Genomic DNA, 144,179 nt, shown 5'->3' with positions numbered 1-144,179 from the left:
AACACTACATTAAAACAAAACCAAAGCAAAGAAACAGTTTGTCGGAATAACATGTGAACAGTTTATGCAATAATACAATAACTTTTATTGTTGTTATATAAGATTAAGTTGAAATACCACTAAATGCATGTCGGATTAATCAAGCACCTTTGTTTCAATATGAAAAAAAGTTTATCTACAGTATGTCACACAGGTCTTAGAGGAAGAGCAAATAATTAAGGAATATTAATGTGTTTTGTCCCTCTCTTATTGTTATCCCCCGCCGAAAAACGGCATGGGATATAGAAAAAATCTCCGTCCGTCTGTCTGTCTGTCTGTACCGTCCGTCCTTTCAATCGTCCTTCCGTCCGACATTTTTGTCCGGAGCATATTTCAAAAAGTATTTGAGGTATCAACTTGAAACTTCATAGGTGGATAGATCATATTGGGGAGAAGTGCAGTGCACAGAAATGATAACTCTACCCTTCAAAATTTTTGAGTTATTGCCCTTTGTTATTTTTCATACTTAATTTTTCACCTGAGTGGAGCATAACTCAAAAAGTATTTGAGATGTCAACATGAAACTTCATAGGTGGATAGACCTTATTGAGGAGGAATGCTGTGTGCAAGAATGATAAATCTACCCTTATAATTTTTGAGTTATTGCCCTTTGTTACTTTTCATACTTTTTGTCCGGATCTTAAAAAATGTTAGTGGTATCAACTTGAAACTTCATAGGTTGTTAGATCATATTGACGAAGAGTGCAGTGCACAAGAATGATAACTTTATCCTGCATAACTTTTCAGTTATTGCCATTCGTTATTTTTCAAACCTAATTTTTGTGCAGAGCATAACTCAAAAAGCGTTTGTGATATCAACATGAAACTAAATGGGTGGATAGATCTCACTCAGGAGGTGTGCAGTACACAAGAATGATAACTACCCTTCATAAATTTTGAGTTTTAGCCCTTTGTTATTGTTCATATTTATTTTTTCACCTGAGTGGAGCATTACTCAAAAGTCTTTGAGATGTCAACATGAAACTTCATAGGAGAATAGATCTTATGAAGGAGGAATGCTGTGCGCAAGAATGATAACTCTTGACTTTATAAGTTTTGAGTTATTGCCCTTTGTTATTTTTCATACTTTTTGTCCGGGGCTTATCTCAAAAAGTGTTAAAGGTATCAACTTGAAACTTCATAGGTGGATAGATCTCACTGAGGAGGAGTGCAGCACACAAGAATGCTAACCTAACCTGCATTTTTTTCAGTTATTGCCCTTTGTTATTTTCAGCCATCAGTATTTACATACGTTTCAAATCTGTAATCACTTCAGCCATGAGTTTTCATTACCAAAAGACTTCTTTAAATTGAATTATTCTGCTCTACTACATATACATTCTTGCGATGAGCAAACACATTCGACGGGGAATGGCCATGCTAACATGGCTCTTGTTAAAAATTGTAAAACGCTTGTCAAAATTATCTTTAATCAAAGGTTATTTTTAACACAAGTTTGGCTGTTTTGTTTTCTTTTCCTTGTAAGAATGGGTCATTCATATTTCCACAGAATAACTGCTCTTTTTTACCAGATCTCGCGGTAAATGCAATTAGCATTTTGAAATGGCATTATATTATAAGCTTTAAAATTCAATTCAACATGTTTTTGAAGTTCTAAATATTTATAACATCATAAAAAAGTTCTCAAAATACCGTCTGAAATGTATTCTAAAGGGATATATACTGTCTAGGCAATTTAAGTCTAGTTAATGAACGCCTTTGAAAGAGGTTATCTCATGCAAAAAACATTTAAACGGCTGTATTTCAAAGTGAATGCAGTTGACTTGGCACATATATTAAGGCTTGCACTATTTTGATTAAAATATTTCAATTATGTTATAATAGTATGTATTGGTATCTGGTTTACCTTATTATCCCCCTTGTAGCATACCAATATCATTTGATTAAGAACGGCGTTGACGTGTAAATTATTAAATAAATGTCCCAAGAGTAATAAATGTTTTATATCGGTTCTTTAACATGATTACATGTGGTTGATATTCTTTATATTCATCACAAATTAATTTGGTATAACAACAAGCAACTGTTTAATGCAGAACAAAGCAAAGGAAAACTTTAAACACTTGGGATATTTTTTCAATTTAGCGCGGTATAATGTTGGATCGTTAGCGGATAATTGTCATATGTACCATCATTATTAAAGGTTATGCATAAAATGCTTTTATGTTATGTGCTAGAGGAAATATTTTTATGAATGATAGTTTAACAGCACGAAGGCATTTCATTCATACATAATAAAGTTTTAATTCAGAATTTTGTATACGTTAATAGATTTTATATTCCCAAAAGGAAACAAACAAAAGGAAACATTTAAAAAGTATCCATTTATTATTATTATTATAGGTTTTAATTTGTATACAGTACAGTTGTTAAATAATTTTTTTTGAGAAGTTTTTGAGTCATAAGAAAGTACAAAATTACGAGAGAAGAAGAAATGTATTGCCGATTATTGACACTTACCTTTTCAACATTTTCAGTCCAAATTATAAATTATTTCAACTGTGAATCGTTAAAGAGTGTCCGTCTAAAAAGGTTAGTCCTAGTTAATCAAGGAGATACAGACGAACATACATGCTATAGCACAGTACACAGTTTTCTGTTACGTAGGTGGTTGAATTCCTGTTTTGTTGACTGGTGGCAATAAAAAGCTGTTTTATTAGTTATTTTCTATCAGTAATAAATCGGTAGCTGTTTCGACATTGTTACACATCATCATCAAATTCGATATCGTGTAAAATATACGACTAAATTGGAAAACTATTCTGTGTTGATTTGACGTAAACTCCAACGAACAAACAAAAAACCAACAACAAAAACAAACTTGAAAACATAGGAAATCAAGTTACAGAATTTTCGCGATATATAGTGCATGCAAAAATAGCAAAAATTTGATACTTGCGAAAGAGCCACCTGATATATGTTACATTTAAACATAATATATTCACTAAATAAGCATAATCAGAAAAATAGACTTCAACGTTGTAATACCTCCTACCACACAGGTCAAATAGCTTGTCATATCTTAAAAAGTGTCAATAGCGCCAAGTAAGATTATCATGACTTTTTATTTCCAGAAAACAAATGATTTTCCTTAAAAAGGGAAGTAACCTAAATTACAGGTTTGATGATATGTCCGGTTTCAAATAATATCCTGTTTTGAGTCTCTGTATAATGTCATTAAAGGCACTCCACTGATGATTTTTGACATGACAGAACTTGAAATATTTGTTCGAGATAAATGTTTTATTAAGTGAAATAAGTAACGTATGTGCAAAAGTATAGACCATTCGTTTTTTTTTCCAGAATAATAATTTCAAAGTTGAAAAATGACCAACAATTCATTCAAATCGGACCAAGATAAGCTAAAAAATACGGGTTTTGATTATTAAATTAAATTATTTGAGTACATTTCTTAAATATAAAATAAAATAATTTTTATTTATGCCTGTCAAAACGTGTACCGATAAAAGCTCACCAGTGTCACCTAAGATACAAATAATCATCACAATGTTAAAAGTTAATTCCGTTATTTACCGGGTATATTTATTTTCCAATCTGTTTACCTTGTATATTCTTACCTTAATTGTCAGCTTTGTATAAATTGCATAAACAAAAATATTATTCTAAAAATTTAATAATGAAATAAATGCTCTATCAAAATTGAATATTATTATTCTGATAATAACTGGTTTAATATCACCCTTAAAAGTTGAAATCCATGCATCAATCATAATGGTATTTGATCTTACAACAAGACATATTGATTATTATTGACATGCCCCTTGTGGCTGAGGGGATGCCTTTAATCGTTGAGGCATACACATTGAAGCAACCTTTTATCCCTGCGTCAATGGGTTCGAATAATTGGTAAGTATGCATCTATTAGCTCAAGCAAGTGAGTTGGTTTTGGTCCCTGAAGTTGCTTTGAAGTTTGTACCATCCGAGGTAAGCAAAATCATCTTTCCTGTTTCTGCGCCATACGACCTATTCTGTGTTTGTGCTCCGAAAAACTAAACAACCAAACTAATTCTAATACTATTTCATTCGAAATCGACAAGTTGTTTCAGAGATTTATTTTATTTGAGGATTGTTGTATAATGTTGGATAATTTTTTAATGGTTTATTTGTTTAGATAATAAGAAAGCTTTTAATAAGAAAGCTTTGTTTGCTTATTGAAATACATGTAATTCCAGCAAAGTAACGTTAATATAAGCCATAATGCTTGTCAGATAAAAGAAATATAGTACATATTTTGTGTTTCATCCAAGTTTTAGGTGCAATAAGTTAATTTTAATTGGTAGTTACTAAGCAAATATCAAGAGTTAGAGTAAAAGAACGTTCCTATCTTTTCTCTGATGTAAATTTTCCTATTTACATTAAAATGAATAATTAAACAACATGTTTATTGACTTTAAAATTAAACATAAATGAAAACGTAGCATTAAATCTGCAAAGTAACATTTAGATGTCACCTTTAAAATGTCAGTTGTTTAATAATTTGACATAAATATATGTCGTTCTAATTGTGTTTATTTCTTTCTTCGTTCACTTCTCAATACTTAACTTTCAAATACATATTTGAAATTTTCACAATCAGCACGAATCTTAAGTATGCACCTTTAATGATTTGCTTATTGAATATTTGATTATAATCGACGATTTAATACAAAAGTACATTTTACATTGACTAAATTGTCCCAGGAAAAGGAAGATTTTCACACAAACCTATATCGGGAAAGACAGATTAGATAATTGCTGTTTATTGTAGTATTCATGGACATGTAATCAATGCTAATCGGATGATGTTAGACATTCAATCTATTTCTCTGTTCTAATTCATTCCGACATGTTATCTGGAAAATAAATAGTTTCTAAAACAATGCATGTATACTTATAAACATACTAGTTAACTTGAACTGGAATCGAGTGCGGAAAGCGATGATAAATTAAATGTCCAGAGTTAAGATATAGATTCCTGATGAATTAAGTTACCATTCCTTTTGTGATGGAATTGGAAAAAAAATCAAAGAAAGCCAATTTATGCATTCTTATTTATGTTTTGTTAATATGTATTGTTCACATTTTGTAAATTCAATGTTTACATGTTCTATTAGAAACCAGAGTTAGCTTGTCAGTAAGTTAATTTTTGCTGAAATTAATCTATAAAAATATATTGTATTTTAAGAACACAAAAGTCAAAGGAAAATAATTTGTTAATGCACAAACGATCAAACATCTTTCATAAAAGAAAAATATATGTAACAATTATGGTGCTTTAATGTTTGACAATTTATTTCTATAAGATTTTTTTATCAGTGATGTGATTCTTTACTGAAACTACATATCGGGATAAAAATGTAAAACAAATACCTGATGTGTCTCAAAGCTTACATATTTTTACAGCTATTGTGCAATATTCTCCACGAAAGAATCGAGCTTTTATAGACTTTAAAAGAATATTATGCAATATAATGTATTTTTCAATATAAATATCAAATTATTTTAGAAATATTCTTATAAATTTATCGTCCAAATATATAAAATATTCATATTTTACTGTACAACGGATATACAAAATCAATCAAAGTCTACGTTTTAAAGCAATTGCGTGTCACATTATTTGTCGATTTTTCGAAATAAACAAAACGTGTTCACCAAATTGAATAGAGTGTTCGAAATCGAATCATAAGTACAATTTGTAAAAATGAATCGTCACTTGAAATATCGAGGGTGATCAATTGATGTGCCAAATAACATGTTTTACAGTTGAAGGTATTTGTAGGACATTATCAAAAACGATATTTTGTCACCTTAGTGCAATAACGGGTTAACTCATAATATAATGTACTTCACTAAGGTCACGATTTGTTTAAAACATTTCATAAAAGTATGCATTTACACGGCTGTTTTATTCTGTTTTAATGTGTGGACTTTCTTTAACGCAGTACCGTTCCTTTTATAAGACATCTATCCACTATAATGTATCATTGATTGTAGCTTATCACTAATTTATTTTAATGTTGAAATAGATTTCACTCAAAGTCTTGGAAAATAACCTCAAAAATAAAAATAAAAGATTTGTATAAATTCAAGCAATTTACATGAATATGTATTATGCCGAACCAATCTAATTATCGCTTCAGGTACTGCTATTAACATGTGATATATTTTTCCAGTTATTATGTCTCGTGAAATAAATGCTGCAAATGTAATGAAATAGGAAAATAGCGTGTGCAATGATCATATTTCTCATCAAATATATGTATTATTCATTATCGTGTCTAAATCGAGCACATTTCCAGTTCATTTTAATAACTGTAATTAACTATCTTATGAGGTCAAAATATTGTCCTTCGAAATTGAAAATAAAAAACAAACATGTTTTTGGCTTTTGCGGATGCTTTATTGCTTATAGTAACTCGGGATATGTTCCTAATATCCACGTCGTATGCATTTATTAAGTATAAAGGTCTAATAATTTAATATGCAAAACTAGGACATTATGTCTTAAATATAATGTTTATCTACTAATATTTATTAATCAATTTTCCTTAAATATTGATTCGGTGATAATGACAACAATTCAATCATATTGACATAATCCCTCAGACAAGATATAACGTTATGCAACATAGATAGAAAATGTTAAGATAATTTCTTATTACAGGAAGTCAATTAAATCATTCTTACGGTTATTAGCTGGTCTATACACTCTCGTGGGTGCCTTTTAACGATGAATTAGCTTGGCATAACATTTCTATAGATTTATTTCTGATAAACATTTTGTAGATGATATAGATGGTGCAAACCTACCACTTTGTTTTACAATTATATATTATTTTATGTATCAAAATATAATCGGTGTAAACCTTTTTTTTTGGTGATATATGTGTTAATCCTTTGCAGTTAGCAGATTGATAAAATAGGGAAAATAAGAATCTCTAAAGAAAGTCTAACACGGCAAAATTGAAAATGTTGCAGGCTCGGTTTGATTGAGTCTGTTCATAGACAGAACTGGAAACTGCAAGTTACTGTCCATGCCTCCTAGCACCGGCTTAAGCAGAATTCAACATTTTAATTTTTTTAATAACATCCGCAGATGTTTACATACAGCGGTTATTATGAAACCTTAAATAATAAAAAGCGTGTGCTCTAAACAAGAAAACAATGAGCGGAACTAAACAAAATGGAATTTAAAGAGCAGATCAGAGGTTATAAACTGTGCATATCATAGATAAGACTTCAAAAGACAAATTTTTAAAGCAGGCATGACCACATTTTATTTTGAAGTATATGTATATTGCTCATCATAACAGGCTGTTTAGGTGCCGCATTGCAGTTTAGGTTTAGATAATTAATTTACTTTAAAAGAAGACCTATTGAAATATAGAGCCGATATAATAATGGAATTCAGTAAAGTTTAATTGTATTTATGTAGCCTTAGATAATTAACAGTGAACTTAACCCAACAAATAGAACACTCCGTCAGTCTTTAATTAGGTACTCCATGCATTTTGTTCAAAAGGCAAAATTGAAAAGACGACTTAACAAAAGCTTTAAAGATCACGTTTATCTATCATCTTTGTCGACAAATGACATAAACGTTACGGAAAATTGTAATTGAACTAATGCGTCTTTAGGAAGGTAATGATCTTTATAAATCATATTATGTAAACAGAATAGAATTACACCATAAATAATGATTGTACTTTAAGTCAATTCTTTTCCTTAAAATAAAGAGAACGAGTCGAGTGAGACACTTGGTACAGAAACAAATGCTATTAAACCGTCTACTAATTGTCTAACTCCTTTAAAAAGTGGGACCTTTAGCCAGTTTATTGGGTAAGTTGCCAGATCATGACAAAATTAAAGTTGTAACTTTCTTCAAATTTTAAGAAATTTAGAAAGCAAATATTGTAATATATATTTACATTAACAATCATGGATTCCATACAAGTATTGTTGACCCTCATATCGTAGGAAACATTTTATTTCAATTTCAACTGATGCGATATCAATGTATGTCAAGGTTTTATTAAATTTAGTTTGATTAAGAATGCAACTCTCGGCTGCAATATGACTTTGATTATTTAAGTATTTGTTGCTTAAAATCGATAAGTTAATTATTCTAATGTAATTAAACAGTAGCTGGAAAAGATTATTTCAAAAGCACCATTGATGTGGTTATTCTTATTTTCTTAAAAATTGTCAATATATAGTACAATTGTAGACGTATATTTAAGTCGATTTATAGTCGTTTAACAGTCGGTCGACAGGTCCGCAAAATAATATATTGGTCGTCAAACAAGCCTACAGGTATTTTATCGTATGATGCTATCATTGACAGAATATGTATTAATTTTGAAAGATATTATTTACCGTTATGATTCAAAGATAATTACTCATCTATCAAAATAACACAGAATAGTAATAATATTGTTTGTTTTCCTCAGTGCAATCATTTTGAAAAGTAGATGATATTGAATGAGTGAAGATTAATACTAAATTGATTGAACGAGTTGACAAAAATATTATGCGAGTCTCTGGCTCAATGACCTCAATAATTTAGTATTGTATCAAATCAATATAATATTTTAATTTATCACATATCCAAAACAAGAATGGTTTACAGTTTAAAAAAAGTCATTTTTCATTGACGCGCCTATTGTGTAACGCTGACATTATCGCGCTTAAACATACATCAAAGTGTAATCACACTAGACAGTGTTTTACGTGATAAGAATATTATATTTGATGTAATATTGATACTGATATGACAAAACGGTGTTATATCATCATGATCTCCCGTCTCACACATGATGTCTGATACAAGGGAATTAATGTGTTCGATCCTAAACATTGAAAATGGTTATATATTGAGATACTACGAGAGAATAAAAATAAGAGAATAAAAATGATAAAATGTTGTACTTTATATAACAAAAAGTATCCGGGGAAAGTCCAACACGCGATTATTGTTTTTATTGTATTTTTCATTGAAATTTAGACTTTTATTATGGGATAATGTTTTCTCATTTATCGGATGGACTAATCCTTCAATGTTGCTAAAAATAGCGCTGCTAGAAAAGCTGATATTATATATAGGTTTAACTTACACTTACACTTACAACACTTTCGTACGAGTTCTTGCACACTCCTTTATAACCTGCAATATACTTTCATTTGGGCCAAATGTATTGCAAAGTGCGTGGTATAGTGTCCAAGGAGTCGAAATATGTTAATTATAATGTTTATGCTTTAAGCAAATCACATAGCTGACCTCGTAAAGATATATTATCGTTGATAATATTTTCTACCCTTTATTACTAAATAAAAAAAACAACAACACAAAAACACAGTGCAATTTACAAGGAAGTTTGATGACGCTTTAAAATGACATGTTATTATTTGCTCTATTAGTGAGGTCAAGGTCATCATAAAACTTCTTGTCTTTCGTTTTCAACTTGGTTGCGTAGTTAAAATGGTTATGTTGATAAAATGTCAGTGACGTACATAGATGTAGGTTTTGACAAATTTGGTTAATCGATAGTTCGTAATATCAATTCGTTGTATATATTTTAAAGAGAGTATTGACGCATAAAGGCAATTATCAAACACTTTTAAGTTTTAAATCATATAAGAAAGATACATTAATCGATGTATCGCTTCCTCAGAATAAATCAAGAAACAATACAAAAGCAATATATCGTAAATGGGTTAAACTCTAAAATAACAGTTATTTTTTACATAGTGCATCAATATTATAGAAATGTGCCTTCCTAGAAAATACGAGTTTCTGTCAAAGAATAACATGTCTCATACTTCTTTAATATATTTCACATGTTGAAGTATTGTCGATGCTAATTTAATAATGTTCTGCAAGCACTTCCAGGAGCTATCGGATGAATAATGTTATATTACAGTTTTTCAGACATTGTCTCCTTTATTTGATGGACAATGACATATAAATCTGAAAAATCTCGTCACAGGAACATTATCAAACATTCCATAATTATTATTGCTTTATCATGTTCGGATATTGAACTTTTATACGAAAAGAAAAAGATTTGTTTACATATTATCGAGTTTGATGGAGTAAGTAACATATTTTAGAACGTTTAAAATATAAAGAAAAAGATATGGTTTGCTCTGTTAGTAAAATAAACTAAAGGACATTTTTTCATATAATATAAATCTAATTTTTGTCAGGTTTGTCGAGGACAATCCTCGTCGATACAAACTGATCGGAATAAATGTTATAAAATATTAAAAATGTTCATTGATACATTAAAGAACATGCGTTGTGAATTTCACTGAGAATTTTGACCATCTTAATTTAATTAATACAAATTACAAGAAACTTTTTAAAGTGCAGCTTGCAGGACTTTAGACAATGCATTTCTGTGTCTAAACAGAAACCTTTAAGATAGCCATGCCGAAAGAGAATTTTATCCGAAAAATTAAAATCACATTTGAAAATATAAACATTTTGATAGTGTTTAGCTTTCGCGGATCAATGAAATCTAAAAAAAAAAATTACAAAAAACAAACAAAAAAAACAGAACATGTTCATTTTAAATGTATATTTCAAAGAAAGAGAAGATAAAAAGTAGCTTTATTATCCAGTAGATTAAATAACATCGCGACGAAACATGATTTATAGCATCCTACATAATGTGTTTCCTTTCAAATAATATACAATCTATGCCATGCCATCATAATTAACTACATTTTAGTCTTGGAATATGATTATTACATTTACCTTCATTTACATTATATAATAAAATTGTTTAAGAAATACTTAATTATTATTTGACGAACATGTACTTACCATTTTTTATTGTTATATGTACTTTTATAGGGCTTTTTATATTGTAACATTAAATGCGTAATACACCCTATATTGTTATAATTTAGTTTGTATAAAATTAACCTATAGATATTTATTCTGATTTCACTGACCTCTATATGACTTGTAGCATGTGGTGTTATTTTTCGTATTTACACCGTGACGACTAGATAATTGTCATTTCATTCAATTTTCCTCAAACAGTTGGACCAAAGTAAACATCTGTCTAATTAATGTAATTAACGTCAACTATTTTGCTTTTATTTCTTCAAAATTTACTACACCAGTGAGTACCAGGGTACTTTTGATTGGGTTTAATGTCCACTAATGTCAGTTTATATTTCAGTCCCCGAAACATGATATTTTATTATGCGAATACAATACGACGAACAATGAAATGCAATGCCAATTGTTCATGTCAATACTCTTTAAAACATACTGAACGTTTATTTGTGAGCATCTGTTGGCTGATAAGCAGTGAAACTGTGTTTTTGAGTAAAGCGAAAACACAACCGTTATGGTTTATGAAATGAAATAAGCCAATTTATTATGCCATGAAAAAACTGTTAGTTGGTAATAATTTTTTGTTGCCCATATCTTGACTATAAATATGATGCATTATGTTTCAAACAATTATACCAATGAGCAAATTGAAAATTAATGGATAGAAACTTTTCATCAGCTATGTATCAAAGCTCACATATTTTTTAAAGCAATGTTGCAATATACTAAACAAATGTTCTGTGACTTTTAGATGATTAACTTATAGATTATTTATAACAACTATATGACATAATATATTTGTCATTCATAAAATTCAAAATTTTTATCAATTGTTCTTTCAAAGTCATCAACCAAATATATAAAACAATGTAATATTGAATGGTACAACAGAGATATGAAACCAATTACAGCCTACAACAGAAAGCAATTGCGTGTCAAATTATTCGTCGCATTTTCTGAGTAAAAACGGTTTTCGCATCATTGATGGACTTATTAGAATTAATATAATTAATATAGAATATTTTATCAAGTAAACCATTTAAATGCTTTCATAACTTTAAAGCCCAATCTGCAGATTAAAATTAATAATCATATTTATAATTCAGATGTGTCAGGTAAGGTAGATAAAAGGGTACTTTATTTTGCAGTATACATTATTGTAATAAGAATATACAGTTTCGTAAGTGTCTGATCCAATAAAATTTATCTTTGTCTTGGAATGTTTTTCTTTAAGCATTTGTTCCTTTTCATTTATTGTTAAGTTGTTAAAATAAAAAAACACTTGTGGTACATTGACTTACTTTGGGATGAAATTAAATTCTCTCGATTGTGGAAAAGCTAAACATTTTGTCACGATTTTTCCAATTTCTAGTGATAAACGTTTTAAATGATTTCAATTAATTTTGTAGGGGAGTGATTATAAATCAATGTCATTCTCTCTTAAGTCGATGCTATCAGGAGATATGTTGAACACACACACAATTCCGTTGAACTCTCCAAGAGAGTTACCGTTGATCCATTTACAGCGTTTTTGCAATTGATGTCACTAACGTCCCGTCAATTTTTCGCTTTCATCCTCACACTTTTCTGTTTAATAATTTGTATTCGCCGTTTTCAAATTTTTTGATTGTTCCAGCTGATAACGAGTGTCCTGATGGCAGGATGATTGTCCTTTCTTAATTGTATCATTTTGTTTGTATCTGAAAGAATATTGCCAATTTATTGGCACAATTTAACGATCGCAAGAATTTCTGTTTGTTACCGAGTGCCTTATTTCTACATTTAACGCCATGACCACAGCTGTTCAAAACCAAATAATTATGACATTTCATGCCCGAATGACGTCAAATTTAGATCTAATGTCACTTAAATATAAATAAACGTGTTGGTGGAATATATTGACAAACAGAGTATAAATCATAAATTAATTAGGAGTACAACTTAGCTTCAATAACTATCTTTATGTGCTGCGCCGGGTGCGTGTTACCATGGTTATTCAATAGCACGGGAACCGCGCGTTCATCATTATAAATTAATAAACTGATGCATAAATTGTAGAAAACATTTTACGATTCCTATACATATGAAAATATTCTAAATTAGATGAAATATGAATATGTAAGACTCTCAGTCCTATTATTTTTTGAACAACCCTCGTATAAAGCAACATCTTCTGAAAAGAATACATTTACAAAAGGAAGTTATGGAACTGCCCAAAGATTCGAGCAAATAATTTAAGTAATATTTTGACGACAGAATATGTAGATCATCTCGTTAGATATGGCTAAATATGATAATAATGTTAGTGGAATCTAAGAAGCTGAAGACTTAAAATGTATATCATGAAAGCCAGGGTGGATATGAAATAAATAAAAAATCTTTAAATGTTTATAAAACTTTTCTCACTTATCATAGTTGTTGTTATTATGAGCAAAATACATTTTGGGTCAATCTAAGGGAGTTTATTGGACATGAATTACTTATTTTGATCAGTAATTCTTGGACATACCACCAACTGTTAAAATATATCACATTTATTCATTTTTTGTTTTACTAATTTTTGTATACGCTTTTCTTCCTATCCTTTAATTAACGTACGTTTCTGGAGAAGATAAAGCTATCGAATTAAATGGGATGCACTTTCTATCATGTAGCGTTAGATGAGTACATCAATTTGTACTTCAACTCGACGTCTTTGCCTCTTGTGTCGGGATTGCCTTTACGGGTTGAGTCACCAGAAATGCAGCACCGTTTAACTGCGTTATCGTAAGAGGCGACTAAATGAGTTCGAATTAAGGAAACTATGCTCCTGCTGGTGAACTGATTTGGACCCCTAGTGTTGTGTTTACTTTGTAACACCCAAGGTTAGCCAAAATGATTTTTTCTGTTTAGGCGCCATATGACCTAAACTGTGCGCTGTAAAGCAAACTATACTAACTAATATGACGCGTTTTCATGTTCAAAGCCCATAGCGTCAGTCTCTTATTACTTTTCTTCCAAAAGACAATAATAACAATTTACGAGTTGGTTTTACAAAAGCTAGACTCATCATATTTATCAATCAGCATTGAATACAAATGACTTAAAAGTTTAACGTTATAAAGAATAGTAATTGAGCTAATACGTCTTCACAAGAGTAATGATCATCATAAATCATATAAGAAACACAAATGATTAACAACGTAAATGTACTTTGTCTTGAATAATAAATTTAACTGAAGAGGCAGGAGCAGACACAATGTACAAAATTGGATACCTTTAGATTCGATTTTTTATTAAAACATTTTGCACATAAATAAATAATTTAGGTACACGTATTTCTTTAATTAATGTGTCCTTTAGCAAGCTCATTTGTTTAGATGTTAAAGGTTTGCAAAATATTGTTGCGTCATCTCATATCTATTTCTATGTTTAAGAAGAACGCAATCAATGTTATGATAGGTCACATGCGCGTGTATAGTAACAATGTATACATTAAACTGTAATATGGACCCTTCTTATCTTTAGAAACGTTTGATCTGTCGATCGGCGGTAACACAACATTACTTTCAGCTTGATTAAGCATATAGTTTTAACTTCTCTTGATGCTAATGTTTCATTGATATAATAATTGTTGTTTGAAAGGGGCATCTGTGCCGAATTGTTAAAAGTCGTTGTCGTTAAACCGCTTGTCCCCCGCTATGAATTCAAACCCAGCTAGAAACTTTCGTGTCATTTAATGTGAAGAAGTTATCCAGTCAGCTTACGAAACGTTGATGATTCACCCAGGTTGTCGTTCGTACATGAAATAATACAAGTAGGATCTTCCTCCAGTAGTCGCCATAAGACCTCTATTATGTTTGTCCGACGTAAACCCAAACCGCAAATAAATTTTATTAGTTGTTCAAGCTGGAATACACATTTGGAGTGGATATATTTTCCTAAAACTATTACAATGCATCAAAGTTATATTTGTTGGTAATAATGTCTATATTAATCATTGTGACGTTATTCTTCCATAAAATTTTATAACGTAAACATTTTAAAACTTATTAATCAATATTAAAATTTTATAACTTTGAATATATTAGAAATAGATTTTGTCATCATCTTGCAATTTATGTGCAAACTTTGTTTTTTTTTTATTGTTGTTGTTTATTCTTTTTTTCTTTATTTTGCTAAATGCAGTCATTTTAAATGAATAAAATAATAGATGCAATACATTTACTTTAAATAGAATAGCTATATTACAAAAACATTACTGTTATCTGATACATGATGTCAAAAACAGTGGCATTAATACATTAGAATCCTAAAATAGTAAATGGTTAATGTGTATCTTGATGTACAATAGAAATAACGAAAACATGTCGAGATAATGTCAGATATAATTATCATTCTTTAATGTGTGTTGTTTTCTCTCTGATATTTAAACAATGCTTTAAAAAGGTTAATGTATATACATGAATATTTTAGAAAATGTTTGGTTTGTTTGTTTGTTTAATTGGGTTTAAGGTCACACCGACACAGTATAGGTCGAGCTTTACTGGTGGATGAAGACCTCAGGTGCCCTTCCATGCATAATTTCAGACACAAACGGGCACATGAGTCGAACCACCGACGTTCCGTAAGCTAGGTGGATAGCTTCCTTACATGAAAGAATCCAAAGTCGGCCACGGACGCCCCTTAGTAATGGTATCCAAAATTATCCAAAATGAGGGAAAATGAATAATACTTTTTACTGTATTTTCCGTTGACATATAGTCGATGCTGATTTGATGATATTGTGCAAGCACTTCTATCATGTCTACGAGATATCGGATGAATAATGTTATATTGCAGTTTTCCAGAAAGTGCTTCCCATATTTGATGGAAAATGACATATAAATCTGAAGAACCTCGTCACAGGAACAGTATCATACATTCCATAATAACCATTCAATCAAGGATGGATATTAAGATATCGCTATAAAAACATTTGTATAGTGATTTGTTTTGTTATGAAGTGACATAAGTACACTTTTTGTGAGTTTACCTTCTCATAAAATGGACAAAATTTGTTTAGTATACTCCTCCTTTTAAAGAGACATTATGCTCAATTTTCTCATTGTCAAGTTGACCTGAATTGACTATATATTTCTAAAGATTGACTGTTATGACCAACAGTTGTTATTGGAAAATGTTTAGGATAAAATATGAAGTTGCCTTAAATATAAAAGGCTGCCCCACTTTTTTTATAAATTGAATATTACTGGTCCGACGAATATTTACAAGTATTTCCTCTGGTCACGTGATTCAGCGAAATTATTCACAAATTTGAAAGGAATTGTGGCGAAATGTAAACTTATTTTGACTTTCAATGTTCATTCACTATATACACTTTGACGGATATAATGTAACTTTAATATACTGATTAAAAAACTAATTATAATAATTATAATAACTCAGTCACACTGATACGAAAGGCTTTTGTGATTTGAATGATCATTATAATACGACTAATTCATTATAAAAGTGTGATTAAATCGTAATTTGGACAATACATTATTCTTTTAGATAACATTTCTTAACAAACTGATGCAAAATGTAAAAAAGCACTAATAAGGAACAACAACACATAATATTTCTTATCTTCCTAAGATTACAAATAAAATCTAATATATTAATTAATATATATTTTTATAATTTCAGTTTATTATAAAGAAGAAAAAGATTTAAACAGGTAGGAGAAGAAGAAAAATGAAGTGTTATTATGCAGTAAATCAAATAACATCGCTATGAAAGATGATTTATTACTTATTATAATAGTGCACGTGTGTTACATCACTTTTAATTTGATTACATGTAACATGACGTTTATATAAAGTATATACGCGGCTGCTGACAAAGAATGAAGTAAATCATTTTATTTTCTCTAATTAGAAGGAAATCTGCATTGTTATACAAATTCGTTATAAACATTCCTGACAGGTTATATGACCGTATATCAACGGTTGTTTTGCAATACACCATTCACCTAGCGACTTGGGTTTTATCTGCCAAACCCGCCTCCGTGGTCAAGGGGTTAGAGTCGATGACTTCTAATCCAGTTACCTTGCTGGCGACGATCCCCAGGAGATGCTTTGGTAGTTTAGCGCGGAGGAAGGTAGTCTAGTACTGGTGTAACTGGTGTACTGGTGTCTCCAGGAACGATGGTTTGGAAACTACCCGCCTATATGACTGAAATACTGTTGGGAAAGGGCATAAAAGGAAAACAAATAAACAAAAAAAAATTATCTGCTAACAACCGTTTGTATAATAAGGCCATATAACCTTCCTTTTTTTAATTATTAAAGTGAATTGGTCTGGAGGGTCTGTAATACAATGAATAAGTAAAGTGACTGATTTTAGTATTGAATATAACAACAGATCATGAATGAACTATAGATGGAAGTCGTTGGCATGTGTGACATACATGATCCGATAATTGTTACTTTTATTTATATAGCATATTTATATGGAAAAAAAATACAAAAGAAACATTTTCATCATTATTTGGAATATTTATGGACACTGTACCCACTTTATACCTACCCGCTTTTATAAAACTGTGTTTGTTTGGCAAACTATTCAACCTACAGTCATTGTTAAAGTACGCCTATCAACTCTTATTATATTAGATATTGCTAGTTTATGTATATTGATCATGATCATACATCATGCAGAATAAATCAAATACAACAACATACGTCTGTTTTTCTGACCTCTACATGAACTGCGACATGCGCATGTGGTATTTTTTTTTGCATGTCTACACTGTGATCACAAAAACAATTGTCGTTTTATTCGATGTTCGAAAAGCAACGACAAGGTGTCAAATTAATGTAATTAACTTTACGCTTATTTGCTTTTATAAGACAAATTTTCAACACTTTCAACACCAAATGCGCAGAAAAAGCGCCGTGCTTGAGACTAGGTTTATTGTTCCATGCGTCATTTTACATTTTCCTCCAAGGAACATGTAATTATGTAATACATGCGAATACTATAATCATTACCTTACAATGTACATGTTAACTAAAATTCAACATCATGAATGCAATATGTAAATGTGTATTCTAAAAATTCAAGTAATTAAAAGTATGTCTAGAAATCTTAAAAAAAACTAATTTAAAATGGGTGTATTGATGATTTAAATATGTCCAATTTATACATAAAATGGCTAGTTTAAACAATTATAGCACATAATTAGTTGTGATCTGGTGTAAATTACTGCCATTGTGGTATTATAATACAAGTAGTAAATATAAAGTGTTCATTATGAAAATCTGTATAGAAAGCTTCTTTTTGGGAGGGGATGGGGAATGACACGTACCATGTCACATTAAGTTGCATTTATACGTACTTCTCATTCATTAACAAATAGTCAGCAAAGCCCCTTTGATTTCCATTTTTATCGCGTTTTTCATGCAATGCCATTTTTTTTTGCATTTTAAATACACCTTTTAAAGAATAAAAGTATATCTAATGTTACTGGGTTTTTTTCATGAATTAAAATAGGGTAAAATTATGTGGGTTATTTTTCATAATTGTTTACGCGATGCAATTATTAGATAAAATAATTCAGAACAAAATACTTAGCTTAGCAAATAGATATCAATTTTGAGTACATTGTTGTAGAATAATTCACGGTTCAAGTTCAAATTCACAAGAATATAATCACGAAAGACGATAGGCCGGAGTGATTAATTACAAAGCATTTGAGCTATAATGCAAGAAAAAAATATTTATTTTCATTCTAACATGCTAAAAAAAAGAACTGATAAAACTAAACTATGTTAAACTACATTGAGCGTAGAAGTACTTTACGATTCATGACGTTATTTCTGAACTCAAAAGAAGCGTAAGCATTCCTTTTTTATGCTATACATGTATCGCGTTTAATGCACTTGATTACCCTATCTGTATGCTCTATCATACTAGTGTGAAGTGTGTTAATGTTTAGTAGGATTTTAACCGCTTTTTCAATGATTTCGTACCGGTAATCTAAGGATTGCTGGCAGCGTGCGTTGAAACCTCGTCAGAAGCGAACCGCAAGTTCCTTGACCAAGAAACTATGCATACATTACTAAGTACTAGTTGGTTCCGGGAACGAATTCAAGTGTGTTTTATAAGCGCATATATTTCTAAATTCTATATAAACTAAATTGCCTATCAGTTGTTCTTTCATATACATCGCATTAGAATATGCTGTTTCGAAATTATTTGATTCGGTGAAATTCTTTTTACTGGACAATGGGATCATAGTGTGTTTTTTTCCTGCAAAGCATTACCTTTTCATATTTAAACATATCAAACAATGTCAAAATGTAGGTAATAACATATATCACTTGCGATACTTTGGCTTATTTTGATATTAAAAATCATTTCTCCAAATGCAGATAACATTTGGGGAATACTCATTTTTTCTTTAACCATTGTTGTTGATAAACGAAAGGTTTTTATGAATCTCAATCTTAAATGGATATTGTAATATATTCATTCAATGCAAATGGGACATAACTGCCGTTATAATACATTTACGGATGTTTCGAAATTCCAAATTGCACTATTTTTCATGTTTAAATGAACAAGCCAGTGATAGGGGGGCGTGGTCGGAAACTTGCACTTTCCAGTACCGACCATGAACAGGCTCAATTAAACCGAGCCTGCAACATTTTCATATTTGTCGTTTTTGGCGTTCTTTAGGGATTCCGTTTTCTCTATTTTATCACTACCTCGTGCGATAAAGAATCACCTTTAATATATTTGTGAGAAAAAATAGGTAATCAAAACTGCATTTGTAATGAAAAAACAATTCTGATGGATTCTATGTTTTTCACTTAATCATGTTCTACTTAGTTAGGAAACTGTTTAAAGTTACTACTATCGACTATGCAATTTAGAAAAGTAACATTTGAAAATGGACGGAATGATTGATTGATATTATTTATTGTTGAAATAATTGTCATCATAGTTAATCGTTAAGAAAATTATTGGTACTGACAAATGTTTTATCCCCTGTTTTGACAAGAGCTGGCCTCATGATGTCAACATCACCATATACACTATAATAGATATATACAATTAGGTATAAAATTAAAAAAAAATCACACTGTTATTTAATCATAATATTTACAACATATAAATATAAAATATAATGTAATTTATTTCTTTTAATTTGGAGGCGGTTATAATCGCACAAGTTGTAATTTATTTCCTTTAATATGGAGACAATAATAGTGAGATGTTGACATGATCATTCAGACAAGATTTTACGTTATGCAACAACGATAGGAAATGATAAGACAATTTCCGTTCATATGATAACGACATCAATCACTCTAACCACAGACAGATTTAAACTAACTTGATGATTAATTCTAGAATAAATCAGCTTAAAGGCACATTATGCCTCAGAAACAAATAGATTATCATGTCTTTAAAAAGTCAAACATGAATTTGTTAATGTTAACATAATGACTTTAGAGAATATTAGTTGCTTGTTACCTGAAGAAAATATCGATAATTGTGAAATAATTTGTCATAAAAGAAGCCTCATTTTTATTATTTTATAGCATTCTATATAATGTGTTTCCTTTAAAAAATATACAATCTATGTCATCATAATTAACTACTTTTTATTATTTTATTTATCATGGTGTTATTTATCGTATTTACACCGTGACGACTAGATAATTGTCATTTCATTCAATTTTCCTTGAACAGTTGGACCAAAGTAAACATCTGTCTAATTAATGTAATTAACGTCAACTATTTTGCTTTTATTTCAATGTTTCTACAAAAGTTACTACACCAGTGTGTACCAGAGTGCTTTTGATTGGGTTTAATGTCCACTAATGTCATTTTACATTTCAGTCCCCGAAACATAATATTTAATTATGAGAATACAATAATTATTTAAAATGCGGAAATAAAAACACGTATATGGTAAACTGCAAATCATCATAATTCTGTTTTGTACAGTTATGTTGTACATGGAAACAAACGAAGGTACAACTATTTTGATATCATAATTTAATACATTGTTACAATACACTGAAAACTGTGACCTTCTCAATTTGACAAATATTTCTGCTGGATACAAGTACTTGCTATAATTAATTTCCATTTATATACTATATGTGTAGAATTCCTGTAGAGAATTTTAAATTCAACATATAGCACGCACAACGAACAATGACATGCAATGCCAATTGTGTATGTCAATACTCTTTAAAACATACTGAACATTCATTTGTGAGCATCTGTTGGCTGATAAGCAGTGAAACTGTGTTTTGGGTAAAGCGAAAACACTACCGTAATGGTTTATGAAATGAAATTTGGCAATTTATTATGCCATGAAAAAACTGGTAGTTGGTAATAATTTTTGTTGCTTATATTTTGACTAAAAATATCATACATTATGTTTCAAACAATTATACCAATAAGCAAATTGAAAATTAATGGATAGAAACTTTTCATCAGCTATGTATCAAAGCTCACATAATTTTTAAAGCAATGTTGCAATATACTAAACAAATGGTCCGTGACTTTTAGATGATTAACTTATAGATTATTTATAACTATATGACATAATATATTTGTCATTCATAAAATTCAAAATTTTTATCAATTGTTCTTTCAAAGTTATCAACCAAATATATAAAACAATATAATATTGAATGGTACAACAGAGATATGAAACCAATTACAGCCTACAACAGAAAGCAATTGCGTGTCAAATTATTCGTCGCATTTTCTGAGTAAAAACGGTTTTCGCATCATTGATGGACTTATTAGAATTAATATAATTAATATAGAATATTGCATCAAGTAAACCATTTAAATGCTTTCATAACTTTAAAGCCCAATCTGCAGACTAAAATTAACAATCATATTTATAATTCAGATGTGTCAGGTAAGGTAGATCAAAGGGTACTTTATTTTGCAGTATACATTATTGGAATAAAAGCATTGATTTAGAATATACAGTTTCGTAAGTGTCTGATCCAATAAAAGTTTATTTTTGTCTTGGAATGTGCTTCTTTAAGCATTTGTTCCTTTTCATTTATTGTCAAGTTCTTAAATGATTAACACGGGTACTACACTGGCATATTTTAGGTTGAAATTAAATTCTCTAAACATTCATTTTGAGAAGAAAAAAACACGTCGTCACGATATTTCCAATTTTTCGTGATAAACGTTTAAAATGATTTAAATTAATTTTGTAGGATTATAAATCGATGTCATTCTCCCTTAAGTCGATGCTATCAGGAAATAAGTAAGATTATCTTTCATTGAATAAAAACTCTCTGAAAGATCCGTATAAAGTTAAAAAAATGCATGAACATAGATTTAATTACAATGTACCTAATCAGAGCTACGAATCGATTTTTACCATGTCCTTGTGAAAGTGATAACGGTCAACAATATAAAAATATTTGTATTTGATTTAATAAAATAAAGAATAAGTTCCTAAAACACACTGTATACAATCATATGACATATATAAAGTATCATCTTCTGAACTATATTTACTAAAAGAACTGATGGAACCGCTGGAGACGGGGCTAAATAGGTTTGAATTACTGGAGTCTATGCAACAGGAATGAGTTGGATTTGACCCCTAAAGTTGCTTTTAATTTGTAACACCCGAAGTTAGCCGCAAGCATCTGTCCTGTTTAGGCGTCATGTGACTTTAACTGTGTTGGTGCGCCATAAAACCAACCATGCAATCAAATATAGCCCGTCGTCTTCATGTTCAAAGCCCATTGCTTCCGTCTTTTATTAGCTTTCCAAAGACAATTTACGAGTTGGTTTAACAAAAGCTAGACTGATCATATTTATCAATCATCATTGAATACAAATGACTTTAACGTTACAGAAAATTACAGAAAATAGTAATTGGGCTAATACGTCTTAACGGAGGTAATGATCATCATAAATCATATTAAATAAAGAAAATTGATTATCAACTTAAATATACTTTGTCTTTAATAATACTTTATAACATTTTCTCTAACTGAAGACTAGGAAAAAAATAGTAAAAAGATAACTTGGCACATTAAAAATAGTTTAGGCCAACGTACTCCTTAATGCGACCTTTAGCAAGTTCATTTGTTTAGATGTCAAAGCTTTGCAAAAGATTTTGACGTCATTAGATGTGATATCTATTTCTTTATTTAGGAAGAATAGGTCACAATGTAGTCATTAAATTGTAAAATTGACCTTTCTTATCTTTAGAAACATTTGATCTCCGAGATGACGATCGGCGGTGACATAACATTACAGATTGATTAATTTTATAGTGTTAACTTCTCTTGATCCTGATGTTTCATTGATATAATAATTGCTGTTTGAAAGAAGCTTTCGTGCTAGCGCTCTTGAGTTGTTCTAAAGGTCGTTGTCAACTAACTACTTGTCCCTCGTCGCTGTGATCTTAAACCCAGCTTAAGAACTTTCGAAGACGTTATCCAGTCAGCTAACGGAACGTTGATTATTTACCCAGGTTGCCGTTTGTGCATGAAATAATACAAGTAGGATCTTTCTCCACTAGTCACCATATGACCGCTATTATGTTTGTCCGACGTGGATCCTAACCGCAAATAAATTGTGTTAGTTGTTTAAGCTGGAATTCTACGGAGGCCCTAAGGAGACATTTTCGACACTTTTTTCCCGACAATTTATACGTTTTCACGAAATACTAATTCGTAATTACGAACTATTAAATCGTTTTTACGAAATGTTAATTCGTCATTACATGAAAGAATTCAAAGTCGGCCACGGACGCCCCTTAAAATGGAATCCACAATTATCAAAAACGAGGAAAAATGCATAATACCTTTTTACTGTATTTTCCGTTGACATATAGTCGATGCTAATTTGATGATGTTGTGCAAGCACTTCTATCATGTCTATGAGATATCAGATGAATAATGTTATTTTGCAGTTTTCCAGAAATTGCTTCCCATATTTGATAGAAAATGACAAATAAATCTGAAGAACCTCGTCACAGGAACAGTATCATACATTCCATAATAACTATTCAATCAAGTATGGGTATTAAGATATCACTATAAAAACATTTGTATAGTGATTTTTTATTATAAAGTGACATAAGTACAATTTTTGTGAGTGTATCTTCTCATAAAATGGACAAAATTTGTTTAGTATACGCATCCTTTTAGAGAGACATTATAATCATTTTTGCCATTGTCAAGTTGACCTGCATTGACTATTTAAGATAAGATAAGAAATTGGTTTATTATAGTCACATTGTACATATACACGTTATTTTCAACAATTTATCCATACAATTTAGAGGTATTTATTTCTAAAGATTGACTGTTATTACCAACAGTTGTTATTTGAAAATGTTTAGGATAAAATATAAAGCTGCCTAAATATAAAAGGCTGCCCCGCTCATTTTAGAAATTGAACATTTCTGGTAAATTTCGAAGATTATTTACAGAAATTTCATCGGGTCACGTAATCCAGCGAAGTTATTCAAAATATTGTAACGAATTGTGGCCAAATATAAACTCATTTTGACTTTCAATGTTCATTCACTACATACCATTGATGGGTATAATATAACTGAAACAATAATTATAATATAATAACACAGTAACACTGATACGACAGGCTTTTGTGATTTGAATGATCATTATAATACACTTATTCATAATACAAGTGTGATTAAGTCGTAAGATGGACAATGCAATACTCTTTTAGATAACATTTCTAAACAAACTGATGCAAAATGTATAAAAACACCAATAAGGAACAACATCACTTTAATATTTCTTATCTTCCTACGATTACAAATAAAATCTAATATATTAATTAATATATATTTTTTATAATTTCAGTTTATTATTAAGAAGAAAAAGATTTAAAGAGGTAGGAGAAGACAAAAACAATATTTTTTATGCAGTAAATCAAATAACATTGTTATGAAAGATGATTTATAACTTATTATAGTGCACGTGTGTTACATCGCTTTTAATTTGATTACATGTAACATGACGTTTATATAAAGTATATACGCGGCTGCTGACAAAAAATGAAGTAAATTATTTTATTTTCTCTAATTAGAAGAAATCTGCCTTGTTATATAAATTCGTTATAAACATTCCTGACAGGTTGTATGACCGTATCAACGGTTGTTTTGCAATACACCATTCGCCTAGTGACTCGGGTTTTATTTGCCAAAATAAGGCCATAAAACCTTCCAAACTTTTTTTAACTATTAAAGTGAATTGGTCTGGAGGGTCTGTAATAAATAAATAATTAAAGACGGACTTTAGTATTGAATATAACATATATTTATATAGCATATTTGTATGCGAATAAAGTGTTGTAGTAATCATTAGTTAAATGGTCATTCTTAATTACTTAATCGTAAAGAAGCATTTTATATAAAAAATCCAAATGAAACATATTCATAATTATTTGAAATATTGATCAACACTGTGTCCAGTGTATACATATCCGCTTTAGTAAAACTGTGCTTGTTTGGCAAAATATTCAATCTACAGTCATTATTAAAGTACGCCTATCAACTCTTGTTATATTAAATATGCTAGTTTATGTATCATTATGTTTAATTGATCTTGATCATACATCATGCAGAATTAATAAAATACAACAACATACGTCTGTTTTTACTGACCTCTACATGAACTATAGCATGTGGTGTCTTTTTTGCATGTCTCAACTGTGATCACAAAATCAATTGTCATTTCATTCGATGTCAAGGTGTCAAAATTAATGTAATTAACTTTACGCTTATTTGCTTTTATAAGACAAATTTTCAACATTGTCAACACCAAATGGGCAAAAAAAAGCGCCGTGCTTGAAACTAGGTTTATTGTTCCATGCGTCATTTATATTTTCCTCCTAGGAACATGTAATTATGCTATACATGCGAAAACTATTAAAATGTACAATAACATTATGAATGCAATATGTAACTGTGTCTTTTAAATGTCAAGTTATACATAAAATTGGCTAGTTTTCAAGTGACTTCATGCCCATCCAAGGGTATAAATGAGTGAAAAGGTGAATGTCAAAATAAGTTTTCATTTTGCAATAATTCGTTTTAATATAAAAAAATATAATTTCACATTAACAATAAACAACGCATGGACTCAAACAAAATTTTCGCAAATATCCACTTGAATTTACCTGTAACGTTCACTCCATAAAAAGAGTGGGGCAGTCTTTTTATATTCTAAGCAGATTTAAATTTTATCCTAAACATTTTCCAGTATGAACAGTTAGTCAATCATCGTTTTAACAGTCAATCTTTTGAAATATATAGTCAGTTCAGTTCAACTTAACAATGAAAATATGAGCATAATGTCTCTTTAATAATTATAGCACATAATTAGATGTAATATGCTGTCAATGACTGCCATTTTGGTATTATAATAGTCAATATAAAGTGTTCATTATCAAAATCTGTATAAAAAGCTGCTTTTGGGAAGGGATGGGGAGTGACACGTACCATGTCATATTTAGTTGCATTTATATTTATATCTATCTTATTCATTAACAATAAGTCAGCATAGCCCTTTTATTTGCATTTTTAACGCGTCTTTCATGCAATGCCATTTTTTCATTATAAATACACCTTTTAAAAGGATATAAAAGTACATCTAATATTGTTTTTTTATGGATTAAAAAAGGATAAAATTATGTTGGTTATTTTTCATAATCGTTTAGGCGATGAAATTATTAAATAAAATCATTCAGAACAAAATACTTAGCTTAGGAAATAGATATCAATTTTGAGTGCATTGTTGTAGTATAATTCACGGTTCAAGTTCAAATGCGCAAGAATATTTTAACGAAAGACGAAGACGATAGGTCGGAGTGATTAATTACAAAGCATTTGAGCTATCATGCAAAAAAAATATTTATTTCAATTCTAACATGCTTAAAAGAGAATTGATAAAACTAAACAATGTTGAAGTACATTGAGCGTAGAAGTACTTTTCCTGAAGTCATTCGGTTCACGACATTATTTCTGAACGATGATACGTGTAAGCTTTCCTGTTTTATGCGATGCATTTATCGTGGAATAATGCACTTGATCCCCCAATCTGTTTGATAGGAGAATTGTGTGAAGTGTGTTAGAATGATTTTAACCGTTTTTGCTTTTCAATGATTTCGTACGGGTTATCTAAGGATTGCTGGCAGCGCGTGTTGAAACCTCGTCAGAAGCAAACCGTGACCAAGAAACTTTGCATACATTACTCAGTACTGGTTGGTTACGGGAACGAATTCGAGTGCGTGTCTATAAGCGGAAAGAATTCTAAAATAAATTCTGTACAATAAAACTGTTTTGCCAGTCATTTATTTTTAATATACATCGTATTAGAATCTACAGAATTCGGTTGAATGCGAGATCACAGCCACTGTGATTCTTTTTCTGCAAAGCAGTAACTTTCCATATTGAAACATGTCAAATATTGTCAAGATAGTTATAACATATCACGTGCAATAAATTGGCTTATTTCAATATTGAAAATGATTTCTCCAAATGCAGATAAAATTGGAAAAAACCCTCTGTTTTTTCAGTTACCATTGTTGTTGATAAACGATAAGGTTTTTATGAATCTCAATCTTAAATGGAGAGTGTAATCTATTCATTCAATGCAAATGGCACATAACTGCCGTAGGAACACATATGCGGATGTTTCAAAATTCCAAATTGCACCATTTGTCATGTTCTCTTTAAGCCGAAGAGGCGTGGACGGAAACTTGCTCTTTCCAGTTTACCATGAACAGGCTCAATTAAACTAAGCCTGCAACATTTTCAATTTGTCGTTTTGGGCGTTCTTTAGGGATTTCGTTTTCTCTATTTTATCACTACCTCGCGTGATAAACAATTACCTTTATTATATTTGTAGGAAAAAATAGGACAACTGCATTTGTTATAAAAAAAATCCGCATGAAGTTTTTCGCATAATCATGTTCTACTTATTAAGGAAATTGTTTTAGGTAACTATTATCGACTATACAGTAATTGGAACAGTAATTATAGTTGAGGATGGACGGAATGATTGATTGACACAATTAGAATTATCGTTAAAATAGTTTAAATAATTGTCATCATATTTAATCGTTAAGAAAATTATTGGTTTTGACAAATGTTTTATCCCCTGTTTTGACAAGAGCTTGTCTCATGATATCCACATCATCATAGACACCATAGATATATACAATTAGGTACAAAATTTAAAAAAATAACAAAAATAAGTTGTTACCTGTTTCCTTCAATATGGAGACAATAATAGTGAGACCAATTCAATCATGTTGACATGATCTGTTGACATGATCCATCAGACAATATGTTACGTTATGCAACAACAATAGGAAATGATAAGACAATTTCCGATTATATGATAACGGCATCAATCAGTCTAATCATAGACATTTTCTTGTTGATAAATTCTAGAATAAATTACTTAAAGGCACATTACGCCTCAGAAACAAATAGATGTTTACTTCTTTAGGAAGGTCAAACATGAATTTCATAATGTTTAGATAATGGCTTTAAAGAGTGTTAGATGTCAGAAAGATTTCTGCTAGATGGGTACCACATCTGTTGACCAATGAGCAAAAGAGGCAACGGGTTATCAAAAACGCTGCTGCAAATGTTTCCAAAATATGACAAAAACAGTCTGCCAATGTCGTCATAGTTGATGAAACCTGGGTCCATTATTTTGAGCCCTTCAGAAAAGTTAGCAACAAAATCTGGGCCACTTAACACAACAAACGCCCAATAATTGCCAAACGGTCTTTGAGTGCAAAAGTTTTGTATGCAATTTTCTTCACTGGTGAAGGAGTCGCAATAAAAGTGCCGGTCAAAAAGGGCAAAAGTATCCCTGGGAAGTACTACAAAGACGTAGTACTTAAGAAACTGAAAAAAATATTATAAGAAACGACGCCCTGTCACTGGTTGTAAGCATATCTGTCTCCTACATGACAATACCCTCGGTCATACCTCCGCAATAGTTTCGGCGTTTTTGAAAAAAGAAAAAGTAACTGTTTTGCCCCACCCCCGTATTCTCAAGACCTTGCCCCATGTGATTTCTTTTTGTTTCTGAAATTGACACCTTCACATGGCAATATTTTACTTTTTAAAACCTTTTCAGAATTTTAATGAAAATTTGCATAAATCTGGAGGCGTGCTGCTTTAAGTACTTAACGAACTGATTACTGTACAACGAGTCCTATATATTTGTTTGTTTGGTTTGGTTTTTACGGCGCACCAACACAATTTAGGTTATATAGCGCCAAAATGGAAATATGATATTAGCTAATCTCGGATGTTACAAACTTGAAGCAACACAAGGAGTTAAAATCACCTCACCTGCTAGTGCTAAATGATGCATAGATTCCAGTTATTTGAACCCATTTAGCCGCCTCTAACGATCGATCTCGCACGGTAAAACGGTGGCTGCAATTCTACTGCCTCAACCAGAAAAGGCACCCCTTCAGCCAAAGGGTATAAAAACCAAATGAAAAATAAATAATGGTAAATTTGTTCAATATTCAATATTTTTTACGTTCATTGATTTGATAGCTTACCCTTGAGTAAAGATAAAAGTTTATTAATAAATGCTATCAATGATGTTATATTTTCGATCCTTGAAGATCGTTCAGCACGACATTATTGTTGTGCTTGTTGTATTTTTAGTTTCAACTTTTTGGCATTTTCTAGTTGGGTGGTTCCAATATTCCTACTTGAATAATGTTGAATCACCCTTAGGATATGTTGCCTGCTTTTTAAATTTGTCCTTTGACGTCTCATCTGTGATACGCAGGCGGCATAACCTCAGATCCCCTTTCAAAATTCCATTTTATTTAGTTCCGCCCATTGTTTTCTCGTTTAGGGCACACGCATTTTTTTACTTGGGGATCATATGCCGCTTTTCATGGAATGGCACTAACGTGTCACATTGAAGGTTCCATGATAACCGCCATATGAACACATCTGCGGATGTTTCAAAATTCTAAATTTTACCAGTTCATGTTAAATGTTGAATTCTGCTTAAGCCGGTGCTAGGGGGCGTGGACGGTAACTTGTTTGGTGCCTTCTTGGTGTCCTGCTTGGGTGTGTCCGGGGGCGGCGACCTGTGAACGTTGCCTTTGCCTTGTTGATCTTTATTCTTGTTATTTTTTGCACTTTCCAGTACCGTCCATGAACAGGCTCAATCAAACCGAGCCTGCAACATTTTCAATTTTGCCGTGTTGGGTTTTCTTTAGGGATTCTGTATTTATCTATTTTGTAAAATACATATGTATGTAGATCTTTTCTGTAACTGTAAAAGGTATATTTTAAAGAGTTAGCGAGATACTTTCCGATCGCTAACATTAATTTTGTCCTGTTTTGTTTCATTTTCGCCATACGATCCAACCTGCTAGTGTCTTATTTAATTATTGTTTGAAAATAATAATCATTTTTAACAAAGCATTTTACAGCTTATTAGCGAAGAAATTGTTATTACCTGTTTTATCATTTATTGCCCTTTTATTTACAAAAATAAAAGAAATGAAGAAATGACAAATTTGTAACATATTGTAATGCACAAAGTTAACACAAAATCTTGGATTCATTGTTATAAAATTTATGTATTTTCTTGACCATGTTGAATTCTATGTGAACTTTGTGATCTATATTTATATCAATGTTTCACTTAACATATTTAAATGACCTTTAGTCATAACATTAACTATATTAGTTCGAAAGCATAATAATTTCCCCCTAAATAATTTATCTATCTTATCTTCTATAACAGTAGATATATGTACGTAAATACGTACTATTAAGTACGATTAGTACACATTTGGAGCTCGCAGATATAAAACATGTATATTAGATACAATTTATTTATATTACTTTTGTTAGGGCTTTATGATGCAGTAAGATGTACTTCATGTGTTAATGAAGAAAGAATTGCAGCACTGGAATACAAGTTGAAACAGCAACAAGACAAAATCTCCGAACTTGAATAGAATCAGATCGGGACCGATGAAATAGTGCGAACACAAAATGAAATTATTAAACTGGTAAGTAAATCTATCTTTACTTGTTAATAAACATGCTTAAAATTTTGCCATTTTTTAAGACAATATTAAAACACGTTAACTTTGTTTTTAATCTTTATATTAAGCTTATTCCTGATGCAATTGTAATAATTCCTTTGGAATCTTTAAAAATACATATAGTTTCAAAATATGGTAAATTTGGTAAAACAGTTTTTACTTATAACTCCCATTTTACACTTTGCTTTACAAAATGTACACATTTAATGCTATACTTTTTCAGATTTCAAGAAAAATTGCTACAAGCGACAACTCAACTGTGAAGGAAGGTAAATACAGTTACAATTGTATTTTTGTATTTGTGTCCATTTTTGCATTCAGTAAGTCAGTCACCGTAATTAACAGTGTAACAATAACTTTCAAACAACTAGAAATCTAACACTGGTGAACGCCGTTTTATCCTGCCATGTCCTAATTATTGTCCACTTTTTGCCGTGACGCAATCGTCCTACAATAAAGCGTGTTAACTTGCAGGCAAAGTCTGGTGCTGACGTGTCCCTGTTTTAATTCATACGGCATCAAATTACGTACAGATACAACAGATATGGCTAGGACTGCCATGACCATTATGATTTTTTTGATTTCAGAATGTACATAAAATGCAATTCGCTAAAAGGTATACTTTTAGTCAATTCAAAATATAGAGTAAAATCTTTGTGGAAAAAGAATTATACGAATGCCTGTTGACGATGCAGATTTGGACGCTTCTAACGAGAAACAATTTTCAGTAATTACCAACGTAAATCGTAAAAATATAAACATTTATCCCAAAGAAAAAGTTTCTCCGATCTGGTTATATATTTAATCCAGACTCAAAATAAACTCCTACCAAACAATTATAATATTGTTTAATTGTCGCACGTCGTTCCCATACAATGTATGACGCTGTCGTGCGTTATCCTCAAAATAGATCGTTGACGTCGCATTAAACATGGTTATAATAACGTAGATAGGTAAAGACCCTTTAGCTTTCGAAATGTTAAGTTGCGCTGTCATTGAATTTGTTATACGTAAACACAAGACAAACAGGTATCTCATTTTCAAAATCAAAATGTTCGACCCAAAACGACCTTCTTCTCGTTGTGACTTAGCTTTTTTGTCTGGTCCCAACGGATTAGCTAATTTGTTCATTAAGCATGCATGCATGCATATGCAGCATCAATATAGTTTCAATTATACAGGGTATAGACATATAGACATGTATTGTTGGATATTTGATCCTAATGATGAATGTGAAAATTATAACAAAAGAAAGAAAGAAAGTAAAAAGTAACATTTTCCTTCAAAGTATGTCCTTAGACGAGTAGTTAAAGAAGACAACTTTACACTACTTGCCCTTAACAACGGTGCGTTTGAAATACACCAGGGATTTTGGATTCATATGCCCGTTCGTGCCTGAAATAATGCACTGAGGGGCTCCTTAGGTATTCCGCCACCAGTAAAGCTGGAAAGTCACATCTACTGTGCAGGTGCGACGTGAAACAAACACAAATACAAGTAATTTAAAACTTAAAAGAAAGACAAAGGAGAAAAGAAATCCATACACTCATTCGTGTTTATTCTCACTTTTGGCTGTAACTATGACACTTTTATGTATATGTTCTTTTGCATATATTAAGACATATTTTGAAGCATTTTTATCTCGCAGTAATTATAAATAACCAATTTTCATTTCGCTTATAGACAAAGAATTGACCAGTGTATTGTTAGGTCGGCTTGAAGAACGTAATACTAGAAATACCAAAGCAATGAATCGAGGTTTGTAAAGTTCTTGATCACGATTCTGACCAATTTTCAACTTGAAACCTGTCCATGGATAACTTTAATCTTGTCCTTGTAATAACTTGAAACTTGTTCTTGGAATAAATTGAAACACATGGAAATAAACTTATAAAAACATCAAACAGTAAAAACAATCCCAAAGAGAGGCCAAGTGTACATTTTCTTAGAATGCTACTTTGCTTTATTTTTGAACCATTTCCCTTTAATATACATAACAATGCATGTTACACTTTTGCTACTATATTACGTAAAATGGTACTTAGAAATAATGTAAGTCTGTGTTTAATTATAATCCAATTTTTCAGGTTTACAAGAAAGAACTGCATTTACCGTGTACGCTACAAAGCCGATTGAACATCTTGGAGTTGGTCAGCCAATCAAATTTGATAAAATATTGACCAATGTAGGAGATGATTATAACATACACACGGGCATATTCACCGTACCGGTAGACGGCATTTACGCATTTTCATTCTACATAGCTGAATATCAGGTCCATGAATTCTACGCCTCGTTAGTAGTAGATGGTGACAGGACAGTTCAAGGAATAGCTGATGCGTTATCAGGCGACCAAGATATTCAGGGTGGCAACTTTGCCATTTTAAGCTTACGCGCTGGACAAACTGTATCGCTCGAAAGTGACGTTAGCGACGGATACATATGGGCTGCTAAAACACAGCGGTTCGAATCATTTTCTGGATTTTTGTTGTATTAAAGAATATTGATATTAAAAGCGTTACCGAAGAGTTACAAAAACTGCTTATAATAAGGTACTGACTTAACCGTTTTACTGTTTGGTTCAATAATTACATAAACATTAAAGGTATTCAATTGGGGGAAAAAGTTTCCTTTAATATCATTTTAAGCTTATTTGTTTCGAAACAATGGTGGAGCTATAACTATCGCTGCGTTGCCGTTGTCGTCGTTTTCGTCGTCGTGCTCGTCTAGTTAACATTTTAATTCAGCCCATTTCGCATAAAAGTTTAAATGTATCAACACGAAACTTGGAGAACAAAACAATTAAAATAAGATGAACTAGTTAGATATGAGCCATAATTTTGAAAGCAATTCAAGCAAAAATGAGTTTTGTCCCTTTTTAGCTAGGATTTTTTGTCACAATTGCCTTTTATGCAGTATGAATTCAAAACTATGAATAGTAACAATATGAAATGTTAAATACCCTTTTTAAAATGATTTCTCACAAACGTGTAAGAGACATGATTATGAAAAGAATATTTTTTTTAAATGGTAACTATACTTTTAAGCAAGAAAATGTTTCAAAACAGCCTCATCGGTATGAAGAAAAATTATTTCAAAATTATCAAAGCTAATAGACGATCGTTAACATCTAATGCAGTACTTTTGTTTTGTAAATTGGAGTCTTTGAATTGTAATGTAACAATTTTTTAGCAATAGTTTGCAGCGTTATAAATGTATAAGCAAATTTCTAAACAACTGTAATATCGTTTTTTTATTAAAGACGATATTATGTTATATCGTTTTTTTATGAGTCATTTTATAAAAACGATATTACACTAGTGTAATAAGACTTTGACGTGACGCCATTTTGTGTTATATACAAACATACAACAGTACGGTAAAAGTGCGCTAATGATATTGTTACAATACAGGTGCGTCGATAACAAAAATGACTCTTTTTTAACTGTAAACATTCCTAATTCGGATATGTGATAAATATAATATTATGTTCGTATATATTCAATATTATATTTATTTAATTCGACAAATAAAACAATATTATGATCGCCAGAGGCCCGCAAAAGATGACTTTTATTCAACTTGTTCAATAAATTTAGTATTCACTCATTCATTTTACCATGCTGCATCATTTAATGAATCCAAGTACGAATATTCAGGACGACAGTAAATCAAAAATACATGTATATCTCTATAACAAGTATTTGCTTCATCGTTTACCTATTGTTTTCGAAAGAAAAATGCCACAATGCTCCGGTAACGAGGTCAATGCGATACTATATTAAGTTAAAATATCAATTTTAAAGTAACTTCAAATTTCAAATACTCTCCTATTTGAACGTTATTTTGTTTCATCTACAGATAATTATGTTTTACAGCATTTTTCGTAAATGAGCCACCTGCGTTTCATTAAAGGTACAATTGTTCCCCAGATAAGAGTAATTACATTGTACTACTTGCATCTTTAGAACGGAAAAAAACATGAGTTTTATTATGTTTAACAACTCGAAACAAAGTGATCCTTCGGAAGCATTAATCACAACAAAATTACATGAAAATTGCAGACTCGGTTTGATTGAGTCTGTACATGAGGGATAATGAATAAGTGCAACATCCTTCACGCCCCCTAGCACCTGCTTGAGCAGTACTCAATTCTGAACACTTAATTGTGCTGGTATCAATTATCCCAAAGAACGAGAAAAATATATTAACACTAAAGGCACATGTTCATGAAATGCATTTATTCTTATTTCTCAAAAAAACTTTTCATATTGTGTGTACTTAAATAGTTTCTTATATGTAACTAATTGGCCAATTACCTTGGCAATTGGTATGGAAGTCAAATACTCCTTTGTTTAAATTTACAATTCAATTCACATTTAGGTTCTTTCTTTAGACAACAAGCATCTTACGTGCCATAAAATCATCATTTAAAGATTAAATTTATGTTTGCCATTTGCCATTTCCAAAGAAGTCAAATTTAATTCGTTTCTAGGATATAATGTGCCTTTAAATGCTTGTTTAAGATTAATATGCGTAATATCGGAAAAAAGAAGTATTTAATGTAAAATAACTTTTAATAAAAGTAGCAACATATAAATCACTATGACTGTACAGATACCCAGAAAGTAACAAATGCATATAGGGTTCAGGTAATGGACAATGAGTAGCATTTTGGAAACTATAACTGGACACAAAATTAAAACATGAGAAAGGTATACACATTTCTGGGTCATTATGAACCTATAAAAGGAGTACATTGTAACAGCAAATGAAGTCAGTGGTTTTCAAATAAGTAATGGAAATAAATGAAGCAAGTTACGAAAATATTGGTTCACTTTAGATGGAAATGACACGAAGAGATGTTAATTGAATACAAATGATTTTAAGTGAACAAAGTGTACAGAAATGCCCGTAACTCATCAATATTTTAGAACCCATGATATGAAGTTATAACAATAACCACTTATGGAATATTGCTCCGTAGAAATTGAATTGTTAAGCATGATATCTGACATACACAATTTATGAATATATTGTCATTTAAAAAATAGTTTGGGATGCTAAGAGAACATTATAGTGGTGCGCAATATCGTTAAAACTGTATCTTTCAGATGCTAAAAATAAGACTATAGCCAAATGCTTATAATCTCGTTGTTATTAAGCAGGTTACATAGATCTTAGACGTACAAGGTACACCCATTGGTACACAAATCTCGGAAAAGATATTTCCAGTTCCGCCATGTCAAAAAACCCCAATTGAGACCCTTTAACCCTTATTGTAGTTTTGTTATGTGTATTTATATGCCTGCAATATCTGTTAAGACGTGAACATGCCATTTAAACTACGAATCTATAAACTGTTCATTGTTACATCACATTTATTAATCTATCGCTAACTGATGTGTTGGCGAAATCCAAATATTGTGTTCTACATAAAGTATAAATATGTCCCGTACCTTCTTTAACGCTGGCGAAGTTGAAAAGGCCGGGAGCTATGTATGTATGTAGTAAATGCTTAATGAGGGTCCATCCACAGTAACAAAATGCAGCTTTCGCTGTCGAGTACGGACCCCGGACATGTCACCAGTCATGCCCTTATAGAGTTAATTTTGAAGCACATAGTGGTGATAATTTACCCCTATGCAATTTCCACGGAGTATCAGCCAAAGATATGAATTTTGAGCCAAAAGTAGGTCACTGTACGGCGGTCAGTGAGAACCTAAATGTACAGTAACCTGTGACAATATGAAAGGGTAGCCCTTAAAAGTGCTGTTGGTGCCAGCAAAAGGCCTTCCTTACAAGCCGTTTATCTGCACTAGGGGCTCACGCACCGTAGCACACCATGCTCGTCGTCTCAGCCTACTTTGTAGGGCAATTCCCCTCGGCATTAGTCAGGACACCGGCAGCTAACATCATGCAAACTAAGTCGTGCCGCCTTAAACGTTACCCCGAGCTGTAGAGAACATGCGAACTTGTCGCCTTAAACGTAGCATTGGTCCTTCAATCATCTGCCGATGCCCTGTGCCTTCTCAGCGACATGCGCGCTCCGAGGGGAACTGAGAAGAAAGGCCGGGAGCGTGGTCTGCAGCTTCTTATATACGCGGCTAAAATATAGCTCGCAGAGGGGTTAACTAATTGATGCAGATGTAGTACTGTCGTTTTTTGGATAGAATGAATCGTTTTAACTTTTAGCGTTTAAACTGTGAAGTATATTGTGTTATTGCTTAAAATATTTTGACTTGAATTAACATAGTATTTACATTCCATCTCTATGTCATGCCACCAACACTCGGGGACAAAAATGGTACTATATGTTTCTCTTTTAATAAATTTATTTGTTATTACTGGTGTTGGACATCGTTCCGGGATAATGACTGTACTTATGTTGTGTTGAGTTTGTTTAAAGTTCTACATGTTGTAATGTTCAAATGTATGTACTTACATAAATATTATCGTAACAAAACATAAAAAATTACCAAAAATAAAATAAATTAAATACATAAAAAATGAAAAAACAACCCCCCCCCCCAAAAAAAAAAAAACAAAAACAAAAAAAAACGTTTATATTAAAATGCCCTTTATCCATGGTTATTCTTGTAAATTTTGTTATATTATACAATACGACGACTGTATGGTAAGTTTGCAAATTTACTGTTCTTGTTATTGCACTTTGTCTTACATAATAATAATAATAATAATAACAATGCAATATCTATGGTTAGCATGTAACGTATGTATAGTGAAGTCATGGTTACCCTACCCGTAGCTGCCTATTTTTGGTATAACCATTAGTAGATTTTACAAGTAAAAAAATTGCGAAATATACGTCAAACGTGTACTAGATGGTTAACTCCTCACACTCTGACTAATTGAAAATGAAATAATACATTTTTACTATAAATGACATGTGTCTAAGTGAATGCTTTCTCACCTTTTCCAATTAGATCTTTTTTTTTGTTTGTTTTGCTGATCAATTGTGTGACTGTTTCGTACAGTGTTAATCATCTGACATACAAGTTTCTATGGTAATCATCATCTATTTTATGTCATATCCGACAATTATGCAAGATTTCTGTGTAATTTCATAACATCAGGAATTATCTCAAACGAATGCTGGGTACATGTACCTGTTTTGTTTATTCCAAAATTAAAGGTACTTTCTAAGCATACATATTTATTCATTGATATTCATGTGTATGTAACTTAAAGACTCTTTATGCCTCTCAGAAGTCTATATTGCTTATAATTCTTTAGAAATGTCAAATTTGAGTTTAAAAATTTTTTATAATGGATTAAGAGCATGTTGTATGTTAATCACCTAAAGTAGCGCTGAATGTGCAATAATGTGTCGTAAAGGTAACAAAATGTAAACAAAGTAGTATTTTGACTTCCATACAAAATACTATTTCATTGTAATTTTTATCCATTGCCAATAGATCTTAAGGAGCAAAAGACAGTTCGTGTATGTAGCAAATTATTATTATTTTCGAACCTTGAAAAAATACCTCAACAACAGAGATATAAAAATGATAGAATTTCTGAGGCATAATGTGCCTTTAGAAACACGCATTCATCTTTCTGTATTATGTTGTTCACCAAATTTTTTATTTTTAACAATTTTGGCAATTTTATATAATTTTTCAAAAAAAAAATTGCTAAAATTAAATAAATCATATAATATTTTTTCTTTTCAATACTCCCTTTTATAAAATTTTTAACCCCTATAAATTATAACCAATTATAACTAATTATATTACAATCGTATTTCGTTTTGTCGAACAATAGAAACTTTTTAGTGCTATGACTAGGTATATACACACTGTAATTTCATTGAACAGTTTTTCATTTCGGTTTAAGGTCTTGTCTGCATGCACTTTATCTTTTTTCTGTTTATGTGACCATCTGCTGTTGTCTTTGCATTGATTCTTTTGTTTATGTGTTAAATTAATTTGAGACAAGAGACCGAAATATTGAGACACGTGACTCACTCGACCGTACATTGCCACCATAAGGCGATTTGTCACAGACTGACGGATCTTTCTGATAATCGTCTTAACTCTAAAGTTTGTATAATTATTAGCTTACTTTCTATGATTCTGACATTGTCAAATGAACAATCTTCAACAGCAAAGAAAATCGAGTTCCAGTGTCCATAAATAGGATTGACCGCTAGATCGGAAAAAGTATATGGATAGAGATCAAGTTGCTTTTCACATCAAGTTTATAAGAATTTGTAAAAATAACACTTTTTTGCCGATATGCTGACTTCTTCCTAAAAACTATACTATTGTAACGACCATGGCCGTTATAAGTAAAAGAATGAATACATTTATGGTGTGATATGTAAAAACAACACTACAAGTAGACAGAAATATCTTTATTCGATGTGCATTTAAAATAAATCAATGATTTATCATACTTAACGTCAGTAAGAAGATAACTTGCGCAGCTTGATGCGTTCTGAAATTAATTAAAATGCATTCTAGTCACGCCATATATTCATATATTGTTTTAGATCTTACTTTCCATTAAGTTGTACGAACAATTCGCGTTAGAAATTAATGCATTTATTTCTAATGGACAAAGGGCAGATGTGTGTTTTATAACATGTTCTTAGTGGGTTTGGTGCATTTTATATGCTTATGATGTGAAGAAGTTCGAGTTGAATGTGAAATAACTATTGTGCATTATAAATATCAGTAAGTCTCCAAAGTGGACAACTTAGGCGGTTTAGATCACACGCTTTTGTTTGCTTGTTTGATTGGGTTTCATGTCACACCGACGCAGTATAGGTCATATGGCGACGTTTCAGCTTTACTGGTGGAGGGAGACATCAGGTGCATTTCCGTGAATTATTGCAGGCACGAACGGCCACCTGAGTAAAAGAGTCACATGCTAAATAATATTGATTGATATTTGTGTTCGTATCTTTAATAAATCTTAATATTTATACATAATTCAAATGTAAAACAACGTCCTGTTGGAGGTTTGGGAACAGAGATTGAATTATGTCCATGATATTAACCTGATAGGTCGAAAGGGGATGTGGCCAATTACAAGGTAATGCATATCTTTTTTGGGTGTGTTCTAGTGGAAAGAAATTCTCAGATACACAGACAACTTGAAAAGAGCACTGCAAAGCATGTTTCTTGTCGGCAATTGATGGTCACATAATAATAGAGCATTTGAAGAGTTTTATAGCGATGTTTAAAGTTCGGCATAATGTCTGAATGTCTTAATTCCTGCATTGCCAAGACAATGAAGTCCATCAAAATGTTTAAATTCTGGACATTTTGCACACAAAAACCAGCATTATAATGATATGTATAAAGCTGTGAGGCAATTGATTTGATTACAACAATTATCCACTCACGTTTTAACCGACCTGGATACAAAATATGTGCAGATCTTGAGCGTCTATTAATCTAGAGTAGTATTAAAAGGTATAATATAATGCAGTTATAGAGGTCTATGGATCTGTCGGTTAAACGTATTACGGTTTAACTTATTTTAAGCATTTGATGTAAAACGTTCTGAAATATGTAAGTTTGTAAGAGACAACTTAAGTCTCTATTATGAGGTTGCAACTCTTTTGAAGCTTATACTGGTGCTTCCAGCAACAAATGTTAATTGCGAGCTTCATTCTGAAGTTAGATATAAAGATAAAAATTTTGCTCTTCAAGATTATTACATGGTAAACATATATTTGTAGTTAATATATTTGTTGAGATAACGAATTTATATGTTATTGTTTTATGTTAATAATACATTTTATCAATGAAAAAATAGGGTGTACATTTACGCCTAGCAAAGTTATTTTTATGTTAATCGTTTATGAAATCATAAACATGCAAATGGAATCAAATATTTTCATTCATATTCCATGAAAATGGATGATGTTTTGTCGTTGACAATAAAAATGTTTCAAAGCTGAACGAATGCAAGAATGGCTTATCAGATGAATGTTTAATATAAAATGACTCTAAACGTCAAATCACAATTTTACAATGATTTTATTATAATAAAAAACATGATTATTAATATAATAATTCAATAATATATGGAGCTACCAACCATTTCACAATTAGAAGATAAAAATAAAATGAAGATTAAGTTATTAAGTTACAAATTAGCGCTACAAATGTATTATAAACAGCATGGACACTAAACATGCCAAAACATTTTAATAATACAGTACATTTAACTCTCAGATGTACAATAAAATTATATCTGAGGTAGAAAGCAAATAAATGAATCATGAATTGATTGTGTCAAGCATTTCAATGACACATTAATTAATGAACTTATGTTTCTGATTTTCTGACTTTCTAATTAGATGCTACAGTGTATAATCCATGACATTCGATGATGGAATAAAGGAAATCAAATGAAGTTAGATTGAAAATTAATTATAATGCAATTTATATCAATATTAGCCGTGATAAGACGTGACGTTTGGACAAATTCTAAATATAGCACCGATTCAGATCGGATTATATAATAGCGTTTCGAATTTACCAAATAAGGTACATAAAGCCAAGCCCTACACAGGAAACACTAGCACCTTTTCTTTCAGTCGATGAAAAGTTTTGAACAAAATCGACCTTATTAAAATATATAAAAAATCAGGGAGACTTAACATAAAACCGTAAAAGCCAATAGAAATTAGTTACCCACCCTAGGTTTATTCATTTATTGGAAGAATATTGAGCAATATTCAAAATGTTATTGACACTATATCTACCAGAATCGGGCCTTATGTGGCCATGCACTTCGTTCAAATGTCACGTGGTTTATAATCCATTCTATAGAGATACAAGGGTAGCTTTTAAAAAAGCTAGTAGCGACTCGCTTCGTAATTTCTTTCCAGGGGCGTGTTTAAATGTAAAAATGACAGTTCTGTTAGCTGAAAAGACTTCAGCGAACATCAAAATAAAAGTGACATATAAAGTTAAGGAAGCCAGTTCTCTCAGTTTAACAAAGAGGAATATGAGTTTATATGAAGATGCATGTAAACAGATAGAATGAAGTCCCTATGTCTATGCACATTTACTATATAGCCTGTTGACCTTGACCAGAAAAAAAATAGATAAGTAGAATTCATAAAAATGTCTCTTTGTACGAAGTTAAGTTGTAATATGTTATTTAGTACTGGAATAAGTGACAGATACAAGTCCTAAAGTAAACACAAGTTGTCAATCAATTCAGCCAGAAAAGCCGGGATCCTATTTAAAAAAAAATAGGATCCCGGAAATTGACCAGTTCAAGAATATAGTTTTCAGAAAAGCCGGGATCATATTAAAAAATAAAGAGATCCCAGGAATTGGATAGTTCAAGAATATTGTTTTCAGAAAAGCTGGGATCGTATTAAAACATATAGGGATCGCGGGATTTGACCAATTCAAGAATATAGTCTTTGATTTTTCCAATTAATTAGGCATATAATTATAAGTATTGTGATTTTGTTAATAAATAGCTCTAAATATATCTATATCCTAAGTTAAATCAATTTACACATTACGTACAATAAAAAAAAACTTAACGTTTAATGGCCTTTCATTACGACAATAATCAACACAAGTATAGTTTATTAGTTCTTATACGATCCCTGATCCCGGGCGTCCCGGATCCCGGCCTGTAAATACATACACTAAATACTGGAAAGGATGAAATGACCGGAAAAAAAGGAAAAAGAAAAAAATGCACAGAACCAGATGTCGTTTATGTTAATTAACCAAACGAAAACTTACTACAGAGTAAACAGGACTGATGAAATCGCTAAATCAAAAGTCAGTGTAAATATGATTTACTGAAAAGAATCCATGAAAACAAACATTTTAATCATCATTATATCTTTGCGCTCAAAACAATACTTGCTTCTTTTTAAAAATGGCGTGAAAATTGAAGGTTTTTTGACGCTATGTAAGATCAAATTTGATTGGCTAAATAATTTTGGATCCTAGCCCTGATAGATAAATTTTGTAGAAAGCTGGAAGCTAAGCTTCGATTAAATTTTTGGATGGATTCGGAGTTTTTGGTTGTTTCTCAGTAAAATCCTAACGTAATACCGGCTCGCCGTGGCGAGCCGGCATAAGTTTATTGATAGAAATTTACATATGCAAACTTTTATATGTCATTTCAGCGATAAAAGAGTACATTATGAAACATTATCATTATATACATATGCTTTAAATTTACAAAAAAACAACAACTTTTTATGGTACTAACACGACCCGCATTTTCCCCTATTTAACAGTGTGTGTTATTATGCAATAAAATCACTTTTTGACATTCTATATTTAGATGTGTGACGTAATCACTATACACCTGACGTAACCACTAAAAATGTGACGCTCTGAAAATAAGTACGGAAACAAATCGGTGATTTAATTGCTTGATAAAATAACTGTTTGTCGTTCGGATGCGCATCAATATATCACTCGGGCTACGCCCTCGTGATATAATTCCTCGCATCCGAACTCCAAACAGTAATTCAACTGAGCGACAAAATCACTGTTTCGGATTTATTATTTCTTAACTATCATTATACGCATATGCTTTAAATGTACAAAATTATGAACAACAAACTCGGCAAGACAGGGCGGCATTTAATGAACGCATTCCCCAACACACGGTCACCAGAAAGGAGCCCAGTAGGACACCAAACAGGACAGGGCAAATCTCGGATTTAACTAAATGTCATGTGTACAGCATTTTTTATTTGTAGTTGACTTCATCACTTTCTCTGAAAATAGAAATAAAACAATAAAACATATTTAATTCTTCTACATATTGGAACCTTACTCATGGGGATTTTATCTTGTATTCTAGTATAATATTGATCTATATTTTTTAAAAAGATATTCAATTTTAACGTTGATATATCTCCAATGTCTATATCTGGAGTACTAATAGCAGATCAATTTATGAAACTATGGTAACCATTGAAATAATAAAACACAGTCGCTGATGACTAATTAAACATTTTATATTGATATATAGTGAATACATGTACCACATGCCTCCATTCTCTAATTACTAATATGAGCGAACTGACGTTTTAAAGCGGCCTTCAGCATTTTTTTCTGTTGAAACAACAATTCTGTTTGGTTTCTGACTAAGTACTTCAGCATTTTTATCTTGGAAAAAGTGCATCATATCACTGTATAAAGTTCTTGAAAACAGCGTCCTAAGAGCTATTTATATCGCGACAGTGACATTTTGTTTCTATAAATAGAAGACCGGAAAACGAACACTCCGTGACACTAATTTAAATATTTAGAACGGACCGGTGATCGAGAGATGATCTTATTGTTTGTGTATTTATCGTGGACAAATTTCATTTTCCACCTTTACTATTTTGATTTGACAATAATATGAAACGATGTACCGTAAAATAACGTATTCAACCTTTAACAAACTTAAGGCCGCTTTAATCGTATTTTTTTTCGTACATAGCTTCGTATGTAGTGCTATCAACAAAAACTAATCAGTGACTTTTGTCTCAGTGGTAACACTAAATATAGCAGTTTATGATTGATTAAACATACAGTATACAACATTAAGTTTACTCATAATTTGTTATAAATATTTATGTATGAATATTAGAATAGATATAAAAGTTATAGAACTACTTCATATGTACTTTTCTAAAAACTGCTAGTCATCACATAACAGTATCACTTTTGCATATCTGTAAAATAAACGGTATTGCATGGTCATGCAGATATAATTAGTATAATATTGTACATAATTTTAACAGCTCTTATTTGATATATGCTTTACTAGTAAATTGAATGTCACATGTAGCATTCGCTACGGTTCGCAGAATACAATTTATTTAACTCGTTTCAATAATTTCGGTAACTTGTACTCACCCAATGCACCTCTGCGTTCTGAGTTCACACATGTTTTACGTTATTGTTACGATTTGTACATATTATTGTAGGAATACATAGAGTAATAAAAAATATGTTGTTTTTCTTTACACAAAAAAAAGCAAAACAAAACAAAATTAGCTTATAGGAAATGCAGCCTCCCAAACATAGCTTTTACATTATGTCGCTCTAAAAGGACATCGAATCAGTATGGAATTCCCCGATTTCAATACATTTCGGCAATAAATATCTTTTACAAAAAACATATGAATAGTATATATTTTGAATTAATAAATAGTTTATCACATAAACTAAAGGAAGAAGAGCTTTCAACACATACCTGGCGCCATAGCAACTTATGATGGTTTCCAAAGATGCTTCATCATTATGATGTCGTATAAGTATTTATGTAGTCAGTTTTAATGAATTGAAATAGTAAATCATACGAATTATATCAAATTCAATCTCGTATTCTGCTTTGAAACGCACACCATTGCAATTGTAATTGTATGGCATACAAGAATAAAGAATTTGAAAAAGCATTAAAACACTACAATCTAAAGAACGTCTTTGACATATACTTTGTAAGTTGATAATAACTCCAGAGTGGCTCTTTGTAAACCAAAAAACACGCATCTTACAAATCAACAGTATCAGCAAAATATAAAATATAAAATTGTCTCCCGAAAGGTAAGGTTCATGTTAAAATTTAAATGAGAAATTGCATTGCTGCTATTAAATACATTTTTAAGGAAAATCTTGAGAAAGTGTGATCCTTCGGGAGCTATAATAACATCAAAATCAAATGAAAATTGCAGACTCGATTTTACTGAGTCTGCACATGGCGGATAAAGAAAAATTGCAAAATCATTCATGGCCCCTAGCACCGGCTTGAGCGGTACTCAATTTTCAACACTGCGTCCTGTGAACGTTGTCTTTGCTTTGTTGATATCTGTTCTCATTTTTTAAACACTCAGGTCTTTTTTAAATTGCAAAAATTATTTTGAAATAACATATTTTTCCTAGAAAATACAGCATGTAATAATATATATCACGATTATACAATTTCTAAATAGTAATGTTAGGCGAAATGTCAACGCATCGTGCAATTTTATGATATCATTGATTTCAATAACGATGACATTTCCATTTTTTAATAGATTATAGAGGAATCTTTGTTTTTTTTGATATGGTTTGTATTTAAAACTTTACTTTTTATATTTTTGAAATGTAAAATTGGCCAGAAGAAATGATTGAAATCTTACTTAACACGAAACGCATGAAGTGGTTAATTGACAACATATCGTTTGTATTTGGCCATATTACATGTAATATGTTTTGTTGTTAAGAAAGTCATACATGCAGTGGCTGTATTTATAAACTATGGTTCAGTGAAAATCAACGGTATAAAAGTTCGTTATTTTTAAAAGTACAACCAGTAATCAACTGTCTCTTGCTCCTCCAATACCATACCGAGGGAGGCGTGGAGAAAGCACATAACAGATCAAGGTAATCTTAAGTACCAGGGACGGTTGGGTGTCCTGTCGTGACTAACTGGATGGAAGACGCTTACAAGAGATCACTTGATGTTTAAGAAAACTTAAGCGATCCCTTTCCGTTAAGAACAGATTTAGCAAATAAAAAGTAACGGTGAAAACATGGGGCCAGCAGGAGCGCATGTGGTTATTTCTGCAAAAATATACCTTTATACAAACAAACAATTGTCCCAATACTAGTAATCCAGATGAAATAATGTTCATTACATACCTTGCTGCTTTTCTGTCTCTAATGTCATGGCACGTGCAGGTAATATGCAAATAATTTGCAGGTAATATGCAAATGAGCTGCTTCAAGTGAAATGTATTCCTGGGGTGTTATATTTTCAGATATATTTGATGGATGTAGTAAACATGAGAAATTGTTATTAATACCATTAGATATATTCAAACATCAATATTGAATAAATTGTTTATTACGGGACTATTGTAATGTCCCTGATTAAAAGAAAAAATGATTAACCGCGTTTCGTTTTTAGCTCGACTTTTTTTTTTTTTTTTTTTTGAAAAAAAAAGTAGAGGTATTGTTATAGTCAGGTCGGCGTTCCCGTTGCCGTTGCCGTTGACGTTGCCATTGTCGTTGCCGTTGCCGTTGCCGTCCGCAAACTTGTACCTGGATCATAACTTTTATATTTCTGGGTGTATTGTCTTCATACTTGGCCACAACAACCCTTGGGACAAGACCTTTCAGTAGACCACATTAACCTTGACCTTCATCCATAAATGACCTTGACCTTCAAGGTAAAAAGTCCAATTTTTGCTTGTTCATGCTGTTATTGGCTGTAACTTTGTTATTTTTGAATGGATTGTCTTCAAACTTGAATATAATAATCTTTAAGGATATCCCTTAAAAATAACCAGCCAGACCTTGACCTTCACTCATAAATGACCTTGACTTTGAAGGTCAAATTATTGAAATTTTCATTTTTTTGGCTTTTATTGGCTGTAACTTTGTTATTTTTGAATGGATTGTCTTGAAACTTGAACATAATAATCTTCAAAGATTACTGTTAAAAATATACCGAAAGACCTTGACCTTCATTCATTAATGACATTGTCTTTGAAGGTCAAATTATTGAAATTTTCATTGTTTTGGCGGTAACTGACTGTAACTTTGCTATTATTGAAGGGATCAACTTCATATTATAAGAGAACATTCTTAAGGACCAGACCTTGTTGTTTATCAAACCCAAATTTGCTTGGGCTCTTTAATGACCTTGACCTTGAAGGTTAAATTACTGAATTTTCTCAGATTTGTGCATTAAATGATCATAATTATATATTTATTGGTGTGTGTGTGTGTGTGTGTGTTTATATATATATATATATACAACAACAACAACTAGAATTGCGTCATTGTTTCTATTTATAGAATTGCGTCATTGTTTCTATTTATAGAATTGGGTCATTGTTTCTATTTATAGAATTGCGTCATTCTTTCTATTTATAGAAATTGCATCATTCTTTCTATTTTTAGAAATTGCGTCATTGTTTCTATTTTTAGAAATTGCGTCATTGTTGCTATTTTTAGAAATTGCGTCATTGTTTCTATTTTTAGAAATTGCGTCATTTTTTCTATTTTTAAAAATTGCGTCATTTTTTCTATTTTTAGAAATTGCATCATTGTTGCTATTTTTAGAAATTGCGTCATTTTTTCTATTTTTAGAAATTGCGTCATTTTTTCTATTTTTAGAAATTGCGTCATTTTTGCTATTTTTAGAAATTGCGTCATTTTTTCTATTTTTAGAAATTGCATCATTTTTTCTATTTTTAGAAATTGCGTCATTGTTGCTTTTTTTAGAAATTGCGTCATTGTTTCTACTTTTAGAAATTACGTCATTGTTGCTATTTTTAGAAATTGCGTCATTTTTTCTATTTTTAGAAATTACGTCATTGTTGCTATTTTTAGAAATTGCGTCATTTTTTCTATTTTTAGAAATTGCGTCATTGTTTCTATTGATAGAAATTGCGTCATTCTTGCTATTTTTAGAAATTGCGTCATTTTTTTTCTATTTTTAGAAATTGCGTCATTTTTTTCTATTTTTAGAAATTGCGTCATTGTTGCTATTTTTAGAAATTGCGTCATTGTTTCTATTTATAGAAATTGCGTCATTGTAGCTATTTTTAGAAATTGCGTCATTTTTTCTATTTTTAGAAACTGCGTCATTGTTGCTATTTTTAGAAATTGCATCATTGTTGCTATTTTTAGAAATTTCGTCATTGTTGCTATTTTTAGAAATTGCTTCATGTTGCTATTTTAAGAAATTGCGTCATGTTGCTATTTTAAGAAATGGCGTAATGTTGCTATCTTTAGAAATTTGCTTAATGTTTCTATTCATATATATATACAAAATATATAAACAAAACTTATGTGACAAGACAGACCAACTAAATTTATAAAAAGGAAACATTAAGATATGTTCAAACCTTTCTATGTTTGCGTTTAGAAAAAGTAAAAAGTCGAGCGTTGCCCCCGCCCGGCGGTGGCTCTTGTTATATTTATAAGTGTGGCCAAATAGATATGTTAGTTATCTCAGTAGTTTAATGCTATGTGATAAATAAAATGTACAATGCGTCTAAATTTCATAATTATAGATTTACTGAACTCGCTGAATAGTACTGAATCAACCCCGCCAAAGACTTGTTTTATCTTGTTTCATGCAATTTAATAGTATAAAATACATAATGTAAAATATATTAAGACATATAACTTGAAGTGTTTCATGTTATTTTGAAAGTCAGAGAATATGTACTAAATGTTATATGAATGGTATAGATAATGAATTTCATTGCCGTTTTAGCATTAATTTTTTTTTTAAGACAGATACTGCTTAATAGTTATCAAGTATTGTTGACACTGGCCAAGTTAATACAAATGCAAATCCTATTTCGACAATTGTCAACGAAGTGGTGTAATCAATAAAGTATATTACTAACTTATTTATTGTGAAGATTTTTAATTTACATTTTTATAATATATTTACATTCTTATGTTTTATTGTGCAGATACAGTAGCTATTGTACATCGTGTTTTAATGTATATTTAGTTGAAAACTTACTTAGGGAGGCATGGCCGGTAACTTAAACTTTCCAGTACCTAACATCAAACCAAACCTGCAACATTTTCAATTTGTCGTTTCAGGCGTTCTTAAGGGATTCTGTTTTTTTTTGCTTTTTTAATAAGTAATACATAGGTATGTGCTTGGGGTGTTAAATTATACCGCATTGTATATATGTAATAGTGGCAATGAACACATATGCTTTGCATGATAAAACATTGAACTGCAATGACAGTAAACTCATTATGATTGATTGATTGATTGATTTATGGCGCTCAATCTATCGCATGATCAGCAAGTGAAACGAAAAAAGATATATTCCATACAATGTCACATTGAATTATATTTTAGGAGCATCTGTAGCCGAGTGGTTTAAGTCCTTGACTTCCAACCATTTGCCTTTCACGCAGGTTTGAATTCCATCTTGGACTAAAGATTATTAATTTTCATGAGCGGAAACAATCAAGCTTGCTTACGGGGCATCGATGGTTCTTCTTAGGTACCCGCTGGTGTCTGAAATAATGCACGTAGAGGCACCTAAGTTCTACCCTATGTTGTAAATTTGGGAGTGTCTAAATGACCATTCAGTGGTTGTGCGACTAATGCAAACAAAACTGCAATGCATTTCTCAATGAATAGATCTGGTATTTTTCACCGATTAAAAAATGATCCTGCACAATTGCCGGTTTTATATTTGGGTTTTAAATTATATCAAAGTGTGTTTGATTTAAGGAACACATTTTTTTCTTCACATCTGTTATTTAAAATAGTTCATTGTTTTCAAAGGATATCATTTTTGTAATGGGCACATTTTGTATACGATTATATAAGTGTAGATTAAGATAAGTTTTATCTATTTTTCTGAAGCAAATTCTTGCTCAGGGATTCACACGTATCAAATGTAAAGTATCGCTCGAATGGCAAAATGTACTAAGGGCATTTCAATATTATGGATGAGTAGCATTTCATCTAAAATATTGTTTAAAGAGATCACGGAAATTGGCAAATGTTTCAATTATGACAAGTCTGAACTATTGAATCGAATTTATATAACATCATGCAGGTCATTGAACGGCTATTAACCTATCTGAACGGTGGACATTTCTGACTGTGTCGCTCCTTCGTTTGTAATGTGTTAAAATTGTATAGAATCAATAAGATAAATGAGCATTGACCTTTAAGTGATGCGACTTTCTATTAAGCACTAACAGACAATCATTTCTAAAAGCAAGAAATAAAGTTTAAGAACATTATAGGCCATTGTTCTGCGACATTGAGCACAATTCGTTCACATTATGTTGTTATATATGTTTTTTTTCTTTCCTTTTATCATCTTAATTTAATACATATAAATGAAGTAAAAACAATCTATATAATAATAATAATTATTCCCAGCGTTAAATTATGGTGGCTGATTTGAACTATATTTTTTTGCTCCGTGCGGCCCCGGACGAAAACACGAAAATACAAAAAAGTGGTTTCTCTGTCATATTTAACTTGGCTTCCCGCGTAGCGAAAATACGACATGGCACAAATCAGCCACAATATAAGATAAGGTAAAGGTACTGACTTTTATAGTTACTGATAAACATTTTGTTCCGAAGGTGGAAAATGCAAATAAAACAGTCTACTGCTGAACTCATCCCACATGTTTCATTTTATTTCCTGAATATTTTTTAATAAAAATGACGATTCGACGTTTTACGGTATCCTTCTACTTTGAATAAAACTATCAAAGCAGCATACCTCCTGGTTCAAATGGTTCAGACAACCTATTGGACATACGCACTTTTATACAAAATGTGTACATTTGTACATAGATATTGGAATAAATAAAAACAAAATCTTTCCATCGATCTCTAAACTTGCTTTATTAAATTATTATGATGTTTAAAAGTGGAACAGATTCTTTATAGATATTTCAGCTCACCTGGACCCAAACAGAATAATACGAGAAAAAGAAGGTACAATTCTAGTCAATAAAATTATCTTAATTATCATTCAAACATGGTTTAAAAGTACTAAAATCTAAATATAGCGATAAACATCTTTGTCTAACAACTCAATATGCATTAAAATAAACCTTATCATTGCTTGTAATGGTGATTAAAATCAACTTCCGGTGATATATCAGAAGAATTTTCAAAATTGTATAATTTTAAAATTTTATTATGGTTTCTTTACAAAATATTGTCGCATCCCTCGGATGTTGTGACCACATTATGTATCAAATAAACATGCATTTTTTGATCGACTGACCACTATTCTTCAAAATATGTCCTTAATAACTTTGTAGATATAGTTATTATTGCTCTACATTTTTAATTGTTTGTACGAAAATTTGGATTTTTTTTTCAAAATTTATCAAAAGAATGTATTATATACGTTGATACTATATAGGTTACGTTTTCGTAAGGATAAAATTTTCGTAAGGATAAAATACACAGATTAAGAACTAACAACATTATGAATATACGAGTATTCCTGATGTTTGGTGATAGTAGCGTATTACAAATACTGTAATAGTGAAACGATTGTTTATGATGCTTTTCGTTTTATCTAATTATTGATCAGTCTGCTCAATTGAAAAAAATAAAATTTTCGTTAACAAGTGACCAACACTTTATCATAAAAATTTCTGGGATTAAAGATGGTTATTTCGAAAATGGTCTTTTTGGTGCATGTTATTTTTTAAATTGTTTTTTTTTCTTCTTCAAAATTTTCACATTTATCAATAATTTCAACGAAACAGAACATTAACTGTATACCATGCAATTTATCTTAAGTGGGACAAAGTCTTTTCTAAGACAAACTGCAATTGGGATGAACAAAAATGAATGATGACATATTAAAAATGCACGTGACGTATTCTAACAACAGTTATTATAATTCATTCATATGATGACGTCATGCATTTACTGCTCACAAGAGTATATCATATGACAAAGTATTCTGTAAAAAATAAAGAATATTTTCTTCTTAGGTATTACACCGGGGAAAGATTTAAAAACTTCGTCTCAAAGCAGATCAGCAAATTTTCAAAATATCTACTAGAGTTTAGCAAAATCTCCAAATTCTGAAAACTCCAACATCGAATTTTCGTTTAAAATCAAAACATTATTTAAAATTATGTTTTCATAAAAATATTATATAGAATTATTTTGATAAAGTGTTCATAGCAGAATACCTGTAACAGTTGGTTACATTTTGTTTTATATTATAATTAGAAAGACATTTTGTTTATTTTTGTTTTACCACTAAAGACTAAGTTTGTAATTTTTTTTGATGGAAAGTTTATAAAGATTCTCACCCTGAAAGGACTCGATTCTAGAAAACCTATAGAAAATTGAAGTTGAAATATTCATTTACAGGGCACATTTTCTCAGAGACAAAAAAAAACCACATAACATAAGCGAGTTATAGTCTTTTCACGCCAATTAAATATTATCTCTTTCAGTAAACGTTTAAATGGTCAAATGAAACACATCTAATATACAGAAAAAAAAACAATTATGATGCACATTCATGCATATCCCTAAGCACAATGACATTTACATCTCAATGTTTTATGAAATGTTAATTCGTTAAATAAATGAAAAATTTAAAAGAATTTATTAACAAAATAAAATAACCAACATTATTTGTAATGGCCATAACGGTCGATTATAAATTCATAACAAAATTAGATAACTTTTGATAGTACGACCTTTTTGAGATTTTAAGAATAACTTAAGAAAAACAATTAAAATGTATGTCAATTAACAAAATATATGAAATCACAGAGAGCTTTCAGTACGATGTGAAAAATATGGATAAACATCATGAATGGATGTCATGTAAAAGTTTATCTTTAGAAATTTGATGTTTTTTTTATATTTATTTTGCTGAAGGTCACATGGGCTGCGATAAAATTAGATCTGAATATAGAACCTTGAAATACAATTTTGGAATGTTTTTCTTGTGTTTATTTGATGTCTTGTACATATGTTGCAATTTCTTCACTAGTATTGCCATTATTTACGGCTATTTCAAGGCAAAAGTAGTCCAATTTCATGTTGAAATGGGACTGTATATATTTCCCTTGAAACCTAGGACTTTAACAAATGATTCATAGTTTTAAAGGTAACTATATTGTTATCGTTCAGTAATATAAGTTTAATTTACACATCGCAGGTTCCGTTTGTATGAATATATCAATACCGGGTCATTTCTTTAAAATTTTATTATGTACATTTCATATATAAGTATATATAAAACAGCTGCCTTCCAATTTACTGTCATTGTAATCAGTTGAGATTTCCATATTTTTTTGTGTCGGAAGTAATTCTGAACAGTTTGAATGCATTTGCTGAAAATCATTCTTTTTTTCGAGATGGTAAAAGAAATGACGTAGTAATGGGTAAAATAAGTTAAATAAAAATGACGATTTGCTTTGTTTTCATTTTGATTAGACGCTAAAGCAACGAATTATAAAGGGTGATTTCAAACGGCACGTTTTTGTGCCTATAAATAGAAGATTATATATAATGACGCATGCTCCGTGACAACAATTTACACGCATAAACCACTTAAACATCAAATATACAAACAACATTTATTCATAAATATGGCATTGTTCATGTTTGAAAGCAGATGTTTCAAAATTAAGCGATTTTAAACGTATTTGCTGTCGAAAATTACACTAATAGACTCTTTTATACAAAATATATACTATCTTCTGATGGTTTTTAATCCGGGTTCTTAAAACCGGAAGTCACGTGTTATTTGTATTAAACTTCTAGTCCTCCGTCCACAATCTGTGTCAGCAAGCTGGATGTATCGTACCATTCGCCTTTAGGCATTCCGAGTTTCAGCAATGCCCGCATGTCGTTTTGAAGAACGCCGATAAATGCATTTCTCAAATTTTTCTCCGATTGTGGTGTGAGTCCAACCATCATTGATAAATCGTCTAAGTTTGTTGAGACTGAAATTAGCGATGGCAAGATATTATAAATAACCCGTCTGTGAAATGTGCAAACTTTCAAAATAACAGATTACAACAAAAGTAAAGTCGACGATCCTGGTTGCTGTATAAATCCATTACGCATGATAACTTAAATTTGATCTAATATAAATAATGTTATCTAAGTATATGTAAAACAATTATAACTATCATTACAACGAAAACCTTTTTTCTTCTTCGAGTTTCACTGAATATCTATCTATCTTACTGCATTCAAAAGAAGTAGTATATTAAATTTTTTGGTACGCGCATGAATTAATTTTCAGCACAAAACATGGTTTGCACGTTCAAGGCAGCAAATTAGAAAAAGACAGTTCTAATATACTGTAAGATGCATTTTAGCAAAGCTTTGAATTACCTTATTCTATACGTTGTATTTCTTAAACGGTTAAATGGGAACTAATTTCAATACTTAACATCGGAAAACTGTGCAATGGTTTTGAAAATTCACCAATTTCAATGTTACAGTAGCAATACCACAATTGAGCTACCGGACATATAAAGCCTAAACAGACTGTACACTGATATGCACGTTAGTCTGGTTTTGTACTGGTGGCAAAGACCAATTACTTTTACTTCAAACAGGTTAAGAATGAATTAAGGTTTGACTCTTACCTGCAAGTGAATGGGCAACCAACTCCAAGTCTGCACCACTGAATAGCTTCTGTTTCATCCATTTACGGTTTCGCTCGAGAAATTTAAATATAGTTTCAACTGGAGGTCGTTTTCCTGCAACAAAACAGAATTTCGATAATTGTTCTATTACACGAAAATTAAATAAAGGCTTCGCGATAATGTCCGGCTTTCCTTATTTAATTTGTAATATATAGCCATTGCTACATAACTCGTACATTACACTTAAAATAAAAGGCGTACGCGTTATATAGATAACAGCCCTTTGCGTTTGTGTGAAAAATAAAAAAACGAACACAAAACTTTAAATCGTATAGGCTTCCCTGGACTCGGGCATATATTCCGCAAGTGCCCGTTATGCCAATTTAATAGTCTTGGTGACGAGATGCATTATTCACTAGATTTTCCTTTTTTCAGTAAAACAAAGTCAAAGCTTATTCCAAAAAAGATTTTATCAAAGGCCTAATATTGTCAATCTTAAAGCTAGTCTATTATGTTCGTTCGGATTTTCTTAAAAAAAATCTGGCGTTTTTTGTAAAACACTTTATTGAACATTTCAAAAGATAACAGGAAATTTCGTGTAAGTTAAATTTCTGTTTTCTTTCACAATGGCGTACAGACAGTCATGACTCTAGTTTTGTGCTTGGTTTTATCACCATAACATCATAATATGTATTAAAATAATGGTCATCATCAACAATATTAAAACATTTATTATACCGTGAATAGGGAGATGATTTCTATAAACAATATTGTATGTAAATTATCATCTTGAAGACCGATATAGTGTATTTTGGTGTATGATGTTTTATAGTATATTAAAATGATACAATCATTTTAACATCTGATATACTTTATGAAATGTATTCATTGGCAAATTGTGACATTTAATTTGCCGTACTCATGTGCGGTGAATTATCGCAGCCTCGTTAGCAGAAACACTTTATCAATTAGTGTAATAGTAATTTATACACAGAAATTAATTCCCATGTGCATGGATGGAAATTGATTAGTGAAGTTCAAATGTTCACACTGCCATCAATACATTTACCACTGTTACAATTTCCATTTAGTTTAATGAATCTATGGAACACTTTCTAACGTATATTCTGAATAAGACAAACTCTCAGATTTATGCAAAAAATTCAGGCGCAAATGTCAGCGATAATACAATACGTCTGGGTAAGTTTTGCTGTTTAGACATGCATGAATTGTTCGAACAGGCGCATAGTGCAATGTATTTTTATCGTGCAATATCAGTAATAATGACATTTTTGAAATGATCAACCTGTTACATGCGCCAAGATCAAAGGGTTTATAAACTTAAGTTTGAACCTAACCAAATGCATATGATATTGACATTTGACGAAACTATGTAAGGTTTATAAACTTATATTTAAACCTTATGCATAGGAAACTGACATTTCTCGAATCGATTTTTGCAGGTACTTATTTGTTCAAATCATTACTGAACACAAAGTCTGCATAAAGAGATATCTATCTCTGTCTTGTTCCATCAATAAAACACAAACAGTCGTAAGAACAAATTTATTTCACCGACGAATCGCAAAACCAACTAGAACGGCATCAATAAGAGGTATGTTAGTCACTTACTTGCATTGCAGAGTTCTTCATCTTCATCAAAATGGTCGGGACAATCGGGGTGACCGTCACAAACGGTGTCTAAAGCTATACATGCTTGTGACGACTGGCATAAGAATGGTTTCCATGCTGGACAAGGATTACCTGAAATAGAGGAACTTTAAATGAAGAATTCGTCTTTAACATGGCAATTTATTATAAGAAAATCCATACGTCCATTGCCAGATCTACCAAGACATAACCTGGCCTCTTTAAAGATGATTTTGACATGTATTTATTCTGCATCAGTAACGGTTAAGCCCTTTATCAACTATTTAAACGACAAATGTAAGGAAAACCTCTAAATCATGTTGTTACTTCTATGTTTGAGTATTAAGTTTTGATAACTTCCGTCAGTTTTTATACATATAATTGTTTTTTATGATTGAATAACATGATGGAAATAATGTCAGGAGTTTTAATATTTCAATGCGGAATGCTTGATAAAAACATGCTTAAAATATTCCCAGTTCATTTTTCAAACATCATCAATGGTGTTTAAAATTAGTGAATGATAGAGAAACGGCCTTACATTAAATGTAAAAAAAGTTATAATACACAATACAAAAAAAGAAAGGGAATCAAATAGAAAAAAGGATAAATTAATTGTAAGAACCGCTTATTTGTACTGTTTACGTGGACAAATTATTAACATGATAACCGCCGTATGAGCAAATCTTTTGTTACTAAATTAAAAAGTTCACAATTTTCGTGTTTATATGTTGAATTCTTCTTCAGCCGGTGAAAGGGGGCGTGGACGGTAACTTGTATTTTCCAGTACGGTCTAAAAACAGGCTCAATCAAACCAAACTTGCAACATAATTTATTTTATCGTCTTTAGGGATTCCGTTTTTCTTTACTTTAAGGAAGTGTAATTGCTTTAATTTAAAGCTTTTTGCAAAAAAAATATGCATCCGTGTTGCCAAACGTTTCTTTCACTAATAAGACTTGAAACAAATTTGGTCCAATGCTAAAGAATAAATCAAAGATTTCAACGCTTTGACTGAAAATATAAATTTTCCCAAAGAGATGGATCATTATAGTTAAAACAACCATTACGCCTGAGCAAATGTGTAATCCTCCATGATGAATATTATAGCTGAACCGCTAAGAAGATTAAAAATAGTGACATATCATCAATAGACGTGAAATTACAGATGTCTGGAATAGATAAAATGTCCAATAGTATCTGCTAAAGGTTAAGAGAAAACAATTGATGAAACTATATCTAATTTACGGTCTCAAAAACTTCAGATTTCGTCGTTTAAAATAGATTGGACGGCTATACATTGTTCGTGAAGTTTTACGCATCACAAACACATTAAAAATCATATGGTGACTTCCAGAAGGAGGAATACCTCGGATGCCCCTTATTGTACTATCTCAGGCACAAACGGGCACCCGAGTAGAACCACCGACTTTTTATAAGCTAGCTCGCTAGCTTCCCCACTTTTAAGATTCCAAAGACCATGTCGGGATTAGGACTCGTAGCGGTGAGGGACTAGCGGTTTGATGTCAACAACCTATAACATATAAGCTTACAATTCTTCTATACTAAGAAAAAGCGAAAAGTGGAACTAATGAAAATGTAAAGACTTGCAGTGGCCAATGGTCAATAAAGTCCCCCTAGCACCACCACTGCATCCAATTTTGTAAAATGAGTATTTAACAATAATTTATTATTCACAATGTGTTTACTATTTATTTCTTTTTTTATTGCATTATAATACATTATAATAATTGCAACTTTCAGTTATATCCGTATTTAACCAACTTACAAGAAGCAAAAATACTTAAATGGTTTTACTGCCTGTGAATGCTAATGTGGTTTAACTATCAGAATGAATTTGCATAAGTTTGTTAAATAATATCCATATTCGTATATTTTAATTTGTCTTATGTTTTTTTATATTTAATTATAGATATCTCTATCTTTTCTTTCTTTATTTATTTATTTCAACAACCAATAATTAATAACATGCATACGTTGATCTGAAATGGATACATTGTTTCCTTTTAAGAGATAAATAAAATATTAATGACAAATCATGTTTGTCTGAATAAAAGAAACGATTTTCTTCTTAAATTGACTGCAGTCTTCCCAAGAGCGTTTAAGTAAATATAAAGTTGCACTACAGCCTGAAACCTTTGCGTCTCAGATAATTAAATAATACTTTAGAGTAAACTTAATTGATTGAAGTTAATGCCAGCAAATTGATTATTTCTATTCATTAACCTGATCAGGTGCGCCTTGAATTGCATTTGTCATATCTTTGAAGGCAGCAGTCCATTAAGTATTCACATCGAGGTTACATTTATCTAATGATGTGAAATTTACTCTTTTCAAACAGCCCTCTTATCTTGCTCAAAATTGTACTCTAGCCTGCTCTATTACATAATAAGATCGTTAGGTTATTGTTTGCTGAATGCCGATAGCTATCGGAATGGAAACATAGAAAATACAATTACTGAACGGGTGAATTCGTTCAAATTAAACGGCGACAATTTGATATAACTTATTACTCCCCCGGAGAATTGAAGCTCGCTAAAATGTTCAAATACCTCGATAGAAGCATTGATAGCATCGATTATCGGTCGTGAACAATCAACGGTAATACTTAACATTTAATTTAGCGTTGTATTTCAGTCCATTTGAAACTTTTATTTACATGCTTTTCAATCAAATGTTTCCAACCATACAAAACATGAATGATTCATTTGATAGGTGTTAAAGAAAAAAAACTGATTTTATATGACACTGAGTCAAGATATTTTACGGCGGAGTTCACTTTTATACCATGTTTATTAATAAATGACAGATATTCAATATAAGAGATTGTTTTACGCTACATGTTCACACTTCAAAGTAAACAAAATACAACGAAAATGTTCACTTTGATGTGTTGAACTTTCTTTTTTTTAAAAAGTATATGTTTTTAATGCATAGCATTGCATCTTTTTTATTGTAAATATTTGATCCAATGACTTATGCAATGCGTTTATGTTTTGCAATCATGAGTAAGGTTGTACCATTTTGTAATAAACAATATGCTTTTTTCTAAGCAAAGTTATTCATACATTTTGATTACTGTAATATCATGTTTTATGTACGTTCGACGCTTACATTAGTGTTAATGTTAAGCTAAATTAAATTTAATTTGTACTCTTGAATATAGTTTTTATTATTATTTCTATCAGAAAATAGCACAAATCTAGATGCACGGTGTTTTAATCATAATAACATTTGCTGAAAATCAATCTAATTAATCGTAGAGGTTTTTGAATCTATCAAGTTATTATCAATATCAATAACTCTTTATTAATCGATTCACTGATAGAAAAATATCAATACATTATTCAATATGACTCAATTAGTGGGACAGTTTTAAATAAATTTCTTTTTAATATGAGGTATATTATTCAGAATCAAACAGAAATATCCGATATGGTTTGTCAATTAATTACATGGGAACGACTATTCAAATATTGAAAATTCAAGAAAACTAGGTTTATGAATCACTTTGTTTTAGTAATAGAATTTGACACACTGTGTGTTTTAATGCCATTCTTTTTTAATAGTGATTCCAAAAAGATCCTGCATGTTGTTATTGAAGTTGTTACCACACTTAAGTGAAATTTTATATATGTATATAATTATGCCTGTAAAACAATTGTCACACATCGAAGAATATGTAAAATATGCACTGCAAATATGTGTGCACATAATATGTAATCATTAGAATATATGCATATTTATGATATAAAACCATAAAAAAATTGTGTTACAGGAACTTTTAAAGTACAAACGTTGTTTGTTACAATGTCAATGACTGCAAAAAAAACAAGATTTATTTCTTATTTTTATATCCATGTCGGTATATATTTCATTATATATTCACGGCAATTCATCTAAAATAACAATAGATAACCACTCCCACACACCTATACATTATTTACTGCTCCAGATTCGCCTTCTAATTATAGATCTTATTTAGTAGCAATAGTACACACATATAAAACAATTGACAAATTCGAATGATATTTTCTTATCAATAGTAAAGTCCCTACATCATCCACGTCTCAGTTTAGCATTCTCAAGGTGGTCATAACCTTCTTTTATCGCCTTCAAGTTGGCATACCGTCTCTATCTTTTCGTGAGTGAACGGAATACCGAAGAAACACAAATGCATATTTTATTTGATGCCGTCACTGAATCGCCGTTAATTAGCCTTAGGGGATTCCTACTAAGAGCAACTAATGATGAAAATCTAGACTTGCTATATAATCAGTATTGACGTAATAATCCCGAAAACGCAACACGATATCTGACATGTGAGGGCGCAATAATGGAATGTATTGTAGATAGAAAATATAATTAAAGAGGTATAGCAAATTCCGTTGCAAAGACGTGGTGTGTTGGAAATAAGAAAGATAACTGTCTCCAGACGCTGATAATATCAGCGTTTTCTGTTTTTATTTCCAAATTAAGAAGACTGTTGAAAATTTATTTTTAAATGATTTAATACACCTTAAAGAAGCGGTTAATTGTTTTGTTTAGAAAAAGGCATCATCTGAAAGAATATAATAGTGTTACGTGCATGATGAAGGAGTGAAGGCGCCAGACGAAGTTAGTCAATAATTGTTATAATTAATGAATTCCAATGAGGCCGATGAAAGCAATTTTGCTTTATACTTTCCATTCGCAAACCGTTTTAATCAATGAATATAATATACCTATATTTATGACAAAGTATTGGTTAATAGACCTCATTTATTTGAATGAATGTGGTAGTATTTATTGAGAAATCCTGACAAAGAGCATAACTGTCAAACATTTTTTTTGTTTTTTGTTTATTGTAGCAGTGGTACTCGTGACATATTCTCAAAAAACCAACACGGATTAGTCTTTACTACAGATAAGGCAAAAAAGAGTAATTGAGGAAAAAAGAAATTTAATAATGAACATAAAAATGTTATTTTTATATACATTTGTTGTAACACATAACTTTACCTACTCGCAACCCGTCTTTGATGAACAATAATTAATTACTATGTACATAAAATAATATCGATATATAATGAGGCTTTGTTACAGTTAATTAATAGCCTTGATACGAAATACAACTGGTAAACAAAAAACAATAGGTTTGTTGTCAGAAAACATTCAAATTAATGTGACATGAATTCATTTTTTAACATCCAGGTTTGAATAAATTGTCGATAAAGAAAATGTGGCATTACTTGAAACAGAAATTATAATAATAATAATAATAATAATAATGATAATAGTAATAATAATAATAATAAAAATAATAATAATAGTAAAAATAATAACTATGTTGGATGTTATCTAAAGTTGAACTATGATCGTACTTTGGATTATCCTTATTCTAAGAATATACTCATCATGCAAAAATGCCTATAATAAGGTATTGTTTTGTATTGTATTGCAATGCATTGTATTATATTGTATTGTACATGTATTGTGTTATTTTGTACAAACGTGTACATGAAATCGATAACTTTATTCAAAGCTGTCTTCAAGATATATTGACTAAAACTAAAAGATTATACGCCTAAATGTATGTTAATATAACAACGCTATAAATCAAACCGAAACAAAATACATAAAATATAAAGCTAAAAGTGATTATCAACAAACGACTCTATATTATATCGAAGAATCAGTATAAGTGTACTTTTGCTTTCCGTTTGATTTAAGGTCAAATAAAGTGCGAGTATCATAGATATGATTAAATCAAATACAAATCAGATTAGTTTTTGAAATCGGAGATACAAATAATGAAATTTGAACGGGGTATTGTGTTTATAAAAGATCAAAATCGATGAATAAAATATTCCATTGAAAATAACCTAGACATACAATGTATCAAAAATAGACACTTTATGAAAATAGCAAACATAGTTTATCTGTAAGGGTATTTATTTTGATTTTGACATATTCAATTAAACATAGAGGCGTCTGATTTCATCCAATAAATTGTAATGAACAACTGTTTGCTCAGATTATATGTAAATATTTGACGTATCTTATTGGAAAGTGCACGTACATGACATTAATGTTGAGTCGATGTTCTGGTATCGTGTACATACGATCACATTTCAGACGATTAAAACTCGAGATGAAGTTTATACAAAAGTATATATTAAATCTAATAAACATCTTTTGATGACATTTAGGAAGAACTGCAGTGCAACCTTGAAGAGCTTCATCCTTTCGGAAATGTATAATTTGGTTGCTACTGAGAGGCATTTGCTTAACAGAGGTTAATTTTATTGTTCTTACTTTGAGTAAAATGTTAGTGAGTCTGCCGTAACCGGTGCTGGGGGAGTAATTTGCACTTTGCACTTGATAGTACCGTCAATTAACAGGCTCAATCAAAAACCGAGCCGCAATATTTTCAATTTTGTCGTTTTGGACTTTCTTTAGGGATTCCTATTATATGTATTTGATGTTGTTTAAAACTGTTTAGATGGCCGCTTGACAGAGGCTGTACTATAAATGAAAAACGATTGAACAGATTCCTTTGAAAATACGCAATACCATAAATTAAGAATTGTTTAAACATTGCTTAATTATCAGTTAGTGATTTAGACAAATAGTCAAATTGTATAATATATATTAAGAATTAAGTCTTTTAAAACATTATGTCAAGTTGCAATTTTGGTTTTAAATGGTGACCGCTACGTCATCAGTTTTTTTAAACGATTGAACATATAAACTCAATATATTAGCTTTTTAATATACGAGTTTTATGCTTATCAATGAGTTTAAAAGTTTGCAAAAATAGTTAAATAGCGGTAAGACATTTTTTCAACTACATATTTATTATTATTTAGTAATATACGTGTATAACAAGAGCAACTAGGAGTGTATATAAGATTATATAAAGGTCTCGATAATCCATTGAAAAGTGAGGTTACAAACGTGCACAATAACATATATTGTCATACGTAATTGATACGAATGCTGTATTATCAACAAATGCATTGTAATACATGTAATACATGTACTTTCTTTCTCTTTTTTGAATTGGAATCACTCCTCCTTTTCGAGGTGAATATAATGCAAATAAATGAAGTGCTGACTATTTAAGCCGATTTCATAAGTGTATATAACATTGCCCTTAATTATACGATACACAATACAGTTGTATTTTGATATACATGTACAAGCTCGTTTCATTTTTAGCACAATTGAATATCATTTACATCATAAACAATGAACTATATATGATGAACGTATGACATTCTCAATGACACGATTTTCACTCCTACATCTCATATTATCTAATACATACTCAAATTATTGTTATATTAACAAGTTATTCTAGTTGTGTTGTGTGCGACAAACATATTTATATACTAGTATATATTATTAACGTGAAACAGAACTATTTTTTAACCCTATTATTAAATAACGTATTCCAATACTGTTCACTATTAAAACTGGTCCTTAGGAAACTATTTAGGACCTTATTGGTGTAAACGTACAATGGAAATGTCGTGACATGAACATGAAGATCAAAGGCAAAAACGTAGGACTATTTATGAACTTGTTTTGTCTAAGTAGTTCAGGTTATGTGGCGGCTTTCAAATGACAAAGAAATGCCAACTGGCGCATGGCCATATATTTTAATTTAAATTTCCTTGAACATAAAAGAAGAGAAGACCGCTAAAGATCGTTATTGCATCGCCTCCTGATGGGCTGTAATGTAAGATATCAAATTTATCATAAATTCTTAGCATTGTTTATGTCTTTCTGAACTTTATCAGCTTATAAAACAATTGAGTGTTGTTGAAAATGTGTCTTTAACGTATTACCTTTACTTAAAATGTATTTTAATTTCTTTTGCTACAATTATTGAAACTCCTTAAATTAAAATCATATTTTATTTCAAATTTGTAATCTATTTGTTCACGAACATCGCTATAACATACTCGTTTTACAGGCACAAAAAAAGGTCATCTCCTTTGTATAAAGAGAAAGAAACCTTGCATCTGCTTTGTGAATAATGTTTGTCCTCATCAACAATTCATTAAAATCGACGCTTAAATTCCGGATCTGTTGGCCGATTCTTTTGACGCAAAGGATACTTCATCTCGGGGAAAATGTTCTAATGCACTCAACAGTTTTCAGAACTGTCTCGGAACATTCAATTTGATAATTCAATCTAACGTTGTGGAATGAATATGACGTTTTACAATCATTGGAACTGTCAACCCATTTACATAATTGGAGAAACCATACAGCCGGTCTTGTGCACATGTGATGATACGGAAGGAAAATTGTTAGATGCTCATCGACAGAAAATCTTGCAGAATATCAAATTGGAGGATAGTTTATCACGAAATTATTTGATAGTAATGTATAGCATTCTGTTAACGTATATGCAACTTTTAAATTAAGTGGCAGTGAATTAGTTCAGAAAAGGGAGGTTAATGCCGAAATTCGAAAAAAGTATATCGTCGATATAAGTTCACGCACAGATATCATAATGTAAAAATAGAATTAGAAATTAAAAATATATTCAGAGATCATCACTTACCCCTAAAAATGCAAATTCTATAATGAATCTAATTTTTTTTTAATCTTTAAGGCACATATCTGATTTTGTTGTAGCATTATATATACGAGTATGTTTGCAAATAATTATAAAAAATATATCAAGTTTTGATATATTGAACCATTTTTCAAGTAATTGTGAAATCATGATAATGCCAAAGATTTATTAGATTATATATATTGAATAAAGCAAATTTTATTGTAAAAAAATCAATCTCAACTCCCTGGTGTGCATATATTATTTTTCAATTTTAACAATGAGGCCATGAATCAGCAGGTATTAATTGTTCTGGGTGAATACCTGTCACTTATCAATTAATATCAATTTAGCAACAATTCTGTGTCACGCCATGTATACATATTCATTCAAAAACAGACTACACCAATCGGAAACAGATACATGTATTTCTTTGAATTCTAATTGATTGATCCCGACTGATTGTTAAATAATTGATCCAGGTAATTCTAGTGATTTGAACAATTAGCTTTCACATTAATACTAAACATTTCAATTTCGATATGATTTATGATTATGTGTTACACCTTGTGGCTGAGAGGTGGCTTTTAATGGTTGAAGCATCAGAATTGTAGTCAATGTTTATACCTGCGTGAAAGTAAGAGGCAGCTAAATGAGTTCGAATTACTGTAGTCTATACATCACTAAGCTTCAGCAGGTTAGGAGGTTTTGACCCCTGGTGTTGCTTTATGTTTGTAACACCCGAGGTAAGCCAAAATCATCTTTCCTGTTTCGGAGCCATATGACCTAAATTGTGTTGATAACGTATTGTATGGTATGTGGAGGCAGCTACATCCAACTCATGAGAAAGTCACACTTAAAATATGACGATACCTATTCAATACTTTTGAAGCTATTGTCGACATTTCTAAATTCCTCAGTGACTTGAAAATCCTATTTGAGCAAGTCCCATGGGAGACGAATGAGTCGCGTCACGACAAAACCAACATAATGGATTTGCGACCAGCATGGATCCAGACCAGCCTGCGCATCCGCGCAGTCTGATCAGGATCCATGCTGTTCGCTATCAGTTTCTTTACTTTTTAAACGTTTTTTTCAAACGCACTATGTACTAAGTTTTGACATGACGCGGCTCAAATACCTTGGTTATTGAGAGGTGGCGCTCGACAGACATAGATGGTTTTGAGAAGTCTTAATTTGGAAAGAAATGATACTTTTTTTCGTTATTCTATGTCAACAAATCCATTCAGCATGGCATCTTTAACAAATGAAAAATTGTAACATTGTCTAATGGAAAATATATCTGATGTGAAAGTACGGAGCACACATACTCTCGTATCTATGTCATCATACGCATGTCATACAAGGTACGTATTTGCTATGTGTATAATCATAAGCATCATGCCTGGAAGCAAATTGTCATATAACTTTGCAATATTGCTTGTTAATTGAATAGCTAGATCAGGTATAATTCATTGGAAACATAATCAGGCCAGTAAAGCTGTAGGGGTATTCATCTGCCTCGGGTATTGTATAAAAGCCTGAAGAAAACTGTGATATCACCTAATCTCGTCTTTATCCACTTCAATACGCATAGATAATTGAAATTACATAGATTGTGACGTCATCAATATATCATATCTTTATTTCGATTATCTTCATATAAAGAGAATGTCGATTTGCATTCTTTCCAGAAACCACATAATTGCAATACATATATGACCTTAACAGTGTTGGTGCGCCGTAAAACCAACACCCCCGCCCCCTCCCCTTAGTGCAAATTATATCTGACACGTGCTTGTAGACATTGTAAAGTCAAAATAACGATACAAGAATACAAGAGAAAACGGGAAAAAATGAAAACAACAACAACAAAAAGAAAGAAAGAAACATCTACTCATGACAAAAACTGCATAAAATGTTTACTTTTAAATTAAAAAAAAGTTAACGAACTAATAAAATGTTTACACCATTTAATTTAAATCTTGATAAAATATTGATGTAGCTTTAGCATATTGTCTGCGACTACTTATGACTTAATCTATAAGAATTAATTTTCCAAAGACAATTATAAGGATTCTGTTATAGTCTTCATATGATTTCATTACATAAAATTATATATACCACTTTTTAACAAATATATTTCGGTTCGAAAGAAAAAACGAAAGAAATTAAGAAAAAATACTATTTTCACCTTACAAGCAAGGCACTTAAAGTCTCAAGCGTGTTTCCGCCAGCTTTTTGCTGATAATAAAATATATCCAGATAAGTAAATACAGGAGAAAGTGCCTGTAAATATTTGCAGATAGACACACGCAACAGTAAGAACAAGGTCAGCATGCTGTTTGTTGTTTGATTGATTATTTTCTTGTGCTAGAATTTCCACGATGTATTGTTATCTACAAGAAGGTAATGATAGCGTTTGCTTTGGTTAAGATTCTGCTAGGTTGTTGGCTGCGCTAGGTTTGCTTTCTTAGGTAGGCTAGCATTTTAACTTTGCGTTTGCATGGTTTTCATAGCGTTTGCATTTTTAATTTAGCTTTCATATGAAAAATTTTCCGTTTGTATGGTTATTCTAATGTTTACATGGTAATTATTGCGTTTGCACGGTTATCTTACCATGTGCATAGTTTTTCTAGCGTTTGAATGGTTAGTTTAGCGTTAACATATTTTCTAGCGTTTTATGGTTATGATAGTGTTTACACTATTAGTCTAGCGTTTGCATGGTAAATCTAGCGTTTGCATGGTTATAATAGCATATGCAAAAGGTTATTCTAGCGTTTGCATGGTTAACCTAGTGAATGTATAGTAATCATAACATGTGCATGGCTTTTCTTAGCGTTTGCATTGTTAACCTAGCGCTTGCATAATGATCTTGGAGTATGCAATGATATTCTAGCGTTTGCATGGATTACCTAGCATTTGCATGTTTGCTCTTACAATGCATCTAATGACAAATTATTTCTAATCATGTCATTACAACACAAATGCGCTTAATACGTAATATTAACTTTTCTTGTATTCTTATATATTATATGCAATTAGTACGTTAAGAACAAAATCATGAAGTTAGGTAATTAATTTTTAAGGCAACGCACCGTGGTAATATATTACTCTTATTATTAAATTTGCATTATTCGAGCCATATTTCACAACGGTTTATTTACAAGCGTGCCGTAATTTTAGCTTGAATAGAGCTGTAAAATCGACAGAGTAATTAAAAGTGTTCAATTTGTGCAGAAGTTTGCCAATCTAAATAATATCATTAAATTAATTTAACTATTTTCCGCTGTTTTACGAAAACATGCCAATTGCATTAAAATTCAAAGAGTCTCGGCAAAAATAGTGTAATGAAATAAGGTTTCATAATTAAGCACGATCATAAATTACTGACACTTTATTTGGAAATCTGAATATTGATCTGTTACAGTGTGACAATACAAATTAACGACAAAACAAGCTCGTGATGCTAATGAAATAAAAACAAAGACATAACCGACATTTATTTTCAGAGACTTTTGGAGACATTAGGAACAACAGCTTCCAATGGTATTTACTTTCGCACAGAGGCTAATGAAGCAATCAGAGGGTTGAAAGCTGACAGCAAGTGGTTATTTGTCAAAGCATCAAGTTCCTACAGTAAAAAAAAAGAATCCTATTGTCTTGGAAACAATCACGTACGATAAGATGCTGTTTACATTTTTAAGCCACAAGGAACGTCTTGGTAATGAGAAATCTCAATGAAACTAAATGGTTGGGAATCCCAGACATGTTGACCTTTCCAAAAGAGTATTGTTTTTAATACGCAGACGGTATGCAGCGAAATTAGCTTGACACTTATAGACACCAAAGACAAAATCCTTTTAAATTATTGACAATAAATATAAAATGTCTTTTAATTTACGATATTCTATCTGATAAAGTTGTAATTAACTGTCTATGATACAAAACGCATAGATCCCTGACCTGTCTAGATAAATGGCTACAATAAAAATTTCATCATACTTGTTAACAAAGATCACATGTCCATGTTTGTGGTTATTACTCTATTGTTGTTAAACGTCAGAGTAGGGATCTATCGATGATATACCATGTGGAAACATAGACAAATATATGAGAAAACGTTTGCAATTTAATGTAGTTTTATTTGTAAAATATATCTAAATCTACCATTGAACCAACATTTGTAAGCCATTCTTCTTATGCCAATGTCCTGTAATATATATTTTCTATACAAAGCTTTCGTAAAGAAATTTAGTAATATAAAATATATCTGAATGTCTGCCGTGTTGCTCATTTATTCCTTTGCAATGCTTAACTGCGAGATATTGACTATTATAGAGAATTGTTTGGCAATGAATAGTGTCTGGCGAAGGACAAATTATATAACAGTTCTATAAAGCTGTCATTATATTACCATTTGAAAGTCCGATGAAGTCTCAATATAGGATATTTATGCATAATGTGTTCATCAAATGCAACAGCAACATTTTGCCATACAATAATTTACTGTATATTCTTCCATATTGATCATATCTTTATATTTATACTTTAGCCGAAAATTAAACTTTACGTTAAAAATACACATATATCTGACATTATCTACCTTGGTTTGATAATAAAACCCATTGTGTCCAATCAAAATAAGGGTCTTTGATTTCTAGTTTTACTTTAGGTCACTTAACAATCCTGCTTTATTTTCTCTTAAATTCATCTTGAGAAACGCTATATATTAAATACATAAATACATGTAAACATCGGTCTGGTATCGACATACGCATGCATCAATGCAAAATGTATTGGTCTTTGATGAATGAGCTTACTTGTGTATGTTGTTTTTTTATTGATTAAGTTTTGTTGTACCAAATCAATAAATAATTAATATCCAAATTATTGTCAGCTAGAAGGTGTTGAAGTAATGCAGTTGTAGCATCCATTTCTTTCCAACCAATGTTTTAGAGTATCAGACACAAAATTAATCAAAATATTAAATCACATTAAAATCATAGCAACCTGACCAAGCTGTGTTAGAATAAACATAAGGGAACGGTATAATTTTCAGTCGAAGCGTAAATTTAATCCGCATGGAAATCACTCCGCAAACATAATAATATTAAAAATGCTGTCTGCAAATACAAAACTAACAAAACTGTGTGGCGAAATTGAAGCTGACTTCAATAAAAGTAATACCACTGCTTTTCATATTGCTTGGTATTTTAGCAAATTGTTTGAATGTGGTGGAAATGAAAACAAATAACTAGTTTTTAATATCATTTAAACAAATATCGTTCGGGCAGAAATTACAAAACAATGCAATAACGAAATCAAATCTTTTTCTCAAATAGTTGCTTGTGGTCAAATCTGGATAATAATTAAAACAACGAAGTTAACGTGACATCAGTTTGTATATATATATTCATTGTATAACAATTACAGTTGGACAACTCATAAAGGAGCGGCAAGTACCGGTAAATTACATGTAAAACAAGTATTTCATCTGCATTTAGTTAGAAGAAGCGTTACAATAGTTTGATTTGGTTTGATTTGATTTGTGTTTTACGTCACACCGACACAGTATAGGCCATTTGGAGACGTTCCAGCTTTACTGGTGGAGGAAGACCTAAGGTGTCCCTCCGTGCATTTTTTCAGGCTCGAACGGGCACCTGAGTAGAACCACTGACGTTCCGTAAGCTAGCTGGATAGCAATGATTACAATGATTTGCAAACTTAAATTGTTAGCTGGTTTTACTATGATATATACCTTTTTAACTGGAGCGGTCAATTTTGTCAACTTTAAAACAACTATGGCTAACGCGTCGGACTAGTAATCTAAAGACTGCTGACCGCGTGTGTTCAAACCCTGTCAGGGGCAAGTCGTAATTTCCTTGAGCAAGAAACTGCATTCATTGCTTAATTCTTTTGTTCCCGGAACGGATTCAAGCTAACACATTCGAACTAAAATAACTTTAAATTGAATAGACTAAGGCAACTGTGTTTCGCAAAGCATTCTTGAATCAATTGTAGAGCCAATAACTGTTTTCTATAGCGTGTAAGCACAATAGACAAAGTACGTGTACAATGTTTACCACTGGACACACATTTCAAAATAAAATCTTCTATAATGGTGCGAATCGTCAGGTAGTAATTGCTTCCATTGATGACAATTTCGTCTATTAATTCTCTCTATTGTATAGAAATACGTACATCTATTTGAGCAGGAAATTTCAGGTGAGATTGCTTAATCAAATCGGAAGTAGCACACGTGTATTGTGTTATATTTTCTACATTGGTTTTTAATTGATCGTTCCGTCACTTTGTTTCGTAATGGTTGGTCTGCGTGGTATAAAATTATAACGTTTTGAATCGTTTGTACTTTTAAAAGCTAGCAAAAACAAAATACGTTTGCTTCATATTAATCGAATGTTAAAGAGTACAGGAATTGTAATCATTTGAATTTTGATTTGAAAATTAACCCTTTTTACCGATGTGATTTTACCGGGTTTTTTTTTGCATAATCTATGGTAAATCAATACATAATAAGTTATATTTACAACAAAAAACAAAAGGCGTGGACATCAACTTCTTCAATATTAGATTTAGCCCATGACATACATGGGTCGCATAAAGGTTAAACAATTAAAGGCAACAATATTTCCTTTGTACATGTGTAAAATAAAAATTATTCACATTTATTTCCTTTTAATTCATTTTCTCCTTTAATTCATTTTTTTTAATACAGTTCAATTATTCATTCAGCATAGCTATTAAAATTTTGAGGAAAAATTAATTTGTAATTTCACGTCCTGAACTCACTTTAGAGCTTATGAATTTCTATCTAACCATAGATTCTCCCCCCCCCCCCCCCCCGCGAAATGTAATTATTATAATTAACACTTACCAGTTTGACAATTTTATTGACACTCTGGACAGACAGTTCTAAATATACATGTATAATGGTACAGAAATGTGAATTCAATTGTACCTGTCAACTTATAATCCAGAAAGAAATTTCATGTATTTTGTTAAAATAATGATGATAAAAATCAGTGTTTTAAGTTTTTTTTTATCTCGTTATCCCCAATCAATCTACATTTGCCTCAACGATTTCACAAATCACCTTATATCACCGCCCACACATTGAAATTAGATTATGTGAGATGTATGGAAATTTGAAATTGTAGTTCACCATCCAATACTAGCCGAAATCAGATGAAGTTTCGACACGTTACCATATCAACACGTTACAAATGGCAGGCCAAGGATCAACAAGGCAAGGCGACGTTCACAAACGAAAACTGATTTTAAGTAAAACATACTTTAAAAGAAACAAAAGATTTGTTTACGAACTATGAAATTAAAACATTTTTAATCGGTAAATCATACATAGATTGATTCTGGAAAAAAAGGCATTTCACAATATTCACATGTTTTTCGTCACAAACGTTGGAACATGTCCAAATTTTCCTTTAGCTTGTCACATATAACTTTTTCTTGAAATCTTAGGCCATTTAATTATCTCTTTTGCTATTCGCAAAAAAAAACAACTTAAGAATTACTTAGGAAGCAAAAAAGAAGAAGCATATATTTATAAATAAGCCTATAGATAAATGTAGAAATAAAACTGAATGTTTTTTATATAAATGCATCAAAAGTAAATGTTTGTATCTGGGAAATAAGTGTAGTGATCCGGTACTTCTTCTTTCCGGCATTTGAGGAGATATTTTAATTATTTAAAAGTGTCAAAGGTAGCATTGCCAATCAGGAACAGGAGTGCCCGAGAAGACTAACTTGGGAATACAGAGGTGTTATTTGCAATTAATTGAAATCACAACTATTGGCATGGCTAACAATAAAGGGCTTAACAGGAAAACGGGTTTATGTTGTTTTCAATTCGAGAACTTGCATTTCCCTCTGATATAACAATGTAATACAACAGTAATAAGTAGTTAAGGAAAATTCAACATTTATTTTATAAACAGAAATTCTAAAAGTATTTAACGGAAGGACACTTGGCATATAGACCCTTTCATTTAAGACCGTATTCAAGTTGTCGCCCTTGGATGACGTCATTGGGGGATACGATGCCGATACGATTTAGTATAATAATAGAGGGATATAAAGATCTTAAACCTTTCTCTTTTAAGATTGGCAGATTGAAATTGCCAAAATTTTGTGTAATTAAATAAGATATTATATAAAAAGGATGGTGAAATGAATAAATATGTTTACTATATAATATGGTTAACGATTTGTTTTAATAGTAGACCATATCCCTGGGTAACTGATCATGATCTTACCATTTTCGTTTGATTCTTAATAATGAAAACTTTACCAGGCAGTTAAATCGTACTATCTTGCTAATACCAGAGATATAAATAATGTATCTAGGTCTCTGCTAATATAAAATACCCAAAAGATATTTTGAGTTTCAAAAATGTAAAGATTCTGTAGTTTCGAAAAACGGCTGCGTAATATTTAATTGCAAGATACTGGTTTATTAAAATAATTTTGATTTAAGCATTACTAAGACAAAGAAAAGAAAACAAAATCAATCTATGTAATTTAAAAAAAAAATGTAAAGGCATAAAAAATAAAAATTCTTTTGAATGTACAGGACTGTATACTATTTGTGTCGGCAAAAATGCACTCTCAAAAAATCGTACATCACACAAATATTATTCAAGCTGGTAAAGTAATATTTTCAACTGGATACTTTTTAATTCATACTCTGCCTATCAAATATTTTAAAAAGCACAAAAAAACAACAAAAACAAGTTTACTTTATTATTAACTGAATTATAATTTTACGTATATTTGACTGTGACAGTTGGTAGGACTCTGGATCGAGTATCAAATCAGTAAGGCATGACCAATTAAGTCCCTAGGATGATCCATAACAAAATTCGGACCATAAATATTTTGACAACTAACAAAAGTGACGTAATCTGATGTAATGTTATAACTCTAAAAAATGCACCCTGGTGATTTATGATATCACAGCCAAGTGCCGCTTGTATATACGACATATGTACCCTTTTAATTATCATATTGTCCGCAATTGCCCTTTTAATTAATAAGTTACGGCCCAGTGGCGCTTATATATACACATCTATTTATCTATGAAATAAATTGCTGGGAAAAGGTCTTTAAAGAATAGAATTTTAATATCAAAATTATCTTATTATCGTCTGTTGCGAATCTAAAGTTATAAAAGTCAATGCCACATGGTTTTCGTTCTTTCCTGAATATTTATAAAATTAAATCCTTCACTGGTTCTTTGAAATATTTTTTATACGGCGTAATGAAAAAGAATCAGTAAGTATTGACATAATGCATTCTGTTATTGTTCTATTAAAGCTTGAAAAACAATCATTAAAATACATTGGCAATCTTATTTTCAACACGGATTTATATTACTAATGTAATATAAATCCGTGTTTTCAGGTTTGTCACAAATACGCCAGAATTTTCTAAATGACAGAAAATAACACAGAAAACTAGAAAATGGCCATTTAAATTTATAATAGGCAATTTCGGTGTGTATAGGTGTTTGTGAAATATTAAATTTGATTAAGTTACTAGCTTTTTATCCTGGCATTTGAGAAAATCTAGATCTAATAGAAATATTCACTTTGAAATTTCGCTGTTTCACTCCGTTGCGACATGGAGATTTATAAATCTGTGGTTAGCGAGAATTAATCTCAATCTTTGCTTTTGTATTTTTTTCTATTGTCTTGATATTGAATTTATGTATGCATGCGTAAATTTTTACATGTTATATTCATAACTGAACAATCAGTATTACGTATTTAACTTTTCAATAAGCTAACTTTCTATGCGGCATGCATAGTTTTATCCCCCATTTACGTCACATCCGGTAAGGGAAGTAACCCTTCTCTGACTGTTATCGCTTAAATGAAAGGGTCTATAAACGGAAGTAAAAATTAATCAACTGATTTGGTGGGCTCCTAGAAAATGCTGTAAACAAACGGAAGTGACATGAAGGCAAGAAACTAAACGAAAAGACTCCCTGCCATTAAACGGAAGTTACGTCAACGTCTGTTTGACATAATTGTCTCGTTCTGATTGGATACGCAGTTAATACACGGAAATGACGTCAAAACTGTCAGACAAAAGTGACATTGCGCAATAGGACACACAAAATATTAATTAGATCTTATTGAGGTCTACCTTAAAAAAAATGTCACATAATTTCAAGATATCAGACTTTTCACGTGAATTAAGCACCTATTTTTTGTCAATTTTTGAAACAAAATTTTAAAAGTCCTTACGTCTCTATATCATTAGTACTTTAATTTTATACTTCAAATTGATAAATGAGCCACGCCATGACAAAACCAACGTAATGCGTTTGCGACCAGCATGGATCCAGACCAGCTTGCGCATCCGCGCAGTCTGATCAGGATCCATGCTGTTCGCTTACAAACTCTATAACAAGTAGAGAAGCTGATAGCGAACAGCATAGATCCTGATCAGACTGCGCGGATGCGCAGGATGGTCTGGATCCATGCTGGTCGCAAACCCACTATGTTGGTTTTGTCGTGACGCGGGTCATATATATTTGACTTGGTAGCGCAGACAAAGGTTAACACATACAAATTTTGTCTAAAAACAAAGACAATCAAAACGCTTCCCAATCATTTGAATATTTGTCTTTAAAATTTTCAATTCATTTATTTAAATGGGTACACTATAGTCCATCCAGTTATTATAAAACTTTTGGGACTTGCAATATACACTATACAAGCTTTAACACCAGAAAGAGATACTATTTGCAAATAGCAAATTTATAAGTATTTGACAGTAAGAATTTCAAACTGGCATGATAAGGCTATCATGGTTTTTACTCAGTTACAACGAACACACATAAATAAACGGTTAAAGTTAAAGCGTTTAAAAATGCTGAGCACGAATTTGTCGACATATCTTATATCATATACTAGAAAACACAATTAGAAGCTAATATAGGATGTATACAATAAACCTAGTTGTATTGACATACTGAAGTTAAATTCAAATGCCAGTCAGTGTTTTATTTCACATCTGGGAATATTAAATAATGGGCATTGCATTTAGCATTTAGCTTGCTAAATGCAGAATAATTGTCTGCGAACATTGATTAAGTATGACATGCTTTTAAGGATACAAAAGCTTGAAAAAGTAATGCTTATTAGAATTTCAATAAAACTTCTTTTTTTCTGAATTTCTGAAACGTTAACAGAGAGACACACATAATACCACAAGTTCGTTTTCAGAGTTGATTCGTCATTGGTAATTCTACAATATTTAACATTGTGAAAAATATTTTTAAAAAAAGATAAAACTCATATTATTCTAGATTTTAAAAAACAAAGGTATTTACTTAACACCTTTGTGATTGTGATAAATGAATGAAGGTTTTACATTGAGAAATATTAATTGTTTACGAATTTGTTCTTCGATCTTTAATTCCCTCATTTACACAGTTTCCGGTAATATTGTTCTTCTAATTGTTTTGAAACTTAAAATCACAAAAGTGTTCTTTTTGTACAATGTTAACAAACAGGTTTTGAATGCAATTACTCAGTGTAAAGGTTAGATCAACGTGGGGGAGCAGAACCACGAAGCCTCACAACCCGACCAACCCTGCAATATCAAACCTCACATGAAAATCCAGACACACGTGGACGCCCTTATCATATGAGTCTTGGAAGAAATCAAATAACTAAATGAATCTTCTTAAAAAATTTCAACACTTAAATTTTATTTACAAAAAATATCAGCGTTCTGTAATTTATTTAAGCAGCTTTATGCATTAAATTGAAATTCTGTAGAAATCTTGCAAAGAAATCAATTAATCCTGCAATTCAGATGCAATAAAAATTCAACGGATAATAAATTGTGTTCTGGTTGTATTGGAAGGAAACAAAACAATTTAGAGATCAATTGTCAACAGTTAAAATCCATTCACAACAATGCAATTATTTAATTAAATCTGAAAACTGCGATGACGCCCAGAGAGCAATTATGAATGAAAATTTAGATTCTTCTGATTCGCAAACAGATTTCTGTTCAGAATAGGGACTTAAAATTGTGATTATATTCATCCAGAGCATAGCTGTAAGTCAGTTAGATAAATATTATTCCTTTGCAAACGCTTTATTTGCAGCACGACATCTCATACGAAATATACAGTTTTTTTTTCTCTAAAAATAGAACACAAACTAATCAAAACCCTCACAAATAAAGCTCATTTTGCGTGGCGATTTTGGCCGAGTAATTAACGCGTCGGACAAGTAATCTAAGGATTGCTGGCCGCGTCGGTTGAAACATTGCCTTTTGCTAATATAGTAAAAAGGAGAATCATCATCGTACAATGTCGTAAAGAGGAAGTAAAATGTTTCCAAGGATAATTATAATTTATGACATTCTCCCATGCAAAATTTTCACTTAACGTTTTTTATTTCAACTGAAAAATGTTGAACAAATTTTTACGATATTGTTTTTTTTTACATTATTGCTTGAAATTTGTAATTTGCAGACCTAAAAACGGCACTTTCGACACTACAATTTTTTTTCCTTAAAGTGTGAAGTTCTTAAAGTGAAGTTCTTAGAGTACATTCCTGAGGCCCATTAAATGAAAAAAATATACTTAAAAGTGGTCAAATGTTTAAAACCATCCAATGGTTATGACCTTACATCTAGGTAATCGTAATCAATTGATGCGAAATGTTAAAATAGAATTTTGATTTAGTATAATACTATTCAGACTTTACAATACATTTGCGTCAATGGTATTTCAATGAAATAATTTAACATAATTTTACTATTTCAACATGCAGAATGTTTGTTTGAGTCGGTGCTGGCGGGGTGGCTGCGGACGATAGCTTGTACTTGCTTCCATCAATCGCACGTGTACATGTAAAATTAAACCGAATCCGCAACTTATTGGTTGGTATTAAAAACTATTCTATATAGAATCATTTTTTTATCATGATAACTTTCCAATCTTTATCCTCACAAATACATTAAGCGATCTCGATCAATTGCAAAGTTTGAATTCATATTTGCAGGAAAATATTTTTTCATTATGCTTTAACTGATTATTATGTTATAATACAAACTTTTTACCATCTGTATAGGAAAATAAACAGCATATACATTTAATCAGATCGAAATAAAATGCCCACTTAACTAATTAAAAATCTGAATTATAAATTTGATGATAAAGATATTTAACTTTCGATACATAGATAAATGTCAGACGTCATCATTAATGTATGTAGCTACTCATATATTAGCTATGAGTTTCATCTTTACATGTAACAAACATTTTACGGACACACTTCGATGTGGTGGTGGTAGCTTTCACTCCGGATCACGGCAGTTACCAACAATTAAATTACCATAGCTCAGTTCAGCCACATAGGAAGGCTGTCAAGCAGTTTACCAGGACTAATTGCTTTTACTTTTGCAAGGAACTGAAAACTTTTGTACATGCCAGAGCAGAGGTACAATGCGAATAACCAAAGAAATGATTTCATAATCAATCACAACAAAAGTGACCTGCGCCTTCTAGGGATCAAACCCGGATCGCCCGATGCGCAGTCCAGCGCCCTACCTATTGATCTTCACTTCGATGTGCCTTTGCAGACAGCTTAAGTTTGTTCTTTTCAATCAGTTTGGTTAGAAAAAAAATATATGAGCCGCGCCATGACAAAACCAACATAATGCCTTTGCGACCAGCATGGATCCAGACCAGTCTGCGCGTCCGCGCAGTCTGATCAGGATCCATGATGTTTGCTATCAGTTTCTCTACTTGTTATAGGGTTTGTAAGCGAACAGCATGGATCCTGATCGGACTGCGCGGATGGTCGCAAACGCATTATGTTGGTTTTGTCATGGCCCGGCTCAATTATATAATAGCGCTGATAAATACATCCACCTGATAACGTTGACTATAAAAAGGTACATGATAACCAGTTTATGTGAATAGTATTAAAGTCGAACTGAACTTGTCTTGCTACACTATAGTTCAGAAAAGACATTTTATTGTGTAGACCTCAATAAATATCTTCTTACATCTTGTATGAAGAGGCGAAACATCCGCATTACAGAAATTATATGAAATACCTGGCGTTTTGCAAGGAAGAGAACGTTCATTTTAAGAACAAATTACATTGTGTTTTTTAAATATCAAACATACTCAGACATGCTTTTGTTTGACTTAGTTGTTGAGCATAATGTTGACGGACTTCAACTTCTGGAGACTAAACAATTTATCATTATGTTGATAAGGTATTCAAATGCAATTCCTGCCACAGCACTGTTATAATCAAAGTAAAGGCATTTAAGACTCGCCGTCTAAAATTACAGTGCACTCATTCGGTAATAAAGTTTGAGTCAGCATTCCTCTTTTCATGACATGGAACATAAATGCCACATAGATGGTTGAACGTACTTAAACTCCGCCATTGATATTTTTTAAATTCTAAATAAAACCATTTTCATTTTTTTTATGTTGAATTTTATTATTTATGTTGAAGCCAAAACAAGAGTTTGTTTCCACATCCGTCTTTAAACCTGTTATATAGGTTTCTTTTTTATGTTTTGATGGAAATATACATGCATAGCTGAAAAATTGTAACCGATTTTGGTATCTTATAATCGAAAGGTTTGATAATCATTTCTTTTTTAAGAAATTAAAAGAAAAATTGACATTTCTACAAAATAATACATTGTATACTGCGTTTGAAGAATACGCAATGATTACGTCAATAAAGAATCCAAATATGACTACATGACGTCAAATTAATCATAACTGGGATGAATGAAGTTTATATTGATTTAATTTTCCTCTACCACATAAGACATTCAAAGAGAAACAATGCATTCTTGTTAATCGTAGCAGTCCACAAACCCGTGATTATACTGCACGAAAGCCTTTTATAATTGTTTTTATATATAAATCTTGTTCAACTCACAGGAATCAAATAACCAAACTTACCCATTGCATATCTTAAGAGGTTATGTTAAGTCCTTGCAGGCACATTATGCCTAACAAAACAATTTTCTTTTAGAAAGGTCAAACATGAGTTGAGATTAATTAAATGTTGAACAACTAATAAAGAAACGCTGAATGTGCAGTTATCTGTACACGATCATTCTAGGTAAATACAGTGCGATTACCAAGTACATATATAATCCAACAGCTAGCATATTTTTAGGGAGATCCATATGATTTCGAACAGTAGAGGTGATTCCAGGGCCCAAGCAAATTGTATGCACTCTCTAATTCAAATTAGACATATATTCAGTAAGAAATTCCTAGACTTCAATACATTTCTGCAATAAAAGTATTTTAACCAAAGATGAGCATAGTATATCATTACAGAAAGAGACATTCAACCTACGTATTGAACTTAATATCAGCTTTTACCTAATGAACCATTTAGCGGTAACCAGACCTAGGCTTAATAACAGCATGGAAAGGAATGGTTTATTGCTAATTGTCTTCGAAACCGGAAACGTGAACTTTAGAAGATCGCGCCTTACAGACGTCAAAAGATTTATCGGTGCGTACAACAACGCGCAATGTATCTTTAAGAAGCAGACGGTGATATTTTCAATAGGTCACCTTTTGAGGACATGTTTGTTAATCCTCTTGAGGATGAAAGCATTCAATGCTGAACAATCTTTTTCAATAAATAAATAAATAAATAAATAAATAAATAAACAAATAAATAAATAAAATAAAGAAATGAATAAATAAGGAGATTATTCTTATGCGTAGAATGCGTATATTTATCAGAAAATAAGATATTTTATCTTTTAGGCCTTAAAGAGAACTGATTTTTATAATATATTGTTTGGATAATACTGCAAAGATTTAAAATATTTTAAGTTTGATGAGAAATTACTTGTTTTCAGGCAAAATTGTACAGCACAAATACATTAAAAGTCGGTTTAAAGTGTTAACTGAAAGACTATAAAAATATTACGATAAAAATATAACGCTTATATCCAAATGCTATTTTCATTTTTTTTTAAAAAGGTACAATTGGTTATTGCAAGTTATTTTATTACGTTGTTATTTCACCAACAACGTTTTTTTTCCTTAATAGGAATATACATTATCAACATATTGCAAAAAATCAAGCAAGCAAACTGTTTTCTATACAAAACATTTCAACCACTGTATGTTACAAGAACTACATGTAGATAGAGCACAATTCATGAACTGATATAAAGAACTAACTTGTGTACACACAATTGTACAAAATTAAACTCAATCGTCAACTGCAAAAGAAAAATGTACTAGCTCCATTCACAATGTCAGACCATCTTAGTAATACTTATATATGTATCATACATTTATAACGAATTCATTGGAATGTTTGTTTTAAATATTAAGTAAATTGAAGGTATTCAGTTTTTTTATCAAGTTCCCCGGCTTGATATGAAAATATAAACGGTAGCTACTAAGATGCTAATCCTCCAATATTTATCCGAACAGATAAAAAAAATATAAATGCATTCCATTTCATTGTACTGGTATACTGATTCGCTTAAAGTATTTTTCAGTGCCTAACCAATAAATTAAATACTGCATTTTTGTCTCACACTTTCACATTAAATTAATTCATCAATTTCTGTCAAAGTGATATATATCAAACGCCAATATTATTACCAAACAATTGATGAACATATTCATTGACATAAAAGTCAGACATCTGTACGGACGGATGACTAAAATTGGCATATAAGCGTGGGATAATATTTCACAGAAATATTCAATGTCCTTTAGGGACGTATCAGACGGATTGTATCAAAATAATTTCCACAATGTAAACAGATATCAGCAAAAAAAGCATTTTCATCTGTGCCAATATGAATATTACATCAGAGAAAATATTTCATTTAATCTCAAAGGACTGCAAACGTGTTAATAATTAAACAAAAAATCTGAACCATTGAGGACGTTATAACAAGAGAGGAAGATTTAATCTTAATTTTTTTATTTCATTTCTTTTTCATCATAACCCACATATTAATTTATTGAAATATTAGACGAAGAAGAGAGCTTGCTTACTTTGTTTGTTTTGTATGTTCCTGGTATGTAATGCATATAATTGTATGTCTATAATTAATCGCCATTATATGTGTGGTCGTGTTTTCTTAGTGGTTACTTAAAATCATCAGATCTATGTCAGTAAAATTAATTTACGTCAACAAACACATGAAAAGTGAAATATTTTTTTTCTACTGTTATTTATTAACAAAGAACAAAAATGAATGACTTGACAAACTGATTTACAATAATTTAAATTCCTACATATCTATTGTATCTATACGGAAACGTTTATACAACGTATTTTAAGATGAATTTTTAGCGTAGGCTTAATCTTTCTTTTTCCACAAATCAAAGCATGTGAAACAATTCTTTTGGGCATTAAAGTGTACTTGTTGTGTTTATTTTCTTTTCGCAATTTCTTATATTCTATAACTTATATGCATAAATATGGTTTTGTTATTTGTTTTGAACAGTGATAGAAATTTCTAGTAAAAGCAAAACATATTTCATCCCAAGAGAGTCTTGCCTGTAACACGTGTTTTGCTTTCCAACCGTGCAATGTATCATCTAAAGCGATTTATGTCATTACAATGCCCGAGAGAATTGTGATCGTACTATATTGTTTAAAACTTTTGAAGGCGAAATCAGAGTTCCATAAGAGATATGACCTGGTGTAGATACAATTACACTCATGGGGACGACGGTAGATCATTGGGCGACAATTACCATCAATTGTTTGTTACAAGTAATTTCGATTACAAGAGGAGGGTATATTTCCCATAAGAAAATTAAATTGATATATGGATACAAAAATACCAAATACAGATAGACAAGGAGACATATTATTTTATGTCGTTTCCTCGATTAAGATCTTCGGAAAAAAATAACCCAGGAAAAACAAGAATGAAGAAATCACTGTCGAATAACCTCATATGAGCTGTCACTGAAAGAACATTTTATATATAAAGTTTGTATTTATGTAATGTTCATAAAAACGACTATGTTAGATTTTATACGACATTTGTAAACAACTTACAACTTAAAAAAACACACATTTCATCAATGAATTAAAAGAATATTCTTTTAGACAGAGTTTCGTTGTCATTATGGCTGTATATTTTAATCAAAATAAACAAAGTGTGTGACTTTCCCAGCTTTAAAACATTCCTTGGTTCTTTTAGAAGACATAAGAAAAACCACTATGTATTTATGTAATGGCTAAAAAAGACTACTTTCGGCAAAAAAGCTTTCTATTCAAGGTTGTTGGTTGTCATATTTTCGGTTTGATATAAAAAAAAATCAATCAGACCCTTCCCGTGCTTTGAGTTCTCTCTTTCCCCTTTGTTTTAGCATGTTTGGTCCTATTTGTTGGACCACTGGGTACCCTTGTAGTGCGTGCTCTTGTGTGGAAGAACGTTGCGTTTCGTAACGTTGATTTTCCTTTTGTTTTTTATCTTTGCTCTAATACTTCACTTAAGATACTTAAAAAATATGTAGACAATATGCAAAATCAAGGAGATTTCGAGGTACCACTGAATTTGAGGAGCAAAATTAACCAAAATTTGTATTAACAGTTTAAATCTTGACAGACAATTAAAAATGTTGCAGGCTCGATTTGACTGAGCTTGTTCACGGACATAACTACAGTTTGTAAACGATGATACAACAGAAAGTCCCTTGAAATGTCATTTGTATAAAACGTAATAAATCAATAAGATTTCTACATTATAGTGTATGAAATTACTTTTGAGGGAATAAATAATTCAGCTCTTGTCAGTGTTTCTAAACAACTTTCCCGGTATATATCCAATTTAAACATTTACTTTTTGAGTATTTTAGGTTCTTCTTGTAAATAAATGATGAGTTCAAATAATTTTTGCTCTTTGTCTTTCCTTTCACTGAACATTGCATACAGGCGTTGTCAGTTTGACAAATGTTCATTTTATTCTAAACATGAAATGTCAAACGTTCTTTTTTTCTCTGTCACTGTTTAAATAACAAGAGATACCAAGTTATGTTATGTTGTATATACCCATTTTGGAAAATGATTAATAAATAATTAGGAATAAGCCAATTCCTGGCACTTCTGTATCAAATATCTAGAACATAGGTTAGTCAGCTGAAATACTAAAATGTAATCGAAACCCTGAAAAGCGCTAATTTTTAGTTAAATTTTGTAATCTTTTATTACAGCTGTGTTGAAATATAAGATTATTAGTTTGATTATAATACATTTCCTATTAACAAGAAAAAACCAAACTTCTGTTAGCCAAAGAATATCACTTTTGTTAGCCACAGAATCAAAGAATACTTCTTTAATTAGTTAAAGAATACTATTCTTATTAACCAAAGAGTACCACATTTATTAGCTTAAGAACACTTCTATTATTAGTCAAAGAATACTTTTTATTAACCAAAGAATACCACTTTTGTAAGCCAAAAAAATACCACTTTTGTTAGCCAAAGAATACCAACATGCATACGATTATGAAAACAACTTCATGTCAATATGTTTTTACGCCGAATGTATTGACTGAAACAATCCCATGCTAAAATCTAATTAATGTTGCCTTCCTATATTAGCACATTCCTAACACTTGACGAAATAATTAATCCTAGGTGGTAATATAGGGGAATATCTGTGATCTCGTCCACAGGGTATCAAAAGTTGAAATGTATCAAATATGGACTTCCTTCTTAATGCTTCATCACCTTTATGGGTGCAAAATATCTGAATTTTCTAATAAAAAGGTCAATCATTTATCTAAATTGTTGTTTCAAGGAAATGATCACTTCTTTAGTGAAAACGAAATTAAAGTTGATAATCCAACAAAGAACATACTGTATCTTCTCCATCTTATACCGTCCTCTTAAACTTAAACTTAAAATTGTTTATAAAATACTATTTAATAGCTGTCTTAACGGTTGATTTAACTTTGCTTTTCTTTGTATTCAACTTGATCAATTTGAACTTCGTCAATTGTGTGTCTGTTTCTACGGAAATTATCAAGCATTTCGCTTTCCAAATTCAGAGAAGCTTTCTTTGAGCTTAAAGCTTCCTTAACAATTAAACTAGTATAAAATATATGCTTACTAAAACAAATAGTATTTGTCTAAGAGATAAACTGCATTTTTATTTAAAGAAATTTTGTAGCATCTGTGTCTGATCGAAACAATGTTGTAATTCTACCCCAGCCGGTAAGTGTGTATACTTGAAATACTGCGTGTTACAGCAACAATAATATATAATATGCTTTATGTTGGTGACAAAAACATAACTAAAATGTTTGCAGAAGAAAGTGACCACTTACCTGTACATGTAGCGTCCGGTCGTTTGTCTAATATAAAAGGCCTTCTAAGATCCCTCAGTCTCGAAAGGTCCACACTGAGTCCATATGTACAAGCACTTAAAACACTCCAAACAATAAAAATGCACTGTGTCCTACTGAACAACCGCATCTGAAATGTAAGAGATAGCCTTTGTAAGAAAAACGTGCAGTTTGATATATATATAACACATTTAACACATATGACAGAGTGCGTCATAACATGTAAATGAAAAATGCATTATCATCTGAGGCAACCTATCCTTGTTGATATTGTTTCTGACATTTAAAGTTGTATGCCTCTACATGAGACAATTTTTTAAGAAATCTTAAGATTTTAAGAAAAATACAAATATTCACAAAGTAATAATTAACATGTTATAATTATGTCATTAATGACTGGTTTTGCAGTATTTATCATCATATTTCGACTGCATGACTCACACAGTAAGAGATATTAATAAATATTTGTATATGTTGATCTTAATTTGGTAATTTACGTAGAAATTTCCGTTTGCAATATCAAATTAAATTGTGTTCAATTGACTTGAGTTCTTCTTTGAAAGACGCCATGTGAGCTTTTATGTGTTGGTGAGACGTAAAACCCAAATTAACAACAACAAAAAACAAACAAAAACATCTCATTTCAGCGCTACGTTTATATAGCTTGACCTCATGATGTCTCGAAATAATAACCTTTCCAGTTAAAACGTTACATTAAAAATATACTTATTTTCCTTTAATAACACTAACAACTAAATATTGATGTATCACTATACAATTTTAATTTATGTTATAGACACCAATATCATTTGGAAAATACAGTTTTCAGAGGTCTTATAAATCTTCGGGGATCGGAAAATAAATATGTTGTAATTAATTGTATGTAAATCTATAAACTATTAATACTGCAAAAGTTTAAGAAGAAAAAAAAAATATGAAAAAAATGTAAAATGTCGATCTCGAACGAATGCAAAGAAGTATGAAAAGGATAGATTTCCTGAATGATATTTCCAAAAAAATATATAATTTTAATAATTTATAACGTTGCTCAAAATTGTAAATCGATATACATCTTTACGATTATTTTTCTTCTCCATTGCCAATTACTATGTGTAAAATGAAAGAAAGTGAGAAATAAAGACAGGAAAATATTTTCGAATATGAAAGTCTAGCGTCTGCATTTGTCAAATTTCACCTTTTATATCAAATGAATGATTTTTTGCCGGCGTCACTGGTCGCAACATGTCACTTTTATTCCAAGGGATCACCTTCTTTCTAGATTTATATGAATATTCATAAACACAACTTATGGAAGTGGAGTAGATTAAATTCCTATAAATGTATACTTAGAACTTTTATCCCGTTGTTGCGCATCAATGACGGATTTTGCTCTAACAATGTCATGGGCTTGCACGGTAATCTTTTTATAAACATGTTCGATTTAGTAAAACCTGCTACAATATTCAGTTTGCTCGGCCACTGAAGGTTTAATTTTGACTATTTTATATTGTATCTTTTTCACTTCAGGTCATAAATAGTAGCGAATTCGCAATGCATTTATTCAATAAAGAGTAAAATTAGTTAGAAGTGTGACGCATGGTAGCAGTCGTTGCATAGCTAAATCATCACGTTTAAGCGCTTTCATTTGAAAGGACATTTTCATGTCACAATTATCTGTTGATGAAATGAATGTATTTGGTAAATATAATGCACTTTTACAACAATGATATATCTACAGAACCTAAAAAAGGTTTACAATCTACTGATAAGTTCATCAACGCCAAGGATTACGTTCCCCTTTCTACAATTGTTCTAAAAATATTTCATAGGGCAATATCGGGCACGGAAATTGTTCCAAATAACTACTGTTGTGTAAACTCGGTATCCGTTAAACCGAAATATATGAAACCTTTTCTTAAGCGGCTTATTGTAAGATATCATTTTCTTTGGGGAAAAAGTACTGAGACATGACAGCTTTATCCAAATCAAGGGCAGAAAGAAAACACAGGACCGATATGAGCATGAACAGCAGCAATATTTTTTTGAGGTCGTTTATTAAATCTAAGAGCACGATATGTTTAAAAAAATTAACCAAAGATTCTATGTAAATAGTGCTAAGCAAATGAAATAGGAGAAACAAACCAAACTTTAATAATTCGACGAACCGGTTTGCATATTAGTGCTGCATGACTTTGCTCCAAAAGGTTGCCTAAGCTAATACAAAAACACAATATCATATTTAAAGAATGTAAATAGATACATAAAAAAAGCAAAAACAAATTTAGACTTAGTCATGTTTTTCATAACATCATACTCTAAAGATTGAAATTCAGTGTTTAATAGGATTACTGCAAGTAAGTGTTCGTGTTCAGTATTAAATACAGGTTAGTGTTAATTAGTAAGCATTTGCAAAATGAAATTGATCAAGACCGGCATCGCCGTTCGACCAATTTAATCTGGTAAATGCTAACAATTTGAGGATATGTTTTATAAACAAGGGGTTTACAAATAGTGAGCCGATTAACTGAAGTAAATATGTTATGTTTCATTTGTAAAACTGCAATCCTAAAACACAAAAATAAAAAATCAAACACTTTATAAAAAAAATAGGATTAAAGGTTAATGCATAGTTATCAACGTGAATTATGTGTGCTCGGTGGCATTGTCTGATTTCAAGATATGGTTTGAAGACCAAATATACGTGTACTCGTATTCTCGAAATTACATTGAAAAATAAGCAAGCATTACTATACGTGTTTTAATTCGTTCAATATTGGAGTATTGATTCAACTGATCTGACACTTTCCAATATTTAAAAGTTATCATCTGCAGACGTGCTCCCAATAATTTTCCCTGAGAAAATGTTCTTACCGCATATGAGTCTGAACCTAAAATTCCAAATAAAATCATCCTGAAATTTTAATCGCGCCCTTCCTAACCTTATATGCTAAATGACGGCTGCAAACAGTTTGTTTTAATGACCGTACATACACATTTATGTTTCTATAGAAACCATATTTTAGAGTTGCAAACAAATTGGACATACCCAGTTTGAAGTCTAAAGGGATTGTCAAATACAATCGAGGGAGGTAGTTGTAAGTGCGACAATTTTGCTGTTCCGTTTCATACACAATGTTTAGAATTCGGTATATGCATTAGCATTTCAGTGTTATTAAATTATGAACGGACTTTGTGAACTTATTATTTGGATGAGACGTACCATTTTGTACCTTACAACCTCGTTGACCGTATAGTGTTATGGAAAATAATAAAAAATATACAAACAAAGCAATTTCATTTCCTTATCAACACAATTGCTCTGAACTTCTTCAGACAACACCTTTGATTTATTGTTGTTATAAGTTTATCTATTTCGTTCGCGGGAACATATATTTACACATTTTGTTCACGAGAACATGTTTTGTAAACAAATTATAACTAATGTCAGGGGTTTGCTTAAAATAACGACGTTGATCTGAAACATTTCGCTTACAAGAGACTTTATAAAAATCATTCGCTTACAAGAGACTTTCTAAATCAATAGCATTGGTCTCTTAAGGATTTCTCCGGCAACATTGTTATAACCAAGAACATTAACGCCAGAGAGTTCTTTAGGGAAATGTTTATACCTATCCAGTCAACCGAAACAGACAAACTGTAATAATATTTTTCCCGAATTCGAATCAATATGATTTGACTAGATTTACAAAAACAATGTTAATATTTACGTAAAAATAACAGATATTTGTTGTCACAACAAAACGAGGTTATTTCACTAAGTTGAACATTCGTTCTTACTTGACGCATCAAACATGTATAAAAGTATAACTTTTGAGTCCCATTTATTTTGTACTTACACCAGATAAGAATCCGTACAATTATTCAAGAATCGCAGTCATGATATCTCCCATTTTGAATTTTGATTATTATCGACAATTGGAACTGACTTTCATTGCCCCTGTCTCTTTTTCTCTGATCAATTTTATTTTTTTAGTTTGGGCCATTGTTCACTCGCACACACGTTTTCTTATGTTGTTGCACCATCAAAGGATTGTTTTAATGCAGTGATAAGGAATTGTCAATATGGTTTCTTGAAAATGTGTCTGGATATTTATAATTTATAGATGCTAAATTTAGTATTTTTTGTGTAATCGGTGCTACAAAGTTTACAATTATTAAGAATATTTTTTTTTTTTTTTTTTTTTTTTTTTTTTTTTTTTCATTTATTTTATTTTTCAAAAACATATAAACACAATCATTCACATTTACATAGAAACTCCACACAGAAAAAAAAGTAAAAACAAAACTTTCAAAAAATTCAGAAAGAAAAAGAATAGATCTACTTAAAAAACTATCATTCTTACACTAAACAAAAACACACACACACACCAACACGCACACACGCACACACACACCAACACACACACACACACACACACAAGACAGGGAAAAAAAAGACAAGTGAATCAGTTTCATTTAATTTTTTACGTTTTATGGTTTATACGTTTAATTTACATAATATTATTGTTTTAGTCATCAGTATTGTTTGTTAAAGTGTTAGATAATTTACTCCATTTTTGTTTGTACGATTGAATTTTATCATTTGACAGTGCAATTGCTTCTTCAATCTGTATCCTTAACAGCAAAAAGTTTTTAAAAATATCAAAAGTGGGCTTTCTTCCTTGATATTTCATTTTTAAAATGTAATATTTCATTAGAATAATGATATAATTTACTACATTACTATTTATATTGGTTGTAAGCTCTCCAAAAAACACTGTTTCTTTACTGTATGAAAAATGAAGATTAATGGATAAGAGAAAGGAATGCAAGTTTGACCATAAATTTTGCACAATATTACATTCCCAAAATAGATGATGAAGTGTTTCTAAACTACTGCAGCAAAAATCACACAAATTTGAATTGCATAGATTATATTTGAAAAGCATAGTGTTTGTTGCAGTAAGTCTATGGATGAACTTATACTGAAAATTTCTTAATGTCACATCTATAGTACATTGTAGTGGTATAGTATATATCTTAATCCAATTCAATTCTATATCTATTTCTTTTTCCCATTGCTCTTCATTTTTATTTTTTACCTTCTCATCATTTTCAAGTTGGATATTATATAAAAGTTTATTTATTGTTTTGGATTTTTGAATTTTATTGAGAAGCGTATCTTGTTCTTCCATATAAGTTGTGTTATTTTTTAGTTTCTCAAGGTATTGTTTTGGTATATTGTTTATTAGCATAAAGTATCTTAAATAATCAGCATTTTCTATTCCGTAAATTTCTTTAAAATCATCATATTTATAAAAGGCTTTTCTCCTATAATCATAAAGATGTTCTATATAAAGTATGCCTTTATCATGCCATGTTTTATAATAAACCAGTTTGTTGTCAATTTTAATGCTAGAATTATTCCATACTATGTCTTTAACATTATCTTTGTTTTTATTGTGCTCATGCTGAATGTGAAACCAAGACGAAAGAACATTATTCATGAACGAATTATGTGGATATAAATTATTGATATCATTTTTTGAAAGATTACATTGGAAGATAAAATCATTTCCATTTTGCTTTATCTTGTGTTTTACAAAAAGTTTCCATGAACTCTCATTATCTTTGTTTATATACCTTTTTACCCAGCTTGCTTTTACTGCATTAAGATAATATGTAATGTCTATCATTTTTAGTCCACCATTTTTTATATTAAGTTTTAAAGTTTTGCGTTTTATTTTTTCTGGTTTTCCTGCCCATAGAAAGTGAAACATCGCTTTAGTTATTTCTTTCATCTTATCATTGGATGGGTTTGCTAAAACTGAAAAAGGATATATTAATTTTGGCAATGCAAAAGTTTTTATCACTATTACTTTTCCCATTAACGTAAGCTTTCTGTGTTGCCACTGCTTTAAGCAATTGAAAAAATCTTGAAGTTTAGGTTCTAAATTTATGTTTGTATTTTTCTTGTAATCTGACGAAAATAAAAAGCCTAATGTTTTTGCTGAATCAGATGTCCACTTAAATTTTCTATTTTTACAATATTCTATGTTAGTATCTTTAAATGACCCGACTCGTAATATTGTTGATTTCTTTGAATTAAGGTTTAAACCGGAAATTTTACTAAATTCTGTTATCACATAGACAAGTTTTTCGAAAGACTTAACTGAACCATCGTTTACGAAAGTTGCATCATCTGCAAAGAAGGATTGTTTTATTTCTTTGTCCTCAACTTTTATTCCTTTTATTTCACTATCTTTTTCTATGTAATTGGATAAAATTTCTAAACAGACGATGAATAATGATGATGATAAAGGACATCCTTGTCGAACACCCCTTTCTATGGTAAAAGGTTCTGAGAAATGACCATTATTTACAATAATACTTGAAATATCAGTGTAAAAAAGTTTGACCCATTGTATAAAATCTTTACCAAAATTGAACTTTTGAAGAGTATTAAAGATAAACTGATGATTTAAACTATCAAATGCTTTTTCATAATCGGCAAAGAATAATAAACCTGGTTTGTTAAGAATATTTGCCATTTGCCAAATAACTTTAACATCACCCATGAAATTAACCTCTTCAAAGATCCCTTCATGACCTTAATCTGTCTTATTCAATAATTAGATTGTTGGATTACATCGCAACAGATTTGTTAACAGAAAAACATGTCAAAGTATGTGATTGAATCTATCTTTTTTATTCACATAAAAGGTCAGAGATTCGATCTATCAAATTTGCTATTAAACAAACATTGTAACACTGTTGGCTTATACGAACTTATGTTAGTTCGACTGTCCTGTGATCAACCGGTACTTAGCATTGAGTGTAAAACTTCTTGCTCACGAAAACAACGGCTTGACCCACATGGCAAGCATTCTTTATATCACTAGTCACTCGGTTACCACGCCACTTACTGTTGGAGATATATATTGTGAATGTTTTATTTCATAACGACAAACAGATGACTCTCGCATCAATTCCATTTCATTCTACTTCTGCAATCAATTAGAGACGTAGATTGGTTTCATTATATACATAATTCAAAAATCATATCCTCCAGTGTATTCCTGGAATGGAGTTATTACCTGCAATGACCTGGACCGACCAATGGTCAAACAGGACAATAATTTCTATAGTTATAAGGAGACCGACCACAGTCAATTTCCGTCATTTCATGGATGTTTGGCAGATATCTGGAGTTTCCAAGTCAATTCAATTAGATGAACCTAAATGTCCAAACTCTGGGAGAATGGTGACAAATAAATTCCTAAGAGAGAGGTAAACTTCATTAATTATTCACAATGTTATTGGTTCTCTTCACCAATCATATATTTATAGACTGTCATCTATGGCAAGCTGTGTACGTGTGTTTGTCTTTCCCGGTTTTCGTGTTTAAAGGAAACATTGAACTAGTTGAACTGTTAATTCTTAACAAACGTTTTAATCGGACCTAACATTGACATATGCAGTTATATAAGCAATTTCAGTATGTTTAAATAACGCTTACAGCCTTTACCTTTGAAATTGAACCGTTGTACTTTATTAACAGGAATTTAAATTGTATTTATAAATGAAAATTTCAATATATCTTCGATACACACACCCATGGATCCGCTGTAAATTGACATACCACACCTGGCTTGTCTAATTTTGGAAACAACGTGCGTTTGAGTGAGTTTGGTTCAAACGTTCTTAACTACGTTCTGATTTACACCGCCTTCAATAACACGTTTTACTCGAAAGAAATACGATTCGTTCTTACTTGAAGAAATAATAATAAAGCTTATTACGTTTCATATCATGATATTGTCAGCTATTTAGATATATAAAATATCAAATTATGAAAAAAAATATTGTGACATTTACGTTTCCTGGCAACTTATTTGAAATTTAAAGAAATGTTGATATGGAATTTCATATTCTCCATTAAGAAATATTGCAGAGTTCGAATTACAAATGCCAATTTATAGACGCAACCGGAAACCAATGTAGAAAGGTTACATTTTTAGAATATCGATACACATTTAATCATTTAGTCGATAATTCAAAAAGTACACACATTTTTTTTTCAGAAATAGCCACCAAATCACATCCACAAAACTTTGGGTTGGAGCTTTCAATCCCTGAATTTGCGGCCAGACAGACACTGTTACCGATTGACCACGCACATGTATTTAAGAAACATTGATTTTTCTTTGGTTTTGTCGCATTATCATAGTATATATCATATGGCAGCTTTCAAGTTCTACTGGTAGAGGAAGACCTCAGGCGCCCCTTTGTATTTTGTTTCAGGCACACACGTTTCGGAAGCTAGCTTGATTTAATATTCTATCACCCGTCACTTTTTTGTAATGTTAATTCTAATAGGCCAATCGGAGCTATCAAGTGTGCCATCCATGTGATTTAAAAGATTGTGTAGTGTTACATAAGTAACAGTACTTTTTCACAGTAGAAATGTGAATAATTAAAACCCATAGATAAATTATTTGTTCGTAGAAATAAAATATTTATATAATATTTATACACATAAGATACCAAACTTTTGCACCAAAAGTATGTAAACATTAAGGTACTTAAAACAATAACACTTTCAAATATAATAGTTTGTTTATGTTATTGCATTCAAGGCGATGAACTGTTTTCCTTAATATTTTTCTGCGTCTCTTCCTTTTTCAAACTACAAGATAATATAATAGTTTTTCTCTATGGCATGACCGTTTTGTTAACATGTCGGCCTAGTATGCTAATGATCGCTAGCCGGATGTGTTCAAATCCTGTAAGGGGCAAGTCTTTGTTTCCTTGAGCAAGAAACTTTACTCTCATAACTCAGTGCTGGTTTGATCCAGGAACTGTTTCGAAAGTGTGTCTATAAGCTTATAGCTTCCTACACAATCGAACTAAAATAATTCTGTATTAACCAAGGTATTCATAACGCATCAATAGTATGCAATAATAAGCTATGTTATATGGGTTGAATACATTTATTGACGTTTTCTCGCCCCGATGGCACTCCTACAATTACCTTGTATTTTCCATTTGTTTGGACAAAAAATTGCTAAATGAGCTTTTTTGTCATACTTACAGATAAACCTCTTATTGTTTGAATTGTCTCAGAAGTTTATACAACAACCCTGGCTAGTGACTCGGGAAAACATGCAAAGTTTGTTCATGTGCATTTATAAAAGTTCTATAATTACAAATTACTGTATTTTCATATATGCATACAGATCAACAACTTTATAGCAAACGAATTCGCAGTGATGTTATAAAATCTACATTGTAACCACCAGCTTGACTGTATAACTATCCGCCATTTACCATTAATATTTCGTGTGAATATCAATTAGTTGTTGCACTATAGAATTATAGGTTTGTAATATATACATATGAATGTCCCAATAGTCACATTACTCCACTTTGTACATGGGCGTATAATATAAAATTAAGTATACTAGTCAGCGATAGTTATTCTCCGAGCATGTCAATGACGCCTTGTTTACAAAACAAGAAATAACTTCGTCCGTGAAACCTATGAATTATTAAACACTACCACAAAAGCTGGGCCACACTTTGAAGCGAATAGTGTGATAACAAGAAAACGTACTGAATAAAAAATATAACAATGACGTGACTTGTTAGAGGAAGCTAGATGTATCGTAAGTATACATGCACTAAATTTTGGCACGTGTTATTTCATACAGTTTCACGAGTCATGTATCATTCTTAAATTAAGTACACATATGGTAATTCTTATATTATCTCACGTAATCAACGCCCTGGCACGGAAAAGGCCCGAGGTCGCCGACATTGATTGATAAATTCTTCTTGCTAGCGGTATTTATGTATACATTTAAAAACTGATGGCCGGCAAGAACAAAAAAAATGTCACTTCTGTTGTATTGATTTCCATATTAAACTGTAAAACAATCCGCAATGTCAAACTTTTAAATTCCGTTTATTTTATTTTTTTGTTCATTTGTTTATTTATATATTTTTTATATGGGTTCCTGTAAGTATTTACTAAAAAAAAAGTAAAAGGGTAATTAATGTGTGTTTTTTTCTCTCTCATAAATATCTGACGAACACCAAATTATTTGATTTTCTATTTAAATACAGTTTTACAGCTATTTTAGATATATATCCCTATAATTCAGACAAAATGTGTTACACTTTGATTTACACATACATTATGATTGATTTTTATGCGATTTTTATATAATTCTATGTATAAACTAAAGTAAATAATAATAAATATCTAGAAACAACAAAAACACATTATAAACATCACGAAACAAAATGTTATTCTAAAATATTATAGTCGGAGTTTCAAACATAATGTCGTTTCGCATTTGATACATTTGTCCCCTTTGAGATATTTATTATATAGCTTTATTCAAATATTACCTTTTTTTGCAAAAGAATGCATTCTTAATGATTCTATACACAATAACAAAAATTACAACAATGTCACTGTGACATTTTCATAAAAAAACAAAGCATTATACATGTACTTGTAACTCGGCCTTCAAAATTATCATTTATCAACCCCTGGCATAGGAAATCCAAATGTGCTTCAGTTGCGTGTCTCTTGGAACATATTTGTAATTTCCATATTATAACGCGGTATCAAAATCATTTAAAGCTAAAAATCAATTAAGCGCATATCACAAAGGAAGGAATTCAACTGGTAAGGTGATAAAATGGTTGATTTAGGCATGAGCTGGTTCCCAGACGGATTAAAAACGTCTCCAGCATTTCATAACTCTTGGCAATCTTTAGAAACTTATTCCACAGAAAGGATTGGCAAATGTTGTTTTAAAATCAAATTAATTAATCGTTAGACTGCTTAGGTTCTAAAATGGACTTGACATGTTTCTAACATTTTTGTTGGGGATAAGAAAGTTGAAGATGAAAGTTAAAGATAGGAAACGCAGCTCCCCATACATAGTTCATTATTTACTAATTTCATGAATTTCAATAAATTTCTGTGATTAAAATATTTTACTCAAGAATGAGCATAGTTATATCTTTAAGAATAAGTCAGTCATCAAACAGTACACTGGTAGTAATATATCACTGCCGGCTTCAACACTGTAATGGTTAAAACAAGTTTAAATGCATGCTATTCTTCATAAAACCGACATTCCGTACACATGTTCACATTTGCTTTGTTCGAACCGGATTTGTGTTTCAGATTGCTAAACAATATCTACTAATTTAAATTATGATATTATATTAACCCTTTTTAATCAATCCAAGCTAAATTGGGACATATAGTAAATTGTTATTTTTTGTACTTATAAGTTCCAATTTGAATATGACATTTCAAACACGAAGGCGATAAAGCTATAGTGCTAAATTATTAGTCTTTTGTTTTAAAATAAAGTTACTTTATTTCTGCCGAATAATTACTAGATCTGTTGACGGAGTCGATACTTTAAACTCGTCCGTTTATCATATTGTACAATGTATTCTTAAGATGACAGAACAGTGCAATATTGAAGAAAATGAATTAACAACAGAAAATGAATTAGAATTTAAAGATGTTTGGTTACTGCGGTGGTTTTTCTTTTTGAAACAACTATTTCAAACTATACATAAAATAATCAGGTGAAAGGGTTTTTTTTTATCTTATCCCCTTTTTTAATTTTAGAGATAGCATCATAAAAAGCACAATTATTTTAGATTATATTAGCTTGGGACGCGTTAAAGCCTCTTAAATGAAGACCGTTAAAAGAATGCGTGACAGTAAACCAGTTTTAATTTCAATGATAGTCAGTAATTTGTCATTACTTAAATCGTAAATTTTTACATAATTGGAAATCATAAGGTCGTATAAAATATACGTAGAAAAAAGATACTTCCTTGTCATAATTTCAAATTACTTTAACAATAAACCCATAAAATATACCTTATGACGATTAAAATGAAAAAGTTGTGGGAAACCTATAACGAGAGTTTTAGTTAAAATAGCATACGAGTATAAGCGCGTAAAAGAAAGACACAAAGAATACGATTTTGTGTAAAATGACGCTTATAATGCGTAAATTGCAAACATTATAATCTTAGAATGTGGTGGGAAACAATGTGCAGTAAAGACTGTCACCTTCGTGCATGAAATGTAATATTTGTATTTGGAACTTACCAGTACAATTTTTAATATTCACAATGCATGAAATAGTTTACATGTAATATGCAATAAATTACAGATTTTATAGTATTTATCACCATATTTCTAATGTGTGACACATGACAAACTCAGTAAGGGCTATGTTTGCATATCCTGACCTGCAACTTTCGTAGATTTTAAAAGTGTAAATTACTTACCATGATATCTTGATATTATACTTCTTTTTACTACAGCTTTAAAAAATCATAAAAATTTACGTACATAAATCAAGAGGCATGCTGCTTTAAAGATTATCATGTGAATCTGGTCAACAACCCATGTTGAAATGAAACTTAAGTTCAACGGTGCCTGTGGCCCCAGGAACTAACATCAACGCGACAAAACCATTTTCTATAATCATTCGTCTTTCAGCACAGAAAACGCGGCAAAAGAAGTATCCTGTCCTCGAAGAGTCGTTTAAATGAAGATGAATGAACTTTACAATGCGATTTAAACTTCCCAGGAGAATTGTTTCCTAGTAGACAAAAGACAATATGCTCTTGTCTTTGGGCGCCGTTTGTTTGTTTTCAAATTAGTTTCTCCAGTACATACATGTACCTTAGACCTGGATACTAAAATTTCAGCGCCGTATAAGAATCGAAATTTTTGAGTGAAAGCGAGCAGGCGTTACGATGCTTAAATTGCGAAATAACTTTGTTTTGTTTGGTTTGGCTTTATGGCGCACCAACATAATCTACGTTGGCTGTATGATGTTTGTGCGCCGTAAAATCAAACCAAACAAAATAACCTTTGGAATTGAAGAAATACCAACTGCAAACACTGCTGTATTAAATTTTGTTAGAATGGTCCGACATTTTAGCAGTAGGCGGTTAGTTATTTGAATCTTGTTAAACGGACTCCATTAAGGTTTTTTTTGACATGACGGGACTGGAAATATCTTTCCAAGACTTTTGTATCATTTGATGTAGATCTGGACCAATAACTTGTGTGCAATTTTTCAGATCATGCCCTCATCCCGTTATTCCATAATAATATTTTTATTGTGCAAATAACTCAAACATGGAAAGCTCTGTAAGAATTAAAATTTTAACGTTTTTAAGCTATTACCTCAGTGGAATTATTTTGCATGTACAACAAAGGATTTAAATCGCCAAGTATACGCAACAATAGACAACATGCAAGAACAAACAAACAAACAAACAAACAAAACAAGCAAAAGGCGATCATATAAATTTGACAAAATCTCATGTTATAACAAGAGAAAAACAACTTTGTTTAAAAGTTTTTAACTTTTTTTTCGGTTATCCTACGAACCTATGACTTATATATGAAATTTATCGTACATATACGAAATATTAAAACATACTAAAATATAAAACTTGTAATGCTTTTTATGAAACTGCCACCATAAAACGAAAAGAGAAAATCATGCTTAATGCTTTAAAAATAAATTTAAAAAAACGTCTTTCGAAGTTCGCAGGTTTGCATCAACTAAGAATTTCTTTGTGTCCTTACTTATTTACCGTTATTCATACATTTTGTTTTTTCATATTTCGAGCTTTTATATAACTTATAAACACGCTATATTCCTATAATAAATATTTAGGCTTTCCTTAAAAATGTCATTTTCCTTAATATGCTTCTTTCACTCTCTGCGTCTTAATTCCTGAACGTACAAGTATATGTAACAAAGCTTGTTAGTACTAAGAAAAAAAGCAACACCTAATTTATAATAATGTCGACCCTTGTCTAATGTAACGTATATTTTCTTGCTGGTTTTAGTGTCTTTTTACAAACAAAGCGCGACGGCGTTAACTTTTCTGCGGGATATTTCCTAATTATATGGTTTTGAATGCGGATTTCCTTTCATGCGGTTAGAAAAAAATGTAACAGGCCCATATATTCTTTAGGTTTAATTAACAATTTTTACACCAAAAAGGTGATTTTCATTTATTTTATTATATTTTTTTTCTTTTGGATTATTTCTTATTTAATTTCTCTGTTATAAACTATGAAACCTGTTGATTTAAAAAAAATTACATAAGCAACTTTATATGTTGATATGTTAAAGAAAAAGTTAAGCAGAATTCAGCAATTACCAAAGTTAAAAAATACATACCGATTCGTGACAAATATGTACAGATTTTCCAAATATTTTGTGAATTATGTCCATGTTTTGAGGAACAGTTTTGTATCCAAAAGTTTATTTTCTTAATTAGAATGAAACAACTTTTATATTCTTATTATTTTTTCTATTATTTTTACTCTATTAACGGTCCACTGTTTCTTTTTTTATAGTAACCTGTTTGATTTGTAATTTCCTCTTACGAAAGTGCACTTACTTCAATTTTTCATCACCTAACATCCGTTATTTTGAATCTTATATGTTGATTAAACACCCACGAAATTATCGCAAATCCCGCCCTTGGAATTATGGGATTTTTCTTCCGATCACAGCGCTTGCGCGGGAACCTTCCGTTTGATTGAAGCGCCTACAGACTCACTGATCTTGTCAATGTCATTGGAAAGCATGGTTTACCAATATTGCACTGTTGTGCTCGTGTATCACTTCAATTGATCGATACAGTCACGTGGGTGATCGAGGTATCTGATTAAAATATGCATTATTAATAAATTGACGTTCGTCTGACCGTTGAACGCCAAGCGGTCATTAGATAAATCGAAGTATTTTGGACGCGCTTGTTTAAAACTCGCAGGGATTGAATAAACTTGTTCAGCAAATTCTTTCACCCGTCTGTCACGATATTGATTTTTTTTATTTAATCTTAAAATGGTAATACTGTTACCGTTCGGTAGATATTTCTAGTTTTTGTCCTGTATATGAACTAGTAAAGAGCATTTTATTGAACTGTATTTCAATTCTTTTTTGTTGCAGTATTCCAAACTTTACATTTAAAGGACAGTTGCAAGAACATGAGAGCATTCATTTTAAAGTCCTACAGATCGAAAAACACAGTAGTGTGAAATGAAATAAGGATAGTAAAATTATGAACTCATAAACTTAAAGATATTAAAACAAGTAGTTACTTTAAAAGATGCATTAATGATAATAATAATAATAATAAAAAAATAATGATAATAATAATGATAATTATAATTTTAATAATAAAATAATAATAATAATAATAATAATAATAATAGTGATAATAGTAATAGTATTAGTAATAGTAATGATAATAATAATAATAATAAAAAATGATAATAATAATGATAATTATAATTTTAATAATAATAATAATAATAATAAACAATAATAATAATGATAATAATAATAATAATAATAATAATAATAATAATAATAATAATAATAATAATAATAAACAACATAATAATAATAATAATAATAGTAATAATAATAATAATAATAATAATAATAATAATGATAAATAATAGTTATAATAATTATAATAATAATAATAAATTAAATAATAATATATGTAATAATTACAACAACAACAATAATAATGAGGATGATGACAATAATAATAATGATAATTAAAGAAAATAGAGCGCATAGAGTCCATTGAATTTCTTAAAAAGTCTGCCGCTTTATTTGGCAATAGAATATCTGTTACCTTAAGTTAACAGCACGATATATTTCTTTTAATTCACTTTGAATTACCTATTTATAAAGTACTTTAATCGTTGGTGCTGAAATTTGTGCTAATGTTGTAAAATTAATAATAAATATATATAAATGCACAACACCTCAACAAGTCATGACAGCACATATTTTAATTTAGTAAAAATCGGCGACTCATCAGTATTCAGAAAAAATAAATGAACTCTACCCTCAAGAGAGCGCAAAATAATTTTCATATACATGAATGTTTAATAGCAATGTGCATCCGAATGGAAGTAATTATGAAATATAGGATTTTTTATCGGTTGTCATATTATATTATAACTCCGGTCTGGCAGTTGCGACATTTTATTGTCGCCCAGGGTAAAGCAATGTATAATTTATAAAACAGGTTATCGCAGCTTCATCATGTATGAAAGAGAATTAAAGTGTCAATTTCCGTAATATAACTTTATAATAGATAGGAACTGTACATTCATTGTACATATATAGCACTCATGGTCAGTTTAAAAAATCAGACTTAAACATTTTTGACATTTGTAAGCCAGATTTGAGTCATTGATTATATTGGATCTTAGATTTTTACCAGTATCTGCTTTGCAGTAAAAATTATACATTCTAACACGTAACACATTATTTCCAATTCATACAGATAGGACTGTCGGATGCATGCATGCACAGCATAGTTCGTCAAGTATGACGTCAATAAAGAAAATAACGCGAGAAAAATTACTTCGTAACATCAATATTTTGAAGCATATTTTCTATCAGATCTCTTTTTAAAAATATGTTATAATGGAAATCCATAGAGGATAATCAAGTTCTTTCTATAAATACCAATTATTTTCATCGAGTGGTATGGAAAAAAAAAGTTCATGAGTGGCGATAGCCACAAGGGAAATGTGATAATTTTCATACCACAAGAGGAAAATATAAGCTGTATTTATAGCAGTAAATATTTTATTTTCTGTTTATATTAACATTTTTCTCTTTTCTGACATTACTATTTGAAAGACTTCGAAGTTCCCCTTACTTCTTGTGCATTGGAAAGAAGTCTAGCAAGATACTAATGGAATACGGAAAATATGTTTCACTTCCGTGAAAACTATTTCTTACAGTCAAAATAAAATGAATTTATCAATATTTCTCAAGTATATACCAAATTACCACCTTTATGACCGAGTGACATGTTAATTATTTAAATAACGTCACGGATTTAGTTTACTCTGGTTGATGACGTTAATAAATTTTGTATAAAACTCATCTACTATAATACTTATAAAGGAACGATTAATCACGGTTGTATTACAATGAAAAACAAGCGATGTTCATGAATAAATTATGTTTTTCATGTATAGGAAACGTGAACATACTTTTTTACATTTTTTAAAATATTGCAGCCATTTCAATTTCAATTACAGTAGTATAAAATGTGCTTAACAATTTATTAGGAACTGTATTAAAGAACGCTCAAATGTTACCTGCTTACATAAACGATTTCTGATCCGCTTAAAGTCAAAAGCAGAAAATATAAACCATACTTTCCTTTACAGAGTATATCATATTTTATGTTGTATAGACAGTCTAACGAAGAGTATATCGATTCAACTAAGCAAGTGTGTTTGTCTTGTAAATAAGAAACTATTTATTTACTGTAACATTTAATACGTTATGCTCAGCGCTGCTTACATATCCACATGAAGTCAGTCTTTAAACACTTTTTTATTTCGAACATTGTCAATAAGATATAATGCTTTTGCTTTGATAGCGAAATGAGAAAAATGTAGAGTAGTAGATTATAGATTTACAACACCGTCACGCGCCGTATCACGTGTCTAATCACGAGATATTGCAAATGTTTGTCATACCGTCATTTGTGCTTGAATACATAAACGTAGGTAAAGCGTATTGAACGGAGAAGTCAGAGAAAATCCTTCATTTGTTACTTTACAATTTTCGTTTTTGAAGGTGCAATTCGGGATTTCATGTACTGCTTCCGTTTTTAATCGGAACACCCCAGCGATTATCCTTAGCCGAAAAGTTGCGATCGTTCCGTTATCGGAATTCACCGCCGATTATCATTGAGTTACATTGAAAATGGCGCCGTTAAAGGTGTCATTCGGTATTATATGCACCGCTTCCGTTATCACTCAGAAAACTCGACGATATAATTTATCCGAAAAGTTGCGATTGTCCGTTATCGGAATAACTCGCCTATTTTCATCGAATAACGTTTAAACTGGCGACGTCCGACTAGAACTGACACTGAAAATTTCATTGATAGGTATAGAATTCTATGTATTCTTTAATTGTTTTTTTATTTGATTTTCACATGTAGTCTATAGGCGGGCAAGACAAAGCCGGGCCCACTTCGAGGACCCGGCCTTTGACTTACCAGTATAATTACTCTATTCACGTAATTAATGTACAATGTTACACAATTGCATCCAAGTATGCATGCTGTAGAAAGTGTTGATCATTTTTGCACGCAAAACCCTTTTTGCGCGAGGTTTATTATAAGATAAATTACGGGCATAGATAAAGGACTTTTAGATACTAGGATAAAATAAATTTTCATGACTGTAAGTTTTGCTTTGCCACTTTGCTCTGCCAAGTCCACCCTTTACAGTGAATTCGTACCAGCTGAATATTTAAGCTCGACATTCAGTTTAAAGAGAAACATTGTAAAGAAATTTCTGACAGCGTGTTAAATTTTAACCATCGTTTATACAATTGGCTGCTGAACAGCAAGTCTTTACTCGCAAGGTTATGCTGAATTTACCAGAAAAAAATAGTGCAACAATTATATTAGAACAGTTTTATATTTTATATGCCATGCTGAAATATAAGATATGTCAATTGCTATGGCATAGTCACAGGTGCTAAGTTTTCGTTTTTGCAATGTCTGATTGGTCATATATGTAATAAAGTAATACAATTTCTACTTATAAGTGAACTTTATTAGAAATTAATACGATATATTACGATTGAATCTACTCTGTAGGCTTATATTATGAAATTTTAACAAGCGTTTAATTATGGAATAAGTAAACATGATTATGTTTAAATGCTGTTCTTGTATAGTTTACAGTGCAATCTAGTGTGATGAGACATGAATAAATATTAAATATATCCCAACTAAAGATATAATGCAGAAATATTATGACATTTATGCAGGGTTACCTCGAGCTCCCCTATGTGGAGATTCATATTGTTTCCTTTATTTTATAACACTTATGTTTTCATGTTAACACGTATAATGCCAACTCTTTAAGGTCTATTATAAAAATGAGCTGCGTCACGACAAAACCAACATAGTGCGTTTGCGACCAGCATGGATCCAGACCAGCCTGCGCATTCGCGCAGTCTGATCAGGATCCATGCTGTTCGCTATCAGTTTCTCTACTTGTAATAGGGTTTGTAAGCGAACAGCATGGATCCTGATCAGACTGCGCAAATGCGCAGGCTGGTCTGGATCCATGCTGGTCGCAATCCAATTATGTTGGTTTTGTCGTGACACGGCTCAAATGATGTGAAATGGTCAGACTACTGTTCACTAGTTGAAACATCTAAATATAAATAAATGACTTTCTATTTTGTTACGAAACTGTGTTTCTGTAAACGGAATCTTTTAAAATAATGAGAGATAGAAAAACAGTAATATGACTGTCAATTTTATGAAAGGTTTTCATGGAACTAAAATAAGCGCCTACATAGAGTTTATTTCAATTTGTTTCAGATCCAGAAAAAGGAGATGCAAAACGTATTCCCTGTTGGCGGTCCTGTACGGAAGAAATAGTACCTGCATATATGCATTCATATTAATTATTTACTAACGGCCTACAATATTTTGTGTTTTTTTTTATGAAAAAAAGAAGACTTTTATTATTGATGCGATTTAATTAAATTTGTCATATTTTGTTCGAGAAGAAATGCTTTCTAAAATATCATCTTCTAATTAATAAATGCCCTTCTTTTTATAGCAGACACAACTAATTCATACAACCCCACATCCTAAAGATTCATGTTTTTTTTTATTTATTTTTGAAAAGCTAATTATTTAAGCAACAAACTGATAAATTAGTTTCAATGATCAATTTAAGCCATAGATATACGATATGAAGTTAAAATCGATCGTGATAAATACAGTTATATTATGATTTTAAAATAACTTCTACTTTAAAGTGACAATATGCCAATCCAAGTCTAAAATGGTAAGTGTACAGGTCAAAGTCAAAATAACATTAGACCTTGCCATAATAGACCCTTCTCAAATTATATGCATACCTGGAATTCCAGAACCAGAACGAGGTTTAAATGGCACGAATGTAAACACACTGACCACTCTTATCTCACTACCGAGTATATAGCCACGATGTTGGTTGTTAATAAAGAAAAGTTCTAAATATCATTTTTGTGTGCCTATGTGCTATTCTAATGGTAAGTATGATTAACCATATTCCAAAGGATAAAGATTAAAAAAACAACAAATAATGGATGACCAACTTTCTAAGATAAGAAGGGATAAAGGGTCATTGTTAAAGGTGAGCACCTAAAAATAATATTTTGTAAACTTTGACCACTATTATGAACAGAATAATATTTTTGTAAAAATACAGATTTTGTAAATTTAGAATAAAATAATAGGAGAACTGCTTGCTTTTAATCTAACAGTTATAACAATTAAAACTTGTAAATTGTAAATTATTATCAGTTCAAATATATGTTACAAATAGAGGATTGAAGCTGACTAATAGTTACCGTATCATTCCTTATTATAAATATATGATATATTTTAGGGTCAATGCATCTACTGTGATGTGTTCCAAACATTTTAAACTGAGGATTACAACTGGACTCCCCTTAAAAATGGTTCTATTCCATCTGTGTTTAATTGGGTTGAACAAACAACTCCAATTAAGAAGGCCACTTATAAGAAAAATTCTTTCACAAAAGAAAATGCTCATTGATAGGCATTTTTTTTGATAAAGTCACTGATTTAACTCCCATATTCATCATTTCATTTAAATACATACAATATAATGCTTATTTATGTTTAATAAATGTGTTTGCTTACAGAAAAAAAAATCATTTAAATTCTCACTCAGATACTGAATAAATAATATGGTAATATATATATTTCTGTTTCAGCATTGTCTATAATGAAGATGAAGAAGATAATGCAACAAGTACCAATTGCCAACCATCTACATCTTATGGGTCTACAGAAACACAGGAAGAAAATGATATTGATAAGGCTTCATGAGGCTTGAACTGGGGGAGACCAAAAAGATGTAAAGACCCTGCAACTCAGCTGAATTTGTAGTGAAATTACAAAGGAACATGCACACGTTTTCATTTGTGTCATTGTTACATGGATGCATGTCAGATGTTGAGATCTAATTGAACTTTTGGAAACTGGTGATGATGTGATGGGTGATAAAGGGTTTACATTAAGGAAGATACTTTCAGACAGGGAAGTGTCATTGAACATTTCAGCATTTGTACAAAAGACAAATTTACACTAGAAAATGAGAGAGAGAATGATCAGCAAGAATCAAAAACCAAAAGAATTAAAGAGTATCATCTGTTTCACACATCTATTTCATTTCTGTCAACCAGGTATGGACATTAGCATGTACACTACCTAATTTTAATGAACCCATAGTGCAATCATGGACAAAATGTAATAATCAGTATTATATTGTTTTTATATGTTTATATAAATTGGTTTTCAATAAAAAAGGATAATAAAAAGCAATATAATATTAGAAAGTATTAAAGTATTTATTAAAATTTTGAAATAAATAAGAAAATTCATTCTTTCTCTGTTATCTATGGCATTTCCCTTAATTATATTGCGCAAGCAGTATCTGCTGGTAGTACTGGAAGTACAATTTATAATTCATAAAGTACATGTATACATAGAATTTGGCTAGGCATTAGTTTATTTCAGATACTATGGTAACTGAGTCAATATATGTTTGATATAATCCACCCAATACACATCTGATAAAGATTTTCCACAGGTCATAAGGGGCTTATCTGTAAGATTCAATTTGCAATTACCTTTATGTTGGTATAAAGAATCCATAAATAACAGAACACCTAAGATTATATAATACAAGACACCGCAGATTTATATCCATAAACCTTATATTATGTTCGGAAATATGTTTATGACAGCAAAATTGAAACCGAAAGTAAAAAAAAAAACCTCTTCCCTTACTCACCTCTTAAACCATAAATGGATACCTCACAAATATAATTGAATTCTTTATAGAGGGATTACCTTTGTTTTGTTTAATATATAACTCTACAAATGAGAAATTAATGTTAGGAACCAAAGATAAGTTAATTTCATTGTATACACAGCTTATACTGGCTTATCAGCTTGCCAGTTATGCCTCGTTCTGGTTCTTGTTCTAAAAATAGCTGTAGAATATTAAGAATGGTCTATTGTCTCCAATTTATAGTCTATTTAATTTGTATAATTAAATACCAACGTGGCTCACAATATCATTCTGAACTTATCTTTAGCGCAATTGTAAAACACCAGTTCCTCGCGTATACTTCGGATAAGAGGCCTCGTACATAGAACATGAATACACGGGGGAGGAACTGTTACACGAGCGATGGAGTTCTTATGATAACTGGTCAGGAGTTCTTGCGATAACTGTCACGGAGTTCGTCGGAAAACGTTTGTATATACTACAAAAACACTCGTCAAAATGGTCATTTTCATATCTAAAAACTGAGTTTTAGGTGCTTAATTAAACTTTAATGATAAAGCTGGCCTTTAATCATGTATTATGTATAAAAAAAATTCATGGGCCATTTTTCATCACCGCCGCTTAAAATCTGGTAGTTTTGAGTAAAATGACCTAAGTATTTGCCAATTCGCACGTACTGACCTGTTTATTTGTGATCTTCATCCTTGCCATACATTATTACCTAATTATAATGCAAAATTGCAAACATTAAGGCCCTGCTAAAAATGTATACCAGATTTTTCAAGTGTCCTGAAGTTCTTGTGATAACTCTTAAGATGTCATAGAGTTCTTATGATAACTTTTGTTACTCCAGTGTGCTTCTTGTGCTAAATCACGGCATGTCTTAACGTTTTTTATTGTTCAATAAGGTTGTAAATCATTACGAAATGTAGAGCATTAAAATTCATATTTGATCCGTGTTGCTTGGTTATGAAAAATAATTAACAACACGAATGTGTCTTGTTAACACAAAGAACATCATACAATGACATGGCGTCCATTGTATTGCAAATGTTTAACATAAAAGTCATAAAATGCCAATGCTTTTTGCTTTGATATCTTTTACCCGAAACGATAATTAAGATACACTTATACGTATCGCATAGAATAAATTGCACCTTCACAATATATTTTAGCCAATATTAATATAATTTGAGAAATTTCACAGTCATTAAAAATAAATGAAGTAGACCTAGAGTAAAATAAATCATATAGGAGAACATACCTTAGTCTATTTGTCTGTATCGAATTTCCTATAAATAATTATGTGAATTACCCCCTAATAAGTATTTTAACTTACAATGGAAACGAAATAAGTAAAAAATAGTTAAATATTTAGTTAAAACAATATTTCATTTCAAATTATACGAAACAACCATAATTGAAAAAATAGCCGTTCAATGTTGGACAATAACCAATAAAACAGTTGACGCATGCGCAAAATAATCTCTTAATTCAATGTTTTGTTATGCAACGGTTTAAATGGTTTTCTAATTTGATTTATATTCTCAATAAATAAATAAATTGTTAAAGTTCTCTGCAGATATGTCATTACTTAAAGTTACAGAGTGATTTATGCCGGAAAGTCGTTTAATAATTTAAATACGTCATGAAACGCCGACGTCATGATTGTATGACTTATTGCTGAATGATATAATTGTATTTTGCTGACAAACCTAAAAAACATTGTGAAATATGATAATTAGGTATAACTAAGTAGGTGAAAAAGTTTTCCCCTAGATACATGCAATACAAACAAACATGTGTATATAGACCCTTGTAAAGTTGATGGACTACACTGGGTATATCTTCCTTAACAACAATAAGAACAACAACAACAACAATAGAAATGTATCATTTGGCTGTCTTTATAAGATATATCTTGACACAAAAATGTTGATAAGACTTCAATGTGGTTTGGTATGGCTATTGCGATAAATCGGTGCGAAACGGACGTAACCGCATCATTATGTAATATAAATAACATTTGAGCCGCGTCACGACAAAACCAACATATATATAGTGCGTTTGCGACCAGCATGGATCCAGACCAGCCTGCGCATCTGCGCAGTCTGATCAGGATCCATGCTGTTCGTTGTCAGTTTCTCCACTTGTAATAGAGTTGGTAAGCGAACAGCATGGATCCTGATCAGACTGCGCGGATGCGCAGGCTGGTCTGGATCCATGCTGGTCGCAAACCAGCATGGAAAAAAATGTTGGTTTTGTCATGGCACGGCTCATTTGTTTCGTTTCTAACACTCGACTCATTTGATAACAAAAAATGTCTAGAACAACCTGACAATCTGCTCTATATATGTCATATGAAAATAAAATATAAATATGGCATTACAGACCTTCCATAATGGACCATGTCACTTTAATTCTTCTATTTATAAATGTTAATCAACACCTTTGTATAGGAAGTAAAGTTATGTGATAATACATACGTAGGTAATATATACTACTTTATAAAGGTGACCACCTACATACATGTAACAATTATAAATAAAGAACATGTATGCAGAAATCGTTCTTGTATATTCACCTACATCGGAATGGCAGACAATACACGGTCTGTGACTCTTAATAATAAATATTAATAATATTCTCATTTTTACCATGAAATGAAGAAAAAAAAAAAAAAAAAAAAAAAAAAAAAAAAAAAAAAAAAAAACATAAATTAGACCCATTATTTTGACCATTTAATGTAAAAATAACAATCTGTACAAGAACGTATCTTGGAAATCATTTCTAAAGAGGAATAAAGATTAAAAAATAAATAACGTGAAGTAGTTTATTGATCAGTGTTACACCGATTTCTTTAACGGAAAATAAGTTTTACGCGGTGCCTATACTACGTGACTTTAAGTAATCTGCTTTGGGCATAAATCATCAGTGAAGTTGATCCAGGATATATTTTTCAATATATATAGATTTTGTTAAATTCCATTGTTATATGGGTATAAAATAATCATTCAAAAAGGTAACAATACATAAAATGTTGTTGTTTTTTTTTGAGGAAAAATCAATATTTTTGACGTCAAGTGAAACAGCGCCCATTTCTGTTTGTCTGAGCACGCCGTTTCAATTTATGAAAAATACTGATTTCTACCCAAATTAAACAGCATCTTAAGTGTATGCTTTTAGAATGAGACGGCTTTAAACTTCGTCGTATTTTTGTATTGGTTTTCTGCCCCACGCAGATCACAAAATGTTCCATGGTAAAAAAAAACACCGTATTTTAGACGTAGAAAAGGCTAATCGTTTGTTGAACTTTCCCAGAGATATGCATGTCATAAATAATTGATGCATTGATAGTGATAAACTCATAAAAACTTAAAAAGGGGGTAATGAACAGCTATCGTGCATCGATTCCTCTAAACCCATGACGACCTAATTTCAGGTAATGTCTTATTTAGAATACTTGAAGTCCATTTGAATTTTAAGGATTAATTAACAAAATACTAACAAACCAATGGGTATTGTGTGTTGACTCTAACAAATCAGGAACATGTAGTTACCTTGTTTTAATTTTCTGACGTCAAAAAGTCCTTTAGATGTATCAAACAAGAAAAAATCTCAAATGTCAATTGACTCGACAAAGTATCATGAATAATTTTTATGATAATCACATTAGTTTATGTCCAAACCCTTTCAGAACAACTTTAATATTTATTTTTATATCTTTGTATTCTCGCAGATTTTATCGCTTAAAATTATGCATGTTCAATCTTTTTTCCGAAAATTTGATTTTCCTTATTTTTTATTTATAAACCAATGTGATGCTGGTCTTTCAGCATGTTGAAGACTTATGTAAAAAAATCATTTTTGACACTTTTATCCTCCCAAAGGACGTGTTTTAATGTTTTATTTCATTGAACAATTCATTAGTTCATCGTAAATTTGCTCAACCATACCATTGTGTTTTAATCAATCATTTCTGTGAAAAGCCACACACATTTCTGTCTCTCAAGTGTTTGACAGAACATTTGAATAATTTAAACCATACCATTAGAATAGCAATTCTAAACAATGTAATATTTAAATACTATTGTTGTCAACTGCCTCATTAGTTCAACTATGGTCCGTTAGTTGCATTTTTTCGTCTTTTATGTAGTTTTAGATATGAGAGATATGACGAAGTTCCCATAAATGAGCCGCGTCACGACAAAACCAACATAATGGGTTTGCGACCAGCATAGATCCAGACCAGCCTGCGCATCCGCGCAGTCTGATCAGGATCCATGCTGTTCGCTATCAGTTTCTCTACTTGTCGTAGGGTTTGTAAGCGAACTGCATGGATCCTGATCAGACTGCGCGGATGCGCAGACTGGTCTGGATCCATGCTGGTCGCAAACCCACTATGTTGGTTTTGTCGTGACGCGGCTCATATAAAGTTGGTGATACTTGCATACCTAGTTGCATATTTATATGACACGAATCAGTAGCTATAAATATTTAATGAAAAACAATAAACTGGGTTACAAATGATTAAAAGAGTTGATTGATGATTATGTCTAAAATCAAGCAATCAATTATTGTTTGATAATAAGTCGTCTTTTTCTGAAATGGAATGTGAAAAATGGAAAAGTTAAGTGATTTTGTTGTGATTATTGCTGATAAGTAAATAGTATTTTATTAATTATAGTTGTAACATGTTACAAAGGGGATACATGTATTAACAAAGGAAATACACCAAGAAACCACCAGGCCAAATGGGCTTATAAGTCACCAAATACAAGCTATATAGTAAATAGTTTTACTTTTATGCATACATCTATCACATATTTCGATGAATACGTTTTCGAGATGTGTGTAACGTGTAATAAATTACAACTCTTGTAAAATAATTTGAGAATGCAATTTAATGTTCTTAAAAATAAGAATGTGAGTCGGAGTATGGTGTGTCAAACATTTCACAGGTGAAAGAAAACTTTTCAAGACTTAAACAATTTCATATCGTAAGTTTCAAATTATGACAATCGTTTTTGTGGATGTAACCATTAAAAAAAATCTACGAATTCACGGCGATTCAGAGCCTAGATATGGTGCCATTTTTCTTTGATGTATTATTTGAAATAATAAACGCGATATTAAGATGAACATCTTAAATTTAACCTTTGTTAAATGTAATTTGTCTTCTTGTTATAATGTAAAATATAGTAGGCCGTATTGATTTTTAAAATTAACTAGGGACTATTTTAGTTGTTTTATAAATTACTCACGCTCTTATAATAATTTTTATGTTTTCAATTTATTTTCAGTTCTGTAAATGGTAAAAAAACCCAAACAAAATAGTGTTATTTGTTCGTGGCTCTAATGTAGTTACCTTTCTCAATTTTACGCCCGTACATGTAACTCGTCTAAAAATATCTTATAAAAACGTGATAAAACTTCCTGTTTAAGTTGCTGGTTAGAAATATAATTAAGGAATTAAATGAAATGCGGAAGTATTTTAATTTGATTTACCATTTCATAACAATCATAATTGCAAAAGAAGATTCCCAAACGTTAACATTTTATTGACAAAGTTGTTCTCTGTTACAATAAAATGCTCGTATCTTAAAAGTGAATTGGTTTATAATGGAAGGCCTGTAATACAATGCATAATTTTCGTTGATAGTATTAGAAGTAACAACAAACCACGAATAAATTATACATGGAAGTTGTTGGCAAGTGGGCGATACATGATCCGATATTACAAAAATTTACAAAGCATATAATAGTCTAAGAATGTTCTAGAACAAAAAAAAAGTAAAAATAAATGGCCATTGTAAATCTCTAAGAACTTTTTCCACATTTCTTTTTTAAACTGCATTTTGTAAGAATATCCAAATGTTCCTATTGGCTTTATCTATATTTAAAATACCAATGGAAAATGAGCCCATTGTAGACCAATCCACTTTAATTACACTTATGTAGTCGAGCATTACATCTAAATAACAGCGATCACAAAATCATTGAATGTTATTTGTCAGATATTTGCTATTTAAAATAATTCTAGTTTACTAAAATTAATTTAGAATTAAAGTGATATTATTATCAGATAACTTAAATAGACAACGTATGTTATATAAATGTAGCATATGCCTGAGCTTACACGAATTTAATAATTATTATGAAATCAGGTTATTACAACGAATAAATGCACTAGAATATTTGTTTTGATAAGTACAAACAATATGACTAGATTTCAACAATCTATTGAGAACTCCACCAACGAGTAGTCTTGAAATAGCTTAAATTTTTTAATCAACATGACAAATTCTGAGTTAACTTTGCATTATTTAAACTGAGCACTTTTTTAGCTGTAGATATATACATTAACACATCGGCTTCAGAAATGAAAGTGAGAACCTTTTTTTTCTTGGCCTTACATACATCTATTTAATATTTGTTTCTTTCTTTTGTTTGGTTTGGTTTTAAGGCTCACTCACACAGTTTATATAATTAGATCTTATGGCGCCAACACAGAAAAGATGATTTTGCCTAGACTTGGATGTTAAAGCAACACCAGGGGCCAAAACCACATCGCCTGCTGGAGATAAGACATGCGTATAGACTACAATAATTTGAACGCATTTAGTCGCCACTAACGCAGTGTTTATCGGTGGTTGTAATTCTGATGCCTCGACCCGTAAAGGCAACCCCTCAGTCACAAAGGGAACATACATATATACCATGTTTGTTATTAATCATCGGTGTTTTGTGTATCACCTTGAATCAAATGTGTTATTTAATGTAAAATTGTAGTTTAACACGTTCTATTATATTTGGTAAACTTTACATGTTTTATCGTATAATCTTACACTCTATATTTTAAGGTAGTATGAAACATTAAAACAACTAAACGGATATGATATTTACATGTGGTTGTCAGTTTATTTGTGTATGTGTGAGTGCGTACATGTTTCTTTCGCCATTTTCCTTTTTTTTCTTCTAAATTTGCAAACATTTTTGTAAGCATTTCAAACTTTAATGTACTTTAATTTGTTGTTTTGTAGCACGTCAGTGTCGACGCATTGATATTGTTTATGAAAATATTGTCATTTGAAATAGCATTTTTTTTTATCTTGGAAATAACAATCCTAAACTATAATATTACACATAGATATTTTTAAGCATACACGAAATATGATTTCTACAGTTGATACATTGTCGTCATATTTGATTCTTGAAATAATATATCCATTTATTTCTTTTTTTCAACACGCAGCTGATGCTATTTTCTGCGAAATGATACTAGATAAAAAAAAACTTGTCAACTAAGCCTATTTCTTTTGAAATTATAGAGAGAGAGAACGAAAACAACACTTCATCTAAGCATCGTGTTACATGAATCCTTTAAAAACTCATTTTAATGTATTGAAATAAATACAGCAGGTATTCTGTTATTAACTTCCTTTCGACTAACTCTTTTTATAGTAATAAGTCTAAAATAAGATATTGTTCAGAGCATTCAGATTTAATCAATTGTAATACATTTGTTAAATAATCAATTCATATGTTTCTTTACTAGCACTGATCTCACTGATCTTAGTGAATAGAAAAAACAACAACAACAAAAAACACACAAAAAACCCCACAAAAGAAACAATAAAATACAAATTACAACAAGAAGCTTACAATATGTACTTTGAAACGTTGCATTATTGATGAAAATAAAGTTGTAATTCTTACCCTGTCGTTGTTTTTGAACTAAATGTAATCTTGATATGCTAAATTAAATTGTTTTCTATTGCAATCTGTAGAACGTACTCCTTCATGAACAACACATAATTTTTCATAAGCTTTTAGGAAATATATAATCTAACTGAAGCATATGTTTTTTGAATTAATAGGTAGTATATATCCGGTTTAGTATCAACATTAACAACTCGATAATGCTTGAATTCAAACTAAAAAAAAAATGTTCACAAATCTTTATCATAAAATTATATAACACATATCTTTAAGTTAGTAATGCATAATAATCTTATTGCATGCATCAATTAATTATACATCTAAAAATAAAATTGTTTGCACTCGCTCGATGTAACATAAATATCAGGCATGCTTTAAATAGATTGTAAAATAGTCATTTACATTCAATGCACAAAACAAATATTTTATACAACAATCTTTACGTACAAGTGAGATGTGTGACAGGTCGTGTAAAACGACACCGGCTTTTGTGTTTAAGCGATGCTATCAGTCATAGATTGTCTGATATAACCCTAACAAAGCTATAGCATACATTGGATGTAAAACAAACAACCTATATTTATACATGTATAAATTTAAGTTTCATTTACATACGTGTTTTATTTTTAAAACATCGTTATTCTTTTTGTTTAACGAAGCACATATACTCACACCCTTTGCACTGAGCGGGTAGCTTTATAAAAATGTAGTACTAGATATGTATTGCGACGAAGTAAAGTAGTGAGTTGCTACTCAGTGCAAAACATGACTATTTGTACTTCTTTAATATAACAGACGACACAAAAGTGCATGCAATTTTTAAACAACTGAGTTAAAACATTGAGTAATCCCATCAAGAAGCATATAACATGCAACTTGTCCATTTATCAAAACAAAGGAGGGATTTCTTCATTCTGTTAAACATGCTAAAATTGAAAAAAGACATATTATTTTCCGAAGGTTGCAGTCCTTTTGGTTTTTTTTTCTTTTATTATATAACCCAACGCACCTGTATTATATGATTGTAGCACCAGCCCTTCCCACGAAGTTAAAATTTCAAAAGATATATATTCTGGATAATTTTGTTTGAATAGTACAACTAACCAATATCAATTAAATCCATATTACGTCATGACTGATTTTATGAAACAGTGATACTGACGTAGAATTAAACCCTGGCATTTTAGTAAAGTGCAGTTAACCTTTTTTATCTACAATTTGATACGAACATGATAACCGTTTCTTTTCAGGTAAGCCAGGGCACATCACTTACTACGTTTCGGAAACTCATGAAAAAAGAAAATTCGACCTTATGGTACATTTCTTATTAACGATATGACCTATATGCTTCTTTATTAAATAAGCTCTAATTATCTTTCCTACCAGAAATCCTCTTACATCACATTTGTGCAAAAATGCTTGAACGAATGGCGATACAAACTCAAATATATCATTATCTTTCCGGACCGTTATTGACCCGTGTATACTCTATAATGCACACTATTATACATTTCTATGTCAATATGTTGCTGGTTTTCAGATAAAACTATTTCCCAGACAATTGTTTTATACATAAACTTAAAATACGGACAGTAAACACACTGTTTGATTGCTTGTTTATTCAAACGTTTATGCTTTATTCTTGTGTTTTGTATCTGAATGCAAATAATGAGTAAACTAGCTTTTGGTGGTTTGCTCGGCTTAAAATGCCTCACCATTCAAAACTCATTTTACCCCTTTTGGACGCTTAATATCTATAAAATAGACTTGACAATTTCTTTATATGATCGTTAGCAGTACTAACTGGAGGGCTATAATCAGGGTAAGGGGTTTTCTTTTAAGGCACTTCCAAATGCGAATTTAATCGAATTACACAATAGCCATTCTCTAATTTCCTATTGCTATTTTAACGATAAACATTTATAAATTGGTTTGAATCTATTTTTATCTTTTGACAGCGATCTGACTTGCATAATTACTTGCTGAACTGGTAATATGAAGTACTCATAAACAAAAGCTTTCCCAAATACAAAACAAATAATGCATCAAAACACAATGATTATACACATACAAAACTCGCGTAACATATTCATTCATCGGTGCCTTGATGTCTGATGATTAACATTTTATGTACATCCCACTTTGTCATCAATTATGTAATTGTAAAAGCAACCTGATTATTTCTGACCTTTACGCCATTATCAAAAGAAAATATCAATTGTCCTAAGAGTGCTTATCAATTGCTACATTGTATTATAAACTGTTTGCCATACTATGTAAAATGCGAAATTTCAATATACATTTGAACTAAATTTGAATTCAAATAATAGTGATTAACATAAGCAATGTAAAATTCATCAACAGATTGTTCTGGTTAAATGTTTACATATTAAGCGAACAGCAATACAAGCTGACAGCTTTTGCCAATATAATTCAAAATATAATAATATTTAATTATACAAAACCAAAAAACTAGGTTTTGTATTTAAGATTTCTTTGAAAAAACAAAAATAGGTTGTCGTGTTTCTTACCCTGAAGCTCTTAAAGTCATTTTGCTTGATCATAGGGATCAATTATTGCAAAGAATGACAAAGGAGGTGTAAGATACTAATTAAAATTTGAAAATCTGGAAACTGAGATATCGCTTTAAAGGCAATAACGAAACGAAATCAAAATTTAGCCACAGAGAGAAACACATTTTTGTCCTCAGACATTATACTCTATTTATATTTTAATAATAGATCTTGGGCATGTTAAAGTTGCTTATTTTTTATTTGATTATATTACTGGACACATCTGTATTATTGTAAAAAACGAGTATAGGGAGACATTCTACATTAAGTTGTGCTAACCTATATAAAGGAGTAAAACAAATCTACATTAATTGTGAGATAATTTTTGTGTTGAATTCCGTATTTAACTAAGATATTTTTTATTTTTGGTGTGACGGCCATTTTCAATATTTCACTTTTTATTAGCAAATGCTCATGAGATATTATTCGATCGGTCTGAGTGAGTGGAATATATCGCATTAACATTATTATTTTATTATTTAACACAGGTTTCGATTTTTGTTGCAAAGGAATCAGATTAATAACATTTTCTTGCGACTAAATCAAAGAATATATATGAATTATAAATAAAATAATTTCTTAGAATTATAGTGCAAATAGGTTGGATTTCCACCACCCCTCTTCACCATGTTTGAATTTCATTGCAACATTAATATACGAAACAATAACAAAACTCCGGAGTACGATCTCGTTATGACAATCATAACTGCTATGATAAATATGACGCATATTAATTGATTGCAGGTCCGGAGTTTATGGTTAATTTTATGAAACAGTTTAACCATGACATTTTGGTGAAGCGCAGTTAAGCTATTTGATCTACAATTTGGATATGAATATGAATACGATAACCTTTTCCTGTCATTTGACATCATGAATGACGTTTCAGATACTCGCAAAAAATCAATCCTATTGACAGTACATTTCTAATTAACGGTATGACCTTTCTGCTTTTTTATTATATACGAAGCCAAATATATCATTATCTTTCAAAGCCGCTATTTACCTTTGCTCACACTATGATGCACTGACACTATTATACATTTCTTTGTAAACATGTCGCTGGCTTTCTGTTAAAACCAATTTTGTGACAATTGTTTTTATATAAACTAGAAAATTAATAAAAATATTAAACATACTGTTTGCTCAATTGTCTTTTTTTAAACATTTATGCTGAATTCTTGTGCTTTGTATCTGAATTAAAATAATATGCAAACCAGCTTTTGGTGATTTGCTCAGCTTTAAATACCCCTCTTGGACATTATTTATCCATGAAATGAACGTGATCATTTGTGTGTTAATAAAGACGACAGCACTTAATGTAGGGCGATTAGTACAGACTATAATCAGCCACATGTACCGGCCGATCACTGTCTGCACTTGTCACAAAGGTAGATGTAATATCATTTTCCGCTAGCAGACTAGGTTTCTTTTTTTTTAAAGGCAGTTCCACATGCGAATTGATTTGAATTGCACATTGGCCATTCTCTAATTCCCTATTGATATTTGACGAGAAACTTTTATCTTTTGACAGTGATCTGACTTGCAGAAGTACTTGCTGAACTGGTACCATGAAATACGAAACAAACAAAAGCTTTTCCAAATACAAAACAATTAATACATCAAACACAATGATTTCACATACAAAAAGCTCGCGTAACATATTCATTCATCGGTGCCTTAATGTCTGATGACTAACATTTATGTACATCACACTTTGTCATCTCTTATGTCATTGTAAAAACAACCTAATTATTCTGACTTTTATGTCATTATCAAAAGAAAATATCAATTGTTGTTCTAAGAGTGCTAAACAATAGCTACATTGTATGATGTCTTTGCTATATGTAAATCATTAATTGCAATAAACATTTGAATGACTTAAATTGACATAACAGTTTTTTTTATTCATGAATATAACTTTCATCCACAGATATTGTCTTCTGGTGAATGTTTACTTTTGTCTTCTGGTAAAATGTTTTCCTAAGTATTAATTGAAAACCTTTCTCAAAATGGTATATTAATATTTAATTCAACAATGTTGTGTAAGATTGTTTCTTTCCAAATAAGCTTGATTTAATATTTTAGATTTCTTTCTGTTCTTTCTCAGGCAACAAAAGTAGGTTAGCGTGTCTCGTTACCCTTTGAAAATTATTTTTCTGGATCTTAGGGATCAGATATTGTAAAGAATGACAAAGTTAGTGTTAGATACTAATTATAATCTAGAAACTGAGATATCGCTTAAGGGCAATAAAGAAACAAATTCAAAATTAAGTCCCAGAAATAAATACATTATTTTCTGCTGAAGTGAAAACAAATCTATGGTTACTATCTTCATGGTTTAAAAATAGATTTTTGTCATATAAGAAGCTGCTTATCACGTGATGTACCAGCGAAAGATGCAAAATAATATAAATAAAGAAGCAAAATGTAAACAAAAGGATATTGCGTCTTCCATACAAAATACTAAAAACACTTTTTGTGTTTTCACGGTCCTTTCAAGATAAATGATATGTTCACCTAATTTTGCTTTAACCGGTGCTTCAAGGCCGGTGCTTACAAAACATCAAAAATTAGAAATTAAATTCGTGAAATATCAAACTAAGGCAAATGCAATAGATTTAAAATAAAGTGTTACAGTTCTTGTATCATCAATAAATTAAATCACAGTCATCAAATTAAAACACAGTCATCAAAAGCCAACTTCCCTAGAAAAGTTTTAATGATAAAATAGTTTCAGACGGAGATAACTGTTCATGAAAGAAAGGAAAACCCCAAACGACCAATAAATAACTGCAACTATACCGTTATCTGTCACCAAAGGTTATATCATATCTTTAACCTTCAATAATGAGGCATTGTCGGGGAATATTTCCGACCTCTCAGAACGATTTAAAATGCGTTAAGCCAACCAACCTTAAAAAATGTTTAGATTGAAAATTATTAAAACCATTAAAACCTTTGTTTAAGCATTATGAAATTAAAGTTTTCTCATATAATAAAAACATAAAGATATCGTCATGCGTTCAATATTATTTAAACCTCGTGGGAACGCAATCTCATTGCTAGATATAAGCTTTTAATGACAATTTGCATCGAAATAAACATACTTTGAAAGTGAATGACCATTTAATAAAGTTCTATATTTTTCAATGTCATCTGCCTGGCACTCTTGCAGCTAATGATTTTGATGAAGTCGAGTATGATTTTTATATAGTATAGAAACATTTAAAGTTGTTATGCGGGTTTTATTTAATATTCTCCATGTTAAAACACAATCAATTTACGCCCTATCACATTCGAATGTTCACAAAGAACTACTGTGTACCAGATGAATTTTTGGCAGGTACCTTAAGCAATTTGACCACCAGGTCTTAAAAAAGAAACATTAGAAGTAAAATTTGTAACACCAGTTTAAAAGTACAACAACAACAACAACAACAGCAACAACAAAAAACAAAAAGCCCAAACATCATGCACATTTATTTTAATATACCAACAGACATGCCAACCCGTTTAAATAATTAGTCGCTTTGTATTCACGTCATAACAGTGTGTGTGTTTTCGTTGGAAAGAGCTATTTACTAAACATGATACAGAATGCTATATGTCCAGTATTCACATAAAAGAGAAATATGCCTTAAAGTTTATTTTGTTCTTCTGTTATCTTATGTCATCGATTCTGTTTAATCTGTTTTATCTTAAAATAGAATGCACTTAGATATACTGATATACCATGCAACTTGATTGTCATGTTCGTGTCACTTTACCTACTGAGCTGAACTACAGCTGTCAGTTTTTTAATCAGAAAACCGGCGAGATGTATGTAAGCTCAATACAGAGGTGTTCCGGATTAAAACGATAACGCTTGAGATGTCATAAAGTTGTAATCAATATTGTGTGAAATAATCTATTTTGGTATAATACATACATTAAAACGGATTGGTCTATAATGGAAGGTCTGTAATACAAGAAATAGTTATGTTGATAGTGTTTAGTATCACACATAACAACAAAACACGAAATAATATTATGCAGATGCTGTAGGCAAGTGTGAGATACATGATCCGATATTACATAAAGTTATATAGCAGATACTAAATTGTTCTAGAACAAAAGTATAAGTTATCATAGTCTAATGGTCATACTTAATAAAACAGAGCTTTATCAAAAAAAAAATTATCAAGCAATAAGTGTTTTGGTTTGCACACCGGCGATGTCCAGCTCCCAATTTGTGTTATTTGGCACACCAATACAATGTGTTTATTCCACAAACTTATTAATAAAGAATAAAGGAGGCTCAATGACTAACTCTTTTTCATCAAAACTAAATTTTAGCACATTTCATAATTAGAATAATTGCATTTTTTACGTCGAGGTTACACAAATGAACAAATAAAAATAACAGTTCTTGAACATGGAACACTATTCGTTCCACAAAGTGATGTTTCAAACATCATAAAAGAATGTAGCATGGTATATGTCCATTAAACAGTCAATTAACGTGCTTCCAATTTGTTTCTAATTCTAGTAAATGCGTAACAATAAATCCCTAGAGATAACAATACGTTCAAGTAACTTAAAACACACATGTTATGTAATTGTACAGAGAACTTCATATGTCCTTGGAGCTTCTAGGCCATTGAAGAAAGAGAATCAAACCAATGTAACGCTGAAGTTAAATGCCGTTCATATCAATACATATTACTCCTTTGGTGCAGAAAAAGGCATTGTCAGTAGTCATTTTCGTAACAAAAACTCATTTAATAAATTGAGCTAAAATTTTGATCATAATTATTAATTAATTATTAATTTAATTAGTCATTACATAATAATTTAAAAGGAGTCTGTATGCTATTTAGATATAAAAGAACAATAGCAACAGACAAATAACCGATATTATGCGAGTTTGCTTTGCGATATACCACATCTTTATAACTATTACTAACTTAGTTGTTGATTTTCATATCTGTTGAATCTAATTAAAATTAAAACTAATAAAATGTTTTGTCTTGATTTTTTTTTACAATATTATTACACAGTTTATAGTAAATTATGTATATAGGTATACATCATAGAATTTAATTAAAGCAAAAAATGTAGCTATGGACGAAATATTCATAAGAAAATCAGGGAGTTTTTTTATTATAAATATACATTTTGTCAAAAAATATTTGATAACGATACATAATCAATAACCTAACACTTTTGTGCGAACTAATCAGACAAATCATGCTTACTGGTCAATATTTCACTTATTGTAAGAACGTAAGTATATATGGAAGCAAACGAACATGAACTTACACTAGTATACACCCAGGCCAATGGGCTTATAGGACACAAACAATACGGCCTCTTAAACTAGACTGCTTTCGCAAATACAAATAACACCACTTGCTTTAAATTAATAATAATAAAAAAATATTTGATGAAAAAGCCAAGTATGGGATAATATTATGACTAAAGGAAAATTAATGGAAAACTAGATCCCATGCAGTAGCAAATCAGAAGAGTATTTAAGCCCTTTGAGCTAAGTGAACGAAATACCCAGCCTAAAAAAAAAATAGAACAAAGATCTACAAGAAAAGGTGGCATTAAATGAACTCAGTCCTCAAATAGACATAGCAACCATCAGCAACCATCGGTACATAACTCGTCAAGGCACCGAACAATACAGGGAAGGGCACAAGAACATGACGGGGTATTACAAACAATGGACGCCGGAAATTTCACTGGGGGATGAAAATATATCAACATTGATTGTAAATTAAATTGTTTTACAAAATATGTTCGAAGAAAATATGTTTGAAGAAACTGTTTTACTCTGTTACTTATGAAAAACAAATGTACTTGAATGATATTAAGTTTTTAATTGACGTTAATTGGGTCCAACTGAGCATATTCGAAATTAATTCAAATTTGATTTTAAAGCCATTTATATATTATAAACAATTATTATATCATCTAAAATGAAAACAAATCAAGATCTTATATATTCAAACATAACTCAGGAAAATATTTATTTGGATTCAGTAAAAAGAAATCAATTGCATTTCATAATCAGAAGCATTCTAATGCATATTATAGTATCATTATTAAATGATTAAAGTAAACTTAAAGGGTTTCACTTATTGTTAAGTTTTACAGTTAAGATAATAACGACAACAACAATACGTCAGCTGTTTTGATCCTTTTATCACGTGTATTGTTTGACAAAGGTATTCTTTCATTTGGTGACATTTAATTTTGTAGCCTTCAGACATTGTCTAGTCTCCGCTGAATGTAACAAGCATATTTACAAAACATGAAACAGAATTTCTTTGCATGAAAAAAAGAACAATCCTTTGATGATTCACATGTGTGTCTTATATTCTCCAACAAAGTCTCCTTCATCTGTTAGTTAAAAAGGCGTGCATATCTATTGTTCTGAACCAAAGTCTGCTAAATTCTTTCATCGGATACACTGACTATTAACCATTAAGGAAACATAGGCCTATATAAACTTCTAAGATTTAAATGTAGCGATTCATGTTTTAATGAAAAAAACATGAAAAAAGAACATTTATCGCTTTGTCTATTTTTGGCGCTTATTCGATGGAACACTTTTATCAAGTTTAGAAACATTGAGTTATTTTAATAGGTTTATATTTAGTTTAGATTCAATATTTTGTGTGCTAAATGAACTGATTGCGCTTGAAATAGAAGATATTTTACTTCTGTTGTGGATATATTTAAGAGAACCTGTTTCATGTTTCAACAAGTTAACAATCGGCAGTGATGTCGACATTATGTATTGAAGCAGAAATACATTTATTTATTTATTAATTTTTATATGTTATAACACACAAAAATAACATTTCGGTGTATTTAACAATTTGTTTTCTATATGTTTACGGAAGATGTTATTGACAAAATATGATTAAGTCGATGCTTGGGAGCATGAGATGTGCTTGCTTCACTAATGCACTTACCAGTACCGTCCAAGACCAAGCGTAACGAAACTGAACGTGAACAAGTTTAAATGTAGTTATGTTTTGGACATTCTTAGGGAATTCCTTTTCGCTATTTCATAAGTATATGTTTTACTTTTGCAGAATAAAATTTAGATCTATCTAATTATCACCAAGAACGCTCTTAAACGGTTCTTGTTTTCCGTTTAAATCACTTGACATTTTGCATATGTTAAAGCATTCGGTGAGAAACAAAAATGCTATAATTGATTTATTACTCACAATAAATCATATTCAATGCAGATGATTGTAGTTCTTAATCTTTTATTAAAGGCTACAGCAAATTCTCATAAAATGTCTTTATAATAATGATTTATAATTGTTAAAAACAAACGCTAACATGCAGTGTAAAACGCAGCTAAGTTATTCAAGAAAATGAAGATTATATTCAAGACATTACGCAACAACCTAATAACAATAAAACATAGAGCCCCCGAAGTTGTGTGAATATTACTTATGTGTAAAAAACATTATGTAGCGTTGTAGTGATCATTGGCCATAGATAGCAAATAAATGTAAAACTTGATATATATACTTTTCAGAATCGATAAATTCTTGAAGACTGTTTAATTTAAACAGCCAAGATCATAGTGTAGTGTCTGTCGAAGTGCTGGATTGAACACCAACACAAACTTGCAACGGTGTAGACCAATAAATGATCCCAGCTGAGGTGCTGGTGAGACAAATGAATGTTGACAAGGGTCATTTAAAGTGAATTGGTCTATAAGAAAATGTTTGAAATACAACAAATAATTATATATGTTGATAATTTTTCGAATCAGACATAACAACAAACCACGAAAGAATTTGACTTATATGGATGATGTTAGCAAATATAGACTAATCAAATTTAAATTTAATGAAAATATCAAAAAGCTTAACAATAGATAAGCAAGACCTTTGTCTTGAATATACGTTAAAATAGAAGATTATATTTAATTAAGAACAGTCTAGCTCCATTTTGCCGTGGAAGCAATTTTTCCTTATTACACAAATAAATCTAATATAACACATTTATTTCATGATATAAGTTTACACATCTCAATAAATTCTGCATTTCTTCAACGTTTGTATTTCATAACCATGCTCCATAAAAATTGCACACACATTTTAACTAACTGCTCTTAGACTATTATTCTTAAAAAAAAAAACAGCAGCGTATTTCAGGATTTGAAATAATTCGATAAGTTATTCGGCCATTATTAACTTTGCATGATATTCGAACCCACGAAAAGTCAATTTTGATTAGTACATTATTCAAGGACGAACACTTTTATCACATAATACAAGCCACGCGAAGGTAAAAAAAAGCAATAACAAAACAATTATCGAACGATTTCCATGATAATCAGTGGGATTTCCCTCTAATTGGTTATAATCAAATTTAAGGTTTGGTGGTCTTTTCACCTTTGTTTTGTTAGTTGAACATTTAAAAGGATAGGTATTAGGTTATGTTTTGCACTTGAATACAGAGGAAAAATCCCCTAAGTTTCACTGGTTACATAATGTTGATTACATAGTTTGTTTGTTTATTTATATAACAGTATTGTCCATATGCTTTTACAATAAAAACCATTCTATTGGCTTGTCCTGATATAGCTGAATAATAGATATTAGACATATAACCCATGCTTTTATACAAACTAGCAGTAAAATGTTGCAAAATTATCTTTTTTGGGTTTTAAGTGACACCGAATTCGTTAAGGTAATGTGATTGTTCAAGGTAAGACATCAGTTTTCTCTACATGAATTTATTCAGCAAAGCATAAACAATCCGGCAATCTCACTTAACCCTTTACCTCATATATACGCGAAACAACGCACTTTCGACCCCCCCCCCTTTTTAGGCCTGAAATAGTGAAGAAATGTCCTGTTTGGGCCCCAAACACATGTTTTCGTTTGAGAAATGTTGCTAAAAAAGTGAGCACTTTTTCGACGCCGCACCCCATCCAAAAGAAAGATCAGGGGGTTGCCAGAAGGGGGCACATCGCCGTTCTGTTTGGGGGGTTTGAAGGGGGCGGTGTCCCCCTCATCGCCAAGAAAATTTTGGACTTGTGAGAGGCTAAAAATGACCCCAGGTCGATCATAAAGTAACGTGTAACCAACGCTTAAAAGCCTTTGACTCTGTCTCAATCCCTTGAGAAGTTGCAGCACTTTGAAATAAATTTTGATGGAAAAAATCGAGGCAAAATAGTGATTTTTGGCATTTTTGAGATTTCCCCTCGTTGCCATGGTAACAGGAAATATACGACTGAGCATGTCGTTACAAAGGCAACATTTGTGCCAAGTTTGATTAGTATTGAAGCATTTTTCATAGTTTCATAGCAGTTTGAACTTGTAACAGGAGGCTTTTCAGTGAAAACGGCCATTTTTCACAATATGCTCATGGGGGAAAGGATTAATTAATTATTCGGATAGCTTCCTCAATTTTTGACATTTTTTAATTCGAAAAAAGATAGCTGATAAAGCTGTGAACAAAAGTAAATATAGAATTTGCACTGATGAATATTATTTTCTTACAGTTGTATCATTTGATACACAAATCTCATTTTTTTATAATAAAATTTATTATCACTTCATTGCAAGGTTGTTTTTTAAGTATCTAGATCTGTTTCAAAAACAACGCTATTTAAAAATCGACTATTATAAAAACTCTTTTGAATTAAAAATATAGAACACGGTGCCAAAATATAAGTCTGCATTACAAATATCACTTGAAATCCGAACAATGTAATGTAATTGCAAAATAAGATGTATACCTTGCTCGACTAAATAAATAAAACGTACGCTCGTTAAATATCGAAAAGTAAGACAGTATGGGTATTATTATTAGCGATTCATCCGTCAAAAACAACAGAAAAACCCAACAATAACACGATTAACGCTCTAAATAGAGAAGTCAACGCTAGTAAAGCAAATGAGGACAAAAATAAACAAGTATCCAGACAGTAGGCAAAGTCAGCATCTGTGTTGTCTAGAAACCAGTTCAGTTATTCATCTTTAAAAACAACGTAAAGTTTCTCTTATTGAGTAGTTTCCTTTTTCTGTTGTTGAAACTAAGCTTTGATCAAACATATAAAAAAAGATCTATCTTGAATAGTATATTGAAAATTGTAATTTCAAGCCAAAAATGTAAACAAATTATTCTATAAAATGTCGTCCATAGCATTACCTAGCATAATCTTTTGAATTTGATAAAGTCGATATTTTTCCAAACAGAACAATACACATAATTTTTATTTCATAATATAAAGTTTTTAACTTGTGTTACTGAAAAAAAAATAATACCATAAACAATGCAAAATATTTTGTTAATCAAACAGATAATTACATATACAACAATAGATAGCTATGAATAAACATTAAAACATATCTAAATAGTACTGATATACAAATGTCTTACCTTATTGCGCCAATGCGTGCAGCAACAAATTTCACAACAGAATGTTATTATATCAATAGTTCAACCATATGAAGGATTGTATGAATATGCTACAGTACAAAAATCAAATAAATATAGCTGTTTATATTTAATTAGCACATTTCTTTTTATCTTGATCTAGCTTTGCCCCCTACAATTATTATCATTATATAAAATATTTATCTCGATGTATATTGATTTGTATTGCTTTTTGCAGAATCTTTATATTTGACAAACAATTATTTAGTAATATTTTGTTATTATTATAAGAATGACTGTACACAAGAACATATGGACTAAATATGAATACTGTTGATTTCATTTTATAAGAACAAAATGTACTATATTTGAAGACAATATGACAAATGAAAGGACAAATTAACTTTATATGGATACTGGTTTCCTCTGTATAAAATTGGTGATTATGTAGAAGCAATACAAAATGTATCAATTGTCTAAGAAAATAACTATAACTTCAAATCAAGGGTCATATCAGTTTAAATATAAATAATTATTAAGTCGACAATTAAATAACTTGCAATGACAATAAACTGAACAATCAAATAAGAAATAAATTTAAAGACAAATTGACTGAATGCGGTAACACAATGGCATTAAATTAAGACAGGTTGACATTATTCAAGGCTGGCTTCTTATAAGTTTACAGTCCAATGTTCACTGCGAATTAATGATGTAAACAAACTGACTACCTTCTAAAACCAGTAAAACTAGTATGGCTCAGACCAAAAGACGATTAAGATCATCCAAGGTGCACATATTATGTTAATAGCAGGTCTGAAGTCCTCTCGCTTTATCAATGAAAACTGTCGAACTGTCAATGTAAAACATTATTAAATAGAACCCTACTATGGTCATGGTGATAGGTAGTCCAAAGATATGGATAGTTCACCTCATTCTTTCTGCCGAAATTTTCTCTCAAATGCTTCAGATGATTTGTGTGCATAGGTTACTCGTGTGAATTCATGCTAGTTTTGATCACGTTTGAAAGACACAGTTTGCCTCAGAGATGCTATCATTTAAATCTAAATTCATGATATCTTGATTAAGTTTTTAAAACTACTTATTTGCCGGGAGATGAACTATATTTTGCTCTTTTGCTCTGTTGGCAATTGGTATGGTAATGGTGAATCATTTTCTTGTTTGGAAGTCAAAATACTACTTTGTTTACATGTAGTTACCTCTATAACGCATGACTTCACGTTCAGTGCTACATCATTCAATTTTAAAACATCTCAATGCTTTAAAAGTTGTAAAACACAACGTGTAAGGTTTTTTTAATTTGATATTGTAAGCTAGCTAAATATGAAAAAGATATGGAATTATTTACATAACGAACAGACTGAATGTCCCTTACGAAGCTTGAAAGTTTATCAGAAAGAATGTTTATAGTGTTGAATAAAATAAACTGACATGAAAGAGAGAATACCGGCGTGACTATCTGCTAGCACAAAGCCATTACTTCTGAATAAAACAGATTGTCACAGTAGATTAAGGCCTTTTTCAAAGCACATAAAAATCCCTTGTGCTATGATAAAATATAGAAATGCTGAAAAGAAATAATTAAAATTACTGAAGAATGAAATTAAGTTGTTTCAAGACAGTTTTCCTGGCAAATTCACGGTTTGAATGAATTTATAAATGGGGATGCTGTTATATGATTATAGATGTATTCAAATTTAAATCAGTTAGACAAAATTTTAAAGAATGATGCTTTCAAAATCATAATTAAAACAGATATGTACAATGTAGTTCATTCAGAAAGTATACCCATTTCCCCCCAAAGAATTTGTGTTTATTTACATACCAAAAACTTACTAACAATGTTTTGTCATTTAATCTATTTGCAATTTTATTTGCAAAGTTCAAAACTATATTCGTTCATAATGCAACACACAAGAACAGTATTTTACCATTCTTTTGTGCGTTTCAATTTTTATCATAATAATTACCGGAAAGTTTATAACATACAGTGGACAAATTCAGAAGTTAAGACAAAAATAAAAAAAAGCGGAAATAAATCAACATTCCAAAAACAAACTTACCGGTACCATGGCATTTAACTAAATAAGAAACAACTGTATTTGTTTACATTTTACAAAAACGAACTAGATGTTCAAATGCTATGAAATTAGGTACAGAAACAAAGTGATCAAGAATAAACACCATTACTATGACAAATAAGTAGAAGAAATAATGTAACAACGTTACACCGAAACCGTAAGCATAACTGATTAAAAACTGTGTTTGATATAAAAGACCTGATACGCGTTTTATTCTGTGCACGACCTCTCTTCACACTATAATTATATATTCTAATATCAAACATAAAAGAGTTCTGCGATTTCATAAGTGCATTATATTCCAAATGATATATTTTTTTCCAATTACTTTGAACGCTAATGATTTCAAGTACGCATATAAATATTAATTCCCAAGAGGTTTTATTTATACTTGTTTCACTATAATAGCAGAAATGAAAGGAAAGAAACATTTACAAAAAGAATAATTACACTTTTTGAATAACGAAATTAAACAGCTCCAGGCACATTTTCGAACAAAATTGCTGTGTCAGATTTATTCAGACTATATAGATTTATAATTATTCATGGCACCTTTTATATATCTGTTCATGAATCATGTTGTTTTTTTTTTTTGCTTTAAAATAAAAGAAGCATATTACAATGTTGCATGCAATAAAGTATTACATAATAAAACATTTCATGTGTGCATGTAATTGAATATATATAAATTATCAGTTAACATATAAGATGCTAATATTGTTAACCATTGTCTATTATAAACAAATACGTCTGGGATTAAATTGTTTAAAAACGCACAGCGTTGGTTAATGTTGAAACATCGATGAATCGCTCTCGAAAATCATGTAGTGTTTGCAGCCGCATTGAAAATTTTGTAGGAAAGTATTATATTTTCATAGCTATCATTATTATCATCACCAGTAATTTCGTTATCAAATCGTTTTGTAGCCACCTTTATCATGTCAACATTGATAAATTATCTTAAAGCACACCTATTATTCAAGCAACTTGTAACATCAAAATTGCGAGCGATATCTGCTGATATCAGCAATAAATAATTAAGTATATATAAGAGATATATTCCAAATAAATATATTTAATTTTATGCAGAAAGTGCATTTTTTCAGTTGTTGAAAAAAGCAGTATCACCTCTGCTATTTTTAGTAATGGCAAAATGTACATAACTGTGTTTTTAGTTGATAGTTTTGACATGATAACCGGCGGAATTATTATTTTAGCTATTTGAGAGATTATTAAATTGTGACTTAATTAAATTATAAAGAGTACTCAAACAAGAAAATGTATTCCACTTTGTAAATAGGATAGTACTTTTTTTCCGTGTTATCTATACAGTATTTCAAAAAGTATTAAATGACGCACACACATTACATCTCGTATTTCAGGATAATTTCAGCTACGAAAAATTTCACAATTTGGGCTATAATCTTATTCAAACGAATTCCAAGCTTTGTTACCGTTGATTTCTGAATTATTTAAAAATGTGTTCTAACATTATTGAAGCATTCAAATCTCTTGGGTCATTGTTTATTTTTACCAAAATAATTTAAATAACAGAAAATGAGGAGGATTCTTATTTTATTTCGTTTGAACTTAATTAAACTAGTAAGGACAAACTGGTTTCAAAAAGAATAATTAATTTTATTGAAGAATAGAATTTGAAATGCCCAAGGCAAATTTATGTACCTCTACCAGATGAATCTGAATCAGATTTAATAAAATCTGACTTCTGAAATTATAAGTTTTTGTGCTGATCGTAAGTTAAAAAGTTATAGTTGGGGTCGACTTTAACCACTGCAATATGCAAGAACAATATTGATTACCTTCATGGAAAAAAAAATAGGTCAAATGGTTAAAACCTAATTTTAAAGTAAATTCTGTTTGTTTTGTTTTAATAATTCATTCATAAAATAAGATTTTTAAACCCGTTTAATATATGAGTTTTGATAATTTAAAAGTTATTGATATTGGCTTTATTATATTCACAATGTAACTTGCAATCCAAATTACATAATTCAAACCAACTTATTACAATGTCTGGATACAAATTATTTAAACTGTTACAAAATGAATCTCAAAGAAATACCTGTTCAAAAGTTATGACATTACTTGTTGCTTAACCTTACACTTTTGAAAAAAGTCGCTTGAAGTTGATGCTGCATTTATGTTTAATATCCAAATGACATATTCCTATTGTTTCGATCAACTTTAAATGTAATGATTAGATAAAACAAGCTTAACAATAAATCACTTACACCCTTGTCTTTAAAATTCGTTACAAGGTTACAAAAGAACAGCCTATTACTGTTTAAGCTTTTTGGGCTAATTTTGTCCGCCAAAGAGTATTTCCTTATTAAACAAATAAATCTTATATAAATTTCATACATGTATCTTAATAAAATTATATAAATTTGCACATATCAATAAATTCTGCATTTCTTGAATAAATGTATATATATGTATTTTGAATTTACATGTAAATTCGTACATCAGGTAAATGGACACATAGTTGAGCTCTATTCGCCTTTAAACAACAGCGCAATATCTCAGGAATTTGAAATAATTCAATTCAGAGTTATTCGGCCATTATTAACCTTCCATGATAATCGAACCCATGAAAAGTCCAGTTTGGTTAGTACATAATTGAAGGAAGTACAATATTAACACATGACCACGCGAAGGGTAAAATCAATAACAAAACAATTATCGAACGATTTCTATGATAATCAGTGGGATTTCCCTCTAATTGGTTATAATCACATTTAAGGTTTGGTGGTCTCCTCTCACCTTTGTTTTGTACGTTGAACATTTAAAAGGATAGGTATAAGGTTATGTTTTGCACTTGAATACTGAGGAAAAATCCCCTAAGTTTCACTGGTTACATAATGTTGATTACATAGTTTGTTTGTTTATTTATATAACAGTATTGTCCACATGCTTTTACAATAAATGCCATTCCATTGGCTTGTCCAGATATAGCTGAATAATAGATATCAGACATATAACCCATGCTTTTACACACTAAGATAGCAGTAAAATAGTGCAAAATTATCTTTTTCGATTTTTATGTGACACCGAATTCGTTAAGGTAATGTGATGGTTCAGGGTAAGACATCAGTTTTCTCTGCATGTTCTTTCGCAAAAATAAAAAACCGGCAATTTTTTCACCTTTAAGTTAAAATTCGTGATCTGTTTCCTAACAATTTTTGTCAAAATTTTTTCAATATGAAAGAGATAGCTGATAAAAGCTGTAAACAAAAACCAAATAATAGAAGTTTTGAACACTGAAGCAATGAGAAAATTAACACTTTCCTTACAGTTGTGTCTTTGAACACAGTATTCATTTGTTTATGTTTAAATGACAGTTGCCTGTTCTTTTGCTAAAAATAATATTTTGTAAAACTGCAATTATTATCACTTCATTTCAAGTTTTTTTTTTTAAATATCTAGATCTGTTTGCAAAATAACATGTTTTCCTTGCTCGACTAAATAAATAAAACGTACGCTCGTTAAATATCGAAAAGTTAGACAGCATGGGTATAACTATTAGCGATTCATTCGTAAAAAACAACAGAAAAACCCAACAATAATACGATTAACGCTCTAAATAGAGAAGTCAACGCTAGTAAAGCAAATGAGGACAAAAAATAAACACTGATCCAAATATAAAACAAAGTCAGCATCTGTGTTGTCTAGAAACCAGTTCAGTTATTCATCTTTTTATTAAATTAAAAGCGACGTAAATTATTCTCTTATTGAGTAGTTTCCTTTTTCTGTTGTTTAAACTAAGCTTTTATTAAACATATGACTAAAGATATATTTTGAATAGTATATTGAAAATGGTAATTTCAAGCCAAAAATGTAAAACAAATTATTCTATAAAATGTCGTCCATAGCTTTACCTAGCATAATCTTTGAATTTGACAAAGTCGATATTTTTCCAAACAGAACAATACACATATTAATTGTTATTTCATAATATAAAGTTTTAAACTTGTGTTACTGGAAAAAAAAGAAATAAAAAAAATACTATAAACAATGCAAAACATTGTGAAAATTAAACAGATAATTACATATACAACAATAGATAGCTACGAATAAACATTAAAACATATCTAAATGGTACTGATATACAAATGCCTTACCTTACTGTGCCAAGGCGTGCAGCACTAAATTTCACAATATAATGTGATATCAATATTTCAACCATATGAAGGATCGTATGAATATGCTTTGGTACAAAAATCAAATAAATATAGCTGTTTATATTTAATTAGCACATTTCTTTTTATTTTAATCGAGCTTTGCCCCCTACAATTATTATCATTATATAAAATATTTATCTCGATGTATATTGATTTGTATTGCTTTTTTGCAGAATCTTTATATTTGACAAACAAATATTTAGTAATATTTTATTATTATAAGAATGACTGTATACAAGAACATATGGACTGAATATGAATTCTGTTGATTTCATTTTATAAGAACAAAATGTACTATATTTGAAGACAATATGACAAATGAAAGGACAAATGAACTTTATATGGATACTGGTTTCCTCTATATAAAAATTGGTTATTATGTAAAAGTAATACAAAATGTATCAATTGTCTGGGAATAAAATAAAATAACTATTACTTCAAATCAAGGGACATATCAGTTTAAATATAAATCACAATAATTATTAAGTCAACAATTAAATAACTTGCAATGACAATAAACTGAACAATCAAATAAGAAATAAATTTAAAGACAAATTGACTGAATGCGGTAACACATTGGCATTAAATTAACACAGGTTTACATTATTCAATGCTGGCATCTTATAAGTTAACAGTCCAAATGTTCACTGCGAATTAATGATGTAAACAAACTGACTACCTTCTAAAACCAGTAAAATTAGTATGGCTCAGACCAAATGACGATTAAGTTCATCAAAGGTGCACAGATTATGTTAATAGCAGGTCTGAAGTCCTTTCGCTTTATCAATGAAAAACATTCTCCCGTTTAATCAAACTGTCAATGTAAAACATTAGTGAATAGAACCCTCAATGTAATTCCTACTATGGCCATAGTGATAGGTAGTCCATAGATATGGATAGTTGACCTTATTCTTTCTGCTGATATTCTCTCTCAAATGCTTCAGATGATTTGTGTGCATAGGTTACTTCATGCTAGTTCTGATCACGATTGAAAGACCCAGTTTGCCTCAGAGATGCTATCATTTAAATCTAAATTCATGATATCTTGATTAAGTTTTTAAAACTACTTATTTGCCGGGAGATGAACTATATTTTGCTCTTTTGCTCTGTTGGCAATTGATATGGTAATGGTGAATCATTTTCTTGTTTGGAAGTCAAAATACTACTTTGTTTACATGTAGTTACCTCTATAACGCATGACTTCACGTTCAGTGCTACATCATTCAATTTTATAAAACACCTTAATGCTTTAAAAGTTGTAAAAAACAACTTGTTCGGTTCCTTAATTTGATATCGTAAGCTCGCTAGATATGAAAAAAGGTATGGAATTATTTACAAAACGAACAGACTGAATGTCCCTTATGAAGCTTGAAAGTCTATCGGAAAGAAATGTTATGATGTTAAATAAAATAAACTGACATCAAAGGGAGATTACCGGCGTGACTATCTGCTAGCCATTACAGCATTGCATAAAGCTATTACTTCTGAGTAAAAAATAGATTTTCACAGTAGATTGGGGCCTTTTTCAAAGCACATAAAAATCCCTTGTGCTATGATATGAAATATAGAAATGCTGAAAAGAAATAATTAAAATTACTGAAGAATGAAATTAAGTTGTTTCAAGACAGTTTTCCTGGCCAATTCACGGTTTTAAAATGAATTTACAAAATTTAATGGGGTTGTTGTTATATGATTATATATGTGTTCAAATTTAAATCAGACAAAATTTTAAATAATGATGTTATCAAAATCATAACTAAAACAGATATGTACATGATGTACAATGTAGTTCATTCAGAAAGTATACCCACTCCCCCAAAAGAATTTGTGTTTATTTACATATAAAACAACTTACTTATCATGTTTTGTCATTTAATCTATTTGCAATTTTATTTGCAAAGTTCAAAACTATATTCGTTCATAATGCAACACACACAAGAACAGTATTTTACCATTCTTTTGTGCGTTTCAATTATTATCATAATAATTACCCAAAACTTTATAACATACAGGAGACAAATTTTAAATTTAGAAATTCAGCTGATTAAAGGTCAACCAACGTTTTGCTAAAATTTTCTGGAAGGTTATATAAATGATTACGAACTGTAAACTGAAAATAAGGCTTCAAGTGTGAATAAGACATTGAATCATTGGATACAAACTTTCCGTTTCATAGCATTTAATTAAATAAGTAGCAAATGTATTTGTTTACATATTACAAAATAGATGTTTAAATGCTATGAATTAGGTATTGAAACAAAGTGTTCAAGAATAAGCAGCATTACTATGACAAATAAGTAGAAGAAATAATGTAACAACGTTACACCAAAACCGTAAGCATAACTGATTAAAAACTGTGTTAGAAATAACAGACCTGATACGCGTTTTATGCTGTGCATGACCTCTCTTCACACTATATATCTTTAAATATCAAACATAAAAGAGTTCTGCGATTTCATAAGTGCATTATATTACAAATGATATATTTTTTTCCAATTACTTTGAACGCTAATGATTTCAAGTACGCATATAAATATTAATTTAATTCCCACGAGTTTTTATTTATACTTGTTTCAAAATAATAGCAGAAATGAAAGGAAAGAAACATTTACAAAAAGAATAATTACACTTATTGGAGAACGAAATTAAACAGCTCCAGGCACATTTTCGAACAATATTGTTGTGTCAGATTTATTCAGACTATATAGATTTATAATTACTCATGGCACCTTTTATATATCTGTTCATGAATCATGTTTTTTTCTTTTTTTTTACTTTAAAATAAAAGAAGCATATTACCATGTTGCATGCAATAAAGTATTACATAATAAAACTTTTCATGTGTGCATGTAATTGAATATATATAAATTGCCAGTTAACATATAAGATGCTAATACTGATAACCATGCCTATTATAAACCAATACGTTGGGGATTAAATTGTTTAAAAACACACAGCGTTGGTTAATGTTGAACATCAATGAATCGCTCTCGAAAATCATATTTTGTATGCAGCTTCATAGAAAATTTTGTAGGAAAGTATTATAACTACCATTATTATCATTACCAGTAATTTCGTTATCAAATGGTTTTGCCGCCACCTCTATCATGTCAATATCGATGAATTATCTTTAAGTACATCTATTATTCGAGCAACTTGTCACATCAAATTTGCCGAGCGATATCTGCTGATAACAGCAATAAATAATTCCGTGACATAAAGAATATATAAGAGATATATTGCAAGTGATTATATTTAATTATATGCAGAAAGTTCGTTTTTTCAGTTGGTGAAAAGAGCAGTATCATCTCTGCTATTTATTAGTAATGGCAAAATGTACATTACTGTGTTGTTTTTAGATGATAGTTTTCACATGAAAACCGGTGACATTATAATTATTAATAGCTATTTCAGGTATATTCAAATTATTGTGACTTAATTAAATTATAAAGAATACCTATACAAGAAAATGTATTCCATTTTGTAAATACGACAGTACTCTGTTTCAGTTTTATCATTACTGTATTTCAAACAGATTATGAAATGACTCACACACCTTACAGTGATCTTAATAAAACTAAGACGTATTTCAGGATACTTTCTCAAATTTTGGGCTGTATTCGTTCAAATTCGTTCAAACGAATTCCAAGCTTTGTAACGTTTATTTCTGAATTATTCAAATTAAAAAAAAATATTTTTGTAACATAAAACAATAAAACGAGAAGGAAAATTACGATTTATGGTTTCAATATTTCTTTCAGATAAGACTTATTGTTTAATAATCAACAATTATTACTTAAATAGAAGTTAACAATATTTAAACAGAAAATACGAGGAGAAAATATTTAGTCTAAGAGTAAAAGTATATAATATTTCTGTCGTTCTCATTCCTTTTTATGTAGAATGTATCATTATTATCATCATTTGAAAATATATGTATAATTGATGGTCAAAGTCTGTCTGAAATTCTGTAAAATTTATTAGTATTACTAAACATTTGTTGTATCGGAATCATTGAATAAAAGCTTAATCATTTATTGTTTGAAACTATTTTTTCGTCCAATAAGATTGCAGTACATTAAAGAAATCGTAACACATTCACTTTTACAAATTGATAAATTGTTAAAGCTAAACTATCAATCAGTCTAGTAAATCGACTGTTCATGAGAATAAACACTAAATAAGTTGGTGTTTATTAGTAACATGTAAGCATTACCAAATTGTAATGGTCGAACAGCTGCGCCGTTACTGACCAATCGAATTTTGTTAAATCCTTATTTATAAAAACTAATACATATTCACTTCTAAAAGACTGAAACAGAAGATATAAGGATCTTTTATCGAGTTAACACATAGAAAATACGTTACAATGTGATTTAAAAATACCCCTATTATACCAATCATTCGTAATGCTCTGAAGTCACATAATATTATAGAATTTTTTTCTACCCGAAGATGTACACATTTTATCATCTTTCTTTGGTAACATGTATAAATTATGTGACAAATCCTTAATTTCATTGTTATCTTATTAGTTTGTTTTTTACAAAATCTATGGATATTTGAAACATCAAAATTTAAAACTTTCATACGTGTAAAAATAAATTTCTAGTACGCCCATTTAGAATGTAGGCCCCTATCAAGCATGACCTTTGTGTACTAATTGAATGAAAGCTTTCTCAGGCCATTAGACTTAATTTAAATCTTTAGCGAAAAGTCACCGATGTAAAAGAGTTTACACAATTATCGAAATTTGCTGTACAATATTGAAACCATATCTATAAACAATATCAACAATTTATTGAAGTAAAAAAGACTTATTTACAAAAGCAAACTAGTTCTCAAATGTTCATCAGATGAGTTTTGTTCCCCTTTGTAAATAAATAATGAATTAACTGTATTAATGAACTATGATGTAACAACTAAACGATAAAACCACTTCTGCCTCAATTAAAAAGATACCGTTATAAGTAGTTTTGTTGCAGGATAAATAAATACAAATGGATATAAAAGGCACTGTGATGTAACTAGGAAAAAATGTTTCCTCTCTCTAGCTTCGCAGAAACATACTAAAAGTGCTATTTCTTGATACAAAATAAATTACCTACAAATAGTTCGACTAATTATTCCACCAATCAAACACATGCACAAACACATAATTACACTAATGAACTAATGAGAAAAGCATTTTACCATACACTATTTATGCACAATCAATGTTCAAAGGACGAATGCCATTTCGCTATCATACCAGCGTCTGCTTTTCTATTAAATGTGCTTTGTGTGACATTTAAGCCGTTAATTTCAGAACATTTACCAACGAATGTAAATGCCTAATGAAAATCGAATCTTTTGCATTATGACAATGTTTTCGACGAAATAGAACAAAACATTTAAACATTTTGCCAAAGTTTTCGAACATAGTTAATATGAGTTGTAATGACTACCTTTAAAACTTGTATGCGATCAATACAACTAAGGTATCTATGCGGATGGATGTTTGCTTTTAAAGGATACAAACATCAGAATTGCATGCCACATTTATCCCTGCGTAATTGTAAGATGTCGAATTAATGGACTCTATGCGTATCGTAGCTCAAGCAGGTGAGGTGGTTTTGACCCCTGTTGTTAGCCTTAATTTATAACACCGGAGGATAGCCAAAACCATTTTGTTGCTTCGGCGTCATTTGACCTAAACTGCGGATCTTGTCTTTTTTGGCGTTTTTTAAGGTTTCGACTATTCTCTATTTTAGTGAAATAAAAAATCTGAGTGTATTTCAATTGGTAATAATTATAAAACATTGACGTAACCTTTAAATGTTTGTTTTGTTTTTAGCTTTGTTTCAGACAAATATTTACTCTTCTACTTTGAAATTCTAAATAATTTGTAGTTTTCCTACCTTGGGCATATTATCCTTCTTGCAGTGACCGCAAACGATTAATGTTTGTTGTTTTTTTTAAATATAAAACTAAGTTTTTTCCCCATAGACACGTTACATTTACATCATTTGCCAGTACATATTAACTGATCTCTTTACATATAATCACAGACACTTAAAGCTAAACGGCTGAACGTTACATATTTTCATTATGTCCTCTGTGTGGGTGGTTTAACACCAAGAATGCCAAAGGTACACTCCTGTTTACGTCAAAACTTTTTTTTCAATTTTTGTCACCTGATTCTATTCGCTGTATTCTAGTCTGACTTACAATGCACACATATTTAACACAATATCATTTATTGAAATTCAATGTGTATATGTGTTCTTGCCTTTACATGCCTGATTTTTACGTAGATGAATAAATTCAGACTGAGAATATAAAAAAATGTTTGGCAATTTTCCGGTGAAAGATAAAAAAAATAAAAAAGCAAAGTTAATATGTTGAGCTGGCTACATTAAAATGGTGTTCGGTTCAGACAATAGCTATCTAGACAAGGTTTGCTTCTATAGAGCTGCTGAAAAAGGCAGCAAGTGGTTTAATTTGGTGTCAATGACATTGTTTCGGCGGCCAAGTTTTAACTACAATCTCATATCTTGTACAATAAATAATACATTTGGGAGACAACACACTTATTTAAAAGATGACCATATTTGAGAAAAAAATTATATAGCTTTGGGCAAGTTTCCGTTTCTGTTGGTTGTTAGTATACCTCATTTATTTTTTAAAAACTGTTTAACTCATTATTATAACCAGTTTGTATATATTCTTTATAATCAAAGGAATAAATTGATTTGTATACAGCGTTAGCTTAACATATTTTATTGTGTGTAACACATTGATCACAATTTAACAAAACGCCTAAGACTCACTTCATTATTCTCGTTACAAAAGTATTAAGCATACAACATGTTTGTTAGTTACAATATTATTATACAATATTTAAGCCAGGTTTAGGTTCATAGGTCAAATAAACTTAATAACTACTCAATTTTAATTCTGTTAAGGTTCATTACAAACTGCATTTTTCACAAAATAACCCGTGTAAGTAATAAACAAATAATGAGGTGAAATGGCATTTCCTTACTGTCGAATAAAAATTGTGGAATGTAATATATTAATATCAGTTTCATAATAAATGGAAGTTTTCAAGAGTTCAAATACTTGACAATGCAGTGTTATGAATTCATTTCCATTAATTAACTCTATCTAATAACATAGATTTCATTCCACTTTTCCTGTCATGGATTAGACATTTCTTTTAACCGAATTTGACCCAGATGTTATTTGATTCTCTTTTAACATAATTTACATCTAATTTAATACGTACTTAAAATCTTCTTAATTAAAATTAAACTTTTATTATATATGATAAAGCGTATTATTTGCTTTCCTGCTACATTGTCTTGATTTTGTGTACCATTTGGTCAAATTATAATTATAGTTCCAATTAAAATTGTTTCATTTTAAAATAGTTTAATCAATAAATAAAAATACAACATTAGGGAAATCGTCAAAAGATTGCATAAATTCAAGTGTTTTTTGTTTGTTTTAAGTATTGTTGTATCTATGCACATCCACAAATACACTTGTTTTATATGATGATAGTTCATATGCCATTTTCTAATACATTTTTATGATATGTTAATTGAACGCGACTCTACCTATCTGATATTATATTTGCTATGAATTATGCACCATTCCAAATGTGGGCGTTAAATTGCTATTATATCGAACCCCATGGAAGATTAATGATGATTTATTATTTTGGATAAATGTAAAATTGTATCAGGGAAGAGCAGTTACTTTTTTAAATATACTGCGAATGTTTCCGTATCTTATTTATTGATACAACCTGGCGATCATCGCTGTAAGTGACTTGTAAAATTTAATAGTGATTCAAACATTTTATAATAATCAACAACCTGTCTACCCACGGTTTTTGTTAAATCGTTCTGTTAAAGATAGAAATTCGAATGTTATTAGCATTTTGAGCAAATATTACTGATATTTCAGGACATTTTACAGGTACATTATATTTTGTAATGTGAAACGGACCAAAATAATTATTGCAGCCTTTAAAATGTGTTTTAACATTATTGAAGCATTCAAATCTCTTGGGTCATTCTTAATTTAATCCAAAATAATCTAAATAACACATAATGAGTAGGATTCCTGTTTTATTTCGTTTGAACTTAAATAAGCTAGTAAGGACGAACCGGTTTCAAAAAGAATAATTAATTTTATTGAAGATGCCCTTAGGCAAATTCATATACCTCTACCAGAGGAATTTAAATCAGATTCAATTAAAACTGACGTTCTGAAATTATAAGTTTGTGTGCTTAAGTTTAAAAGTTATAGTTGGAGTCGACTTAAACCACTGCAATATGCAAGAAGAATTTGATTACCTTTATGGAAAAAAAATTAGGTCAAATGGTTAAAACCTAATTTTAAATTAAATTCTGTTTGTTTTGTTTTAATAATTCATTCATAAAATAAGATTTTTAAACCCATTTAATATATGAGTTTTGATAATTAAAAAGTTATTAATATTGGCTTTATTTTATTAACAATGTAACTTGCAATCCATATTACATAATTCAAACCAACTTATTACAATGTCCGGATATAAATTATTTAAACTGTTACAAAAATGAATCTCAAAAAAATACCTGTTCAATAGCCATGACTATACTTGTTGCTATACCTTACACTATTGAAAAAAGTCGCTTGAAGTTGATACTGCATTAATTTTATGTTTAATATCCAAATGACATATTCCTATTGTTTTGATCAACTTTAAATGTAATGATTAGATAAAACAAGCTTAACAATAAATCACTTACACCTTTGTCTTCAATATTCGTTACAAGGTTACAAAACAACAGCCTATCACTTTTTAAGCTTTTTGGGCTTATTTTGTCCGCCAAACAGTATTTCCTTATTAAACAAATAAATCTCATATAAATGTCATACATGATGTATCTTAATAAAAGTATGTGAATTTGCACATATCAATAAATTCTGCATTTCTTGAATAAATGTATATATGTATTTTGAATTTACATGTAAATTCGTATATAAGGTAAATGGACACATAGTTGAGCTCTATTCGCCTTAAAACAACAGCGCAATATCTCAGGAATTTGAAATAATTCAATAAGATATTCGGCCATTATTAACCTTCCATAATATTCGAACCCATGAAAAGTCAATTTTTGTTAGTACATAATTCAATGAAGTACAATACTAAAACATGACCACGCGAAGGGAAAAAGCAATAACAAAACAATTATCGAACGATTTCCATTATAATCAGTGGGATTTCCCTCTAAATGTTATAATTAAATTTAATGTTTGGTGGTCTCATAACCATAGTTTTTGTACGTTGGAAATATAAAAGGATTGTTTTGAATTTGAATACATAGGAAAACCCATAAGTTTCACTGCTTACATAATGTTGATTACATAGTTTTTTGT

General features: G+C 30.6%; 2 protein-coding genes across 4 annotated transcripts; one reads left to right on the top strand and one right to left on the bottom strand.

Annotated features, from left to right (window-relative positions):
- Window positions 1-32,686: 32,686 nt before the first annotated feature.
- On the top strand, window positions 32,687-33,554 carry LOC132723050 (complement C1q-like protein 4). The gene is made up of 2 exons (XM_060707717.1): window positions 32,687-32,791; window positions 33,121-33,554. Exons 1-2 carry the CDS (start codon window positions 32,782-32,784, stop codon window positions 33,528-33,530), a joined length of 420 nt encoding a protein of 139 aa, XP_060563700.1. The 5' UTR covers window positions 32,687-32,781; the 3' UTR covers window positions 33,531-33,554.
- Window positions 33,555-51,380: 17,826 nt separating this feature from the next.
- Window positions 51,381-115,712, bottom strand: LOC132723051 (neuropeptide prohormone-4-like). 3 transcript variants are annotated; one of them, XM_060707720.1, is made up of 5 exons: window positions 115,470-115,712; window positions 85,754-85,901; window positions 56,778-56,909; window positions 55,146-55,259; window positions 51,381-54,491 (listed from the first exon to the last, which is right to left on the bottom strand). In XM_060707720.1, exons 2-5 carry the CDS (start codon window positions 85,899-85,901, stop codon window positions 54,298-54,300), a joined length of 588 nt encoding a protein of 195 aa, XP_060563703.1. In that variant the 5' UTR covers window positions 115,470-115,712; the 3' UTR covers window positions 51,381-54,297. The 3 variants fall into 3 exon arrangements, with proteins under 3 accessions (XP_060563703.1, XP_060563702.1, XP_060563701.1); XM_060707719.1 differs by lacking the exon at window positions 115,470-115,712 and adding an exon at window positions 100,256-100,432; XM_060707718.1 differs by lacking the exon at window positions 115,470-115,712 and adding an exon at window positions 100,033-100,249.
- Window positions 115,713-144,179: the final 28,467 nt, after the last annotated feature.

This window comes from Ruditapes philippinarum, unplaced genomic scaffold (assembly GCF_026571515.1).
Source record: "Ruditapes philippinarum isolate M1 unplaced genomic scaffold, ASM2657151v2 ctg60_1_1_1_1, whole genome shotgun sequence".
In the NCBI taxonomy this organism is placed as follows: Eukaryota; Metazoa; Mollusca; class Bivalvia; order Venerida; family Veneridae; genus Ruditapes; species Ruditapes philippinarum.
The sequence above is the reverse complement of the archived record's forward strand: the minus strand, read 5'-3'. Positions and strand labels throughout refer to the sequence as shown.

Bases quoted from the DNA above. Each gene is read 5' to 3' on its own strand.
- LOC132723051 (XM_060707718.1), bottom strand. From the start codon at position 100,086: ATGGACATAATTCACAAAATATTTGGAAAATCTGTACATATTTGTCAC. The intron at 56,910-85,753 runs GTAAGTGGTCAC...CCTCTATTTCAG, and splicing joins ACCGGACGCTACATGTACAG to GTAATCCTTGTCCAGCATGG. The intron at 54,492-55,145 runs GTAAGAGTCAAA...CGCTAATTTCAG, and splicing joins GGTTGCCCATTCACTTGCAG to TCTCAACAAACTTAGACGAT.